Genomic DNA, 140445 nt, shown 5'->3' with positions numbered 1-140445 from the left:
GCAGGAAAATGAAAAGCCTAAAGGAGACCAGAGCTCCATTCAGAACGCAAACTGCCACATGGGTTAGAGGTGTTGGATTTACATTTAAACCTGGTAGTGTGAGGAATAAAAGAAAGCTCTTTGTGTATAAATGTACTTTGCTCCTCTTCCAGTAGGAGTAGAAAGGAGGAGGGAAAGAAACCAGACTCTATTACTTTATACAGTGATGTTTGATAAATTTCTGAGTAGGATCTTATGATACAGCAGCAACAACAACAAAACACCAAAAACAGAACCGTATGCAGTGACTTGAGGTATCTCTACCTTTGGTTCCTGTGAACTTGTTCCACACATCTGCGCTTCTGTTCTACGCTGGAAAGTCCTGAAGCAAGGACTTCTCCCCTTTTGAAAGGCATCAAGTAGTTGAGCCTCATTTGTTTCAGAAGCCAACCCAGAGTTTCTCTTCTGTTAAGTACACTGTGGGCTATCTGTAGAAACACGAATGTTTGTCCCTGATGCTGCTGTCCCAAGGGCTTTCATCTGTATCCTTGCTTTTTTTTTTTTTTTCTCCAAGAAGAACATGCAGTTTTGATCCTCATGTTATATCAACATGGCAAGTACCACAAAACAAAGCAAAACAAAAAACCAAACCCAAACATTAGTCTCTCTTTACCATCATCATCTACTTTTCTACCATTGCAGAAAGCCCTTGTGCCACCTGCAAATACTGCAAGAACTGCCCGTTCAGCAGCAATGGAGAGAGGAGTGTGAAGGGGAAAACAGCAGTTCTCCCTTCTGGGTTGTCACACAGCCTTCTGGGTGTGCTGGGAAGCTGAGTGCTCTGACGTGCTGACTTTTTACTGCGACTGTATTCACATCTGTAAGTGTGGTGCCTTGCATGCTTATGCATGGGATGCAGAGAGAAGGTTCATCCTGAAAAAGAGAGTCTTGTAGCTGACAGCTGGTAGTGTTGACCCCAGCACAGCAATTTAGGGCTCAGCAGCTGGCTGATGAGATTGAAGGTCAAAGCCCAAGCAGTCTGGTCTGAAAGAAGTAAACAACAGAGCTGCAGAGTAAGCTATACAGTGCTTGTCCTATTGGCACACACAGATTCAATGTAATGCGTTTTGTTACAAAGAAGAGAATGCAGAAATACAAAAATGCAATGTGAGACATGTAAGAGGAGAATGAGGAGATGCTTATTCCTTCCTTCCTACAGCATCCTCTCACCCCATGTATGCAGGTTTTTGTCAAGCTCTTTGATAGCTTTCCAGATGCAGCCTTACTTCTTCCCACAAAAGCATGAACAGAAGCTGGTGAATGTGTTGCATGGGGAGCCAAGCTGGAAGAGGATCTGGGTGGATTAGACTTGTTAGATTAGATTTGTTAAAGGATAACTTCCTGAATGCAACAATGCCAGCAGTGTGGCACTTGTGTCCACCAGCATGGACGCACAGAAATCAGTGTCTGTGTGTAACAGACAGGTGTTAAGGCACAGCTGATGCTAAGCTCCAGCTCACAGCTTTGTAATGAGTGCAGCGTGGAGCACTGAACTTGTTGCACAGTGAGAATTGGATCTGGAGAAGTATTAATATTCTCCATGATTTTTGTCTGAAACAAATGAAATACTTATCATAGAGATGTATCACTGGAGACATTCCTGGAAAGAACATGCTGTGCAATTATTAATGCCTGCTAGAGGCATAACACAATGTAAAGGCTGAAAACTCAAGCTGGAAGAATGCACTTCAGGAACATGATGTGGTTTTTTAGTAGTGGGTGCTCTCCATTGGAAAGGGCTATGGAGAGAAGCAGTCAGCTTTTCAGCACTGCAGACAAAAGGAATCAGGACTGGGAGCTTCTATAAAAACATGCTAAGTCCATGAGCAGTTACTGACCTTGCTGATAGTATATGTGCACACCAAGGCACTAAGCAACAGATCCTATTTATTCCCATGGAAGCTGGAATAACGAGCACAATAACGCACTTTGATAGAGCAAGTTCTCAGCTATCAAACACTATTTTTCAACATAGTCACCACCGTTATCTGTGCATTTCCACCAGCAACGAACAAGACCCTGCATGCTGTGCTCATAAATATCTGCATGGCCATCCACAGCCTCTTGTCTTCCGCATCGCTGTCGCCACTGCGGAGACGCAGCACCCAGCGCCTCGCTGTGCCAGCAGCCGCACCCAGGGCTCCATCAACGCTCAGTGAGTTCAGGGGGTGTCCGTGGGTGTGCATTATTTCTCACAGAGGAGCTCAGTTCAGCCCTTTGCTCCATTTGCGTTCCCATGTGAGGCACCATTCTGTCAGACTGTCCCTGTGCCGCCCTCTGTCACAGCACTGAATGAATCCTGGCAGGAACGTCCAACCCCTGGTACCGCTCCACCTCCATCCAACTCTGACCAACGCTGAAAATAGGAGGCATTACTTTTGAAGCAGCCCTCGTAATATTCTTCATAGCAGGAATTACTCAGTGAAACTGTGCCCGCTTTCAGATCAGGTTAGATGACAGTGCCTTGGTTGTGGCAGAGACAGGGAGGCTATGGAAGAGACAAAAATGTGAGAACTGCTTTTTGAGCAGTGACCGTTCCCTTGTTAGAGGCAGGACTGCACAGCAGTGGTCAGACGTTGGCAGGTCTTGCAGTGGACTGTGCAGAACTGTGAGCTGAAAGGCCGGTTAGCACATCCAATAGATTTTGGTTGCTGTAAAAGAGCGTTACTGAGATTGCTGATTATGTAGTAGCACAGCAGCAGCTCGCAGAGACAAACATAGAAAATTGTGATGATTGGATATTGAAATATTCCTTTGCACGTTTTTATTTTGGTAAAAGTTGAATCACTTTGATGTAATTTATCTTGTGCCGTCCTGTTCACTAAAGATTGACTATAGTGACTACCCACGGAGATCCAGAGGGCCGTGATGACCCAGGTGACACAGACTTCTTGTTAGAAGAAAATTCTGCACAACAAAACTCTCCTTTCTGAGGCCAGCATGGTTGGGCAGCCAACCACAGACAAAGGTCATTAATGCACAGAAAGACACAGAGGATTGTAAACCACACAGTCTTGAGCTAGGAGCCTCAGGAAAAACAGAAGTTTCCCTTATCTTGTGTGTTAATTTGTGCCAGAGTGTATTGGAGCCAATAGAAATGATGTATTAGTCATTCTCAAAACAAAATTATGTAAGTAAACCATTTTTTCCCCAAATATTTCATTATCTGGAACACTGAAATCATTTTTATCCGTTTTTTAGAATTCCTTTGTCTGTATCTTTCAAGAACTCTTGCCTTGATGCACTTTGTCCAGAGTGGGCTACCTAGTACTGCACTTAGGAAAGCAGAAGGAGGGAGTTTGGAAACGCAAGGGGCTCACAAAGCCATCCGTTCATCTGTTTATTCAGAGAAGTGAACTTCACAATGTGATCTAAACGGCTGCTGGGCATTTCAGTCACTCCCACTAAAAGCAGATTACAGTTCCACCCTCTCACTGTATAAGAGAGAATGTTGGAAAGGCCGAGCAGCAGCTGGGTGTTCAAACTGAGGGTTTTCTTTAACCATTTCAGCCCATTTCCTTGAAGTCTTCAGTCTCATCCATTTGGATGGGCAGCAGAGAAAGTTTTGTTTATGTTTAGGCTCTTTCCAGCCGTGAAAGTAACAAGTAAATACAGATAAAGGTAGAAGATTAGGGAGATGTTAATTCTGTGCATTCTTAAACATTTATTTGCTTTTTGATCTTGAAACTTGCCCCGTCACTTAATGGATAAGAGTGCAAAGAGCAGCAGTGAGACGAAGGCAGTATGAATTGATGGCCTGGGACAGATAGTAAAGTTAGGAGCATCAACAAAATCATTTTTGGCAACTGGTGTAAATTGAAAGTTGCAAATCATAAAAGAAGGAAAGGCTGAGAAAACCAGGAGCTGTCATTTCTTTGTGCTTTATTAGCATAACAAAACTGACTTAAATGATGCCATGTAGTTGGTAACAAGGTAGCCTTCCTGCAAATCTGTAAAGCAGAGCTTCCTCGTCCTTGGCAGCGGTGAAGACGAGTGAGTAAAGCACGTTCTCCACGTATGTCCATGATTTCCACAGCCGTCACCGAGTCAGAGGTGTGCTCTCATTTCCAGAAGCTGGGGAGCTGCAGCCTAAGGCGGCCCCTCCTCATCCCTGCATGGCCTTGTGCTGCAGCACCGCCATCCTCACGGGGTCCCGCACTGAGGTGTTGTGCTGCGCCTCCTCGTGTCACCCTGCGGCCATTTCAGCGGATGTGAAGCAGGAGAGCACCCTGGCTTTTATTTATCCTGGGCAATGGCTGAGTTAACAGACGTTGGTATCTTTGCCTTGAAGTGGGATAAATGCATGCCTACAGTTTCCACTGTTAAGACTGAAGAAGCAATTCTTAAGGCCTTCGCTGCTCACAGAGTGTACTAACATTCCTTTTTCTTTCTCTTTTTCTAATTTGTTTCCCAAAATTCCTATAGATCCCAAGGATAGCACTGGCACAGCATCGTTTCTCAGCGCACTCTGGGTTTGCAGCATTCTAAAATACATCACTGACTCATCTGGAATTTTTGCTTACAGCTTCTTGCCTCAGTGCTCACATTCACTTCTTAAATATTGACATTGTCCTGAAAAAGTCGTGTTACCAAGGAGAAAGTAGCAATGGTTTATCAGAACACGCAGTACTTGATAACCCCTGCAGAAGAGTAGAACTTTGATTCACAGCTACTTTATTTCTGCTTTATGCCAACTTAATTATATCCTACATGGGGGATGAAAGGGCCTTTCCCACCTTTGCCATTATGTCACTCTTTCACTCCGTTGGCACAGCAAGGCTTCCCAGGTCCCCGTTTCCTCAAATCACATAAAGCATGTTTAGCCAGTAGAAGTTTGAGAACTATTTTATCGTTCTTGCTGAAAAATGCTAAATTGTTGATATCATTCCTAATTGCTTCCTGCTTTGTGTTATTTATATTCATACGAGCTTTTTTTTTTTCCTATTTGTTTTTTGGTGTACTGAGCACATTCATCAGCATTATTGAGGAAGTCTGGTATTATTACAGCATGATTGTGAGATGTGATATTTTCCTGATGTATTGTCTTTTGCATACACTGGAAGGACTCGGCTCTGGCCATCAAGTAACTTTTGCTTTTGTTTTCAGTCAGACATTCTCATGCTATTAACGCTGTCTTTTTCAAGAAACCAGCAAAGGTTAGCTGGCTGTTTTTCACGTCCTCTCTGGTATTCCAGTGAGCTCTTTGTGCTGCTGGCTGCTTTCCTTCACAAATCAGAGCCTTTTTCAGCTTGACTGTATACAGGACTCTCCAGGTGCACCTTTGAGTGCTTATGGAAACACTGTCAGCTAGGAGCAAATGACTGGAGACTAGCTCAAGGCCCCGTATGTTGAGAACAGCAGTCACAGAACAATACAGTATTTTCCTTCATGTGTTTAAGAGTCGTGGATTATTCCCCCTGCTTTGCAGCTGGACCGAGCAGCGTGGCTCTGGCAGACTGTGGAGGAAATGCATTAGAAATCTTAGCTCTGTTGAGTGCTTGGAACCTAATTAGGCAGTGTGCTGCTACCTTGCAGTTCCTCAGAATTTTGGCTGTGATTTGCAATTCCTGCGAAGATTTGAAGACTTGCCCAGCACCATCTGAGCATTATTGAGAGCAGTCACAACCTGAGACTCTTCGAGGTCTCTCTCAGGAAAACCAGAGCTCAATTTTGTGCCTGGCCACTCTTTCAGATAAGAAAATTTTCCCAACATCCAACCTGAACTTCCCCTGGGAGGCTCTTGATGCCTTTCCCTCTCATCCCATCTTAACGCACATGGGAGAAGAGAACAATCCCACCTCACCACAGCCTCCCCTCAGGTGGTTATAGAGAGCTGGAAGGTCTCCCCTGAGCCTCCTCCAGACTTCTCCAGACTGAACAATCCCAGCTCCCTCAGCTGCTCCTCATGAGACCCGAGCTCCAGACCCTTCCCCACGTTGCCCAAAGATCCACCCAGCCCAGCAAGGAAGCTCCCACACTGCTCTGACCATCCTGTGCCAGTGCCTCGTTGCCCTCATGGTGAAGAATTTCTTCCGTAGTCTTGAATTTCTTTTGCAATTGCTTGTGTACATGCAGGTGACATCATCTGGTGGACAGATTCATTAATGATTCAGGCAGCTGGAAGACAAATCATTTGAACTTTTCTGCTATTTTCCATCCAAAAACCACAGCATGCTTTTTTATAAAAAGAAAAAGTTGTAAATAAAGACTCTTAATTGCTACTAGAGCACAAGAAGTAATGGATATTTTCTACAGATGGAAGTAACATAAAGCAACACATGCAGCATTTATTAGTATTTCACAAGCGAGGACATGGGGTAGAGACACAGAACGGTTGATACTGGAAGGAGCCCATGGAGATTGCTTAGTCCAGATCCCCTGTGTGAAGGCAGGAGCAGCTACAGCAGGCTGCCCAGCTGTGCCTGGGTGGGTGGTGGCTGTCTCCAAGGATGAAGACCCCACCGCCTCTGAGGACAGCCTGTAACAGCGTTTGACTGCACATACGGGGAAAGAAAAGTATCCTGTATTTTGGTTTGTCCCCAAATCTACAACAGATATGAGCACGTGCCTTCTATTCATGCTCAGATACTGAAGTCAAGATGACAACAAATTAGCAGCACACGGCTCTGAGTCCTTGCCGTATGGCACAAGAATGTCACTGCTACTGACATCGGAGTTCACTGCAGACATTTCATAAGATATCTGATGCAGAACGAAAACTGCTCAATACTGATGTTCTCAGGTCTCTGAAAATGAGGTACAAAGGCTGCATGTCTGAAAAGCAAAAGAACAACAGAGAGCAGAAAGATGTATAGGTTAACAGATGCACCACACTGCTGCAACTGCTTCAAGAGCTTCATTTGTTGTAAGCACTTCGGAACGAAGGACAAAAGCATACGCCAGAAAATAATTAAAGGGTGAAGTGGGGAAGTTTGGACTCGTCAGAATAAATCTAAGTAATGGACAGCATTTATTATGTCTGTTTAAAAGCAAAGTAAAAAGGACAAAGGGTAAATCTACGCTAGCAATTAGCTGTGAATTCTGGTCTGTGTCTATGTCACCCAGCTACAGTCAAGCCAGCTTTCTATACCTGCTTGCCAGAATAAGTGCTGCCCAAAACCATGACTTCTGTTCAGGCAGGAGGTAGACATATGCTTCAGCTGCTGTCCACAGCTGCACACAATCTATGTGCACCGGGCTTGCAAATACAGAGTTCTTCACAAATGAAATCTTACTCCAGGCTGAATTCCTTAGTCAGACATCTTTCTTTCTTTTCCGGCATCAGTTTTCCCAAATGCTGACCCCAAATTCCCCTTCTGTCTACCTGGAAACTTGGCTGGCAGTTGGTAGACCCACACTGGACATTTAACTCCACATTTCCATGCAGGCTGCTCAACTGATCCAGCTGAGCTCCTCCTGTTGCAGTGTGCCCAGGTGCCTCCATTGTGCTGCCTGCAGAGCGCAGGGCTCCCTGATCAGTGCTTGAAGGGACACCACACATCCCTGTGCCTGGTCACAGAATCATAGAAGCACAAAATCACCAGGGTTGGACAAGACCTACAAGATCATCCAGTCCAACATCTGCCTGTCAGGGACAGCTCTCACTAAACCACGTTCCTCAACACAACGTGCACAGCAGCTCCAGCAGCTGCCACAGCACAGCATCCAAATGGCCACTTGGATCTGGGTGTGTTCTGCTGGAGGGCAGAGCGGAGACATGGCTGTCCTGAAGGGAAGGACACAAACTGGAGGTGTGGTGGTGCTCAGGATGTGTGCAGAGTTTGACAAGCAGTTGTCAGTGCTCCACAACCTCAGTCCATTTAGGTTTCCTTACTAACGTCAGTTGCTTGCACCAGAAGGAGAAGCTATACGTTACCACGTCCTTTTACACTGCAAAAAATATAACTTGTCCTATGTTGTTGTAGTTCATGGCAATATTCCAGGCTTCCAGGTAAACGTTTTCATCATTAGATCTCAAAGATAGTTAATAACCAATAGTGAATAAGTTCTGCCATTATGAGCAATATCCTGCTCACGCATTTGCAAAGCTATGCACAGCTGATCTTTTTCATGCAAATGCTCTCATCTGCCACAGAACTTTGTTGTTGTGAAGAGAAGAAATAAATGATGGTGGGATTCAAAATCCCCTCAAGAGGAGGCATTGCATAGGAAACCACACGGTAAGGAACAAAGTTTCCTGTTACCTGCTGCCTTCTTGGCATTTTATACTGTTTAAGTGCTTGCATGTGGCATCACCTGTTCTGAAGAAGTTACTCGTGCCTTTGTAACGCTACATAATGTCTTTCATGCTGATTAAGCTCATGAACAGGAGGCTTCAGTCTGCAGCATTTGAACATCTGGGTGTAGTTGCTGAGTTATGTCACCTTCCTGAGTTATGCGCTCAGGAGCGCAGTGCAGAGCAGCCCGATGGGCTCCGTCAGCAAGCGGAGGGTGCAACATTTTTGTCTGGGTTTCTTCAGAGTTCACAAGTCAAATGCCTGCCCAATTCACAGATCTGACGATTCCTGCATGCTCAGAGTTATTCAGAACGCAGTTTTCCATCTGAGTCTCTCTCAAGCTGCTTGCCTGCATTCATGTCACACATTATCCTCTCAGCAGGATTTATTGCCTGTGATTAAGCAGAAGAGACTATTTCCCAGTTTGAACTACCAAATATGTTCTCCTCATTCAAACTTTTATTCACTTTTCAGACTGTGACTCCTTTTCTCTCTTCCTCTCCCTGTTTTTCTCCAATTTGCACTATTACCTACTGAATTTGCAGCCTGTTTATGTTGGTCAGCAGCTTTAGAATCTTTAGATGGCTCCCTTTCTCCAGCTACTTGGATGAATCACTCTTCTTTGCTATGAAATTTTGCCAGTGTTCCAGAATGCCAAACTGTAATGATTTACTCATCCTGTTGAATTCAGTAGTTGTTTTGCAGGGACTGCAACCCAGATAAATTATGGTATTTGCCTCTTTATTCCACTTTGTTCATTTCTGAACTTGGGCTGGATGTTTTTCGCTGTTCCTTTTAGAAACCTAACTGGGAATCCAATACAAAATTAGAACAATACAAAATTAGAAACTGGATTTTGTTTATGTCACTTCCCTTAATACGTAGCATTTTTCATCTAAGATCAGTAGCCACAAAACCCCTCTGACCAAAGGATGGGAACACTTCTATTTTCTTCCCTAATTGCACAAACCCCCAGCACCCCATGGGACTGTGCTCTGAATCTTCATAGGGCAGCATGAATGATGTGACCTTGCTTTTTTGGAGATAATTTTAACACCAGTGCTGAGTCAGACATGTAAGAACCAAAACCCCTTGAGGGTTCCATCTTCTGAGCATCTCTGTAATACAGCAAGAACTCGATGATGCACAGGGTGTGAGAAGAAAGGCTGTTTGATCTGCACTGCATTGTCCAGTGTGTTATTCCTGTCATCAGGTTGCCATTTGTGGCTTCTGTGAGAAATCAAGGCTGTGCCATAGACTCTGGGATGAATAGAATTATTACCATTGACATGAGTGTTGCATAACAGACTTTCAGAGGAGCCACGAAGCGAACAGCATTTAGCAGAATGTGTCACACCCTCATTAAAGCTTGATTCAACCGATTTCCTAATGAAAATAGATTCCTACCCCTATCACTCTGCTTACACTTTTCTGTACTTTATAAAGGGCAACAGAAGCCTTGTTCTGGAGAAGAAAAAGCACCCAGGTGTCTTTTATTACCAGCTCTGTGGGGACAGGCTCAGGAGAAAGCCCTCCTGGCAATCCCATTTTCGGAATGAACCTTAGTAAGTTCCGCAGGCAGAACGTGCACTGAACTGGAACTGGAGTTATGTCTGATGTAAGGACTGTATTGACCCAGGGATTGTGCTGAACAGCGCTGAAACTGGGCTTCTGCTTTCCAAGGTACTGACATAGAGAAGTAAATGAGTTTAGAGTCGCTGTGCAGCCACATGGCTGGGTCAGAAGGAAAACTGTGTGCAGGGCCAGAATTGTCCCTTATCATCCTTTGGAGATGTGCACTGTGACAGAAAGTGCTGTGCTGCTGCGCCGTGCCTGTGAGCCTGGCAGCTGGGTGGGAGGGAGGGCCCTCTGTGCCCACCTCTGTGCCACTTCTGGGTTTCCTGAAGCTGAAATCCAACTTTAACATAACCATTTTTCTTGAGAAATCAGATCCTGCGAGGGTGTGAACACGTACAGGCCGCTGCGTGCAGCAGCACTGTGAATACAGGGGATACGTGTTCTTGCATTCTTTCTGTTTGTATTGACTGTTCTGAGCTAGACTGGAGATTCAGAAAGGGCATGAAGGCCACGGACTGAAAACCCCTGTGCCAGAAAGACCCTGCCTGGAAACAAATACTCCTTCACAGTAACGAGGCATTCCCTGTGGTAGCTACATGAGTTTCTCACTGTTGGGCTGCACTTTCTCTCATGTTTATTTCAACAAAAATGCCTTTTCTGCTTCTTTGCTCCCCGTTCCTGCCCTGTGGCCTCGCTGTGACCGCGCGCTGCCTTGACAGCCATCACGGGCTGGAACGATGTGCTTCGCCAAGGCTGTCTTTATTTAGACAAGGCTGCTGCTTTCTGAAATGCTTGCAGGAGCAGAGGGCTCGTGCAGTAACCGAGCTGCACCTCCTGTGTCGGAGGACTGCGGTGCACCCAGGGGAACACGCCTTTGGTGCTTTTTTCTGTTTTAACAGGGAAAACAGGGTATTTGGAGCAAACTGGTAATGTAACAGACAGTAAGATGGGGCTTTCTTTGAGCACAACCCCTGGGTTCTGTCCCAGCCAGACAGACGTGGCAGCAGCCCGAGCTCAGGTGTGTTTTCATCTACCTGCCTTCACTGTATTACAGAACATGGCAGATTGCGCTACAAATTATGTGTCTGTGCTGAGCGTGTTTACTACCACTGCCAGCATTCCAGGAGAGTCTGAAGGGTCTCACACAGACTGGCCTCTGGTTGTTGCCACAGCACCTGCGATGGTGTTTGCACCGAGGTCACATTCAGATGCAAGAAAGGTTACAATAAGAGCAACAAAATATGGATTTCCACAGACAGTGGCAAAGCCAGGAATGGAGCTCAGGTTACTGCCTGCTAAACATACAGCCTTTCCCAAATTTGTACCATGTGAGTGTAGTAGATCGGCACAGAGTTGGTGCAATTAAATTCCATACATGCAGGTAAGCCTTTGTTTAGTTACTGAGCCTAAATTCAAAGGAAGGGGTGCGAAACAAAGTGCATGTGATGCAATATGTATTTTTTTAAATTGGAAATGCAAATTCAGGACTGTGAGCCTGAATCTCAGCATAGTCTGTGAATTCTGATGAGTCTGTGCAGAACAACAGAATCTGAGCGTAGGTGTTGGTTTCGTACCCCAACACAGAAGATTTGGGATGAATATTTCATAAGTTCAGAAAGGTCCTGAGGAATATGCATGATAAAAAAGTACTGGTTAGTTTGAAGGAGGTTAACAGCTGTTTAAATAGAATAAAGTAGATTTCATGGGGCTTTCAGCTAGACAAATGCAGGCATATTCCCTAATTCTCTGCTGCAAAACAGTCCTCTACTTCTCGCTGACTCTTTTCCATAAGATGGGGACTGGAGGACTCAGAAAAACAGACGATGTTTGGTCAGATGAGGGTTTAAATCTGGCAGCTAATTTTGCCCATAGCACTGCCTGTTGAAAGTTTCTATCTGCTGCAGAGAATGAGGTTGTGCAGTAGGCAGTAATTCATAACCCTGGAGAGGCAATGTGAATAACAGGACAGAATTGCTCTGTTACAGCTTCAGCCCCTGCAGTGAAATCCATCTGCACGCACTGCACCCAACCTGTTGGTCACATCCATAAGTGCCCCTGGCAGATGCAGCCTTCACATGACATACTTCCATACCGAGCAGTTCATAAACAAGGCTGCACAGCCATCTTAGAGGGGGCAGTGTTACAACCACGTGGTCATAATAAATCATAAAGCTGTGCCACCTGTTTAACAAATGATTTTCCTGTCTACATGCTAATGTTGAGGTACAAATGCTTTTGTTGCCAATATCTTTGCTAAATAGAGTGTTTGGATAGATTGTGTGCATGACTTTCCTTTTAAATGTCTATAAACTGATGTTTGTGATGTGCTTGATTGACTGTTATGAAGGATAAACTGGGGTTACAAACACAACTGGAGTTGTGTTGCCTCAACCCTTGCTCTGCCCTGGAGCCAATTCTGCTCTTTGTAACTGCATTTGGATATGGACAAAAACTTAAAATACTCATAAACAGGAAAAAAAAAAGTTCTCTAAACATTCTAAATGTTTAATGTAGGCTCTGCTGGAATATCAGTTGAAAAGCTAAGTCCACATTTCATAAAAGCATCAGAGTAATTCTCTTGGAATCAGAAGCAGAGAGGTGGATCCTCCCTCCAGCCTCTCCAGCAACTACCAATGCAGGTGGCTTTTTGTTCACTAAACTTCCAGGACTTAACTTTATGGCCCCCCTAGGAGCAATTCTTCTCTACAGGAATGCTTAGACAGTGAAAAGATACCCTCACCTGCTTGTGCATGGACGCAGACGTGCAAACACAATAACCATCTTGAGCTTTATTTCCTTAAAAAACTCAAGAAGTCGGGCTCAGAGAAGGCGAGGAAGAGGGAATACTGCTTGGGGCTCCCAGTCAGTCATCTGTGAAATGAACAGACACAGAAATAACTTGTTTTGTATTTCAGCATGAAAACAGACTGAAATCTATGTTGGAGTTGAAATCAAAGCATAAATAGGCATAAAAAACCAAACCAAACCAAAACAAAAAACAAACCAAAAAAAAAAAACCAAACAAAACCCCAGGAAAATCTAAGGGCAAAAAGCCACCCAGGAAGGGTGCAGGGAGGTCCCCAAAGCTCCAAACCAACGGCTCCAAGGGCAGCCCTCCCTCCAGCAGCACCAGGAGCAGAAGCCAGGCATGAATCTGGCCAGCTGGGAAGTGAGCTAACGAGGTGCAGCTGGGATGATTCTTAGAGCACTAAGTGCAGATGCAGCCACTGTTGCTCTCCTGGGAAGCTGAGAAGGTGGTTTTGCTGCTTGATTTCTCCTGCTGGTATTTTGCCCATCTACCAGTGTGCTGCCAATGAGCTGCTACTCTCCAACAGCACCAGGAATGGCCTTTGTTTGCCATTAACGTTAAAAAGAAATCAGCTGTTCACAAGCAGCTTGATAGCTGTTCTTCCCTGAATGCTTCTTCCTGTCTTCAAGCCATGGTGCTGCTGGAGCGCTCTGGGGAAGGGTGCCTTCCTGCAACATCCACGTGCTGCAAGTCAGGCTTAACCACCTCAGCCTGGCCCTGGCTCACCCCATCCAGCTGCCAGCCTCAGCACTTGCAAAAGGCTGTGACAAGGTATTTACTTTGCTTTTCCTCTTTTTGTGCTTATTTAAATCTTGATTTCTCGTGTAATTGCACAGAAAAAAAATGCATGTTGTATTTAGGGTCACTGAGTTTTATGTTAGTTTGAAACAGAACTTAAGATTGTGAGGAGTGCAAGAAATGACTCGACATGTTAGGAAGTCCTGAAAAGTTTCCTGGATGACTGAGTGAATGATGAAAATAAGCACGCATGCAGAAAGCAGGCACTGCTTTGGCTGATCAGGCTGTGTGCAGCGGGAGGCACAGTGCCAGCGGCAGCTGCAGGTCCTGCCTCCTGCAGAGGTTCTCTGCTGCACTGTGTCATCAGCTCAGTTCTAAGACCTCAGCGTATCCCCTGTTTGCAAGCTGCTGACTCTCTAAATTGCCCATCCATTGATGAGGTACAGAGAAGATGCCAGTCTGGGAGGGTTGAAGGCCAAGGATGTGCAGCGCCAGCTGTGCTGATTTGCTGGCACAGAAAATTGTCTTCAGAAAGTCCAGGTCTCACAGAAAAACTTCCAGAGGGAATTAAGCCTCAGAGTACCGAAAAATCGCCTCAGTAATTGCTAAGCACTCCCAGTTATTCACACAGTGTTCGCTATTTCCTCCATTTAATTGGATTCTTGTGCAGAATTTCAATTGTATCCCTTCATTTTTCAAGCACAAAGAAATAGTTTTAAACTCTGTAAGTATCAGAAAGGATTGTTATCTTTCACACACATCCTAGCAGGCCAGTTCCTGTATTCACACTAAAAAGAGACTGTAATCCAGACAGAGAAATGTGCTGGAATAATAAGAGGTAATCTTCAAACTGTCTGCTGGATGACAACTGAAGATCCCAGAGCAACTCATCACACACAGCCAGCACGAAGCTCACCTCACGGAGCAACAGTTGGAAGGTTGGCACTGCTGAGCTCTCACCGGGCTCTGCTTCTGACCTGGGTCACTCATTTCAATCTCAATGAAAAAAACATCTGATGTGCTAGAAACCTAATGGAGGTACTGCAGCCTCTGATGGGGAGAGAACCTCTCAGCACCCCTCTGACTATGAGGCGCCTCATCTGACCTGCGCATCCCTTTGAACATGTCTGAGTCTGATCCTGGGCAAGCCAGGCTGACCCAGCCCAAGGAAGTAGGCACTGAAATCCACAGATCAAGCAGTATCTATGCAGACTTGTGCTGATGGTGCTGGTTCTGCTGGTGAGCGTATCGCCCTGTTGAACGTTCCTGTTCCAGTCAAGGCACCGGGTGCACTTGCTCTGTTCCGTGATTATTAGCTCTATTGCTGTTATTGCACTTTAAATGCTCCCCAACCTGGGGGTATCCAAACCTGCTTGGAGGACCCTCATCCACAGTGCTGTAGTCCAGCCTGGCTGGCTACACGTGAAGAGAAACAGCTTCCACTTTTCCTGGTGATGCCTCCCCTGTTCCTAGCGATGAATGTTAGATGGCTCTGAGAAATGGCTACTTGTCCTTATGAGGAAGTACATCTACAAGCTGAGGGCTGATTTGGAACCCCAACAAAGAACTTTGTTTTTTCCTTCTTTTTCTTGAATGCAAAACAAAACAAAAAAGGAAATTGTTTCCTTTGGTTTATTTGTTTTTCTGACCTTCTTGAAGAGTGTAGAGTTCGAACTTATCCGTGAAGTTCAGTATTTTGGGTTTGTTTTTGTTTTCCTCCTCCTCCCCCCACAAAGAACAGAGAGAGATCTTAAAGTGAGGAACAAAAGAGCCCTGACCAGGTGATTCCCTGGAAGGGAATGAGTCACCTGCCAGACTTCAGCTGCTATGTAAGCACAGGATTCTGCCCTGAAGTCATTTCTGAAACGTTTGAAACTTGGTCACGGTGCAGCAGCTCAATCTCCTATAATTGCAGAAAAAGAGCAGAAGAGGTAAAGAAAAAAAAAAAAAAACAACTGTTGGAAAGATGATTTTTTTCCAGTTGTGCTTTAAATTTATTTAAGGCTGATAAAATGTGCTGCAGTATCAACCTCAGAGAGTCCCAGCATCTGTGTATCCCCAGAAGAGGGATCTCCTGCAGGGTCATCCCTAAGAGATGCAGCTCACTCTTGAGGTCTGCGCTGAATGCTGTTCTCATTCAAGTGCAGCTGCACCTTGGTGGCCTAAGTTTGATATAATGTCTGAGCTGGAATTTCTTTTGAGACAAGTTCACCTCTTTGAGGCCCCTTTACAATATCAGCTGTTTTCAGACTCATTTTCTTTCACCTAGTTCCTGAGTAAGAGGCAATACAGTGGGCTGTAATCCGCTTCCAGAGAAGGATTATATCAGCTCAGCCTGAGCTCAGAGAGCCATCCTTGGCTGCGGGAGCAGTGAGCAGACAAGGCAGAGATGCTGAGCTCACGGGGTGCATGGTGACTGCAGGAGATGGATGCAGGGCGCTGCGCTCCTTTCCATGGCTGAGGGGTTTATTGCAGCATTGTGACCACTGTTGTTGAGCATCACTCTGCTGGAAGGGAAGCTGCTGTAAGAGCTTTAGAACCTTGGGCTTCTTCGGGGTGAGATGTAAGATAATGACTTAGATGTGGGGTTGTTTACTGTGCAATTCAACCTCCTTATGGCAAGCCATGTCTTGTAACCTCCTTTTGAGGACCATGCATGGCACCTGACCTGTGCCATACAAGCTGGTGATAGGACATATAGATTCTAAAATTACTTTGCTGAGGACAGGAAGGAAGGAAGCACGGATGCAAAGACTTAATGACTCTTTCAAGGGCCAATTGTCAGCATGCCAACTTGAGGTTTTTGGGGAAGAAAAAAAAGTTTTAGGAAACTCCCGTGGGTAGAAACCTATGACATCTATCTGGATCCAAACCCTAGAGCAAGTGAGTGTTTATGAGCATCTGCTTCCATATGCCAAGAGTCGCAGCACGCTCTACTCACTATAATACAAACACTTCTTATGAGGGGTGCTGCAGTCAGTGGGCTCTATTATCTGCTTAAATGACAGAGTTCCTTCACATGAAAGCCAAATTTAGTTTTATCTGGGAGGATAATGACCCAGAAAGGACAGAAATCCAGGGCTGGTATTGGCCTGTGGTGAGAAATCCCACGTGTCACCTGGCCAAACAGATATCAGAAATGCACCTTTTAGATCCGTACAACTGCACAGCCTGGGATAAGCCTTCATCATTGCAAATCCATTCAGTCTTCCCTTTTGCTCGTCATCACTCTGAGAATACTACCCTTGGTTCCTTACAATGGGAAAGCACAGTTAACTGAACCAACTCTGTGTTCTAACATTCAATTTACAAACCGTGGAGCCTTGTACTGTGTGTCTCCAACTCCAGGCAGCTCTCTTAGAAGGACAGCATTTCTTACGTTTGCACTGTCCTGATGGTGTCTTCTAGGTGGTGTTTAACTGGTTCAGGATGTATTTCTAATGGATTCTAGCAGGTTTATGGCGTCTCATCTGTGGCAGTGTGATGGACAGCTGTGGTGGTATCATCCAGATTGAGCAGATTTATTGTTCTCCCAAATCTCTAGAAGCCTTATAATGAAAGAAGCAGCTACTTGCACAAAACATTCATCAGGAGAAGAACTTTTAATATATAGCCTGTTGTTAGATCAGTAAGAATAAGGAAGAAATGCCTGGCGCTGAGCAGCTGCTCTGCAGATAATCTCTGCTCAAATGAAAAAAGGAGGAAGAAAAGCTTTCAAGTGTACTCATAAAATACAGACCCAGACTCCTCTTCTAAGGCAAAAGTCAAAATGCTTTTTTGGCTGAAAATGTACATCTGTGTCTGCATTACAAATGCAGAGCTGTTTGGATATGTAACTCAGCATGGGACACACTGAACTGAGGTGATCAGTGTTTTTGATGAGAGCTTATGTAAACCCTTGTGTAAGCTGCCTTAGGGTTTTATTATGACAAATAATGGCTTCAGAAACTTGTACTTGTTTTAATTTGTCTGTGAGCAGTATCCTCTGAGACTTGCAAAGGAGAAGCCAAATAAGCTCATGTTCATCTGTGACTGATGAGAGCAAGAGCAGGAATGATGAGCAGGAAAGCAATGAAAACACTCTGGTGCATACATGACTTGGAGTTGGTTTGCTGGACCTTGGCAGGGTCCTGCAGGGTCAGCTCTGTGACCTCTCTGCTCCACGCATGCTTTGGTCTGACTGTGAGTGCTGCTGTTGACCACTATGGAGAGAATTGCTCTGCCAGGAGAAAATGAGGAAAGACTGCAAATTTCTGTCATGCTTTTAGAATGCTAACGTTTCCTCTACCCGGGACATTTTTCAGATACCTGATCTATAAAATGGCCATCACAGAATCATAGAACCACAGCATGTTTTTTTGGAAGGACCTTCCCAACCCTTCATGGGAGGCTACCCAACAGCTCAGGCTGTTTGGGGCTCACCTATGGCCTTGGGCACCTCAAGGGATGGGGCACCACAGCTCTGGGCAGCAGTGCCAAGGCCTTCTGCCCTGAGTAAACATTTTCCCACTAACATCTTACCTAAAACTCTGGTCTTTTAGCTCAAAACCTTTCCCCCCCCATCCTGCTGCTATCAGCCCATGTCGTTAGGAGGGGTGCTGCTCCTGCCTCTGAGCATCCACCTGGGCTTCTCCATCCACCAGCAGTTCCTTGTTGCTCTTCTTTGAGACTTCTTTGTTCTTCTTTTGGCCTCCAAGCTGATTCTTTCAGCACAATTATGAGCTGCAGCACAGCTGCCACAGAGGGAAATTGCCTGCGGGGCTGTGACTGGTTGGTCTTCGTAGTTCAGTGGCAGTTTGTAACCCATGTAACAGACATTTGCAAATGTCTGTCAGTGCCATCATTAATTTCTGCCAAATGCTAAGGCTGAACAGAGTGCAACAGATTGTTTGAATGTAGAACAGCAGTGGATTGCGTTGATTTTGGAGAAGACACAAACCAAATTATGAAATGTATTCATACTGGTCAAAGAACTTGAAGTCTGAACTTCTTCCTGCCCTCAGCAAAAAACAATGCTGTGTGAAGAGAGCAGCTGCTCTCGCTGAGCATTACAAACATCATTAAGAGGTGGAGAAGAAGGTGGCTGCTCAAAATTCCTATTTGCTATTTGAATGAAACGATCTCTCTGGCAGTATGAATAAGAGAACTTCTAACTCACAGGGTGCACACGTACCAGGCTCTCCTCCTTTCTAAATGGACTTTTAAGACTGTTTTATGGGGTCTGGTTCTAACAAAAAATACAGATGGATTTAATTATTATTTACAAATGTATGTACCTCTGGTGTACAGATGTATCTACGTGTGTACTGAGGGGGAATGGGAAGGAGGAAGGCTGCCTCACTGCAGCAGAGAGGAGATTTGGGTTATAAACAAGTAAGAGAAAATGGGTGGGTGGGGGGGGAACTTGCAGGCAAAAAGCATAAAGCTGAGGGCATGTCTGTAGTGAGAAAGGAAAAATGAGAACAAAGTTTGGACAGCAGCAGTCAGACAGCACTTGGAGGGTGGGCAGGAGGAGATGGAGCCTTTGCAGAGGGAATTGGAAGGCAGCAGAGAACTCGAGCAGCAGGGGAGGAGAGGAAACTCACATCCAAATGACAGATAGATAAGTAGGATCTGATGAGCAATGAGCTCATAAGGGGAGAATTATGCTGGGAGCTGCCAGAGACCTGCTGGTGCTCAGCCCATGGACTGGGCTTGATGTAGTGATTGGAAATGGCAGAGTGTGGTGGGAAAGCATGGACAAGAAAATGTTTTCCTGAACAGGGACTGGTGGTGTGATATGAAAGTACTGCATTCTGGGGCTGATGTCCTGGCAAAGCTTCACAGACTCTCAAGACCGTGATGCAAATGGAGAGGGAGAAAACCGATCTCCAAGGCAGGGAGGGGTAAATCAGCAGCAGGAAAAAACATGCAAGGTTGGAAGGAAAGAGCAAAGAAAAATGTTGGAGACAGAGAAGATAAAAGCGTGGGTCTGTACATGTGCTGGCAGTGCAAGATGGAAGCCCATGGTGCTTGAGCACCAGTCCAGCTGTCAGCAGGTGTGAGGGCAGCTCAGGTCTCAGGGCTCTGCAACACATCCAGGGTTAGGTTGGAAACTGAGGGCTCAGGTCCAGATCCAGAGGCCAAGAGGCAAACCGTCGGCCTCTTCTCACCAGCAGCTCCTCTGGAAGTGAAGGGTTCCCCACCAGCGCTATGGAAGCCATGTGGTCGTTCCAGCACCGCTGTGTCTCCATCTGCTCTCCCTTGTCAGGAGATGGGGCCGTCACACGCACCTCCGCTGCCCACATGGAGTGCTGTTGCTGGAAGAACCCCTGGGCTCCAGTTATTGTTTCATCATTACACGCGCACAGCCCTCTGTGAAGCAAACCATCTCCCCTTACTCTCAGATGCTTTGGCAAGCAGCCCAGCTCTGGGTCACTTTCATCTCCTCAGGAACAACCAGGCAGATCCTTTTATGAAATGGAGTGAAGAATATGGTCATCCATTAGGAAGAGAAAAAGTTCAGGACAAGAACAATGAGGAATTATGAGGAAAGGCTGAGTGAACTGGGTCTGTTCAGCCTTGAGAAAAGGAGACTGAGAGGGGACCTGATCCAGGTCTATAAATATCTAAGGTGTGGGGGGCAGAATGGCGAGGCCAGACTGTTTTCAGTGGTGAGTGGAGACAGGACAAGGGGAAACGGCTGGAAACTGCAGCATAGGAAGTTCTGCACCAATGTGCACAAGAACTTCTTTACAGTGAGGTGACGGAGCGCTGGAACAGGCTGCCCAGGGAGGTGGTGGAGTCTCCTTCTCTGCAGATGTTCAAGACCTGCCTGGATGCCGACCTGTGCGACTTGCTGTAGGGAACCTGCTTTGGCAGGGGGTTGGACTCGATGAGCTCTGGAGGTCCCTTCCAACCCCTACAATTCTGTGATTCTGTAACAAACAGCAGAATTCTGGCCTAAAAAAGAAGTACGCAAAAATTTTCTTCTTTCTTTCTTTTTTTCTTTTCTTTCTTTTTTTCATCCTAGGACAGTAAACACCAACACCTTACTTCAATCTTGGCTGCTGACAAGAATAGTAAGTGACTGCTTGGGTGCTCCTGATAGATGGGATCCTGTGCATCAGCAAGTGCACTCCAAGAGGCAGCACTTGAGCCCTCTGCTGAGGAGTGTGTGCCTCAGACAGTGACTCACTCACAGCCTTTGCTTTTCTGTGCCTGCTTCATAGGGCAGAACATGCTTTCTATATTCCCCAAGGCACTGATATTGATCTCCATCCAAACAGTCCCAGAGGAATGAAAGTACAACCACAAAATGGATGGAATCGCGTTACAGTGCCTCGAAGCTGAGCACTGACAGCTTAATAGGCCTGCAATAAATGAGCTGCAAGTCAAAAAAAAATATGCTGTGGGAACTATAAATATGTGATTATGAAATAACAAACCAGGATTCCCCAAGTGCCAACAACCTTCTAGTGTTCTATTTGAAAACTATAAATCCGCCATGGCCCAAGTTAAGTAAATTCCCCCTGGTGTATTAAATTCTTTGTTTAGAGGGAGGATAATTATACACTCCCCCAGTGCAAATAAGGATGCCCACTCCAGAACGTGCAAAATCAAACAGGAGTGTTTCATGCTAAGCTGCAATGCTACCTCTGACATGGAAGGGAAACTCCCCACCTCTGAGGCATGGCTCACCTGAGGACTTTCCTTTGAAGCAGTGTGGACAGGAAGGGGTTAAAGTCCCCAGGTTATTTCTGATGTGTGCAGGAATGGGTCGTGCAGTCTGTCTGTCCCAAACAAGGGGAGATTTTTTGAGAGGAGAGAGCTCAGATCCCCGGAATGGGAGCTGAGGATTTCTGACCTTCAGCCTTGGTTCTGACTGACATTTATGTGAGCACTGAGAAAGCAGAGAACTTCACTATGGACAGACAAAGGACCGTGACACTCAGTGACCTTATGAGGAGCTTTTCAGGCTACCTGGAGCTTGTTTTCATAGTTCTTTGCAATTGAAAGGTGCGAGGAGATGCAGCTGGTAAGATATAAATCATGTTGCAAATGTGAGAATTAGGAGTGGCTGAGATACAAGGAAGGAATGGGAATGACACAGGATTGCTTTCCATTTCCCAACTGCTGAAACCTGCTGCAGCTCTGTAGATCCTGGTGTTAGCTGAGAATCATCAGGAAGTTTGGTAGCAGTTAATTTTTGTGTGCAAACACTCAAGCTCATTGGCTGCTCAAATTCAGCCCCAGCCAACTTGCAGCCTGTAACCCAGTTCCTGCATCTCACAGGCTTTGTATTTTTGAGCTCTATGATTGCTTCGCCTTGTGAAAAGAAAATGTGTGCTCTACCTTTAAGGCAAGCAGGGGGAATATTTCTCACGTGTTGAAAGTCACACAATTCAGAACTAAACCTATGAAGCTATACATCGTGCAACCCAGAGGGAGTGCTGCTCTCTGGGAAGACTTTGCTTTGTGCTCTCCAGCAGCCAAGTCTGGCACCTTTAAAATCAAGGAGAGAATGTTTGCAGGAGAGAGGGAAACCTGCCTTACCAAGGGCCAGCAAGAGTCCATAGAAAACTTCAAGATAAATGTAAAATAAATGAAAATTGTTTATTAAGAAAGAAGCAAAGAAAGATGCTGCCTGGCTACTTCCTACAGCCATGCGAAGGATGGCCAGCAAGCCATTTCAGCAGACAGCAGGGGCTGCCTTCTGACAGCACTCAGTGCAAAAATACAGGGGAGGCCAAAACAAAACTGTGAGTGAAGTGAACGAGCTATTCAGCCTTTCTGTTTTTTCCCCTAGAACTGTTCCAAGTGCCAGGAGTACAAAATACACTGAGAAGTATCACAGTGCAGGGCAGAGCCTGGCTGTGGAGAGCCGGAGAGCTCCTCTCTTTGCACACACAGTGTGGACTCCAAGTTCTCACTGCTGTGGGCTGGAAGCTGCAAAGCAGTACTGGTGCAGAGCAGGGCGCTGCCTAGCTCACCAGCCTTCTCTGTTTGTAGTGGAGATTCCCTTTGTCACATTGTGCCACCTGTCTGTGCCCAGGAAATAGAGCACGTGTTGCGGGGCAGGTGGTTCCCAGCTTTCCAAAGAAAAGTATTTCAGGTCAGAAATCTGTGAGAGAGGATCCTAGGGGGGCTTCACAACTTGCCAGTCTGCTGGGGGGTTTGAAATGTGCAGGAAAAGCTCTCCGTGACCCGTGGGCTTTGCTAAGTTGCACATTTGTGGTGCATAGGAGGGGAAGAAGCTCTAATGGAGTCTGCACCCCTATCTGTGGTCATGATAAGGGATAATTTTTGCAATAGGTAAGTAATAAAAAAAAAAAAAGTTAGATCTAACTCTAAAATTTATCAACTGTGACCATTGCTGATTTTAAAGTCATTAGACAGTTGGCCTTGTTGCATTCTGTGGGATGGTTTCTTCCAAATTCCCATCAGCAAGCTGACAGCCCTCTGAGGCTGTTTGGGCTCTCTCCAGAAATTGTGCATCCCATAGAGCAAGGAGCTGCTCAGATAGTTTATGCAAACTCTTCCTGGAATTTGTATGGAGCAAGAAGTAGCTCAAATCCTGTTTAGCATAAGCCATGTAGTTTAATCTCTACTGAGATCAGATGGCAGAGAAGGTAAATAACTCTATTCTTTTCCCTTTCCTCATCCTCAAGACTTAATTTCCTCAGCAATACAGCGGCTTTGCACCACTTACAGAGCCCAGGCCTGAGCACAAATGCTGGCCAGCACTCCAAGGGTTGGCACTGGCGTTGTGCAGCTGAAGTACACTGCTGGATCCCGTCGTGGCAATGCTGCTGGCAGGAGAGTCCACCCAGCCCCAGGCTTCTCATGGATGGTCCTCAATATACCAAAACACTGCATGTAGCACAAAGTCATGGGGGTGAAGAAGAGACCATTTTGGTTTGCTTTGGAATCTCTCTAACCCGGGCGGCTGCGGACTCTTACTCTGTCTCAGATTCTTCAAGTTTGGGTGAATTCTGCCAGAAAGCTTGGATGGTTGTGACTGCACGCAAACCTCGAAGCTCAGAGCTGATGGACACAGCGCACCCCTGCCCTGGGTTCCCTTCCTGTTCGTTGCACTTTGTTTGCATACCAGTCACAGCAGAGACTGGAAACAGCCAATTCAAATCTCCTTCTTTTTTGCCTCGTGGCTCATTATTTCTAAGATGTGTTTATGTTTCCAGGCCTAACAGGGTCACTTGTATTTAAATCAGTTTCAAACTTCTTCATTCAGATCCTTTTCCTCATTAAGACAAACCTGGACTCCGGTCTGACGGCAGTTACATGTCTGGGCTGGGGAATCTCATGAGCTCCACTGGGTATCCATGGGCATGGTCACACATCTGTGCCCATGAGACAAAAGCATCTCAGTGAGCACTGTGCAGGGATGGGGCAGGGATGGGGCAGCCACATGGAGCTCCCTGTCCTGAAGGGAGCGCAGTGCCCTGAAGGAGCTGGGGCCACGCAGGGCTTATAGTCTTACTGCAGTGCTGTGGGGAGATCAGAATGCAAAGGAAGAACAACCACGTGAAGAAGGAAAGAAGGGAAGAAGCAGCCTGCTTGTTTATCTGTTTTTCAGCTGCCAAAAATTGTATAGCCATTTGCCTTTTCCTGTGGTAGCCATGGAAATCAGTGGGAAAAATCGGCTGCATTGCTTTGCTGTGGTCCCTGGGCACACACTTACTGCTGAAAAAGCTGAAAACTTTTTTTTTTTTTTCCAGCACCAGGTGAAGAGCAATTCAATTGAGCTCGTGTTCAGCACACAGCACAGACTGAAGGTATGCAGAGATCAGCTGTGAGGTAGAGCATGAATAACAGTGATTGATTTGGAATGGACTCCTTAATTGGGTTGTTTCTACTTTATGTTGCTTTGCTAACACCGTTTAGGACTTAGTCTAATGGAGCAGGAAAACAAATGCCCCTGGCAGGCTGGTATGATTGGCACTGCTAAGAGGGGGGAAGCACAAAATCATTGGTTGAATCTCTTGCCTTCCCAGAAGATGGTACTAACAAGCTTGTCAGAGAGCTGACAGAGATCCTGACATGAGGGAAATCCATTTTCCTTTTCGCCTTTTTTGTACCACATGGTTGTTGGGCTTCACTTCTGCTGCAGATTTGCCATCAGTGTTCATTCTCTTCTGAATGCACATAGCCAACATTGCATCTGTAGCACAGCCAGCAGCCTCTGCAGCAGCACTGATGGACACTGAGGAGTGTGATCTTCGGGGCATCAGAGAATGTACCGGTTTGAAAGAGATGTGGAGTGCATGCTGATACACATCATTGTGTACCTGGGCTGACCTGCTGCAAGGAAAAGCATCCAGCAGCCTTTTGGTGGCTCTGAGCTCAGTGACAGTCACCCGCTCGGCACAAACGAGAGCAGAGAGTGTTTCAGGCTGGCTCTCTGCAGGTTGGAACACGAGCGTGCATCAACCTATTGCTGAAAGGTTACAACTGTATCTAGACAGAATAAAAACACCGAACAGAGAATTATTCCATATAAACAAAGCATAGCCCTGCGGGAGCTGGCAGAGCTGCGCTGCCGTGGCTCAGCACCTCCCCCTTCAAGCCACCATGGCTGGGACAGCCCAGGGTGCTGGGCTGGGAGAGAGGGGACAGCAGGCACCAAAAGGGATACCTGGAGCTTGGCTACCAGGTGCAAAGGACCTGCAGAAGGTCTCCGTTCAGCAAGTAAAAAGCAGCAGCATGTTGCATCTAAGAGGGGATGCAACTGCCAACCAAAGGCTGAGGCCTGAAATATGGAGACTGTAAAGTAAGGCTGACAGTGAGGAAGGTTCTCGGGAGTGGTGGACGCCAGGATGGCAAAGGCTGTGGGAGGAAAGAGCTCTCCACGATGGGGATCCGACCCAGCTGGATGGAGATAGCATTCCTATCCTCTGCTCGCAGAGCAGGGCTTGGATGGCCAAAATGCCAAATTCCTCAGGAGGAGGGGAGGAGGGGTAGGAGTGATAATGGCTGAGAAGCAACAGATTACAAATACATGTTAGCACTGAGAGCTTTTCTTCTTTAATAGGAGCAACAGTAACAACAACAACGTTCCTTCTTTCTCCTTTTTATTAGCAAAGCTGCCAGTTCCTTGATGTTTCAGAAAGATGGGGCATCTGCCAATGATTTACAAGCACACAAAAAGTTTCATCAGATGAACTTGCAATGACAGTTTATGAAAGTAACCAGAACATCATATGATGAACAACAATCAGCTCCTAAACGGGTGGCTTTGATAATACAGTTTCAGCTTTTGTCCCACAGGAGAACATGTAATGAGCACTAACCCATTCGACCTCTGAGAGTTTCCCTTTAATTATTCTCACCCATGAAAAGGGTAAAGCGTTGGGCTACATCAGTGCTACTCTCTGCTGTGATCTACATTGTAACAACATGATACAGGCATGTTTCCTATTGCAGTTTCCAATGGGCAGTTTTCTTCCCACAGCAGCTCAGTCTGCAATTGATACAATTTAAGTCTCTCAGCCACACTCTCATATGAACCAAGACAGGTTTTTCCTCTCTAATATTTAGATATGTTACAGGGTCTCTAAATAGCTGGGGAATAAGAACATCAAACGGCCCCTGAGACATGCTGAGGAACAACTGTGCCTGCTGAGATGGGGCAAAGACTGATAATGTCCGAAACTTTGGATAAATATGATGATCTGGTGCTTCCCTGGTTTCCTCGGAGCACACAAATTAGCTGCAACAACATGATGTCTGCTATGTATTGAAGCCTGGAAAAAAACAAATGTTGGCTGCTGCGAGAAGCTGCCTTGCCCCTCTGGGCTGCAGTGGGGTCAGCAGGTCTCCATCAGCCTTGATATCTCACCGTGGGTTTCCATCTATACCCAGCAGTGGAAGCAGCCTTACCCCAGGCTGGGAAAACTGATCCGTCAGCATTGCTGATCTGGGCCACGTTTCATATGGTAACTTAGAGGTCACAGCTTCATATATTACCTCCTGGGAAAATGGAAACTCTGCCAAGAACACGACCATGTAAAGCTCAATGGAAGGTACAAATGTGTTTCATTAGGGATGAAGTATTTCAAAGTTCTCAGTGCCGTAGGCATGGCCCTCGATCAAATGGTCTGAGCACTTCAGCCATTTCACTGTGGTGCACACACAGGCTCTTCTGAAGATCTGCCTCCAGTCCATAAGAGAAGGAAAATTTGCTGACAGTTCTTTGGAGGTGCTGGGATGAATATGGGCCAGGAAAAGAATAACATTTCAGATGGCTGCAACCATTCAAAACAAATTCTCTTTGCATGAAGAGCCGTTCTAGAAGGTGTGAGCAAGCCTTCCTGCGTGCAAGCAGGGTGAGGGTGGGACAGCAAGGAGGGGTGCGGGGGCAGTTGAGCAGCCTGTGGCCCTAAATTGGAAGGATGGAAAACATACTGAGCAAAATTAGCTGCAAGGCACAGTTATCTTTCAGACTTAAAATGAATGGAGATGAAATCTCTTCCTGCACTCATCTGCACCAGCAGTCTGTAAGGTCCCTTAACGCACCCATGTGAGCTCTCATCCATCTGAGGAGCCAGGGCAGAGCTGGCAGTCCACAATTGATAACAGATGGCCAAATACTTAAAATGTTAAGAATCGTCAGACTTCTGTGTATCAGTGAGCAACATGAGAGTAGCAGAGACACCCAAAATTCGGGAGGAAGCTGTGGGTGGTGGCACAGAGCCCTGCAGGCTGCTCCTCAATGCTGTCAGCCAGTGGCCCCACTGCCACCACAGCTCCCTGCATCCCCTCCATGTGCACTGCGGTTCCCTCAGCAACAACATGCGGAGGCACGTGGAAGATCTTTCACCTGACTGCACATTTTTTCCCCCTAAGATTACATGACTCTCATTACTGCTAAATCCTCTGCTTCCAGTCACAACTGACTGAAAACAGAAACGAGTTCAAGTACAGACAAATAGAAGCTCTCACCACAAACAGCCTTTGGTGAACGCAGCAGCGTCTGCACCAGGCAGAGAACCACAGAGCTGCCGTATCGCAGAATGGCTGCATTGGAAGGGACCCTAAAGATCCCCTGGTCCCAAACTCTGGAGAAAGAGAGACAGTTTGTGCTGTAGGCACTCGTTGAAAGCATCATTTTAAATTCAGAACATTTTTTAGTGCAGGCTGCTGCGGTTGGCAAGGGCTTCGTTATTTCAGCATCCCTGGGCCACTGGCGAGGTGTCCTGCACTGCAGCACGCAGCGCAGCCAGGCAGCCAGGCGCAGAGCAGCAGTGCTGTAGGGAGCTGGCTGCTGAGTCCTGCCTACAGCTCGCTTTGGGCAAGAGGGAGGAATTGAAGAGAACTGCTGAGCTGTGTGCTGTCAGCCTGACTTCACTGGAGAGTAATGGTAAAAAAAGATCGATTCTGCTCCTGGCATCTCCGCTGCGCTGCGATATCACTGGAGCTCTCGGCAGATGTGGGCTTGTGCTCCTGCTGATCACCTGGTGTCTGATCATGGAACAAATGAGGGAACAGCTGTAAATCTTGTCTCTAGACAGACGCTTAATGGAATGTCCGTCTTTCTGAGGAATGTTTTTGCTGCTTTTCTGAGTATTTACGAAGGATCTTCTGAGCCAAAGGACGTTACCAGAAAACAGTATTTTCTTGGGGTCTGACATATTTTACAGCACTTCAGAAATAATCACCCTGGTCCTGGTCCAGCAAAGCACTTAAGCGAAGATGTGAATATTTGAGTATTCCTAGATTTCACTGGGATTATTCATACAGTTACAAACGAGAGGTGTTCTGCTGTGTCAGGTCTCCCCAGCACCCGGCCCACCTCTGGCCAGGAGATCTGCCCTTGCTGCGGTCAGACCAAGCACCCGTTGAGTTCCACAGCACAGAATCACATCCATCGTCATTTATCACCCTTATCCTCATACACTGAATTCGACTTTTTCGGAGATGAGAAGCAAAACCCTCAGTAATATCCACAGACCAAAGCTATCCCTATGGTGATTGTCCTTTATAAATATCTTAAACTTCACCATTTAACATGGATTCATAAATATAAGCGACTCCAATACATGCTATTGAGAGAATGGGAAAACAATTTTAAAATGTATCAAACTGAGCATAGGGCATCTCTGAAATACAGTGTGGAAGCAGGAGTGGCAGGGAATGGCTCTTTTGGTGCTGAGCTCAGAGCACACAGTTTGCTTCAGCTGGGCAGCACGGCTGTATCCTCTGCCCCCAGCAGTGTGGGGGGAGGCAGGCTGCCGGGCTCTGCGTGCCCTACTGCTGGGAGGGCAGAGAGGGGTGTGATAAGGGCTGGGTGATGCCAGGCACATCTGAGCCGGTGTTGCTGTTGGAAGAACGCTATGTGATTATTAAACAAGCTGCCTCTGGGACTGACCGAGGGAGAAGAACTCTGAAATATCCTAATGGCTCTCTTTTCTTACCTGGACTGATTTGCAATGAGAAGTGCGTGGAAACAGCTCAGAGTCGGAGTATGAGAGAGGAAGGAGAGGATCGCTGCTGCCAGCCATGCTGCTGACTCACTCCCAGTCTCTACCATTAGAAAACTGAAGCAAATCGTGGTATCACCGCTTCTCTCTGCCCAGATCTGCAGTGAGGTTTACACTGAAAAAAGTTGTAAAGCATTCTGCTGCTCACAAATGGGGAAAGTGCAGGGAGGGGAATGCAGAGATGTCTGATGCTGTCTTCTGCTATGATCAGTGATGAAATTTCCAAAGGCTGCTCTGTCAGCCCTCTGGGGTAGGGGATGAATCCCTCTGTGTCCCCACTGACTTCTCCAAATCTTTGGAAAAGACTCAAAATACGTTGTTTTATCTTTGGGTAGGGGGATGTTGTCTGAAATCTAAAGATTTTCTGAATGCAGTTAAACGAACTGAGCCCTCAGTGGAGAGATACTGCCATAAACCACAGCAGCACCGTCCTGCACAGACAGCACTGCTTCCTCCTCTGTCTGGGCTGGGAGAACCTGAGAGCACTGCTTGAGTTTGAAATTCTTCCTGGCACGTCAGTGTCATGGAGTATTGTGAAGTTGAAAGTGTTGATAGGAACCCTCCAGGTTGTTGGACTTGTATTTTTTTAAAGAAAGCTTTCCCTACATCTCCAGCTGACAGCATCAGTGAGAGGCAAAGTTCTGGATGTGGCATGGGAAGGAAAGTGCAAGTCACAGCCTGAAGCAATGATAGAGCACCGGATAGGAAGGCAGGGCCAGCCCAGGGGAGCTCAGGTGCATGCGATGCACTGAGTGATGGAAGGGATGGAGCCAGGATCCACCCCTCCCCAGCCTTCATGTAAGGGTTGGCAGTGGAGGTGAGGGTATCTTACTGGAGATCCCTGTCTACTTGATGCCTCCCAAGGGTAAGAAGCTGCTTTCTTTCTTTTTTTTTTTTTTCTTCCTTCCTTCCTTCCCTCCTCCTCCTTTGTTTCTGCATCCGTGGCTGCTTCATTTGAGCAGCCAAAGACTTTGCCAATCTACTGTTGTTGCTGTGCTTTCTGTTGCATTATGGCATTACGTGCTCCTACTCTCCCTGCAGATCTGCACACAGCCCAGCAGCTCAAACATGAAGGAGCCAATGGCACAAGGCAGAAGCAGCAAAGGTGGATCTTGTTTGTTAAGCTGCTGGAAAGGGGCAGAGGGAGGAGTGCAAGGGGGAAGATGGGCTGTTTGCCAGCATGTCTTCAGCCTTCCTAAACTGAGAGATCTATTTTTTCCACTTTAGAAGTGTGGAAGTGTTTTTAAATAATTGCAATCCTGAATCACTGCCCAACGGTTCTCCCAAACAGCTCTGCACATCTCTACAGCACAATTGGCTTCGGTGGGAAGTTCTGGTTGGGGGTGAATCCCAGCGAGTCCATCCATGGGAGTGGGGCCCATGACAGACTCTTCCCCTGGGCAGAAGGACTCGATTGAAAATCAGCACTTACAATTGCTGCTTGTGTTACTTACACCCTCTTTGCGTTGTCTTCTGCTTTGGCAGCCCTGCTGCATGGCACTGAAAGGAGAAGACTTCTGAGGGAGAGTAATACAGCTCCCATTGCTCTCCAAGTCCTGAGTCCCCTGAAGTGTGTGATCCCCTGAAATATGTGATTCTAAGTACAGGTGACGCATGCTGAATTTGAAGTGTAGAATCTTCATAAACAAAAGAGTTGTCATGTTCATGTCTAAAAATGATGCCACATGTATACTATTTGCTGTACCAGAGCCCAAATGATACGAAGTGAGATAGATGGTACAATTTTCAGTTCCTGAAATCTTGATGACAAAAGCTGAAGTATTCAGGATAGAAGGATGATATCAGTGGTTAAGCTGAAGCAGAAACTTTACGCACCATTTGGAACAATTTTTCTGCAGTTATTTTAAAGCAGACGTTTGTGAAGCTGTATGCTACAGGCAGGCACAGACAGCTGTCTGAAGGGAGCTTTGTGTGATCTGTGACTTGGTGGAGGAAAGAGTCTGAGAATAACATACAGGAAAATAGAATCATAGAATGGCCTGAGTTGCAAAGGAGCACAGCGCTCATCCAGTTCCAACCCCTGCTGTGTGCAGGTCACCAACCAGCAGCCCAGGATGCCCAGAGCCACATCCAGCCTGGCCTCCAATGCCTGCAGGGATGGGGCATCCACAGCCTCCTTGGGCAACCTGTTCCTGTGCTGTTGTGGTCATGAGCGTCAAAGAAAACTGCTGAATTTCTTGTGGCATTTGCATTCAAAAATATAAATCCATCCCCAGTTCTGTATTTGTTATCCTTCAGCACAGGCTGGGCAGTGTTTGTGTTTGCCCACGTGCCTAAGTGCAGCTCCTGACAGGTGTGCATCAGGCTGATGTGAGAGTGCCGTGTGCTTCTTTCCATTCCGACAGGTCAATGCCTCCTTCATCTTTCTAAGGCTGAACGGTTGTTTGACATCTCCAGATTGTGAGCTTACCTGTTGCAAAGTTCCTGATTTAACTCAGCTTCTCGCCAGGGAAACCTCTTGATGAGGAGCCTCCTCTGGCTGTGAGGAGAAAGCACGTGCTCTGGGTGAGGGCTGTGAAGTCTCTGCAGGGCCGTTGCCACTGCCACAGTGAGCAGCAATGGGAGCTTTGGTTTCAGCCCCTGCCCACAGCCCTGCTGTGTTTTGCCCCACCAAGCATCCTCCTGGGGAGCTGAGAACTGAGCACTGCAAGCAGTGTCACGAAGGCCAGGATTTCAGGAACACCCTTGTAAAGATTCCAAACGGCCCCTGCTGATGAGGGTTGGAAGTCCAACATACCTCTCTGAGCCCAGCAGTGCTCTCACTGAGAACAGAGCTGGAGGTATCAACGAGGGAAGAGCTACAGGCAATGTAATAGAGCTGTGTGCAGAAGCTGCTGAGGGTATAGGTTTGCAGCGATGGAGCCACTGAAAAAGAGAGGCATGGCAACCTCCAGCATTCCTAACACGAAGTAAAAGGAGTAATTCCTTCTGCTCCTGGATTATGCTTAAGATGTCTGAATTCAAGGCAAGAAGAGTGTGTTCTTTTCCAATAATGGAGAAACTGCTTGTAAGGTGTATAACTGGAGTAATAAAAACACAGGCAAACTGGCTTTCTACAAGATGAAAGAAGACATTAATATTTTAAGATTGGATTCCTATATTAAGATGCTATTTTGTGTTGCCGATCACAAAGCACTGAGGTTCCTCCCCACCACCCAAACACACACAGCCCCACATCTGCTTTTGCAGTGCATGTTCAGCACACACAGCTCGTTGGATGCACAAACAGCCTGCAATCTGCTGTGTGAGCCATGCTGATGGAAGGTGGATTGCTGCCAAGGGCTCCACTTCCCTACTTATCTAAAGGGAGGAATACTGCAAATATCAAAGCACACCTCCGACCTTTTTTTTTTTTGTTTTTTTTTTTTGGCAGGTTTTTCGATGCTTGTTACATGAGAACACCCCTATATTAAAAGGGTCTTAAAGTTCTTCATGTGTACTTCGGTTTTGAAATGCAGTTTGATGAGGGCTGTTTCGAAAGGAACATTTCATTCACTGCATTGTGGAATGAGAGGCGCCCCCTTCCACCAGGCCGTTCCACCCGGCCGTTTGCCTTCGCAGTGAATGGAAATTTCGGGTGCTTTGCTGGTGGCTGCCAGCAGGACGGTGACCCGGCGGTCGGAGCAGAGCCTCGTTGTGCCGCCGTGTTTATTTTCACAAGTTCAGGGTGGAATCCACGTTTCCAATTTTAAGATGTGTTTAATTAATCGATGTTTTGTTTATGTTGAGAAAATGCTCCTGAAGTGCAGAGAAGGTGATGTTTCTCTTAGAGTGCAGCCTCTGGCATCTCGTGCTGAAATGTTTCCCTTTTTGTGTCCCCTCTCCCCCCACATCCCCCATGAGGACACCCAGCAGCTCAGGACAGCCGTGCTGTGGTCCCTGTGGGCTCACAGCACAGCTCAGCCTCGCTGCTGCTGCGCTCTCACAGTGAGCATTTATCCGACTGAAACTGCGGAGCCTGAGATGCAAAGCAGGGCTCACTTAGGGAAGGCCCTTTACCAAAAGATACACAGGATCACGCTGCTGCTCATTTGTAACTGATTGATAATCAAAGCCGTGGCCCAGCTTACCTACAGAAGAATGATCCATGGCAGAGGTTTTGCTCAGTCTTTCCACAGATTTCTTCCATTTCACTCGGTTTGTGTACAGCACCCGGAGGGGGATGGATGCAAATCGGATACTGCGTCCGACTGCTGCACTGTGCAGAGCAGTTCTATGGAAAACTTCGGTAAAAGCAGCAAAACAACTCCAAAACGCTGCAGAATGCAACGTTTAATAGGATAGCAATTACAAATAAAGCACTGAGTGCAACAGCAGTTGCAACAATTTTCTCCTTCAGATAATTACAAAGATTGACATACACGAAGCCTTTAAAAAATAGCATTCAATCATATGCTTGCAGACCAGAAAATCCATTAGTAGTACTTAAAAAGAAACCTGTGAATGTGGGGAAAATTAAGTGCTTTTCAGGAGAAAGAAATGAGGGAAGGGAGGGAGGGAGAGAAAGAGCAAGGAAGGAAAGAAATGAAGGCAGAGAAAAAAAAAAAGAGAGAAAGAAGGAAGAGCCTTCTTCATGCTTATGTGAAGTTCCAATCACAAAATTGCTCGTGAAACAATCAATCTCAACCAGGCAGGCAGGCAGAGAAGTAGAATGTTGGCTCTGTGTGCTGAGAGGAACGCAGCATTTCCCAGTCCTTCATGCACGTCTGTTGGGTGTCTCACACAAGAAGCTGCAGCTGTGGCACAATGCGCCCACAGACACTGCCAAGGGATGGAGAGACCGGGGCAGCAGAACTACACCAGCCACAGAGCTGAGAGCCAGGAGCACACATGCAAAGGCACAGGGATATCCAATCCAAACAGAACGGATTATTCCAACAGACTTCCCCCAGGTCCCCGTGGATCCCAGTGCTCTCCATAGGTGCAGGCTGAGGACATCACTTTCTTCATGGCCATGGTGGTGGCCAACGAGTTCTTGCACGGCTTGTCGGCATCACACATGGGAGCACCTCTCTGAAGCACAGCTGTCTGTTCCTTGGGTGATGTTACGCTACAGTGCTGACCCTCAGCTTTTCCCAATGCATTTCTTACTGCTAGTTGTGAGAATCCTCCTCTTGGTGTTTTCCAGGGCCTATGTATTTTGCTCTGGAGCTTCTCAGCTATTGGCTGCTGGAGGAGCAAAGGGAATCCACAGCACTTGGCAGGCGCCTGCTTGCCTCTGGGGCAGCAGCAGATCTTTCTGGACACTTGACTCCTCTTCTCCATCTTTCTCAGGGGATACCACTGCAGTGTTCAGTTGAGGATTCTGATTTTGTGCCACCATTACTGGAGCACAGAGCAGCTTTCAGCAGGGCCAGGTCGTGATCACTACACGGCTGTAACAGGAACTCACCTGTGCAAAAATAGGGGAAAAAATGGTCTTTGAAATATTGCTGCTAACGTTTCAGAAAATCCAACCAAAGCTTTGTATCTGTTCTCTGGGAGAATGCACGTCAATGTATTCCTCTGTGAAAACCCTTTCCATGTGACCCTGCCCACAGGCAGCTCCTTCTCTCACAGCCCCCCGGCCCCACAGAGCCCTGGGATGGAGCCACATGCAGCTGGGTGGACCCAGCTGTGTGTGTGGGACTGCTGAGCTCTGCGCTGGTCTGCATGGACGCTGCTCACGTGTACTATGGCATCTCCCTCTATTTTTACACATTGAGGTTTCAGCTGTGCTTTCCCCCTGCAGGGCTGTACCACTCCTCATTAAGCCCGTTTGGCGTCCCCTGTGTGCCCGGAGCCCACGCACAGCCCTCATCCCAGGGCTGCAGCCCAGCGCTGCCTTCGGTGTGGGGACGCGGCCAAACCCCGCGGGGCTGCGTTTCGCTTTATTTCTTTCCATCTTCCCCGGGTTATAAAAACGCTTTTAAAAGATGGAAAATGATCCTTCATTTTCCCAACTGGCTCCGCTTCCCATCCATTTGCAACAAATCGTTGCTTTTCTTTCCTCCTTTGTCTTCAAATGAGTTGGAATTAATGGGTTTATTCCGCTGTATGTCAGATGCACACATCTCTGCTATCGGGTTACCTGGGAACGGCGCCTACCGCAGAAAGTAGCCTTAGGACTGTGGTGACCGGGCCAGCAAGGGGAGCTCAAGCCTTGTTTGGCTAAAAGGTCCTACACCGATGGGCTCTGTTGGCTGCTTGGCCAGAGGGGCTCGGCGTGGGCGCAGCTCTGCGCTGCCTGCGGGACGGGGGCACGCATTGCTGCTCCCATGGCTGATGTGGAGCCGGGAACGGAGTGCGCAGCCACCACCTCACTGCTTGCCAACAAAGGGCGCTGGGCTTCTTTACGTGCAAAGAAAAAAGTGTGCAGATACTGAAGTGCAAAGGGGCATGTTAGGGCTAAGTCCCGACGGCAGTGACAGCGCCCAGCGAGGGGAACGCTTCTCCCTGCATTCCGCCCTGCCGCGCGGATTGGAGCAGGCGAAGGGCAGAACGGTGCAGGTCGGGGACACTTCAGAGATTATCGGGTCGGCCGTTCGCGGCCAAAGAGGGGCCGAAGAAGCACGCGTGTGCCGGAGACGGGAAGGACAGGGGATGGGGGAAACCGAGCTCAGCGGCCCCTGGGAATAGGAGAGCGAGAGCGGAGCGGTCCCGGTCCCCTCCCAGAGCCCGCGACGGCCCCAATCCGCCCGCGAGTTCCGCGGCGGGCACTGAGCCCGGGAGCGGCGGGGAGGGCGGCGGCGCTGCGGTTCCGCGCCGTGCGGAGCCGCCCCCGGGGTTCGCTCTCACCGCCCCCAGAGCGGCCCCCGCAGCCGCCCGCGAGTTACCGGATTAATCACTGCGGAGACCCGGGACCGAATTCGCGGCGCTGGGCGGTCTCCGTCTCCGCGCCTCCTCTCGGCGCGATCCTGCCTCCCGCCGCCGCTCTCCCGGCAGCCGATCAAAAGCGCTACGAGGAGCCGAGCGCGGCAGACGCCGGCGGAGGCCCGGCCCGAGCACCTCCCGGCCCAACTTTCCCCGCCTGCTGCGCGGAACCCCGCGCAGCCCGCGCCGCGATGGGAACCGAGGGGCTGAGCCGCCGCTAACGGGGCCGCGGCCGGGAAGCGCCGCTCGGATCTCGCTCCGCCGCCGGGACCGCGCCGAGGACATGGAGGTGCAGCTGGGGATCGGGCGCGTGTACCCGCGGCCGCCGGGACGGACCTTCCGCGGCGCCTTCCAGACGTTCTTCCAGAGCGTGTGCGAAGCGTTCCAGGCGCCGCGGGACGAGCCGGGGCCCGGCCTGCCCGCACCGGGAGCCCCGTGCCCGCAGAGCCCCCGTCCGCCGCCCGTCGCCTCGCCCGTGTTCCTGCCGCTGCCCGAGCCCCGCGCCGCCGCCCGCCCGGCCATGGGCTCGCCCTTCCCGTGCGCCGGGGACCTGAAGGAGCTGCTCGGCGAGCCGAGCGCGCTGCCGCTGCTGCCGCTCGAGGCTGAGCCGGGGGCCGGACGAGCCGAGCCGGCGCCCAAGGAAGACTTTCTGGGCGACAGCGCTAAGGAGCTCTGCAAAGCCGTGTCCGCCTCCATGGGGCTGGCGGTGGAGGCGCTGGAGGCACCCAGAGAGCCGCCGCCCCGCGAGGACTGCATGTTCGCGCTGCCCGCAGGGCCGCCCCGCGCCCCGCGTCCCGACGTCGCCGAACCGCCGGAGCCGCCCGCACCGGCCGCCTTCAAGGGCAGCGGCGCCGAGGCCGCCTTGGCCGTCGAAATGCCCGCGGGGCTGCCGCTGTACCGCGTCTCCCCTCCGCCCGAGGAGCCGCCCGGCCGCGACTGCTTCGTCCTCTCGTCTCCCGCCCGCATCAAGCTGGAGAGGCCCCCCAAGCCCGCGGCCGTCGGCGCCTGGGGCGCGCCGGTCCCCGCGCCGCCGTGGCCCCCCTTCTTCTCCGACGAGGGGCAGCTCTACGGGCCCTGCGCCGAGCCTGCCCCCGGAGCCTTCGGCTGCGGCCACGCCGAGAACGCCGACTTCGCCGCCGACGCGTTGTACCCGATGGGGCGGGCGCCCTACGCCGCCCCCGGCTCCTACATCAAGAGCGAGTTGGGACCCTGGGCAGAGGGCTACACCGGAGCCTACGGAGACGTCCGGTGAGTGCCGCCCGTCCCGCTGCCGCTCGCCGTTCTTCCGTCCCGTTCCTCCCGCAGCTCCTCTCGGTGCCGCGTGCGGGCGGAGCTCCTCTGCGTCCCGAGCACCGTCGGTGTGTGATAACCGACCGCAGCACCATCGTTCTGCATCGAACGGTGCCGTGCGCGGGCGTGGAAACACAGAGCGGGCTTTGCGGCTCCGGCTTGAGTACGAGTAGGTGTGTTTTGGGTAGAGATAAAACGGTATTCAGAACTACGGAAAAGGAGAAACTGATGCGCTTGGAAAGACGCGCTTGGTCAAAAGTGGTTTTCTTGGTGAATTAGCCTTAAAAAAGGAGACGGCTGTCTCTGTACAGTGGGCACACGCGGTGCAAAGCAGCGGGCAAACATTACGCTTGTGTGTGACTGAGCGATTCCCTCCTCATAGCAAAAATGTTACTGACGGAGAGAGTCGCTGCAGCCGATGGAACCAGGAGTGAGAAAACAACAGTGAAGGAATTTTCCTTGAATTTTGGAAACCAAAAAGCGTCAGTGGGCACTGCGGGCACAGCAGCTGCAGGTGGTGTCACAGGCACAGCCTGGGCGCAGCGCTGCACCTCGCCGGGCGCTGCGATCAGAGATTGGAACGCAATGGGATTTTCCCTGTAAATGAGCTTCGTGCAAACACATCCCGCCTGTGCTGCTGTGCTCATTCTGCTGCTTTGTACTGAGGTAGTGTAGTGATTGTTACCCAATGATGTATTTGTGCATTCTACTTAGAAGCAGATTTGGGGGGGGGGGGGGAAGGGGGAGAAGAAGGGATAAAGCAAGGAAGGGTCCCACTGAGTGCAGCTGTGAACTGAGCGCCAGCAGCAGGACCTGCGTGCACAGCATGCTGATCCTGAGCCATATAAAGCTGCTGAGAGCAGTGTGAAGTTGTTGGGGATGGGTGCAGCTGAAGGAGTTTTGCTTCCCAATTACTGGCACCTGGAGATGGAGGTGCCTGGCTGCAGCGGGTGAAGCTCAGAGCTGTGCTGTCTGCCTGCGAGCCCATGCGATACAACTGCTTGTAGGTAAGGAATGTTGGGTGAAGCGTGGCAGGGTTGGGTGTATGTGGTGCTCTGTTCCATCCCCTGCTGTCCTGTGTCCAGCCACATCTGCAGCAGAGCTCAGGGGGGACCCTGCATTGTTTAGAACACCTTGACCTGGTGCTTTGGACCCAGTGCTTCTGTGTTGCTGCGTGGCCATGGAGAGTGAGTAGTGGTGCTTTACCCCCCTGTGTGTTAGGTGCAGTGCTGGGAGGAACTCCAGGCTGTGCTCAGGCTGAAGCTGCCTGGGTTGATGCTCTCAGGTTTGTGTATGTCTGGGTGAGATCTCTGCTCACTGCACCACATACAATTCCTCTGCTGCTGCTCTCTTGGGTTTGTTTTCTCCTGGCTTTGCAGCAGCAGCAAGCCAGGCTGGAGCTGGGGGCAGCGTGTCTTGTCCAGCTTGGGCAGAGCATTGCTAAGGAGGGAGGGATGAGGGACCTGGAGCATTTCACAGTGATGTTACTGTGTTGAAGGGCAGTCTGCTTGGCCCTCGTGTAACTCGGCTGGTTTCCAAAGGCGGTTGGTGGTGATCCTACCCCAGTTGATGTGGGATGCCAACTGGCACAGAAAGCCCAACGCCTTAGCCGTGTTCCTGGAAGGAGGCAGAAGTGCTCTGGGGGCTCTCAGCAGTGGTACTGTCCCACTGCACTTCAGGTTCCTGTGCCTTTGAAACATGGGCAGCTGCAGTACAGCCTGCTTTTCTCTGAGTGCTTGCAAATCTGGGTTAGATACAGGCACTTTAGCAGATAGATGCCTTACCCTGTATGCAACAGCAAGCCCTGAACACAACCTTTGTTTCTTAGCATGTTTGTGGGGAGCTGTTTCTACATTCCTTCTATGTAGAGCACTGTGGGTTTAGTTGTGGGGTTTCCCTTCCAAAGCCTTGAGAGAATGTGGCTGCCTGGCAGGGCTGAGGTGTGCTGGTGGCACACAGCTGAAATGCGATGGTCAGCAGCAGCCAGGCCCAGCATTAACCCTGCTCAGATGCTGTCCCTGGATTCCCATTGCTGCTGCCATCTGGGCACGGTGTGGGACGGGGCTGTAGCAGCAGTGGGGTCAGGGCTGTGATGGATGCAGCATTGCTGCCTGCCCCTGTGCTTGTGCAGGGGTTTGCCTGTGTTTAGAGGCTGCTGTGTTACACAGGAGACAAGGCAGGCATTAACACAACTTGACTGAACGTTAAGCTTTTGATACAGTGTATGTGAATGTGGCAGCAATGCTTATGTATGATTAACAAATTAATCCAAGCTTTTGTTCCACTGCAGGGTTGGGGCTGCTCTGCTCTGCCAGCTGAGTGACTGTTGCCTGCAGTCTGTAAGGTGACCACATAACCTGATTGAGAAATGAGACACTGACTTGTTAGAATAAATTGAAGCTCACAGGGTCAAGGTGACTTTAAGATTAAGAATGTGGAAGCAAGTAAGAAGTTTAGGCTGTTTGTTTTAAACTAAAATAAATGCAAAGGGGGAACTGTTGTTGTCACAGTGGGCATGAAGGTGATAGAGGAACTCGGGATACAGAGAAACCTGGCTCACCCTGTGGTCCCCACACTATTGCTGCTGTCTGCTTTATGGCCCCATATGTGCTGGCTGTACCTCTCTGCAGATTCCATTCTCTGGTCCAGTTGTGGTCTGTGTGGGTTACACATCACTCAGCACAGTGACCACACGCTCTTCTTTGTGGCCAGCCCTGCAATCATGATACCACTCACAGATAACACCTGTAACAATTTCTGCTTGTTGAAGGAGGAGATAAGGGTCTGGCAATGAGATCAAGGGCAGTAGCTTGCCCTAGAAGATGAGGCCATGTGGAAGGCTGTGTTTCTGCATTGCTGGGCTCCCCAGCCGTGCCATGCTTCTAAGCTTTTGCCCCCCGGCACAGAGCTGAGCACAGCACGGCCAGGAGCCCACGCTGTGCTCACTTGTGCTGCAGATCCCCAACTTTGTGCTGGAAGCACTCAAAGGCAGAAGTGGGATTCGCCCTCCCCCTGTTGCCAACCTGACCTCTCTGCTTGGGAATGGCAATATTATGCAAATGTTTCTTTTGAAGAGGAGCAGTGCGTGGAGGAATGCTGTTTCTGAAGCTCATCTCTGGGGCCAGTTCTGTAAAGTGCACAAATAGTGCACGGATCCCATGGGCAGTGTGCTGCAGGCGGCTGGGAAAGTCACTGATGTGCTATGGCTCTCTGATGGCTCCTGATAAAAGGAAAAAGAGTATGAAAAATTCTTCCTTGTCACCATTCAGTTCTTGTTTGTTTGTGTGGGATTTTTTTTTGTCAATGCAGACATTGGCACTGGTATGGTCAGTTTCCTCTGCTGGGTTTGGATTCTTCTTGCACCACACAGGGAAGTATTTGCCCCTTTTCAGTAGAGTTTGGGCACTGCATTCTGGCGCTGTTGCATGAGGCACAGCCCTGTGCACAGCAGCACTGCCTGCCACACGCTCCATCTCACTCAGCAGGCTGTGAATTGCATCAGTGCTGAGTGTTCCTGGCTGCAGCAGAGATCACAGAAAACTTGTAGTGGGAGATACCATCCCTAGGACATGCCTGGAAAGCGTCTTAAATTCTTGTAGCCCCTTTTGCTTGTTTCTGGCAGTGCTCCACCTCTGTGTGCAACCAGAGCCATGGGAATGGAGCTGGGGTGAAAGCCTCAGTGGTGTGCAGAGCTGTGGGGCTGCTGAGAGGGATGCAGGGCAGGCATGGGAGGGAGAACCAGTGCTGAACTCCCTCAGGGCACAGCACTCAGAGGCTGCCTCTGGAGTTTCCCCACTGTTGGGCTGAGGAGGCTGCTCTGAGCGCAGAATGGGGAGCAGAGAGAGTTCCCAAATAGTGCTGTTGTTTTGAGGAACAGAGACTCCCATGGGAGCCACCTCTTCAGCAGTGTGCTGAGCTGCCCCTGTTGTGTCTGGGCAGGACTGCAGGCAGCAGGATGGGGCAGCAGCTGCACTGTGGGCTCTGCCTCACTGTGTCCTCACAGCAGCACCTGTGGGGTCACCCAGTGTTGGTAGCAAATCATCTGATGTTCCACTGCACTTCCAAGGACTGCATGCAAAATGGCAACGTGTAAGGCCAACCTCATTTCATAGAATCATAGAATTCTGAGTTGGAAGAGACCTTCAGAGGTCATCTAGTCCAACTTCCCTGCAATGAACAGAGACATCCACAACTCAGTCAGGTTGCCCGGGGCCTGACTGAAAGTCTCCAGGGTTGGGGTATCCACCACGACTCTGTGCAACCTGTCTCAGTGCCTCACTGGGAAAGACTCTTTCCATATATCCAATCTAAATATCCCCTCTTTAAGCTCCACGTTAGATACTGAAAGGCTGCTCTTGGGTCAATTTGGAGCCTTCTCTTCTTCAGGCTGAGCAGCCCCAGCTCTCAGTTTGTCTTCATAGGAGAGGTGTTCCATTCTGTGGATCACTTTTGTGGCCTTCCTCTGGATGCACTCCAACAGGCCTGTTTCTCCTGCACTGAGGACTCCACATCTGGACGCAGTGCTCCAGGTGAGGCTTCACTTCATGGATGATCTGTTCTCATTTTGATTTGATGCTGTTCATTTGCTTAATCTTTTCCATAATCTAGATCTCACTTAACACAATGAGATTCTCTTTCCCAGCATTAGCTGTGCTCACCCTGCAGAACTACCCAGGGTTGGCTGTGCGGCCACTTGCTGGTGCACGGGACACTCCTGAATTCCTTTGAGGAGCGAATGAAGGAAAAACTCCACTTTCCACTCTCCCTTATTAGCCAGTTTGCTTCTCGTGTCTCACTGCTTTGTCTCTGGATTTCTCCCCGTTTCTACCACAGGCACCGTGTCCATGACAAGCTCTCCGTCCACCACCACATCTGTGCCCCTGTTCAGCTCTGTCCCCTCACGCTGCAGGGTCTGTGCCCCACACGTGCTGTGTAGCCAAGTGCTTTCTCATCCATTCGCTGCAAAAATGTTCCAGGGCAGACTCCCCCCATCCTCCTCGATGCTTTCCCCAGCTCTTGCATTGCTGAGCTCTCACTCTCTGGAAATCTCTTCCAAAGTCTCATTCTTTGTGTATTCACTGATTTTTTTGTTTTTTGTTTTTTTTTTTTTTTTTTTCTTTCCCCATTTCCCTTAAGCACTTCATGCAATGGAAGGATGAGCTCTGCGTGGCACTTGTTTGAGGACTAGGAGAAATTCACCAAAGGAATAACACATCACAAGGTGTGAGAGCACAGGTGGGGCTTTGTTACCGGGCTGTTTATGTTCTCTGTCCGGCACGGCAAACCACTGCAGCAGCTCAGGGAAAGCGAGCGTTTGCCGGACACAGCTCTTCTCCCCCACCCCGGCATTCCCGCAGCCTTTCCTTTGCTTACAGTATTCGCCAGTATTACTTTGTTACGCAGATGCTGCCGTTCTTCCTTCGCTCTGCGCTCAGCGCGCACTTCTGCGCGGAAATCCGCTCCAGCCGGAGAGCGCGAGCGAAACGTCGGAGGCGCTTCGGTGCTTTTTGGCGAGGCTGGAAGGGCCGCGTGTGTTTCAGGGACCGTGGATGGCACGATTTGCAGCGCGGGGGGGTCCTGGCCGGCAGCCCCGGGCGGTGCGATGCGACCGCATCCCCGCGCACCGTCCTCGGGCATCGCGGCGGCCGGAACGGCCCTGGGACGCTGCACGGGGCCGGCGGTTCCAGGAAGTCTCTGCCCCCGGGCCTGGCTCGGGGCCGAGGGGCGTGGGACGGTTCGTGCAGCAGTTGAACAAAACACTGTATCGCGGCACCGAACGCCATCTGCTCTCCGGATGCTCCTTCGGAGAAGCGCCGCGTTTCTCCGCTCCCGGCGGCGCTTTTGGCCGCTGCTCTGCGTCCGCACGGCACCGCGGAGCTGCGGCGCAGCGGCTGCGCCTCGGGCTCGGGGCAAACCGCAGCGAAGCGGCCGATGGAGCTCCCTGTCGGTGCTGGGACGGGGCAAACCCCAGCGCACCCCCAGCTACCCGGAGAGTGGGACGCGGTGCCATTTCTTGCAGCAAGGAAGCCAAAAACCTCCCAGAATATATTGCGAATTTTTGTGGTTGTACTGGAACACTTTGTCCCAGTGTGATGAAAGCAGTTTTCTTCTGCGGAGTTAAAAATAATTTGTAATAGAGAGAAATAGCTCTCTGGCCTGCAGTTCTCATCATTCATGTTGTTTCTCCACTTCATTTAATTCTGATTGTATAAATTGTTGGTTTTAAGGCATGGGTGCTGATTTCTGTGCTGGGCACTGCTGTGATCTGCTGCTGGGGCATGAGCTGGTCTGCTGCAGATGGATCCTTTCCTGCTGTGACTGTAGGCCAGCACTGCAGAGCTAAGCATGAGAGCAAACACCTTCCTATTTTATCGTCCCGGGATTGATAGCATTTTGATTTTATCAGATCAGCATTCACTGAAAGGCAGCTGTTCTGTAGGAAACTCTCTGGAAAGAAACCCTTGCTGCTGGGAGCTCCTCAGGCAGATCCCTGCAGCCTATGCAATGGTTGTGTGACCGAGAGCCAAATGCATATGGAGGGAAAGTGCAACTTCTCCTCAGCCTGCAGCTGGGGAACCGGGGTGGTCAGAGGGTGCAGATCTCACAAGCAGTGGTGTGAAGCCCACAGCCAGCTCACCCTGGACATGGCATGCTTAAGGGGAGGATTTTGGTGCTGGTGCTGCGCTCTGATCTGTCTTATGAGCAGCAACTGAGGGAACTGGGGTGGTTCAGTCTGGAGCAGAGGAGGTTCAGGGAGACCTCATTGCTCTCTCCATCTCCCTGAAAAGAGGCTGTAGTGAGGTGGGGTTGGCCTCTGTTTCCTGGGTAACAGTGATAGGATGAGAAGTGATGGCCTCGTTCCAGGGGAAGGTCAGGTTGGGTATTAGGAACAATTTCTTCTCCAAAGAGCGGTGGCGCACAGCGCAGGCTGCAGTTGAGCTGATAGTCACCATTCCCAGAGGTGCTCCATAATTGTGGAGATGCGGCACTGAAGGACATGGTGGTGGGTAGCGTTGGGGATTTCCCCAAACTCAGTGATTCTGGGATTCTGTGGTTGGCCATCAGTCAGGCAGTGCTCAGCACTCTATGATGCTGGCTATGACAGCAGGGCCATAAGAAATCTGCTCTGGCAGCATGGCAACAACATGAGGTGAGAGGAACCCCGTGCCTCGTCTCTGTGGGGGAGCCAGGGCAGCTGCCATAGAGCTTCAGGACTGCGTTGTACGGGGGACTGGAGGGAAATAACTGAGTGTAAACCATGATGTTATTCCTTCATCCTCCTCTGGCTGTGACGGAAGCGCAGTGCTGCCAGCCCATGTCACCACACTGCCTGCAGGGCCGGCAGACACAGCGACGTGTGTTGGGATGAAAGTTGGTCACTCACAGCCCCGAAAGCAGAGCTGATTATGGTCAGGCAGTGCTGCAGTGCTCACTGAGCGATGCGATGGCAGAACGCAGCCTGGTCGTGTTGGGATTTTAACTCAGTGCCATTGGTCCTGGCAGTCACAGCACGCAGCATGCACCAGAATTGCTTTTATTTTGTAGCACTAATGGTGCTACGAGGAAGCTGGTTGAAGTAAAAGATAGTGGCCTGTTGTCATGGCAAACACCCTGCTGGTCTGGCTGTGCTCACCTGGTGTGGTGCTTCTCTCCCACAGCCCCTGGCACCAGCACAGCTCTGCCCACCTATGCTCCGTTCTGCTTTAACAACAACAATTGCAGTCCTGCTTTCTCTTCAGGAGTGATTATAAGTGAAGTTCAGTATATCTTCCAACAGTGATAAAAATGCTACAGGAGGTGTATGGCAATTCCAGAAGCACTGCTGAGCAGCAGCTCGTTGAGCCTCCAGGCAACCAGGCAAAATAGATAATGATTCCTTCTCAATAAATAGGGTAGGAGAGCACAGTTTTGGCGAGCGGCTCCTTTGGCAGAAGTCCCTCTGGCTATGAGTGTGAGCGCCGCCTGCTCCAGCACTGCAAGCATTGGGCTCCTGGGCCATGGGGCCGGGGCGGTTCTGGAGGCTGGCAGGGCAGGGGTGCCCAGCAATCACCATTGGTAGTGCCATTCACCCTGGCAGAGCCTGGTCCTGTGAAGCCGGGCACCAGGGCCGCGTTTGCAGGGCACGGCACTGCAGGAGAGCGCTCCTCCCGCTGCTTTTTTACTTTTAATGCGACCTGAGCAGAAGCCAGCAGGAGCAAGTTCACCGATGCTCTGTTGGGGCTTGGAAATGCCAGGCTCTGCATCTGGGAGAACCTGTCTACAGAATAAGAACGCAGATGCTGGCACTCCTGAGAAGTAGTACAGGCTGCTTGTTAGGACACAAACAGAACACGGCGTGGTTCTGCAGTAATGGAAACCAACTTGAAGCCCAGCCACAGCTCCACAGGTGTTTGTGTATTGTAGGTGCCCTTCCTGTGCCAGCACCATCCTGCTGGGGCGGCTCCTGGGCTCCCCCAGGCATCTCAGATGTCCCTGCAGCAGCCCTGTGCAGTGCCCACTGATTTTCTATGCAGTCAAAGGCAGAATGCATCACACTGCTGCACAGCCCTGGAGCCAGAGGGGATGGGTCTCTCCCGGTGCTTCTGTGCTCAGCTCAGGCACGTTTCAGGGCACCGGGGGGCTGCCAGTGGCACATGGGAGTCTGAGTAAATTCAGTGGTGCCATGTGCCACCTGCCCACGGCTGCCCCATTCCTGGAGGAAGAACTCACAATACCCCGAGGTGTGGGTGGGCAGATGGCAGGTTTCCCAAAAGCACTTTCTGGGTGCACCAGAACGTGTTCAGCCCATGGGATGGGGCAGGAACCTGTGGCGCTTTGCTGTCCCACTGTTGCTTTTCCGAGACGGGACTTTGCTGGTTTTCTGGTGTTTTCTCCCTGGCTCCTTAGCAGTTTGACTCCTGCCACATATTTTAGCTGCATTAGCTTCTTTGCTGGTTAGAAATGGCAGAAAAAGCTCTCTGACCTTGGCTAGCATGCTGAGAACAGTACAGGAACGAGCCTTTGTATCAGACATTCCCAGTGAAGGTTCCTTCCTCCCCCCCCACGTGTTGGGGCTGCGCAGTGCAGGCTCTGTGGGGAGGGTTTGCATGGGCTCTGTGCCTTCCTTTCCCTTTTTAGAAGGATAGAAAAGGAGAAAAGTAATTTGTCTGCCAGTCGGTTAATTGCTTTAATCCGGGCAGCTGCGAGGCGCCTTAACTGGAGCAATCCCACATGCAAATGCTTTTCAGACGATCTGTATTTCTTTTTGGATTTTCTCAGGATGTGTGCAAGCATTTGTGGCCATGTTCCAGGTGCGTGCCTTGTGTGTCTGTGTGCTCCTGCCCTTTTCCATTGCTACAGTGCCCTGTTTTCCACCTCCTCACTTTGCTGCTGCTGTTGTGTGCCCCCTCAAACTCCCTGCCCTGCAGTCCTGCACTCACCTGCTCTCCACTGCACAGCACGGGGGCAGATTGGCCCTGTCCCTCACCCAACGCCCATGGTGGATTTGTCCTGACATCCTTCTGCTGGCCTAGGAGAGAGCTGAGCGAGTGCTCTCAAGGCTGGGTGCCTAAAATTAGACCTGACATCTGTGTTTTGGTTTGCAGGCAGGCTTGGAAGAAAACGGCTCCTGGCTGCTTCACTGCTGAGGGAGCACAAAGCAGGGCCGAGGCGTGAGCAAAGCAGGCACAGCACAGTGCAGTGGGGCCAGGAGAGCCATGGCCTCGCAGGGCTGCAGCGTGCACAGCAGCTGTGTGGGTGGGTGCTGCTCCCACGGTGCCAGGAGAGGCTCTGGGCAGAGCCGTGTTGTGCCTGGGCTGTGCTGGGAACCACATTTTCCAGGAAATGCCTGCAGCCCCCGGACGCAACAGGCACAGAGCTGCATGGCACGCATCCCTGCATGCAGCGTGCCGCCAGCAGCCCAGGCTTCCCTTGTTCTTATGAGGCTGCTGTGCACCAAGGTTACTGCTGAGCGTGCCTGCAGGCTCCTTTCGAGCACTGTGCACGTTCACCCCAGGCCTGAGCGCCCCAAGGTGCAGGATGGTGGCAGGGGCCCTCGGGTGTCTGCAGCGCTGCAGTGTGGTGCGGGGCCGTGAAGCGCAGCTGGTGGCAAGCTGCCGGTGCGGGTGCAGAGGGATGTGGTTCTGGGTGCTGTGCTGGCAGCTGAGTGCGAGGCTGAGGGTGCCAAGAACGCTGCAGAAACACGAAGCCTCCATTATAACTCGCACGCTTTTTCTTCGAGATGACTCAGAGCACGATCTGCTCTGAGGACATGGCGAGATGGTGCCGTTGCATAAGTTTTGAGGTCTTCTCTAGAATACAAGTGGTTTGCCAGTGGAGTGAATTTTTGCAGATACAGCTTACACCGCCCTCCAGATAAAATATCCCGAACCCTCCTTCTGCCCCAGCAACTGTATCTATGCAGGGCTTTGGTCATGATAAAAACACACCTAAAAATAACAGGAGTGTGACTGCACTGAGTGCTGATGTTCCCGGGGCTGGGGCTGCCCCATGCGCTGCAGCGCCCGGGGGGAGCAGTGTGCCCACGTCCCATCTCTTTGTGGGGCCACCCATGGGCAGCGCTGTGCCACCTGGGTTGACAGCTTCTGCTCTCACTGCTGTTTGTCTTCTGGATTTTCCATGCCAGATTTTGCTATCATCTGCCCACTTTCAACTCAAGCTTCATCCAATAGAGGAGTAAAAATGCAGAATTAGCAATGCCAGTTTCTGTAGCAATAATTTCACTGCCAAAAAATCTGGGGAAAATATTACATGTTTTAAATATCCAAGCCTGGAAGCCAATCCCCAGCAGGCAGACATGAAGCCCTCCCCTCCTGCTGCAGGAGCTGCATTTGGGATCTGAGGTCCAGGTGTGCTGTGGAGGGCTCAGCCCTGTGCACACCAACCCCTTCCATGGGGCAATAACCAGAGTTTGGGATATAAAGACAAAGTTCCACCAGATGTTGTCTCCAGCTGCAGAGCTGATAGGGTGGTTTGTCTGCCATTAAGTGAGCAGTACAAGGAGTGCTGCTATGCCCATGTTGCAAGCAGGGCAAGATGTGGAGCGTGATTCCTACTTTCTCATGGTGAAAGAATGGGGAAGCCTATGTTTACTAGGATCTGTTGGACTCAAATATAATGGTAGGTGGTGCACAGCTGTTGCTGAAGCCTGCAGGAGGCCAGATTCCCAGGAGAAGTCTAACACCAGGAGTTCGCTGCGTTGCTAAACCAGCCCTGAAGCGGTCACATAGCCAGAGGGAAATCGATGTATTCAGCCAGGGCAGTTCAGGGTGGTCGTCCAGAGCGAGAGCTGCTCGGGGCTGAGCAGACTGCAAATGCAGGGGGATTTCTTCCAGCCTGTGTAAAGGATGAGGCATGAAGCAGCGGCATGGAACCTTAGGCAAAGATGAGACAGTGTAGTTTACAGCTTACAAATGATGTTTCCTGGCTTCAGCAGACAATTAATGTAAGAAACAGTTTGTTTTGGTGAATTTAGTCCTGACTTACTAGAGGAATGTTTACATTTCTTTTGATTTTAAGGACCCATTTCATCACAATTTAAACATTCATCCAGAATCTAATAAGTAAAAACTGTGCCATACACCACTTTCTGCATTACAGAATGGAAAATGTAAAGTCATTTCAAAAAGTAAAGTCAAAAACAGATACGTGTTTGCTGAACAGGAGAAAGCTCTTGTTAACAAAAACAGCTGTCTCATCCTCTGCGGAGACATCAATAAGTTGAAAGAGAAAACATTCAAAGTAAAATGGAGATGTAACTTAGGTGCACTCCTGCACTGCACAGCCCGCTGGGTGTGCTACAGGGCTGGGCGCAACGCTGGGATACAACTTCCAGCCCCAGCACTGCCAGTGCTGTGCCACCCCTGCCCTGCAGGCACTGCTCCCCGTTCTGCCCATCTCCCCACTGCTGAGCACCGTGCTGCTCTCCTTATCGTAATGCTGAAGATACGCACGTGCTGCTGACCGCACCCCACACGTTCACGGTTTGCCCCCACAGCAGCCTGCAGTTTTCGTGTGTCCGTTTTGATGTGCTGGAGAAGATTCCTCGATCCTCCCTGGGAATCAGGTGGGCAGGTCTGGCTGTGAGCAGCGGGGTTGGTGGGAGCAAATGTGCTCTCACACCCACAGAGAGAGCGTTCTGCTGCTGACGGTGCTGCTTGCATTTTGTGCTCGCTCTGGAGATGGGCGCTGTTTGGTTGTGGCTGTGTGAGCAGACGTGGCTCACAAGTGTTGCTCTGTGGAGCAGATTGCTTGTCAGAATCATAGATGTGGCGCTGGCATTAAGATCCGTGTAGGACACCCCATGCTGTGCCTGTCAGGTGTGCCTGAGGCCAGCTGCCCCGTCCTCTCACTGCTGCTGCGGTGCTTAATGAGCATCTCTGTGCTGGAGGGGGAAGGCTGAGCATCCCCAGCGTAAAGCCAGATGTTGTACCTGCAGCAGCTTGCAAAGAGAAGTAACAGTGCAGGTGGTTCCTGGGGGAGTCAGGCCCTCTGACCAGAGGGTGGTGCCTCTGAGCGTGAGTTGTACTTCGTGATTTTCCCTTCAGTAAGGGAAGATTTTTCCAGGCATCAAAGCACAGGCATACGCAGAACGGTGCTGTAACTCTTCGTTTCAGACTGGTGGGTAGTTCTGCTGCAGCTATGGGAGTAATTTTAGCATGAGAAATGCGGTCAGATATAAGATTGAAGTGGGTGGAAATTGTGTTTGTTCTGTCATGCTAAAGTGAAGGAAAACAGGGAGTACAACCAGTGTGTATAGTGTTGTGTTAGCATGGTGGATTGCTTAACTGACTGATCTAATTACAGAAGGTAGGAATGAATTGCAGAAGTCGTGCTGATGCCAGAGCAAGTGTACTCCTTGGTACTGATAGTCAGGAGACCTGGGCATGGGGAGGGATGGGCAGCTGCGCCTCAGATCCTGCTGGGTCAGATGCACTTTTATGGCTGAAATGGAGTCTTTGGAGGTTATGAGGAGTGGTTGGTTGGCTTCTCTCCTATCCATGACTGCCTTTGGTCTTCTGGGAGCATTGTGAAATAGAGGCTGTTTGGTGAAAGCAAGCAATTGACAAGCAAATGTTTACTTTGCAGAGTTATAGAACTATTCTATAGAAATACTTGCATGTGTTATGAACTCAGTAGACTCTGCTCTCTTCCCTTCCGAGAGCCTTTCTGAAATGGCAGCAAAACCCTCCCTGTAGCAATAAGAGAGATAGTGAGGCTGTTTGGATTCCACTGTGGAAGAGGCAGGGTGCAGTGTGAGCAGCTCTGACCTTGGCCTTGCATTGTGGATGGGGCTGGAATCTCATCCCGACGTCACTGCTCCACCAGTTGTGTCTGTGTGCACTCTGCTATCTCCCTTCTTTGGGTTTCTGGCAGTCTGACTCTTGCCATATATTGTACAAACTGCCTCAGTGTGTTTTAAGCCCTCTGCAATGCTCAGTACTTATTTTCTAGAGCTCTGCAGCATAGGGGGAGCAGCAGAGCCTGGGGGTGCAGCATCGCACCCTCACAGTGCCTGCAGCCGCTCTGCCCCACACGAGGCTGCCTGCTGCTGAGATCAGCTGTGGGCACTCTGCCTGTAAGTCCTCCGCTGCTGGCTCATCACTGTGTCACCACCAGTGTGTTCTGAGAACCCTCTTAAAAGGTCTCCTAGAAACCAGCTGGAAAATAGATCATTAAAGGTACCATCATTGCAGTTCCTGCTCCCATTTTTTATGTTACATTATTTTCTTGCATTTTTTTTTTTCTCTCTTAAGATGAAAAAGAAAAGGCAAATTGGCATCTTTTTATAACCCCGGGCATTCCTGGCAGATGCTTTCAGTTCAGTGGGCAGTGAATGTAACTCAGGCATAGGAGCACCCTGCAGGCTGCGCCGCTCCAGCTCACATCTCAGCTCTGTTGTGCCCTCCGAGGAGCAGCTACTGGAACATCAATCTTCAGACATGATTGGCACTGGAGGTCAAAGCCTTCCCGAGTGCAGACCCCTGAGGGCAGCAGAGTTACGGCAGGGTTAGCTTTCAATGCATGTCCCGTCCCCGTCTCCACGCAGACCTGCGCAGCGTGGGGCTGTCGGAGAGCCCCGTCTGCCCGTGGGCACACATAGGGGCACCAAACACAGGTGTATGGAGCCACGGTGGAACTTGCAGGACTTCTCTCAGGAGGAACTATTCAAAACTGTGTTGTCGTCTCGTGCCATTCAAGCCCTGACTGCTAACCTACTTTGCAGCTTTAAATAATTAAGCCTCAAAAATATTCCAAGGTCTTTTTGGTCCCTCCTTCTGTCATCACAACAGCTGTTCCTGTGAGAGTCCCTTTTGCTTATTTCCTGCCTGAGATACACAGCGCAAATAACAGAAAAGGTCTTACAAAGGGAGAGAAATTAGTCCTTTTCACATTTCTAATTGCATGTAGAGGACAAAAAGGGTAGCTGACACTGAAGGAGAGGTCTAGCATTGCTGGAATCTGAGCAAATGCAGGATGAATAAGACATTTTTAGCACAGCTTTTGTATCACCCTGTTGTTCATTTCTTAGCAGCTTTTCCTTATGGCAGCAGCTGAGCCCCACGGTGATGCTGGTTGGGCTGTGGTGCTGCCAGGCCCTGGGAAGAAGTGGTGGTGATGCAGCCTGGCTGTGCTGGGCTGGGAGAGTGCTGGGGGTCAGGGGAAGGTGGGGGGGAAGGGAGGATGAGATGGGAGGCATTTGTTGCATCTACATGCCTAAACCAGGCAGGAGAGTTGTAGCCAGCTGTAAGGAGAGAGGGGCCTGGGTGGAGCCCTGAAGGTCCGGAGGGGTGAGGAAAGGCTCTGCCCCAGAGGGAGGTGGTTATGGCACAGCTCCCAGACAGCAGGCACAGCCCTGGGCTCAGGGAGTGCTGGGACACAGCTCTGACAGAGGGTCTGGGTGGTGCTGTGTGAGGCTGGGGGTTGGACTCTGTGATCCCTGTGGGTCCCTTTCAGTGTAGGATATTCTTTGATCTCCTCCATTTGATCAGTAATTCAAAGCCCTGGAAGTTGTTTGTTTGGAAGGGATACTTTAGCAGCATCTCCAGATGAGTCACTGATGCTGATTACTATTGCTGAAAAGATGACAAATGACTCAAAATGTTTGTTTCATGCCTTAAGAACGAGGGATAAAATGGCTGTTCCACTTATTAACACCATCTAGGTAGGATTTGTGTAGCTCTCCAGTGTGGAATATAAAATAGCATCGGTTTTGAAGGACAGAAATGACAACAAGATCAGAGGACAGAGAAGAGCCCGAGTTCTGATCTCACCAAACAACTGTGCCGTTTCATACATTTCATACTTCACTCCTTAGGAGTTTATTACAGACAGACGCGTTTCAGTAGGCACAGCCATCATGTCTGCGAAAGGCACACTGCTCCAGTGTGCTGTAAGCAAAGCTGGCCTTTGCTTGTAATTAAACATCCCGATTAGTCATCCATGGAACAATAGCACCAGCCCCTCGAGACCTGTCTGCATGGCCAAGTATTTTCCAATCTGTGGAGTGGTTTAAGCGAATCAAATCTCTTCATCTGCTCATGAGGATGAGGCTTTTTCTCACTTGCAGCCTCTCACCTCAGTCCGATTTGTATCTGTTCGGAAGTCAGACAGAAGAGAATGGATATTCTGAACCAAAGAAGCTGCTCCTGTTGCCAGAGTTAAAATCTCTAAACAAAAGATTACGGCCAGGCAGCTGCTCTGGTGAGCAGTATGTACTGCTGGCCTTGCTGCAGTTCTCCTCCGGAGATGTTGGTCCTTGAGCTCTCCCAGTGGAAGCAGTGTTAGTGCTGTCAGGGAGCTGTGTGTGAGCACAGGTTGCACAGTCTCCGTGTTTTTTGGGATTGCTGTGACCTGTGAGGTTGCCCCAGGGAAGCTGCACTGTGCCTTCCAGCGCTGCCTCAGGACCGAGTGAGTGCAGGCAGCTAGAAATGCCTGAGGAGTTGCAAACTCAAGTGGAAAATTTGGTGTTTGGGACAGACAAATAACACACATATCTTTCCTTAATTAAACCTTCATCTGGCCAGCCACTTCTTCTGCATGTCAGATGTCCTCTGGCCTGAGCCATGTGCAGAAGGGCAGAGCTGCCTGCAGGCCTTGGGGACAACACACAGGTTAGCCTGGGACAGGGGCTGCCTGCCAGCACTGCGGTCCTTTGCCCTGGGATATGTGCTGATGCTTCACCCTATAAGCCAATCAGGACCTTTCCAAGTGCAAAGATCTTTACACAGTAAGCTCTGGCACTGAGATATTCACTCCTGTCCGCAAGCATTCAAACTCCAGAAACTACAAGCGCACGTATTTTCAACCAGACAATGGCAGGGACCTATTGGTAATTGGAAGCCAGTTGCCCAGCTCAGTGTTTTTACGAAGTCAATTTTAGTAAATAAATTAAAATGCTACTACTTGTCATGCTGCCCCGACATGCACCAGCTTGCAGTTCTGTAAATCACCTCTCCCATCCCTGTGCCTTTTGTGCAGCAGCTTCCCATCAGATCTGGTGGGGCAGCAGCGCGGCACAGGGCACCGTGTGCCAGAAGCCACCAGGGAAAGGCTTTGGGCACACAGGTGAGTAAGGAGATGTGGCAGGCCTGGAGTTCTGTTGGGATCTGCCTGGGTTGTGCAAGGGCTGCAGAGACTCCTTGTGCTTTCCCAGCAGAACTTGGAAAAGGTTTTGTTGAATGTGGGAGATGGGGGAAGTGGCAGCAGGCACAGAAGACGCTGAGCTTCCCTGGGTCTGTGCTGTGCACCTGCTAAGGGCTGCTTTCTGTCCCCATCCTTGTTTCCAGCCACCCAGACTGAAAACCCCAAGGAGGACATTCAGGCTACTGAGTAGGTGAGAGGAAAATAGGAGGCTCAGCAATCTGCGCTCACCCATTTCCAGTATATAATCACAGCAATTGCATGGTCAACACTGTGTGTTATATTTTGGGATCTGGGGGTTGTTTCCAGCGTCTGCTTGCCAGCTGGACATCTCTCTGGCTCTGAGGGGCCATTGCAGGGCAAGGAGCAGATGATATTCCCAGTGCACTGTTGCAGCAGGGAGGAGAAGAGATACAATGCCTTTAGTCCTGGGATGGGTATAAACAGGAGTCTGCTGGAATGTGTTCAGAGCACTGCTTAATATTTTCAGCAGAGGATTCTGACTAGCTTAGTAGTCGGATGAGGAAGGCATCAAGGAAATGAGTTCAAGCCAGCTATTGCTGGGGATTCAGAGAGGGAATGAGTAGGAACTAAGCAAGGACAAAAGAAAAGGTTTTGAGTTTGATGGCTTTGTAAAAACTGATCTGTTTTGATTAGGAATCAAAAGGATAAATTCATCTGTAGCGATGTGACAACAATGACTGTGTGACAACGATATTGGATCAGCTAGCTTAATGAGTGTGCAAAGTAGCTTAATGAGCATGGATAAACCTTTCTACAGAAGCCAAAATCACACCAGTAGTGCAGCAGCCAGTGTTGGCCGTCTCCCCTTCCCAGGCTGTGCTGTCACAGTAGCTGCACTTTGCCATTCGCTGTCACACGTGTACCTGGGATGGAGGCAGGAGTCACCACCCGCACGCTGCTCTGTGTGTGAGGAGCTAGGCTGCGCTTTGTGATCTCATGCCTTCTTCCTGAGCAGCCCTTGGCTTATCATGGCACCGAGACGTGGGGTTTTGCCACGAACCTTCTTCCAAGTGCCATCCGCTGTGCACACCGTATCTCATCCCGACCTCCTTGGCTGACCCTTCCCTCGTCCTTGCTCTCTTCTCTCCGCAGGCTGGAGGCTGGCCGGGAGCACATCCTGCCCATTGACTATTACTTTCCACCTCAGAAGACGTGTTTGATCTGCGGCGATGAGGCGTCCGGGTGCCACTACGGAGCCCTGACCTGCGGGAGCTGCAAGGTGTTCTTCAAGCGGGCGGCTGAAGGTAACACGGAGGGAGGGGCGGCCACTCCACCTCCCAGTGCTGGGTTTCTCCAGTAAAGCAGCCTGACTCGCAGCTGCTGAGCTCTGCCACCTGCAGGGAGGTCATTAACGATGTGTGCTGAGGTGTTTGCTGCATCGTTCGGTTTTCATTCTGCTGAAAAAAAATCAGCAGCCTTACTTAATTTGTGAATCGCAGACAGAGGGTGGTGGTCAATGGCTCTGTGTCCAGGTGGAGGCCGGTAACAAGTGGTGTCCCCCAAGGGTCTGTCTTGGGACCGGTGCTATTTAACATCTTTATTAATGACATCGATGAGGGAATTGAGTGCACCCTCAGCAAGTTTGCTGACGACACCAAGCTGAGTGGTGCGGTTGATACGGTGGAAGGAAGGGATGCCATTCAGAGGGACCTCGACAGGCTGGAGGGCTGGGCTCGGGTGAACCTAATGAGGTTCAACACGGCAAAGTGCAAGGTTTTGCATTTGGGCCGGAAGAACCCCAGGCACCCGTACAGGCTGGGAGGAGTGGGCCTTGAGAGCAGCTCGGCAGAGAAGGACCTGGGGGTCCTGATAGACGAGAGACTGAACATGAGCCAGCAGTGCGCTCTGGCAGCTCGAAAGGCAAATGGGATCCTGGGCTCCATCAGGAGAGGGGTGGTCAGCAGGGAAAGGGAGGTGATCGTCCCTCTCTACTCGGCTCTTGTGAGGCCCCACCTGGAGTCCTGTGTCCAGGTGTGGAGCCCTCAGTACAAGAAAGACATGGAGATCTTGGAAAGGGTCCAGAGGAGGGCGACTAAGATGATGAGGGGGCTGGAGCACCTCCCCTATGAGGACAGGCTGAGGGAGTTGGGCTCGTTCAGCCTGGAGAAGAGAAGGCTGCGGGGTGACCTCATTGCAGCCTATCAATACCTGAAGGGAACCTACACCCAGGAGGGGAGTAAACTCTTCAGAAGGGCTGACAACAGCAGGACTAGGGGAAATGGATCCAAGTTGAAGGAGGAAAGATTTAGGTTGGATGTTAGGGGGAAGTTCTTTACAAGGAGAGCGGTTAGGGCCTGGAACGGGCTGCCCAGGGAGGTTGTGGATGCCCCGTCCTTGGACGGGTTCAAGGCCAGGTTGGACGGGGTCCTGGGCAACCTGATCTGAATGTGTGTGTTTGGTGTCCCTGCTGGGCAGGGGGGTTGGAACTACATGATCCTTGAGGTCCCTTCCAACCCGGGTGATTCTGTGATTCTGTGATTCTGTGATTCTGTGAATCTTCTGAGCCAAGGGGGCAGAGAGGAGAGTGGTGGGATGGAGTGTGGTGGATTTCTGAGGTCTCCTAAACCTAGGAGTTACTTAAATGTAAGGGAGAACCTTTGAGTATAAACAGACCTTGTTGCTACATGACTGTAAATCTATTTTACAGATTGCTCTCAGGAAATAACCAAACCATTTTGCACTTTGCATGGAGTCCTGTTTCCTTTCCTCCATCACCCATGCTGGGAGTGGCTCCTTGGAACTGCAGAGGACACTCGCATCCTATTGCCAAAATATGGCTGTCCAATAGAATTAATAGATAATGGTTGGCATTTTTCCCACATAAATCGTTTACAAATGTGTCTCTACACCAAATTTGTGCAAGGCCAAATGGATTAGCTGTGCATCCAGAGTAAATAACAGATGCTTGTTTAAGTCAGCAAGTAATTGTTGATTTATAGTAAGTGGAGACTTGGCTGTCTGTCAGATACACTGCTGAAGAAACATTCCTTGTCGGAGATATGCTGCAGCTCTGCTCCTCCTGCACAGAGTTCTGTCCTGCTCAGCACAGCACTGCATGGAGCAGGATGCAGGGGGAAAGCAGGCTGCAGCCTGCCCTGTTTGCACTGTTCTTAAACCATGCTCTGTGTCGTCATTCCCTTTCTTGTCTGTCTTGGATCATGAATTTTAAGAGCGTTTGCACCCCTTCCTGCTTTCTAAGACTTGAGGTGTTGCGGAAGGTTAAGGTGTGTTGTTGCTCTGGGGTCCAGCAGTGGTTGTGCTGGAGGGGGTCCTGGGGGTCCTGCCCCTGTACACAGAAAGCTGCAGGGAGGAGTGGGGGCTGCCTCCTGCTGGGGGCACTCACAGCAGCAGCACCTGGCTGCTCTTTGCAGCACATAAAAATGGAAAAGAAATCCTTTTGCAGGTTCAGATGCCAACTGCTTTTGTTCCAAGGGCAGGCTTCGGCCTGTGGCAGGCACAGAGCTGCTAGCTGATGTTCCATGAGCAAGATCCCCTGGCCTAGGAGCCAAGTGCCGAAATGTTTCCCTCTGGTCCCTCTATCAGGCAGAGGTCCCACTGTGTATCAGGGAGTGGATGTCCACTGATTTCAATGCAACTTCCATCATTTCCTTCAGAACAGACTTCTGTGTTGTTTTTATACGTGGCAGATCTCTACATGGAATAAACCCCTTTTCTGGGGATACTTTCTTTTTAAGGATGGCAAGTGATGAGTGCCTTATTTGCAAACATGGCACAGCGCTAGGGAAACAGAGGGGTGGCAGCTGTGGGGCAGCACCACTCTTCTGGGCTTGGGCTTCAAGCAGCAGAGGAAAGCACAGCGACAGCCTGGATAAATGGCAGCAGAAGATGAGGGAGCTGGGCAAGAGCAGGGAGCCACAGCTTGACAAACAGGGAGGCTGTGGCACCCAGCTCCTGTGGATAGCAGGGCTCAGTCCTGGGGCTGCAACTTCCCACGCAACTTCTTGCAGCTTTGTTCCTATCTGTGTGTCTTCCCTGCTTCTGTGGCTGTTTCCAGCTTCAGAAGTGGGGCAGGGAGGTGTTATGCAGGAGTACTGGAAGGTGGCTTATATGGGCTTAACACAGTCACAGGGAAAGTGCAGTACCACTCTATTTTGTGCCCAGTGGTCTTCAGCAAAACATGCAACGTAAATGCATTTTGCTTACTGAGTAATTAGATCTAAGGAGAGAGGCAGTTTATTTTACTCCAAGATACATGGGTAGCATCTTTATTTTGGGGAATGGACAGTAAATCAGACTTGTTTATAAATACTGAATGTTGCTGGTTACTTTCCGGCCAGATGTTGCTTAGTTAAATCTGAGTACCGTTGAAAGCTGATACTCGGTGTGTTCCTATGTCTTGCAGTCCATAAAATGAATTTCTGAAAACCTTTGGGCGCTTTTGGGGACGTTTTACAATGGCAAATTGGAAAGCTTCTCCAGTGCTTTTGTTTCCTTCCTGATTCTAGTGTCATTAGTTAGGAAAGGTCAGAAAAGCAGCGTGCTACAAACTGAAGAGCAGCACGAAGAGATCACCTTAGAGAGAACAGGGAATAGTTGGATACATAGGTTTTAGTTTCATCACGGCTCTTGGGGTAAAACAGTACTGGACTTATTTTGCAATAGTTCAAGGGTGTTTAATAAGACTTTATGGGCATGCACTGGCTTAGGGATTAGAGAAGTTTTAAAAGAAGAAGTTATAACATTGTTTTTCCTCTTGAAATACACTGAATCCAACCAACTCTTTGAGAAAGATTCTGGGAGAATGAGGGAAGGGAAGGGAAGGGAAGGGAAGGGAAGGGAAGGGAAGGGAAGGGAAGGGAAGGGAAGGGAAGGGAAGGGAAGGGAAGGGAAGGGAAGGGAAGGGAAGGGAAGGGAAGGGAAGGGAAGGGAAGGGAAGGGAAGGGAAGGGAAGGGAAGGGAAGGGAAGGGAAGGGAAGGGAAGGGAAGGGAAGGGAAGGGAAGGGAAGGGAAGGGAAGGGAAGGGAGTATTTTCCTGGTCTCCTTCTGTCAGCTGCTTTGATTCACAGCCTCTCTCAAGCCGTCCAGGTTAAATATAGACAAGCTCTAAAACCGCTGCTGCAGATTCTCCAGCTCTGATGTGGACTTTCCACACTTGCAGTCCTGATAGCCTCATGTTCTGTAGTCAGAAACGGCCTTCACCTCTCCCTGTCTGTCACCCTCTTTGGCTGGGGCTCAGAGCCCCACCAAGTTCTGCTGCACACTGCTGCCAGGCACAGCCTCAGCCCATGGCGGGCTCCTCCTCCTTCCTCCTTCACCTACAGAACCGAAGATTTGGTGAACAAGAGGCACATCCACCCCTGTGCAGATTTCATTTATCCTGACGCAAATAGGAGGGGCATCGCTCTGCACGATTCAGGTGGCTCTGTGAGCCTGAGGCTTTGGTCCTGGTACAGACAAGTGCTCCAAACACAACACACTTTGAAATCAATCACTATTAGAAAGAACAGAACTGAGTTTTTCTTCAGGTATTTCCCTCAGGAGTTCCTGCTGTACCATCCCATCCCATCCAGGAAAGGAGTTACTTTTCCATACTCTGCTCGCATCCCTGAGAAATGAGAACCTTCCTCATGCCCCCAGGACTGCAGGAGGGCTCATAGCCATCTTGGCCAGTGAAATAGCTGCCTCTGTGTGATACTGCAGGACTGTAATGGGAACTGTTGAGTCACGGCCCGAACCACTGATTGATCACTTGAGGCAAGCACTGAGCCATGAGAGCACACAGCCATGACAGCACAGGTGAAAGCAATTCACCTGTGTGACCAGAAGGGTTGGAGCCTGGCTGCACCTCTCCTGGACCCCATTTAAGGACTGCCACTGGGAAAGGATCTCTTTCTGGAGATCCCTCCCGTTGGAGTTTTTTTCTGCAAGCCTACGACACGGGTGCGCATTTCATTTAATTTCATTCATTTTGATTATCTCTTTCCACCATGATAATCTTTCTAGTTATACAACCTGTAAAATACCAGCCTAACCACGCCACTCTGCCAACTGTATATTTGTTGATTGTACAAGGACTGTGACTCCACAGGCTGCGTTCTTGATGGGACAGTGAGCTACATTAACAAACAAACAAACCCCAAATCAGATTTGGCAAATTTCCCAGAGGACTCAGAGCCAGGCTGCTCTGCAGTCTGTGGTCATTGCCTTTTGTGCACTGTGCATGTGTTGACCTGGCAAGGACTGGCCTGTCACCAGAGAAATGTATCAGAGCTAACAACAGTTTCTTGCCAGTTTTTGAGGTAGCTGTGAGTTGAAATGAACAGCTGTCATCACTGTATTTTACAATTATCTCTTCTCATTGCCAGTGATGTTATGCAAAGGATTTGGGTCCGCAATATTCTACGACACCATGATGTTACTGCCTCAGTGTCTGGTTTCTCGTGACCCTTTGAGTGTTCTTAACCTTAAAAGTCAATGGAAAAAGAAGAAGGTGGAAGGTGAAATCACAAGCCCTGCAGACATTTCTGCTGCTCTCCCCTTGCCATCCTAGCAGCTCAGTGCAGGGCTTCCCATGGGTGTCTGGCACCAGTGCCACTGGGTGACTGCTCTGCATGAGTCTGCTAGCCAGCAGCTTGTGTGAAGTCTGAAGCAAACTGATAGCTCTGCTCTAGTCTAGGAGCAGTCAGGCATGGCACTGTGTGGAGCTTGAGAGAGGCTAACTTCAGGTCAGCGTGAGTTAGAGCATCACGGATTTATCTTGTTGCCAAGGAGTCAAACAACTACACATCATTTAGCAACAATCCAATATCTCTTGCTGGATTTAAGCATCTTCAATTTTACCTTCTTAACTGTGCATAGTCCTAGAGCTGTTTGATTTTAAGGCTTGTCATTTAGCCTCATCTTGCAGCCCTCTTCTCACTGGACTGCCTCCTAAGTTCAGCTGTTACCTCCGCATGCTGATAGTTTGCCAGTGCCTGCAGCTTCCGTGCTTGCCTATCTGACTGGTGAATGTTCTCACTTGTAGACCACTGGTTTTGGCTCCCTGAAGGGCTTCCCTCCAGCTCTGCCAGCAGGCAGCCCCATGTAGAGCCTGCATACCTTCCAGGTCCCCTCAGGCTGCTGGAATCACAGCCCTGAGAGAAGGGAGCTGGAGGTCTGTGCTGCATCACAGTGGACGTTTTTGTTTTCTTCATTATTGTGGTAAATATGAATGAATATTAAGAAAACTACTTTGCAAAGGTAGTCTTTTAATAGTGGCTTATTATTAATTAATTACAGCAGCTCATGTCTGTGGCGAACACTGCTCAGTCCTGGCTGGAAAAGGAGCTGCCATGGGTGCTGCAGCAGCAGCCCTGGGCTCCCCATGGTGGGGAGAGGGGCAGGGGCTCGGGACGCTGCCTTAAGGGGGACAGTGACAGGATGTGGGCTCTGCTGGGTCATGGGTTCATGTTACCCATACCCAAACCATGTCCACCCTATGCATGGTTGGGATAGGAGTTATCCAGGCTCCCAGGTTTTGCAGTTAGGGAAAAGCATTCCTTTAAGTCCCCAGGCGTTAGGACAAGGCAAGCAAGCAGCTGATTCTCACACAAAGCAGAAGCAGATGCGTGAGCAGTCTTTCCATTACCATTTGTTTCCCTTTTGTTAATGGCTAACAGCTTAAAATAAACAGTGCCAGACTCAGTGTGTACAAATAACAGAAAATTGGTATGTGTCCCAAAGAGCTGATTCTGTGAACCAGGCAGTCGGCTCTCATCGTTTCACCACAAACACCGTGCTGTGACCATTGGGCAACATATTGGCTGGACTTCAATCTTGCATTCCCTGAGCCCACTGGCAGAGAAGCAAAACTGGTAGAGATCTCACAGTGTGCACACTGCTGTGCTTTGTGCTCCGGGTGCTGAGGCTCACTGCCTGTCGGCACCCAGTGTATCCCCATGTCCCCACCATGCCAGCAAGTGGCCTTGGGCTGGTGGCCTGCTGCTCTGCCTGTGGTCTGGGACAGCGTGGGGCCTGGCCCTGGGGTGTCCTTGTGGGGCGCAAGCTGCTGCTGTGCTTCCCAAGTGCAACTCATCAAGGGGAGCTTGACCTCTTGAAGATTTTGAGCTGTTATCATGGCAGCAATGCTGTAGTTTAGTCTAGGGAGGTGAGACAGGGCAGGGGAAGGAGCCAGGCAGGATGGTCATGCGGTGCTCCTGGCACTGCCTTGTGCCCTTGGCTGAGCTGTGAGGCATCCATGCTCTGCCCGGAGGTCCCAGCCCTGGCTGTTGGACAGCTTTTGGAGTTCTGATGGCCAATAGAGCCTACCAGTGTTGGGTGCTGCTGTGAGACAGGAATCCTGGAGGGAAAGGAGAGCAAAATCAGCTTCAGGCTCTCCATGCCAATGCCTGCAAAAGTAGAGCATCCATTCTTGTTTGATGCAAGCACATAAAGAGGTCAAGTGGAGAGAGGATGGCCTCAGCGCCCGGTTCCTATAGCATAAAAATAACTCCAAGTAACCCAGTTTCAGCTGAAGTTGTGTATTACTCACCGTCTTTGATGAACTGCTGAAAGGCAGGATGGTGCTTGTGTTCCGTGGGATTCTGTGCAAGCTGCTTCCGAGGCCTTTCTGAGTGCCCTTAGCACTGATAATGAGCAAAAGGGGGGGGAATAAGAGGAGGAGCTGATGAGAACAGTATTGAGAGGGTTTAGCAAGGTATCACGTGCTGTTGGTAATGCACTCTCTCTCCATTATTTCTGCAACCTTAACAGCTAAGGCACTGAGGATGGCATCATCAGTTGTTAATGGGAACAGTTCTTAGAAGTTCACGTGTACCCTGCTGTTCCAGCCCTTGGGCACAGCCCTGTGAGAGGAGGTTGTTGTGACACTGCGCCTTGCCATTACTTACATGTGATGCTGTGATCATTACTGGTTACAGGTACGGTTTTGCAGGCGGAGATTGATGGTGCCAGCCAGAAGATACAGATGTGCAGTTTCAGAGTCGTGGGCAGTGTAGGAGGGGTGGAAATTTCCGTGGGCTCCAGCATTGCCAAGATTGCAGAAAACAAATGATTTAATGATTTCTTGGAACCTGGAGAACAATGGTGAAGCAACAAATGATGCCAATAAGATTTATGAGTACTGTGTAGCTGGAAATTGGCCACTTCTTCTCTTTCTCATATGTTAAGACGTTGTGGAGGTGTGTGTGGGAGGTGGAGAGTCATTAAATAAGTGAACCAAAATCAGTGCAGTGTCAGAATGGTTACATTATTCAACCTCGTCCTTTCAATGAATATTTGATGAAATGAAATAGTATTTTAAGTGTAAAAAAAAAACCAAACCAAAACAAAAAAACACTTGCAGGATAATAAATAGCATTGAAACTCAATATAGCCTGATTTCCATTTAATCTGCTCCTACAGAATCTGTAAGGCATATGGCTTGCATTATGAGCCGAGCTGAGTTTGGAATGGCATGAAGAATATCAGACAAATCTTGATCCAGTGAACGTGTTCAGACTTGATACCAAAACAAATTAAGAGTCAGGAAGGGAAGTTCCTTCTTGGTACGTGTAGCAAATGGAGCAGTGAAGAAAATGAGATGAAATCTGGATTTCTGGTGGCTGCTGTCTAAGCACGTGAGAAGGTGAAGCTAAGATACATGCACAAAGTAGCTTCTTCTGATTCTCTTTAGCACCCTGGAAGGTGCTGCTGTGCAGGATCTCAGCAAACACAGCTCCAGTTTTCTCCTGATGGCTGCAAACGCAGTCCATAGGATACAGTTATTGGTGCCAACATGGCGAGACCCACAGCAGCAGAGCTCTGGGACAGCAGCTCCTTATGCTATGAGCTCCCCAGTACCAGTCTGTAAGCTGCAGGCAGCAAGCCCAATTAGCAGGAGTGGGCAGCATCAGAAGTAACTCATCCCCAAACAGCACTGCGAAGGGAATTGTGAGCAGAGAGGGAGCTGCCTTCCAGGGACTCAATTCTGCACACTGCAGAGATGTGCAGCGGTGCCTGAGCAGCTCAGTGGTCACCTGCAGCATTCTGAAGGCTCGTTGGAGGGAACGCTGCTGTCACTAAAGAAAAGAGCCAAGCAAGAGATGAAAGATGTGCAAACCAAACTAACTTTATCTTAGTTATGCTTTGTTAGGATTTAACTGTTATTTATTAATTAATTGGTAGTGGCAATGCTAAGTCATGGCCTGATGTAATGATGGAGCACCTGGTGGGAAGGCAGGGCCAATCCAGGGGAGCTCAGGTGTGTGCAATGCTGCTGAGTGACCAGGAGGGATGAAGCAAGGGATCCACCCCTTCCCAGCCCTCATTTAAGGGCTGGCAGTGGAGGTGAGGGTATCTTGCTGGAGATCCCTGCCTACCTGAGGTCTTCCAAATGTAAGCAGCTTTTTACCTTTGTTTCTGTGTCTGTGACTGCTGTTTTTGGGTTTGTGTTCATTTACCACAGCCAAAGACTTTGCTTCTCTGCTATTATCGCTGTACTTCCCATTACATAATAGCAGAAAGCAGTGCCAGCTGCTCGAAGCTCACTGGTGGCAGCGCTCTGCATGTAGGCAGCGTGCCTTGTGGGAATGGCTGTGCTCACTGTGCTGGCTGGGTGCTTTCCCTGCAGCATAGGAGGCTATCTCTGAGCACCGTGTGCTGCTGCCAGACTCTGGGCTGCAGAGCTGTGAGAAAGGAGAGGCGGTTCTGAGTGAAGCATCTCAGCACTGAGGTGCAAAACCAGCGTTGCTGTTGGCTGCCACGTGAGCCCAGTGGATGCTGAGTGATACTGAGACAACGAGAGCAAGTTTCTCTTTTTGAGTCTGGTCTGCTTGGTGCCCGCCACCCATCTGCCATTCCTTCTGGTGTTTCTAGGTAAGCAGAAGTACCTGTGTGCCAGCCGGAACGACTGCACCATTGACAAGTTCAGGAGGAAAAACTGCCCATCCTGCCGCCTGCGGAAGTGCTACGAGGCAGGGATGACTCTTGGAGGTACGTACGGATGGTGTCTGTTGGCTCCTGCTGTGTGGTTATGTGGGAGTGAGGCTGATGGACCATTGGGAGCTTCTGGAAACAGCTGCATGTTTCTACTACCCAAACATTAACTTCGTTATGTCTGTGTTTCAGTTTCAAGAAGTGTTCTTTTCCTTAATTTAAAACCTCATGATCTGAAATAATGTCTCAGCAACCGGGTGATTGGGTTCTCATCCAGACCAGAGCCTCTTCAAATAGCTTGCTCCCATTTTAATACAATTTTTCACAGGCAGAAGTAGGGAAAAGGATGCTTTTCTTTATAGAAATTCAGCCCCAGCATTTGAATGGGTGTTGTTGTAGCTCGTCTGTGTTCTCAATCATGTAGCTCTACAAAAACTGGCACAAAATCTGCCATTTTCTGTCCAAAACCTAGAATGTCAAATAGTTACGCTAGCGAGTGTCATGTTCCTGCAAATAGGCCCATTTTATTGCCTGTAATGTCAGTGTTGCCAAATAGAAGTTTCAGCGTGTCCTGGGCTCAATTTTCTTTCTTACTGCCTCAAAAGCGCGCAGAAATTCAAGGTGCTGCTCCCAGCACCACTGCATGGCTCAGCTTTGGGCTCATTTGCTGTGAGGATGGAAGTGGAAAATGCCCCAAGAAATGTGCTGGGGAGGAGAGACCGCAGAGCTGAGTGCAGGGGAAGCACAGCTCTCAAGTGAGATGCAGAGGATGGGAGGCTCAGCACAGCTGGCAGCCCTGCTGTGCCAGGCGTGTCAGCGTTGGGCCAGTGCTGCCGGGCTGTGCAGTTCTGCATAGAGCTGTGAGGATGCAGTGTTGGTGTGAACAATTTACTACTGGAAAAGTCCTGGCCTACAGCTCAGGCAGGAGCTCTGGTTTTAATGTTATTTCTCCCCAGGACTGTTCTTGCAGCTCTGCGTGCTCGCATTCAGCAGACAGGAACCCACCTGCTCCATCCGCGCTGACAGCAGTGGGAAATGACTCTGAAGCAGTGATGGAAGCTCAGCTCCTGGTAGGCAGGGCAGGCAGTGTGCTGCTCTCCTCCCAGTACTGCAGAAGCAGTGTGAGCACTGAACCCCTCCCTTCACTTTTTTTCCCCTCAATTTTTTCCCTGAGCTTTTCGGGTCACCCTGACCTGTTCTGCTCAGTCTGTTTCACATTTGGTTTGAATGTCAGCTTAAAGGCAATTGTTGCAAACATGCCTGCTCTGAGTTTGCCCGCAGTTATTTCTCCCACAGTGGAGAGCCACAGTGTTTGGAAATGCTTCCAAGCTCTCAACAGTTGGGTTTAACTGCTTGTTAATTAGTAGGCACTTGCAGGGTATAATAGAGCTGGGCATGGCCAGCAGAGCCGCAGCTCGGAGTATTTTAATGGTGGGAGGAAGTTGTGCTGAATGCCTTATTTAGGGCTGTCTGCTTTGACACAGAATGGCAATATTTTGAAGCATTTCGTTATTGATTGGGATCACCCTGATCTGAAAGCTGAAATCCGTTAAACAGAATCTTCTCTCTCAACCATCTCTGTAAAGCCAACGAGAGATGAAAGTCAAAAAATAAAAAGCCACCGAAGCAGCGCTGGTGCCAGCCTCGTTAGCTCAGTCCTCCTGGTGCACGGCTCTCTCTCTGTCCCTCCAGCACCTCTCTGTGCTGCAGTTCCAGGTACCTGCACAGATGTGCAGCTTTGCTCCTGCCCAAGCACACAGGACCAGCACTGCTGCACACGCAGGCATGTGGACGCCTTACCCTGCACAGCGTGCAGCTGCAGGGGCAGCAGGACTCGGCCGTAAGCTCCTCCTGCCCTTGGGCTGCTGGCGCATCTCAGCTGTGCTGCGTGAGGCCCCGGGCTGCTCCTGTTCCCAGCACTGCTGCTGCGTGGCTCCGTGATCCCAGCGCTGTGCTCTGTGCTGCTCCCATGCTGGGCAGAGCTCCACGCTGCCACCAGTCATCAGCCGCAGGGCTGGAGGCTGCTGTGAGACGTGCTGGTACCCTGTGGAAGCCCGAGGTGTGAGTCAGACCTGTACTTAGTCCCAGTTCAGCTCTGGTTACCACTGCCAAAATGCTCCTGTCTTACAAACGTTCAATCTTACTGCAAGCATTACTGGCACAGTGAGGTGCTAGCACGTTTTGCAGGCTGTTGTGGTGGTTACTTACACTCACCACTGTGACAGACGTTCCAGGTTTTTCATCCCACCTGTTCTGCGTTTCCGGCAACTGGATTCTTTTATTACAGGTTTGCTCGTCTGACTGAAAAACCACCTTTTACTGAATTTCTGCCCCCTGCAGTGTTTTTTTTTTTTTTGGCTGAGACATAATAACCCCTTAGCCTTCTTCACAGCTATCTAGATAACATTCATTATGTTTTTATGCCAGAGAATATTGCCTATTTTTATTATTTATGTGCCTTTTGAAGTTTGCCATCACCTCGTTGTATTGCAAACACCCCTTTCCCGTATCAGCAGCACCAGTGATAAGAGCAGTGCTGAGGTGCTCCCCAGGTCAATATTTTCTCCTCTGTGAATGGGGACCTTGTCAGTCCTGCAGCCACTGAGCTGCACTGGTGCTCAGCTTTGTGTTTCTCCATCAGCTTTCTGGGGAGTGCAGGATGTTTCTCTGGGTACCTGCTCCCTGGGAAGCAGGCAGAGCTTAGCAGACCTGCTTGGTGATCAGTCCTTAAGGCTCATTGTTACGTTTCCATCTCTGCATTGCCCTATAATTGGCAGAAACGTTTCATTTTCTTTCTGGAATGAATGTAAACATGCACTAGAATGGGTTAAGAGCAACCCTCATAAGGGCAGCCCTGTTCGGTGTCATTTCAACATTTGTAATTACTTTTGAGAGGTATTACCTGGGCGATTCAAAGTGATTTCAGCAGTAACAAATTGACTTTATGTCATTTTAGTTGGTTTGGTTTGTTGGTTTTTCTTTATTTTTAATTTATGTGGGCCAGGCTAAGTCAGATCTCTTATATGGCTCTACTATGCCGGTGCTATTGTAATTATCAACTAAAATTATCCAAATTTAAAACTGCGCCAGAAAGAATAGTGGCAGGATTGACGGGATGGCGTTTTGGTGAGATCTGTGTTGGTTGCTGCTGCTCTGCCCAAAGCTGAAGTTGGATAACAGTGCCTGGAGCTGCCGAGACCTCCAGGACCTGCCTGGAGAAAGGCGCTCTGCCCCCTGGCCCAGCGCTTGTGAGAAGCGAGTGCTGGTAATGCAGAGCTCCTCAGCCAATTCTCCAGCAAGTCCTGGCTGAGAGCCGGCCGAGTTCGCTTCATTGAAAGATGTGGAACTTCCTTAATTGCTATATAAGGGACTCTGCTGTCATTTTGCGATGACTAATGCTTTATCGTGATATTATATAATTATAGTCATCCAAGGGTGTTTTTTTTTTTCCCTCCTCTCAAGTTCATAACATGCTTTATAAGTGAAAGAACAAAGCAGAACCTCAGATGCGCTGCATGTGTGATTTGCTGAGCTGATAACAGCGAGCTGAGGCTTCTGAGCTGGATGTGCCCCCTAAGAAAGCCCAGAGCTTCACACCCTGTGTAGGGAAGGTTTTGCCTGCCTTGGCTTGTCCTGGGACAGAGGTGTAAGAGAACAGATGTCCTTAAAGAGGAAATCAAACCTGGGTATCTGTTTGCTGCACAGTCACCAAGGAAGTAACAGCATTAATGAGCACTGGAGATGTCTAAAATTAAGGGAGAGAAATCCCTCATCAGATGTTAGTAATGCTCTTAGTGTATTTCAGAGATGCACTCAAAGAGGCGGCTATTTTCGGCGTTCATGCATTTCCTCTCTTTTCAATTCTTGTTCCTAGCAACTACTGCATAGCAGCCGCCACTGGGACGCCTCCTGCTCAGGGGAGGCACTGAAGCAGTCTGTGCACAGTGTGTTAGGCCAGGTACCTGCTCACATCTCAGCGTTTTCAGATTTAAAATAGACGTGAAGATTCCAGCAGGGCCGTGTCAAGGGCTGGGTTTTGGAGGACGACCCGTAGCTCCCAACACAAAGCATCCTACTGAAGGCCACAGATGTCTGCCCGCATCATAACTCCAAGCCTTTCTCCATCTGCTAATAGCAATTCAGCCCTCTGTGGAATAAGAGCTCTGCAGTACACAAACATAAGGTTCCTCCATTCGGAATAGTTATTATCTGACTTCAGTGCTGTCTGTCCTCTCTTCGAGTTTATGAGCGCGGTCTGTGAGCCTGCACTATTATTTGTGTGCTCTTTTCTTACCGCAATTCAATTGAAAATGTTGAAGAAAAAAAAGGGAAAAAAAATTGCAGTATTTAGACTGGGATGTGCATGTGTTCCATACAGCACCGGTTTGGCTTTATAGGTTCCCAGGCCCTTACTGGCACTTCTTGTTTGCCTTTGGAAGATGGAGCTTGGTTGGTTTTGTTTCCTTAAGCCCACGTCTGTGTTCCCCATCGCCCCCCTGCTGCAGGCGGTGCGGCCATTAGACGGCTCTGCTGTAGTGGATGGAGGTGCCCCAGAGCCCCATGCAAACAAACACTGAAGCACATAACGCCACGTTGTAGCCTTGCTTTCCCATTGCCCTCTTTTAATTTTATTAGTTTTCCTCTCCTTTTTCTGCAGAGCAGCCTGCCTTAATCGTGGCAGATCATCCAAAGGCCGTTCCTTACAGATCAGCATTCTGAGCTGATTTACAGAGTTGCTCTCTCAGCTGACGTTTTTATGTTTTGCTGCTTATTTTTCTAATTACAGCTGAAAGGAAATTTGAGATAAGTATCATGTAATGTGGGAGCCAAAACCCCAAGGACAATTGGTTTGATGTTATATTCTCCGCTTGAATTAAGCGATCGGCTTTTTTTTTCCCCCTCTAATTAATTAGGGCTTTTTGTAGTCAGCGAAGTATGAAAGCAGTTCCTTTCAGCAGCCTGCCAATCTGCGCTGTGCTGAGCACTGTCCTGCAGGCACTGGGTGAGGTAGCTGCTAACACTCCAAGAACTCGGAGGTCTGGAGCTCCCAGCGTGTCCCAGAGCAGAGCAGCACTGTAGGTCAGAGCTGGTGCGCCACAACCGGAGCACTTTGTCCATCTGCTGCCTGCAGCCCCGACCCCGTGGGCTCACTGCATGGAATTCCTTTTGATGCTGGCTGATGGGATCCCCACTTGAGTCAATCCTCTTCTCTTTTCCCCATTCTTCTTCTCCATTTCTAACCAGGAGTTAGTATGAGAGCAGTTGTGGCTGCGGATGTAAATGGTGCTTGTTTTTTCCATGTAAGATTAATGAACAAATGGTTTTCTCTGTGCAGTGTGCACTTCCCTTTGTCCACACGTGTTGCCTGTAATGCTCTGCTCTCCCCACACTGTCCATGCTGTGTGCATTGCTACGGCTCATCACTCTCACTTCTGCTGTTAAAACCAACAAACCTGGTGGAACTAGAAGCCAAGAAACCTTAATTTTTTCTAAGTGTTGTGCTAAAGTTTGTCCTTTCCACAGCCCGCAAGCTGAAGAAGCTGGGCAGCCTGAAGACACAAGATGAAGGCGAGGCAGCCAGCTCGTCCAGCCCCACGGAGGAGCAAGCTCCTAAGATGGTGATGACACATGTCAATGGCTTTGAGTGCCAGCCCATTTTCCTCAATGTGCTGGAAGCCATCGAGCCCGCTGTGGTGTGTGCCGGCCACGACAACAGCCAGCCAGATTCCTTCTCCAACCTGCTGAGCAGCCTGAATGAACTCGGGGAGAGGCAGCTGGTCTACGTCGTCAAGTGGGCAAAGGCTTTGCCAGGTGAGGACAGATGGATCAGGTCCCAGCTCTGCCACCATCCCAACAGCTCGCCGTTTGCTGTGTCTCAATGGGGGGCTCACAGGGGTGGTCTGCAACCCGTACCGCAGAGCCATGTTTCCTGGGAAGTGCTCCCATGAGGTGTCTGTCCCTGTAACCTCCCTGTAAGCCAGATTTGTCTTTTGGTGGCTGATCCATGGGAAAGGTGGCCAAGGTGTGACAGTAAAGGCACTCAGGCCTTTGGGTTCTGTCTGTGCTGGCGGTGCCCTGGCACATGGCATCACATGGGCATGCACCATTTTCCCACCACGTGTGAAGGGACGCAGTTAATTAGAGTCTCAGGGTCCTGCTTCCTTTCCATTCTCACTGCAGTGGTTTTGCACCACTTCCAGGGCTGTTTGAATCAAACCTGCAGAATTCTCTGAACAGAAGATAAGCACCTGCACATTATGTTCTGTGGGTGCTGGGCAGTCCTCGTGTGGCCATGGCCCTATCTGCAGGCACTGGGACTGCTGTGGGGCCGTGGTGCCCTTGGCCTCCATCAGAGCTCTGCACAGCTGTGCTGTGTGTGGGGATGCTCTCGCAGCTCACCCCTGGCATTGGCCGTTCTCCTAAAACTGCTGACAGCACCGCTGTGTGCCCCAGTGCACGGAGTCCCAGCAGCTCACTGCTGCCATTCCTATCAGCTTCACTGACCCCAAGCTGAGGCACTGCTGATCTGTTATCTGCAGCTTTCTCCTGGTGGTTCTGTGACACATGCTGACATCAGAGCTCAGCAGTAATAACAGCAAGTTTACCACTTAGTCACCCTCTTGATTTTTTCCGGGGAAGGAGCAAACAATGATGGCATTGTTGCTGTTCTGTGCTCCAGGCTATGGCTACGCGGTTCCTTTGCTCCTGCCACGCTCTGGCTGCTCTGCGGGGAGGTCATCCATGAACAAGGAGTGGTTGGTGGCTCTGGTGGTTGTGGATGACGGTGCGGGCAGCCAGCAGAGCTCCCCACCTCTCCACAGCCTGTAGCGTCCTGTCAGGTACCAGGGATGATCTGCTGGCCAGAAGTTCCTGAAGCTGCCCGTACCCTGATGCAGCAGAGGTGCTTTCTGCCCTGGGATCTGCAGGCTGGTGGGGCGGCCTGACGCCAGATGGGCACAGAAGATTGTGATGTGTTGGAAGCAGTGCAGGTGGAGAAGTAATGAAAATAGAACCCAGCCAATTTAAACCAGTGGGATGTTGGTGTTTTTAGCAGAACAGAAGAATTTGCTGGGAGGCTGCGAGCCTGTAATGAGCATGGCTGGCAGAGTGGGGCCGGGGGCCTGGGGCACAACACTGCCTCTGCCCCTGCTGCCTGCTTGGCACAGTGGCTCTGGCTGCCCCTGCAGAGCAGCCCTGTGCCCGGCGGAGGTGTGAGCACAGTGAGTGCTGTGCTGTGCTGTGCTGTGCTGTGCTGTGCTGTGCTGTGCTGTGCTGTGCTGTGCTGTGCTGTGCTGGAGGGCAGTGGCATCTCCTGCCAGGCAGCATCGGCCCGGTGTCACAGCATTGGATTACTACTGGTAAATGGATGGGAATTAACCTTGCATCTCACCCTGAACCCGTATTCCTGGGGCAGTTAAGAGGTCCAAGATGTTGTTGCACTGCTTACAGCGAAGTTTTAATATCCTAGAGTGTCAGAGACAAGACTGCCATGAGTAGGAGTGTTTCTGAGCCATGCCTGCCATGTCAGGCAGAACCAAACTGCGCTTTCCTTAGAAAGATTAACTAACCACAGCTTGCCAAGAAAGCTTCTGGAACACAGAATTCAAGTTCTGGTTAAGCCCCTGTTTTCCCTTCACTGTATGTATATGAAAATGTTGGTAAGATGTTACTGTTAATTCAGATCAGCACTCGATTGCTTTCATTTAAAAATCATTTTAACTGGCTGCAAGTGGGAAGCCTTAATTCATTCCCAAAGGAGCTGGGAAAGCATTCTGTAAAGAAGGAACTGCTTTGCAGGGAGCAGCAGGGAGGTGCTTCTGACTGGGGCCAAGCTGCCATTGCAAGTACTGCTGCTTGTCGCAGACGTTGCAAATTTTGGTGTGCCTGCTGTGTCAGTTGGGGCCTTTGGGGTATCACAGCCCACCCCTCACTTGTTTTCTGATTCAAATCTGCTGCCTTGCCCTGTGTTTAACCCCTTCTGTAACTGTGAGGATGCAGTGGATTGTGTGTGTTTTTTCATTCTCTGATTATCACATTTCCAAGGTAACAAATGAGCGTTTATTTTTATGGAAATGCTGCTTTAGGGAAACATGAGGTGCTCAATTGTTGATCACTTAGGGAGAAGTAATTCTGACACAGCACTGTATATCAAGAGAGAAGATAAAGAATTTGCTTCTTAGCTTTGCTACTTTATGGTTATTCACAAGAAAAAGATCATGCTTTCATCTCTTTACAATCATCCATAAAGAAAATGTTACTTTTATAGCGATTGCTTTCTGCAGAAGATATCAACATGTGTCTCTTCAGCTATGCCATACCAGAAACTCGGTGATGTATCATGGCCATGATTTTGTGTTTTCCTTTAGCAGTGGTGTTGGCCATACATCATCTGCCATGCCCACAGACAGCAGGCTTCCAGGGAGGGACGGGGATCCAGCAGATACATCGGGAGATAACGCAGTGCTTAGGGGAAAACCAGTCTGAGTGGGTAAGAAGTGCAGCCTGCAGGGGCTCATTGGTGCTGCTGGTGCTCAGTGTGCTGTATGTGGACACAACCCCCCAGAGAGGTCCCCCCCTGCTTGCCCTCGCTCTATTAATTCCCTCTGAGAAGAAGAGAAGTTTTTCCCTCAAAGAGCAATTTAAAAGGGGAGGAAAACAAAGCCTGTTGATTTTGGCAGACGATGATACAGCACACTGACCAAATGTGTGCCCTCATGGCTGTGGCGCCGGCACTCCTTCCTGCAGGCTCCATCTCTGCAGCAGCACAGCTCCTCTGAAGCTGAGAGGGCAGGTGGTATGAAGGACAGTAGCGGGTATGGAGTAGGAGAATATTCCAGCGTGCTGTCATTGTGTGTGACGGTACAGCAGTAGGCAATGAATTCATCTCTGAACAGACATGCTGCATAAGTCAAAAGGTGGTTTTTGCAGCATGTAACACTTAACTAAATACGAGATTCCAGCGTAGATATGTCTTAGAGATGAATATGACTGATTCTGTGCTGCCTGAGCTGCCCTCTCTGTACCCATGCTCTGCAAACACACTGCATGCAGCTCATGGAGATTGCAGTCCTGCCCGCAGGCAGCTGGGAGCCCTGGGGGTGGAGGCACCCACAGGGGGCAGAGGGGATCTGGTGCACACAGGCTGTGCTGTTTGAGCGGGAGATAGGAAAGCTGGAAGGGGAGCAGATGGGCCTAAAGCAATCACAGGCAGCAGTGAAACATCACTTGTGCTCGTTTGCAGTTGACAGCTTTCCGAGCAAGAGACAGATGCTCGCTTCAGTGGAATGTAATTACGCACTGTGGATTATAATTACACCCCAGTGATGTTGGAATTGTTTTAATGTTTGATTGAGATTACATGTCATTTTTCTCAAAATGAGAAAATGGTGACTTTTAAGAGTGCCAAAATTTCACCGAAAAGAAGTAATGATTAACGAGGACTCGGTTCTGCCTCTGACTGTTGCTGTGTGAGGACGATTCCAGGAACTGCCAGAGCTCAGCGCTGATGTGTAACATCCCTCTGCTGTGCTTTGTTTCTCTTTTGAACAGGATTTCGCAATTTGCATGTGGATGACCAGATGTCAATAATCCAATATTCTTGGATGGGTCTCATGATTTTTGCCATGGGTTGGAGATCTTTCACTAACGTCAACTCCAGGATGCTTTACTTTGCTCCAGATTTGGTCTTCAATGAGTAAGTGCCAAATGTCAGCAGTCTGAAATTTGCCTTGCCTGGGTCAGACTGGATGAGAAACGAGAACCAGGCAAAAGGGTTTGCTGTACTGCCCAGTTATGGGATGTGCAGCTGGGCAATTAAGCCCTGGGAGCTGATCCAAGCTAAGAGGGGCTGCAGCAGTCTGCAGGAATGATGAGGACAGATGCAGTATCTCCCTGCGCCTTCTTTCAATTCCCTTGCCATGCCCTCAACAGCACCAGCCCATGGTGGGGGTGTGAGGGGCTGCAGTGCTGCCTGGCTCCTGGGTGGGGGTGGGCGCTGATTCCAGCAGGCTGGGTTGGTTACAGAAGGCAGAAGTGGAGACAAATGCACGCTGTGAGCTCCTCCAGCTCCTGACGATGTCCCTCTGGTGCAGTGTCATGTTTGAGTTGAGCAGGTTTTATCGGCACTGAGGCAGAAAAGCTTACAAACAGTAACTAAGTACAGCAGTGAGTGAAAGCACAACTGCTGTGTGAGGGCTGAGCTCCGCTTCGTGTCCCTTCTGTGTAACTGAGTGGGGTGAGTCGCTGCAGCTGCTTCCAGGAAGGCAGGGGGTCACCCAAACCTGGCAAAGCCGTGTAGCCATCCATCCTCAGACACGCAGAGTTATGCAGGCGTGTTTTGGAAAACCCTCCTCTCCTACCTTCAGGCCTGTTGCTGTCAGCACCCTCAAAGCAGAGCTCAGTCCCGTGCCAGGATTGTGCCAGTGTCCTTAGGCACAGCATGAGCCACCCTCCACCCCCGTGCCCCTTCTCCTCCCAGGTACCGGATGCACAAATCCAGAATGTACAGCCAATGCGTCAGGATGCGGCAGCTGTCCCAGGAGTTTGGGTGGCTTCAGATCACGCCCCAGGAGTTTCTCTGCATGAAGGCTCTGCTCTTCTTCAGTATTAGTGAGTGCTCACGTCCTCCCCTCAGCAGACCTGGGCTGCAGGGAGCAGCGGAGCAGGGCTCCATGCTCTGCACCGACGAAACTCCTTCCCTTCTTCCATGGCTCTCTTCTTCTTTTGGGGCGACTCTGACTGTTTTCCATCCCTGTTCCTCCAGTTCCAGTGGATGGCCTGAAGAACCAGAAGCTCTTTGATGAACTTCGTATGAATTACATTAAGGAACTCGATCGGATCATCGCTTGCAAGAGGAAGAACCCCACCTCTTGCTCTCGGCGGTTTTACCAGCTCACCAAGGTCCTGGACTCCGTGCATCCTGTAAGAGCGCAGCGCAGTGCCCGCCTGGGCTCAGATGGCAGAGAGAATTGGAGCACGGGAGTTTGGGAGTGCAGCAGGGAGGGATCTTGTCCCTGCAAGAGCGTTGGGAAATGGCGTAACCGCCCTTGTAAACATGGACACTGTGTTCATGTTTGTACCTGCGGTGGCTTCTTTAGTTTCTTTTATTGGCTTCTGTGTGTTGCTCATCTCCAGGATGCACACTTCCTGCACACTGCCCTGGCTGCATCCATGTGCTTCCAGATGTGCAGAATGCAGCCCTGGCACAGCCCTGCTGTGCTGCTCTTGCTGTCCTTTCCACAGAAATCATCCAGTGGGGAATTTTTTCCTAACAAACTTTCTTTCTTTCCTAGATTGCCAAGGATCTGCATCAATTTACATTTGATCTTTTAATTAAGGCCCATATGGTGAGTGTGGACTACCCGGAAATGATGGCAGAGATAATCTCTGTGCAGGTTCCCAAGATCCTGTCTGGAAAAGTGAAACCCATTTACTTCCATGCGGAGTGATCTTCCAGAGGGACTCCCAGTTGCATCGCCTCCATCTCAGCCACCTCTGCCTATTGTTTCTGCACTACTGTACTGCAGTGCCTTGGGGAATCCTGTCCAAAGAGATGATGTGCCGCCAGGCAGGCAGTAGCAAACTCCTCCCTGCTGGGGTTCTTTCAATTTCTCTTTTTCCTGTGGTATCTCTGACTGAACTCCTGCCAGGGTCTGGCTGCTCGGTGGCAGGGACACCCTGTCAGCAGCACCTGGGGGTGGTCACTTGTTTATTTCCTGCAGTGACTTTTAGTGCCCTGGGGCTGTGGGAGAGTGGGAGACGTGCCCCCACTTCTTGTATTTCTGTAAACCAAATCAAGGTGAGGCACAGGCTGACTCTCGAGACGTGGGTGTGGGTACCTTTACCGGCCTCCTCTGGGACTTCTTATGTGTGTTATGGTGCTGGGAAGCAGATGTGTTGAATACCGCAGTAGCGCAACTGAGGGGAAGAGATGAATTGCAACCCAATGAATGAGAAACCCCTCAGAGCTGGAAGGCACCCGGCAGTCGCTGCCAGGGCTGCTCGGCCCTATGCTGCTCGGCTCCACGCGTGGCTGCTGGAGGGTGGATGGGCTCTGGAAGGCTCCATTGTCGACGGTGGCTGCTTTCCCCCTGGGGCACCGCTCCCGAGGTGAGCTGGATGTGAGCTGGATGCCGCCCGTTCAGCAGCGCGCTCCCAGCGCTCCCATCTCCCTTCCGATCTGCTCAGACATGGCTGTGCCACCTCCACAAGTGCCTGACGCCTCTCGGACCTCAGACCCTCAGCAGCCGAACCCCTGCCTGCACCTCTCCCTGCTCTGCTCACACTGGGTGCCCGTGCAGCCAGCATCTCAGCTCCATCACCTGTCTGCCATCTGCGTGAGCTGCTCTCCATGGCAGCAGGTGGGAACTCCAGAAGCGAAGCAGCCAGGCCTGGCCCTGTAGGATGGATGACTCTGGGCGTTAGCCCTGTCCCTGGGAGATGGCTGCAGTAATGACCTGTGGCAGTGGTGGCATCCTCCTGTGCTCACACAGAGCTTTCTGGGGATGGAGTGATGAAACGGTGAATGTGGGCACATCGTTTAGAGTGGGACACATCAAAGGTTGATTCTGATGGCTCCCAGTGGTCTGGGACGTTGGGCAGCCCCCAGCCTGCACTGGGTCTGTCTGGCAGGCTGCACTCATGTGGCACAGGCACTGCTTTGCTCCCGCTGCTGCAGAACTCTCCATGTGATAGGGAGTGGGGCAGGGGAAGACATGCTGTGCTCTGTGCCCCCTCAAGCAGCTGTGTGCCAGATGTCTTTAAAAGCAAAGGCAGTGGGTTCAGCCCATTGGTTGCCATGAGCACAGCCTCCGGGTTACTGTGTGGATTCTCCTTCTTCTGGGACCTGTTCAGAGCTGAGCATTACCTCCAGCTCTGTAGGCAAAGCCCATGGGTGCAGCCGGGTTCTTTGCAAGCAGGAACAAGCATTTAATGCTACAGATATTCTTCAATTGTTCTATAGGGTTTCCATTGAGGGAAGAAGTGGAGAAAAACAACACAGGACTATTGAACCAATGCTCTTTCTGTACAGCCATTTGTACTGATATCTCCTCTCCTGGGCTTTTAGTGGCTCTGTTTGTGCTCTTCCTCCTGAGGTCCTCCCATGTAGGTGGGCACAATCTGCAAGTCCCGATGTGCTCAGCAGCCCTCTATTGCTGCACCTTCGGTGTCGGTGTGATCTGTTCATACATGCAGATGAATCAGTGGAAAGCCCTGCTGTGTACTCTTCTGTTCTTGAATGTTTTCTGGCTGTTAGCAGAGGAGAATGATGAATAATGGGCTTGGTAATGCCTTGATCTCTGCTATTAACAGGAGGATGTTTATGATTGGTCTAAATAGCCTCTTTGGAGAGTTTTACATTTTGCATACACTCATGTCAGTAAGGTTTCATTACTTAACTGCATCCTTCTGGGTATTTTTCTACTGGGAGAGGGGGAAGAAACGAAATGTGATAAGGACTTGCATACACCCACTTGCTGCTGCAAAGGGAGCGGGGCTGTGCGGCAGGCTGTGCCCCCAGCTGTGTGCTGCTCTGTGCTCCTTGCTGCTCTGTGCTATGGATGCTCTGCCAGTGTGAGCCCCAGTGCCTATGTGGGGCCCAGGCTGTGCCCTGCAGCTCTTCTGTTTCAAAGTAAATTTCTGCAGTGTTTTTTCCCGTTTTCTTGCGATGATGATGATGGAGGGGTTGCTGGAGGATGGGGAGCCAGGGCAGCAGCACCCGAGTGTTTGCCAGGGGAACAGTAACAGTGTCTCTTGGTTGATTTCCATTGGCTGCTGCAGGAACTGGAGAAAAAAAAAAAAAAAAAAAAAATCAAACAATACCAAAGTCCAGATCCTGCTGTATATCTTTGTACTTTGTGTTTTCTTCTGCATTTTCTTGTCTATTTTTGCTTTAATAAAGGGAAGAGAATCTCACCACCGTCCTCATCCTGTTGCAGTTGACCTGGGGGTCCCAGCTGAGCTCCCATCCCCGTGCAGGGCCAGCTCAGACCCTGGGCTCCCTGGGAAGGCACAGTGCAGCTGAGGAAAAGCAGCTCTGCTTTTACATTGGAAGGAGCTTTCTGCTCAGCTTTGGGAGCTTTGGGAAGGAGCCTTAGCTCGGCTTTGGAGCTAAGCCCAGGCAGTGAGCATCCTGCCCTGTGCATAGGTAGGCAAACAGCAGCGGGTCAGTCCTGGGGAGCTGAGCTCTGTTAGAACACAGAATGGCTTTGCACCCTGCAGTCAGGGCAGTGCTGTTTGCCACAGTCACACAGCTGCCACTGTGGGGATCTCTCCTGAGACGTTTTGATAACAAACTACATGTTAAACGTATGTGTACGTATGCACAGGCATGCCCCCATTTATACTGCTGAAGGTACCTGTTCTATTCCTGCTGGTGAGCTTTCTTTCTGACTGCACACTGAGTGCTCTTGGGTGTTCATGCGGTGGTGAGGCAGCGTGTGCCAATAGTAACAGAAGTTTTGGTTTATTTTTTGGGGCTCTGCACTGCCCAGGTTTCTGAGGCCCATCCTTGCATGGCTGGGATGCAGCACTCTGGGGGTCCCAGTGTCAGCATGCAGCTCTCCTTCCACTGCTCTGGCCTCCAGGGGCGGGGTGGCACCCGAGGGGCAGCAGAGCACCCTTTATCTCTGCTCTCTTCAGCTGCACAAAGCATCCATGCACTTCAGGGCAGAATCTTGGGACTGGGCCTGTTTTCTCACCACTTCAAAGCAGAAATACATTCTTACAACGTAATGACTGCTGGAATGGCTCTGATTCCTGCTGCCTGGTGGGAGCAGCCACAGCCGAGTTGCTGATGCCATCTGTCCCTGGGTGCTGGGAATGGTGCTACGGGGCAACCTGACCTCAGCACAAAGCTGCAGAAATGCTGCCCCAGTGCCACATCTGCAGAAGGTGTGGGCCTCCAGAACAACAGTTCGGGCTGTGAGCTGCCCACAGCCGTGTTCTGGCATCATGGTCACTGCTTTGAGGAAGCCAGGAGAGACTTCTGTTCACTCCTATTGAAAATAGCAGGAAAACCTGCATTTACAATTTGAAAAGTACATATCTGCACCAAACATAAAACCACAGTAAGCTTAGAATAAGCTGCTCTCTGTGCCGGGTGTTTTGTGCTCTGTGGCAGTTTAGTGCTGGTTTATTTGTTAACTTGTCTCTGTAATGAAAAGAGTTCTCTATATTGATACACTTTATTTCCTTTGCAACAAGCCAAAAAGCCCATTGCTGGTGCCTTTCTCTCGGGGAGGACTCCCAGCCCACAGCTGTGCTCACAGCAGTAACTGATCTTTGCAATTGCTTGCTTCACCACTGCTGAGTAAAGTCCTGGAGGAAGCTCTGTGGGATTACCAAAAGAAAAGGAGTGGGGACCCACAGACTCGGCCCAGTTCTACTGCTGGTTCACTGCTGGGTGCTGAGGGCAGTGCTGAGCTTGGGGCTCCTGCAGCACCTCCATCCCATCGCAGCCTGCTGTGCCTGTGCTGCAGTGCCAAACTCTGCCTGCCGCCGTGCCTGCGGCTCCATCACAGCCCGTCTCGTTCTGCAAGGGGTGCAACTCCACTGCACTGCTGTTGCCTTTTCCGTCACTTTGCCCAAATTAATGGCCCTTGAGGCCGAACTCGACTTCTAGAAAAAGACATCAGTTGGACTATTGTCACTGTTTTCACTTTCTTCATTGTTCTTCTTGATTGGAACTTCGATCTGCCCCAAACACACGGAACGCAGAGGACAGAGACCCGTGACACTGCCACAGGGGCTGGGCAGCAGTGACACCTCACTGCCGTGCGATGCAGTGCAGGATGTGACCCCGATACAGACATCACTGTGCTGGGCTGAGTGACACCGCCTGTGTCATAACCAACCAGAGGAGCCCACCTGGGCTCAGGACAAAGACAGAACCCGTTACACTACACTGGGAGCAATGAGACACCCCAACCCACTCCCAGACCCCCGTGAGCCCTCAGCCCGTGCTGTGCCCCACACAGCCCTCCCTGCTCCACACTCAGCTTTTGTGTAACTTCAGATCTGTCGTTCAAAGTGCAATGAAGGCAGAATTTTGTTTGTGGGAGCTGCTGTACGCTGCATTCGGCTTTCATTTCAGTTGTGCGCATAAGAAATGCTGCTTGGTGTGATAAATAATAGGGGTTGAAGATGCCAAGAATAATTGGGTAATTTCAAAATGGATGAGGCTGTGTGTTGGTAATTCACAGAGGCTATTTTTCGCAGTCGGATTTTTGCTATTGATTATCTGAGCTGTTATTTCTTTTACCCATCGGATGACTGATCTCTTCAGATACGCCTCTTTGGGTCTCTTAAAACTAAATTTCATCTGATTAATGTATTTCTCAAAGCAAGGCACTAATAAAGCCCTGTGTCCTCCTCCTTTGGTGTTGCTTTCAGTATCTTTATGAACAATTCTAACTCCAATTGTAACTCCATTCCGCTGTAACTTCGTGGTGACAGGGACCCGTGCTCCCCATGTCCCACACAGCACCGCACTGCGCTGACCGTGACATCCAACCCCAGCACTGACAAAAAGGAAACCGCCCCCTACCCTGAGCTGCTGCTCCCAGAGCCCTCCAGGCTCTGCTCTGCCCACACCTGGAGCCCTGCTGCTGCTGCTCAGCCTCCAGGTGTGCCAGATCAGGAAATCAGCAGCCCGCTGCTCATTAATGGCCATGGCAGCTGCGCAGGAGCCCTCTGGTAATGCAGCAGGAGTGAGCAGCCTGCTGGGCTTGTAGCAGTCCTGCATGGAAAGGTGTTTGCGGGCAGGGGAAGCTGATCAGTACTCAGTGGCCTGGGGTTAAAGGTAAGAAAACATATAAAAGTGTGCAGCAACGCCCGTGCCTCTCCGAGGAGCTGCACTGAGGGCTGCTCACCCCCACAGCCCCGCAGCGCAGCAAAGGCTGCAGCTTCAGAACGCTCCCACTGGGCCCCTCGGCGCGCCAACGCCGTTCAGAAATGCTTTTGTGCCGGCTGGAAAGAAAACCCAACAAAGAAGGAGAAAAAAAGCAACCCCACAGGGCTGCGGCCGGCAGCAATTTGGGCTGAGGCGAGCCGGCCCACGGCCCCGCCGCCCCACCGACCACAGCACAGGCTGACACGGGGTCACGGCGTCAGCGCTGCGGGGCCGCCTGGTCACCGCGCCCCGTGCCTGCGGGCGGCCGCGACGCTCAGCGCAGCCACAGCGGGACAGCGCGCAAGAAGCGCAGCCCCGGGGGAGCCGCACGCGGTGACGCGGCCGCGCCATCGGCAGGAGCTGCAGGGGCGCGGGGCAGCGAACGGCGCGGCGCTGGGTGCGCGGCTCCTCGTGCAGCCCCGCAGCCCCGCCTCGCAGCACGGAGGGCCGGCGCTTCGTGCGGCGCTCGGGCGTCGTTTGCGAGAGGAAAAAACAACGCGTGGACTTCGTTGAACCTCATGGAAACTTTATAAACGTGGAAGTGCTCTACGCCGCTATGTGGCCAAATGGCTGCAGGGCTGACGGCCCGGGGTCGCACAGCACAGGGTAGGGGCTGTGCCTCCCAGCCCAGCAGAGACCCCAGGGCTCCGCCGTGCTGATGAGGAAGAAGCCACAGCACAGACGTGTCACAAACACATTTACAAGGACACTGGAACCTGTTCTTACTGTGCTGCTGCCTCCCCGCTTACAACGCTGAGGATGAAAACAAGACTCGGCTTTGTTTTTTCAGACTCCACCGCTGTCCCACAGACATCTGTGCCATCTGCACAGCACTGGGTTTGTTCACGAGCACAGGGACAGGAGAACCGACAGCTGCCGTCTCTCACAGGGCCGGTCCCCGTGGTGCCGCTCAGCACCCAGTGCAGAACAGAAGCTGCACACTGAGCCAACCTGCCCACAGCCCACTGCCTCAGAAGTGCCCAGATCAGAAGGCACTGCTGGAAGTGGGGAGGAGGTGCTGGGCTGACACTGCTGGGTGACACCACAGCTGTGACAGAGCTGCCTGTTCCCAGGGAGCACTGCCACACTGGGCACTCAATGCTGAGCTCTGGGGGACGTGCAGCCAGAAACACAATGCACTCCAGTTTGATGCTGTTCACTTCTTGTCTGCTCATGAGAGGGTGCAGCAGAGGGCTCAGCTTAGCGTGGAGAAGCCCTGAGATGCTGCTGCACGCAATGTAGTCAAAGTGGTGACACTACGCCTTTCTCTAAAGCCACTGCTACGTGCCACTGCTCAGGGTACGAGCACAGGAGTGAGCAGCTGGGGCAGCGCTGAAGCCCATGGGGGTGGAAGCACCATCAGCACAGCACTCATCACATTCGGTAAGGCAGCAGGCAGAGGCACACAGAAGGAAAGCACCTGCACACCGCAGAGCACTGCTGCAGCCTCTGCCTGTCCAGCCGTGTCGGACCTGGGGGGATGGAGGGCTGGAGAACAAACGGGAATGTTTGGTGCCTGTTCTGGGAACGCTCCCAGCACCCAAGGAAAGTCACTGAAAAGAAAGAAGCTGCCTTTAGACTGGTGACAGAAAGCAGGGAAGTGTTCATTGCCTATCTACAGGGAAATGCTACAGCTCAGCACTGAGCCCTGACGCTGTCTGGAGCCACAGACCTCTATGCAGCACTGGGACAGGTCCTGGCATGGAGAAATGTGCTCCCCTTCCAGACCAGAGGCATCAATACAATACTGCTGCTGAGGGAAAGAGACCGGAGATCTCTTGGATCGTAAATTAATGTAACAAGCAAACAAGAAACTGTGTTCCTCTTAGAAAAACTTCAGGCATTGACCCATATTTCTGGAGTTTCAGTTCTCCCCACCTGTGCTGGCCCAGCAGAATAACCATGGGCACTGAGACTTCTGCTGGGTCTGTGAGGAGCAGTTCCAGTTGCAGATTTGCAGACGGAGCAGGGCTGCGTCCCCCCGCTCCCCTCCAGTTTGCTGCTGCCCTGCCAGCCCCAGTGCAAGCAGTGCCACCAGCAATGCACGTGGAAAAGCACACCAGTGCTTCGTAAGTGAGGAGAACGCAGAGTATGGGATGAGTCTCTCGTGGCAAGGACGCAGCTTCCAGTCATTCTTCCCCAGCACCCAAGCACTGGGAATCAGCATATTGAACTTTGCGACATCTGTCCAAGGTCACCCTTCACTGAGGTTAAGTCCCAAAACGCGTGGAGGTGCACAGAGCTCTCTGCTCTGCTGTCCTTTTCACAGCCTGGCTGTGCTGCTGTTGGTGCTCACCCAGCACTGCTGCCACCTGCAGAGGTGCCTGGTGAGCATTTCTCACTTGGGCAGAAAGCGATGGCGAAAGGACTGGGAACAGTTCAAGACAAATGTAGTAACGGCCTTCTTGCCATTTTTATCTCCTCCTTCTAATTTCTTGAGCCACTTCTGACAGCACAAAATTATCGTCCAGTATGATAGCTGCTCTCCAGGTCATTTGAACTGGAAAAGTCTTAGCTGTGACACATCTATTTCACAAGCACAGAACATCTCCTTGGTCTAGCTGGGCTGAGATGGTTGCACTGTCTGAAAGAAGAAAACAAGTGTGGCAACATGCAGCAGTGTATGTTCATCAGTGATGGCAAACCCAGCACCAGCATAAACCCAAATCTTGCGCAGCTGTTTCCACAGTGCTCGTGTTTTCCCTGACTGCTGCAGCAAGGAGCTCAGGAACAGCAGAGCAGGATGGTCTGCTGAGCAATGACCACCGATGGACAGCAGGCACCGCCCCGAGCCCCAGTCCTGCCCTTGTCAAAGGTCTCCAGCAGAAAGGACATTTCTCCCAGTCTCTTCTCTGAGATCCCATTCCCTCCCCTGGGCTCCCACCACCCCATCTGCTGAGCTCAGAACCACCACGTGGCTTTGGCTGATCACTGTTACCAACACGTACCTTTTGTCTCAGCTTTCATCACCTGGGATCCTGCCTTGTGGTGATGAAGAACTAAGTGCAGTGGAGTCAAAGAAAACAGAAGAAAAAAGATTGAATGCGCATAAGTAGAGTGATGGGTAGAAGTCAGGTCAACGATTTATCTTTAAAGTGAAGAAACCATTGTTTGACACTGGAGAAAATCAACTCTTATCAGCTTTTCAAAGCCTGCAAATCTATCTGCAGTCTTGGCAGAGCTCAGCGATTGTTAAGAGCAGGAAACTGAGGATTATTTGAGCAGATATTTTCTAAACGAAATCTGCTGCCACAAATCACAGTGCCAGCGACCCAAAGCCCCCCCAGCCCAGTGAGGGCCCCGGTGTGCAGGCTGTGCCATCACAGCCCATCTGGCCACGCGGAGCTACACCCTGCACAAACATTTCGTGTGGGTCCCACTGCTGTCTGCTGCGGCCATTTCCCAGCCCTTCCCATCTCTCCCATGATCTGCCCCTCTGCCCTCCACAGAGGCTGAGACATAAGAACAATATGGACAGACAAGCTGGCTTAATTCCATGCACGGCTGCGTGTTTACCGCTTAGTGGATTTAGGATTAATTTTTCATGCAGCCCCTGCCCGGAGCAGACTTGCACTCAGGGCTGTTTGTTTAGGTTGGTGTTTCGGCTCAGCAGCTCCTGCTGGGTGTGCTGTGCCCCCCAGGGATGGCTCTGTGCCCCACGCAGGGTCACTGCTGCAGCACAGCAGCCCTGTGGCTGCAGGCTCACCTGCCGGTTCTTCGAGATGCCGTCTCGAAGAACTTGGTCCTGGAGGCCACTCTGCAAACAGAACAAGAGAGGAGGTCACTCCAGTTATCTGATGTATATCATCCACTAATCAGATAGCATTTGTGCCATGGAAAAGAGCAGCAGCATCAGCGGACATGGAAGACGACACTTCTAGTGATGCCGGCTGCACTCCTCGTGCTCTAAGCTCCACTCTGTGCTTCCTGCATGCTGCTCTGACCAGGCAACCTTCATCAATTTAATCACACAGCTTATTTAACTGCTCTTGCTCAAAAGCCTATGTGCTGGTGTAAATATGCACTTGTCACTTTTTACGGCCTCTCCACTTATGATGTGTTTCATATTAAGCTTCCAACTGCCCTCATAAAAGGAAAAATTATAACATAAGTGATTCAGGAGAAGAAAGGCAAAGCCCATTCCTGCCCTGCAAGCATGGAGCTGAAACTGACAGCACCTTTCTGGATTAAGGAGTGAAGATGAGGACGTCACACAGCCACACAAGGGGCTCTCAGCAGAACGCAGGGGCTGCCGAGCAGCAGACTTTCAGGATGACAAACATTTTTGCCATCTCCTATTGCCACAGGCACTGGGCAGCTGGCTACCTCAAATCCTAGAGCTTAAGTCTGGCGGCAGAGCATCAGGTGAGCGTGCAGGGAGAACAGACTGAGAATCCATGGGATGATGGGGGAAGGAGAAGCACATCCCAGTGAGGGACAGCAGGGTTTCTGTCTCTTTAAAAACATGAAGAAATCCGATAATGAAGCTGAACTGCATCCAATTCCTTAATGGAGATCCAAGCAGGATCTCTCTTTTCTTGGCAAACATCTCATTTGAGAGACTCTTTGAGAGCAGGAAGGGAGGGAGCTCCAGCTGCACTGAGAAGTAACTGAGAAGATGATGGAAAGTCAGCCCTGGAGCCACATTGGATGGGGCTCAGAGCTTTTTGTTCCTGCAGTGTTTTTGCTTTTGCTATGGCCACGCTCCGCCCCAGCTGTGCCCTAAGGGCAGAGCCTGACCCGACTCTCACGCAGCTCTTCCCAAATGACTCAGACCCCTGCCCATGGAAAGGGGAATGGGACCTGCACGAGCTCCAGCCCCGCTATGCCAACAGTGCTGGAAACCAGCATGCTGCTTCTCCTTCTGCCCTTCCAGCACTCCTGGCAGATGGCAGCAGCTCCCGCTGCCGGTCACCGCGGCCCCCTCTGCCCTCCCCCCAGCCCTGTGGCCAAAGGCTGAGCTGTGGCCCCGTGCTGCCCGCCCGGTCCCTGGCTTACACTGAAGAAGGCATTTCCTCTGCTGTCCCTGCTATCAGATCCGGCCTCTGCTCCAGCTTCTGTGGGACGGGAGCCCTGCAAGGTGGGTCTGGAGGTCTCACAGGAGGACGTGTTATCACAGGCTTATCGCCATGGGGCCGTGGCTTGGGGACACCATCGTACTCTCCTGCAAGGCAGAAGATCACAGACAGTGCATGTGAAGCTTTGGCAGAGGACGTGTTTGTGAAGATGCATTACTGGGCTGCAAGAGCACGCTGCTGGCTGTGTTAAGCCCTTCAACTACCAGGACCCCTAGGACTTTCTCAGCAGGACAACTCCTTAGCCACATCTCTTCCATGCCTGCATTTGTAAATTCTGAACCTGAATTTCCTCTTTGCTAAATTATAACTGGAGCCTCTCCACAGAAGGCCTATTTTCTCATCCATCCTGCTGGCTTCTCCAGTTCTTCAGAATTACCCCCAAGCTGTCCGCACTGAAGCGTGATGCAGTGTTCCAGCACCAATTTTAAAGCAGCAGTATAGCTGCAATATAACTTTATTGCTAATTCAGTGTTCTCCTATTTATACGTCTCAGGACCAGCAGCCCATTTTGTTGTGCTGTCTCTGGATCATGCTGTCAGCACGCTATGTGTGATAATGTGAAAAAATCAAATCTGTAAGCACTAAATGGAGATGGTGTACAAGCCAATTTTAAAAGCTATTTTACTCTTCCAGAGGCAGATTTCCACCTACCATTTAATTCAACAAATTTAAATTAAGCCAGTAGTGTTAGTCAGATGAACTTTATGTTTGTGCTACCCAGCCAGGCCTTTTATTCTTTCTCTTTATGCAGCCCCATGCTTTCATTCTCTAAATACAGGGCTGTGAAGCTGCTGGGGATGACAACATCTAAAAAGCACTGGAGAGCGCACAAGTAAGCCTGGCAATGGCAGAACTAGCAGTATTTCTTATTTACGACCATCATCTTAAGGATCTCACCCAGCTCAGCTCCACACGCACGCAGTTACAGCACCGTGTGCCACACGGTGAGCTGTGTGCTGGCACTGCAGGGGACAACGCAGCCACACAGACACACCAGCCCCTTCCTTCAGGGCACAGACAGCACCAACCCAAATCTGGCCCTAAACTTGTTACTTATACCTATCGTGCATACAGGTAATGCTTATTAAGCCATACAGAAGCCCTGCTCTGTCACACCGTGGCTGTGACACAGCTGTGCCGCTCACCATCTCTGCCGCAGCCGCCCGGCCGGGGCGCAGGCCTCCTGGCGTGGAGCGTGGAGGTGCGCAGGGCAGGGCTGCTCACCACACCATTGGCAGCCTTGCCAGGCAGCTTCGCACCCCCGTCCTGCAGCCTGGCCACCAGCTTGCCCACCTCCAGCTCGGCAGGCGGCCGTCCCGGTTCCTCCCCCCCAGGCCGGGGTGCGGGCATGCGGCTGCGCAGCAGGGGTCTGGGGGCCTCCGTGGTGATGCTGCCGTTGGGGGTCTGGCTGAGCTGGTCTGCTGTGGAGCCGAGGGACAGACAGACGGGTTAGAGACAGACAGACCGGTTAGGATCGAGTGTGGACATGCAGCCAGGCAGCAACTGAGGGCTGTTCTGCCAGTGACAGTTTGAGCTGCGAGGCACTGCAACCTCTGATAGCAGCTCTTACTTTCCTTTCTCACCCAACACCAGAACGCACTGTCTGCCATGCTGACGGCCTTGTCAATGCAATTCTGGTACTGTTTACACTGCTCCTGGAAAGGAGTTAAAAGAAACAGGAGTGAGGGAGAGTGAGGAGAGCAGCAGAACTGACCTCCACTTCCTTCCACAGAAGCCCCAAAGAAGACAGGTCGTTCCCGCAGAGGGCGTTTGGAAATGGTGATGGGTTTGTGCCTCCGGGCAGCCACCCTGGGGGGAGGCACTGGGGGGGCAGCGCTGTCTTCTGGGGGGCCCGAGTAGATCTGTAAGGACAGACACATCTTCAGATGGTGCTCAACAGACCAGGCAGCATTCCCAGGGCTGGAGAGAGGCGCTGTGGCAGCCCCACGCTTCGGGGTCGGGCGCTACAGCCCTGCATACGGCTGCTGCCTTCCTGCAACAGGCAGCCTGCTACACACCACGGCGGTGCTGAGCTAATTAACACAACGAGATCACAATACAGAGAAAATGTGCGGCAGCAAATTATCTCAGCGCAGATTAAGTCAGCTTTCAATCTGATATGTTCTGAAAAGAGTCAGGTTTTCCACACTAACCAGGCGATACAATCTGCAGCAAGCACCCAAACAAGCTGCTGCATTGTTTGAGATTTAACAGCAAAACACTTCGGCTCTTGGTTTACAATGAAGTGTGTGGCACCCTCAAATTACCTCAGATGAAATACTGGCACAAAAACAATGCTGGTTAGCAGTTCTATCTCCTTTTCTCACTGCTCATATGACACCTATTTGGTTGGGGTTAATTTAGAGGCTTTTATTTATGTCAGACCCCTTATTAATAGCTGGGAAAAAAAAGAATAAAGCCTTGAGCAGTCTTTGATGATATGAAACAACACATTAAAGCCCCACATCAACTGCTTTTTCTTTTTTCCCATGGGTATTCACTGAATTCACAATGGGCTTCCAGGAGCGGATCAGTGTGGCAGAGTGGCAGGAGCTGCTGGGAGACCATGGCATGGCCCAGGATGGCCCAGGATGGCCCAGGATGGCACGGCCAGACCATCCTGTGGGGTTGGCAGGAAGAACCTCAGCCCTGAGGATGAGCTCAGCCCCAGCACAGTCCAGAGCAGGGCCACCTCCCCTTCGGCAAGTCCTCTGGTACGGAGGAACCCACAGATATCTGTCCCTCAGATAAATTCTAAAAGGACGTCCTGATTTGATTAAGGATGTCATCTTTGTAACTTAAAGCACGTTTCTCCTTCTGCCAGGCAAACAGAAATGCTGGAGAAAATCATGAGTCCCTGAGCTCTCAAACCTTCTCCCTCCCAAGGTCTGGGCAGTGGGGATGGCATCGCCTGCTGCTCCCTGGTGCCTACAGAAGCACCACAGACCTCTGCTTTCATGAGATGCTTTTCAACAGCTTGAAGCCACTCTCAAGCCCCACCACACTGCTCTTTTTAAGATGCGAGTGCGGCTTCTCCTTTGATTCTGCCTTTCAAACAAAAATCCAAGTTAAACAACTGGAAGGTACAAAGATATTGACAGATCCTCGCGTTTAGAACATTTGTACAGCGAAGAGGCATTTCCACAGGGATCGACTGATTTAATTTAGCTGTAGCACTGATATATAAACTGAAGAAAGAATAATTATCCCCAATGACTTCATGGTGAGTAGTTACTTTGTCCTTAGCCTTCATATTGCACTGCCTAAGTAATATCTCTCTTCCTCCAGGCTCATTTGAATTGTTTGCATATGTGTGAGCTGAAGACGCTTTCAGCTCCAACAATGAGCTTACACACTCCATCTAATAACTGCTACTAATTTCACCTTATTGACAAAGAAATTAAAAGCAAGCAGAGAGATGTCTGGCTTAATTAAAGGTTGAATTCCATTTCTTGGAGGCAGCAGTGGGAACCGCGTGTTGACTCAGCCTGAGCAGAGGTGGCACCAGAGTGACAACAGAGGCTGAGCTGGGAGCGACCACCGAGCATCGCAGCAATGAAGCCCTGCCACGAGAACTTGAAAGCATTTGTAGGAACCCGCAAAGAAAGCAGATCTTCATGGGCTTTGTGTGCAGATACTCCTAAGTCCCTCTGAGCTCTTTCATCCCACCTTTCTGATTTCAACCCTTGGCATCACAACTCACGCCATCCTTTTGGTCCCTGTTTGGTCTCTGACTCCACGCTCACTTTTGCACGGCCCTGCTCCTTCAGCTCTGGCCTCCTCATCCGCTCCCCCAGCAGGACATTCCCCTCCTCCCATCCCCTGCCATCACTCGCAGATGCCATCAAACTTCTCCTTCCTTCAGGACATAGGGGATTCTTCCCACACTATAATTTAATGAGCTATGAAGGACCAAATTCATGCTTAGGAACCTGAAGCACAGCGCTGCGGGCACGAGCTGGGCGCTGAACCTGCCTCTAACAGCTCAGCCCCAGCAGCAGGTCCCTCCCCAGCCCCACACCTGTGTCTGCACAGCCCTATGCACAAGGGATCATTTTTATCCATCTTTCCATACTTGGTTGCTTTGTTATTTTTCCTGTTGTAATGGCAGGCAGTGCCATGTCTTGCATCATGCCTGTCCCTAGCGGTTATGCTGTACTCTGTCTCCTGGCTTCAGCACAAGAAAGCATCATGTCCTGTCACCTCCAGGTAGAGAGGACACTTTCAATACAGACGCTTTCAATACAGCACTGTCAACACAGATGCTTATCTTATTTAAAAAGAAAAGCAAAAAACCCAGTAGACTCAGAGTTTTCCTACAGGCAGAACTATAGGCAATAGTGAGGAACGTCTGCTATGCTGCTTGTTTCCCTGTGAAGCATTTCAGAACAGCGTATTTTGAAGGAAAAATGCCACCCCTTAAGGAGACCACAAAAGAAAGAGCCAAACTCCAAGTCGTTGCCACAGCAACAGCTGGCATGGAGGTGAGGAGAGGTGGCACAGCCCCATACCTTCCCAAAGTGCTCGATGAGAATCTCAACCACGATGTTCTGGAATTTGATGTTCATCATTGCTGCCACGGTGTCCTCCTGTGCCCGCATGAGGGTCGGTCCGAAGATCACCCCCATGTTGGATGGTGACATCAGGTTCTCTCGGCTGTGCTCACACACGCTGCGGAGAGGTGAGGGAGAAGGAATCGTCTGTCATTTCTTTAATGTTTCCAAAAGGATCTTATTCTAAGAAATTAAGAAGATGCAACAAGAATCAGCTGTTCATTTCTCCTCATTTTGTTTCATCTGAATTTGTTTCCCACCCCTGGCAGAGACCCGAGGTCTCTGTGCTGTGCTGCGATGTGCACCATCTTCAGCCAGGACCACTGTGGGAGAGCAACGTGCTGACAGCAGCTCTGCTCCATCCCTTCTGACGTCCGGCTCCTAATTCTGCACACAAAAGCCACCTGTGCAACACATACACAAAAGGAATCATTTCACTTGGAATATCCTATTTATCCCTGCCTGGGAACTGTTGACCACGGCCTGAAGCTCTGATTGACCTCCTGAGGTGAGCACTGAGTCAGCCCTGGAGCACAGGTGAAGGCAATTCTCCTGTGCTGCCGGAAGGGATGGAGCCTGGCTGTGCCTCTCCCAGAGCCATTTAAGGGCTGACTGCCAGGGGGAAGGATCCCTGCTGGAGATCCCTCCTTGGGAGATTGGTGACAATCTTACTAAGCCTGACCACTGTACACCCATTGATGGTACAATCCCAAACTGACTGCTGGCTTTTATTTTTCTCTCTCTCTGAATACAGGGAGGCCACTGGAGAGTTTCATAAACTTCCACAGCATCTTCCTTCTGAAAGAGGCCCAGTTTCAAAGAACAGAGCTCTCTCTATTCAGCCTGGGAGGAGCACACGAGCCTGCAGAGCACACCAGTCACTGACTGAAGCATTAACCACTAGATAGACACTCTGTGTTTTCAAAAGCAGCCAGCCTGAGCTCTGAATGCCAAAGGAGAGAGGCTCTGATGCTGAGATTTAATGAATTCCTTATACTGTAGCTTTCCTTAGAGAGGCTTCTGTGAGCGCAAAGGAGGTAAGGAACAGAATTTAAGCGTAAGCACTTTGAAGAATAAATGTCACCACCACCACCATTCCAGTGTTAGGTTTATCAGACTGCAAGGCAGACGCTCTCATTCTGCCACATACACAGAGAGGCTTCAAAAACACACAAACAAGCATGAAGGGCTGGAAGCAGGCTGCAGCAGGACCCCATCACCTGCACTCCTCACCCGACAGAGGGCACAGCACCAAGAGCTCAGCATTGGGTGGGAGGATGTGGAAATCCCAGGGCCGTTTATTTTTGCAGCAGTTCAGCCTTGGAAAAGGCTTCTCCAAGGACCCAAAGTGAACCTCTTCACTCGGCAGCCATTGCTTCTGTAAGTCCTGCTCCTTCCTGACCCACGCACAAGTTGCTGCACAGCCCTCCCCCATGGGGTGGAGAAGGCAGAGTTTCTGTACCAAGCCTTCCCATTCGGTGTGATGACAAAACAGGAAGATTCCCTTCTTCTCAGCACAGTGCCGGTGCCATCACCATCAAGGAAGTGATGCTTTCAGTTACTCGTTGGCAGAAGCAAGCAGAAGCTGCCCAGCACCACCAAGCACCCACTGCCAGCTCACCTGTATGCTGAAGCCTTCGTGCTGCTCTAAGGGCTCAGGCCATTGAGCTGCAGATAAAACCAAAGCGCTGTTCACATGCAGCCCAGAGGCACAGGTCTTATGCTGTTCTGAACCCCAGACCTCATGTTCTTGTTTACTGGACTGAGAGGAGACATGTTTACAGCTCTGCTCTCTCAGATGGTGCTTCCATGTTAGAACTGCTCCTTGCTTTGTGCTTGTCAGGAAGTGAATGGAAGCAGCAAGCAGAAAGAGGAGCATCACTTAGTGCAGAGGGTAGCAGGGCTCATCACACCACTCGTGCAGTCAGAACGTAAATTCCCAGGGGGACAGTGGTGGATGCAGTTTTACAAACCTGCCACAAGAAAAGGCTTGCTCTGCTGATTCCACTATTCCTCTTAGTTTGGCTTTAGAGAAAAACATCTGCTTACTTGACTAGGTGTCGTATGAGGAGCTCTAACATCTCTCTGTTCTTGTCAGGTAGTTTATAGACCAGGGCATGAATGGCTCCCAGCCTGTAGTCCAGGTTCTCAGATTCTGGAGAGAAGTAACACAGAGAAAAGTTTGTGCCTTTCAAAGTAAATACAATAAAAGAAAAGTAAAGCCAAACAAAATCCGTGGGAGCCGTTCCATCTGCAACACAGGGCTGGTTGGACAAAGCCAGTGATGGGAAGCAGAAAGAAAATGAGATTACATAGCAACAGGGTAATGATTGTGAGAAACAAAGAGAAATGGAAAGAGGGAGAAATGAAGCTTGAAAGGGAGCGCAGGGCCAGCTCTTTGCTGAGCACAGGGATGGGCTGGGCATGGCCAGGTCCTGCCCTTCACACTGCACCAGGGGAACCCCACGGCCCATTTGCTGGGCATCTCCTTGGCCCGGAAAGCTGCAACACAACAACATGAGAAAATGAACTGCGGAAAAAATGGAGTCCTTGACCCAAAGAGGTCACTTTCAGACACATAAATAATCAAGAAACAATCAAATACTCCATGTGAAAAGAATAGTGTGGGATCTCGGTGGCTGGGAAGCTTAATGGTGCAAGTTGTGACGGGGGAAAGGAAGGGATTTTGCACATACTCAGCCACCATTGGTTAATCAACGCTGAAACTGATAAATCTTGGGCTCGAGCACAGTCAGTGCGTGGTGCAAAATTTTCCTTGACAAGAAACAAGAAGTGTTAGTAATTTTCCAGGGGTCCAAAGTGAGGAGAGGCGGGGATGTTTGTTGGCCTCCTACTGACTCCAAGGAGACACAGGGCTGCGAAGGACGCCTTCATACAAAATGCTTCTGAGCGTGCCACGAAATGCCAGCACTTTCATGCTGAGAGGATGACTAACTCCCTGCATCCCCCTGCGACCCACCTCAGTGTGCTGGCTCTCAGCAGCCCGAGATGCAGCCAGCTCAGAATATGATGGATTATTTGAACAAGCCGTAATCACAGGACAGCTGAGGACTGGCTGGGTTAGCACAGGCTACGTCCTGTTGGCTTACCTATGCTACTTGACTAACCTCTGTTACTGTTGGCTGCGATTCGGTCCTGAGAAGTGCAGAATGAAAACACACTTCTTGTACCAGTAGATGCTTTGGATTCAACATCCTGGGCCAAATCTCATGAACTAAAAGGATCATGTAACTCTGCTTGGCAACATCACATCGCATTCCCTCACTGCTTTTAAAATAAATATCTTGATTCTTTTGAGAAACAACTCTAGAGCACTTGTGATCATCTGCTTTCAGGTTAGTTGGCACGTCCTGGCCCTCCAGACCCTCTGGAAGGATGAAGCCCTGTCACAGAGAAATGTACTGCAATAGCATGGAAAAGAAGGGAAGAAATACTTCCATCATCTTCCTCTCAAAATTAAGGACCCAGAAGAGAGGGCTGGTGGCAAGAGGCAGATCCCCAGGTGCAACCTGGCAGAGCTCTCTCAAGCCATTTGAAATGCACCTGGCTCTGAGCACGGTCACACCAGGCAGGCACACTGCAGTGCTCTGACCCCACCAAATCGATGTCATGGTGTGTTGGCCTCGGGCCCCTCTGCAGACACTCGTGTGGCTCCTCCTGGGAGCAGATGGAGCCCCAGTGCCCACCCAGCGGTGCTGGAGCCATGGATGCCTCCAGAGCCCTCTGTGCCCTGCAGGGATCAGCACAGGGAGCTGCCTCTGTTGCTGTGAGGCATCAGGCTGGGGGCTGTACTTACTGGCAGCCAGAACCAACTCCTTGTGCAGCTTGTACGTCATGACGGGCTCCGACAGGTTCCTGCAACAACCAGACAGAAAACTGAGCTCTGGGAGGGCAGTGTGGCCTCATGACTGATCTCCAAGGTCGGGAGCAAATCTGCTCACCCACCAGCCTGCTGGTTCCCGGTGGCACCTCCCCAGACGCGCTGCAGGATGTGGCATTGCCACAACAGGCATATTTCTCATAAAGAGAAAAGGAAAAAGGAGGCATTCCCTTTTCCAACGCCTCTGCTGCTTCTTTCCCCTTTCCTTTGGCCGGATGCTCACACCTGGCAGTTCTCTTTGCACCCAGACTGCCCAGAGCAGTGGGATCTGCAGCATTACCTGAGGTAAAACTTTAGTGAGCTGGTAATGGTCTTAATGTCCCAGTCACTGCTTTGGAGGTCCACATCCCCTGGGCATTTTGGATCTGGAGGAAGAACAAAATGGCTATAAAATAAGATCCACTTTGAGGCTGTTATAAAAAACAAATTCAGGGAGGGCACCACTCGAGATGAACTAAGCTAGAGCAGCAGGTGGCCATTCCCAAAGGTGGAAAAGGAGAACAACAGTGCTAGTGGCAGAGAGGCTGTTACTCTGGATGAAAACATCAGTGCTGACCAGAGGCAAAGGAAGAAGCAGCAGGTAATATTTGGTGGAGAACAGTTAGCAAGGACACATTCCCTGCAGTTTGTTTTCTTCTAGTCAAGGCTGGCAGAAACAGTGCATTCCCACAGACCCAAGATCAGTCTTTGTGTACCCAAATAACCCAACTGTCTGCTCCAGTCCCTCACCCCAAGGACTCCCCAGCAACTGCTCTGGGAGCATTTCGCCTCACTGCATGGGGAGGAGGGGGCAGGAGGAGAAAGCAAAGCCAAGCACACACCCCTCATGTTCCATCCAGCTGCATGACCAACGCATTGCTTTGTGGTAGGGCAAGCTGAAGGGCATGGGTGGAGGGGGCAGCTGGCCTACGGAAACAGACTGCATGACTTAAATAAAAAGAAATAAGACTAGAGACAGAAAATCTACCTCCTCACTCAAATTCAGGAAGAAGTTGCTCTGCAGCAGCTATTTCTGCTCAGTGTTGTTGGGTTTTGGACGGTGAGTTTGAACACAGCAGGGTGGCAAGTGGTCAACCCGAGTGGTGAATTAAACAAAATGAAAAGCCACACACAGCTGGGGGTCAGAAGGGAAAAACACAGCGCTGCTTGCAAGGAGGGTGAGAATCCAGGAGCAATAAAACCTGAGGCTAAGTAAATTAGTCATCGGGCAAGTGTAACTGAATAGCTGGCTCCATGGGAACTGAGAACAGCTTCGTGTCAGCACAAAGAAGTTTTAATAACAACAATAGTAAATGCAAAAACAGCCTTTGAATGCTACATTAATATCAGATGTCCGCACACGGAGCTGACAGAGGCTGGCATGTGCCCGAGGCACACAGATAGAACACAAACACACTTCCTGCTCTGTGCTGCAGCCCTGCCAGCAGTGGTGCACGGGGCACAGGGAGGACAGCAGCCACAGCTCCGGGCAGACCCCAGGAGTGCCCAGCTTGGAGAAGTGCTGCTGAGCCCCAGGCACCACTGATCCCAGGTGTGACAACCACCCAGCAGTTAATGTGCCTGAATGAAACGCAAGATTTAGGGTGCAGAAAGTTTGCTACAGAAGTACGTATGCTGACTGGTCCGTGAAAATAACCACCTTCCTGCAGCCCCTCAGGAGGGCATGGCAGGTCCCTGCACTGCCCAGGCAGTGCATCCCAGCAGCGGTGGTGAGGTGGGTGGGCACCCAGCGCAGCAGCACCAGGGCTGTCCCTGCCACACGGGGGGCAGTGACTTGGAGAAGAGCCTTCACACTGCCCATCTGCTGGGGCTGCTGCAAGAGGAAGGGGGGAAGGCACACCCCCACTGCTGCCATCACCTCCTGCTGCTTCCAGCACCCACAGTCAATGCAGTGTGAAGGGAGAGAGCGGGAGTGGGCTGCAGAGACGGCTCCGAAAAGCAGGAGAGGTGCTGGAGGAGCCAGCAGCTGCTTTCCATTGACTCATCTCATTGTAGAAGCCCATTCTCCTCGGCCTGACCAAACAATACCAAAACACGACAATCTAACCACATGGAATAATCAATTCTTACCAAAAAAGGCATTCAGCAATTTCTGCACCTGAATATTGCTGCCAACAGTTCGGTAGACGCCCTCTGTAGAAATTCCTGAGAACAACAAGAGCGGGGTTAGCCACAACCTGTCCAAAAGCACCATCTGCTGGAGCCTGCACCCAGACACCCAGCTGTGTGCTGCACGGACAGCCTGCACCCAACCTGCACTCAGATGCCACCATGGGCTCCTTACCTTTTGTCTCCACAGCATTGATGCACTTCCTCACAAACTTGAAGCCAACCTCATTCAGCTCCACTGTTAAAACAAAGCAAGAGGTCTCAGCTGCCAGAACCTCATGTGTGGTCCCTACAGAAGCCCTGTGCACCCCACAGCCCCAGCACACAGCTGGCTGTGCTTCTATGGAACAAATTTTGCTGAGGAATTATTCAGTGTTTGTTGGATTTCTTTTGAGCTCCAGCACCCCCCTGCCCCCTCCCTGCCTCTGAGAAGCCTGGTTCAGAGTTCTGCCTTGTGTGGATCTGTGGCTTGGAATGAGTTGAGTAATCATTTTCCAAATATCTGCCATTATAACTCTTCTACGTGATAAGATCGTGCCAATTCCACTTCTCTACTTGATTAGATCAAAAAGCCAAAAGTGAAAACTACAAAAAGCAGCTTCACGTGCTGCCTGAGTAAAGCAGAACACAGGTTTGGCTCCAGCTGATCAGTGCCTGTCTTAAGGCACTGTGAAAGAGGCAGTTATCAATTATAGATGCACTGTAACTTCTTACTCGTATGATTCAGCTGACTGGGAAGACAGCTTTCTAGAGTACGAAATTCTAGCTGAAAAATCTGCATTCAAACTTCCATGGTTCAAAATCAGTCCCACTTTACCTGGGTTTCAATCTTAATTTTGGCTGAAAATGTTGACTTTGAGGTAATGTTTGGTTTAGGGCTTATGCCTCTGATAACACTAACTCTAAGATAATTCAAGTAAGCCAATCAAGTGCTGATAACAGCAGGCCCTAAGCCCCAAGAGCCCGCCTGCACTCAGCCCATGAAGCACTGTGCTCCAATGGGGGACACTGTGGTGACAGCAGCACAGGCAGCCAAGGAGCTGCATCCCACCCTGGGTCCTGCCACAGCCTCCCTCATGGAAGGTGTCCTCAGTGCCCTCACCAATCCCTCCTGCTGCTGCTCTGGGGCCCATAGGTACACATGGAGCTCTGCACCCCTCTGCAAGCTGCTGTCAGTACCTTGACTGAGGAAGCTCGCCATTACCTGCCTGTGCTATCAGGCACCATCAGGAAAAGAAAGAAATGACACATTCTGGGAATTACACTGCCCACTTCAGAAACCAAAGATGAGATGTATGCAGGGAAAGGCACTGCCTGGCCTCAGGACAGCTTCAATATATCAGAGGAATAAAAATGGAAATAACTCACTCTCTTCCTGCTTCGTGATGGGACTGTGATAGATCTGAAAAAGGGAATGGGGTGGAGAAAGAAACAAACATAATGCAACACCATTTGGTGCATCATTTCAAAAGAAAATGCAGCCCCCCCTAATTCATCTCCAAGAGCAAGACTGCGTCCCAAGGGAAGTCAGCTCACAATTCAGCGAGATGCCATTGCCTATGGAATAAATGAGCTTGCTGACTTCCTACAGTTCACTGGAGCACCTCTTTCAATTTCAAATCTTCCAAAAATGGAATGAGAACTCCCACTTGTCCTGCAGGTGTCCTGTGCAGATGGACAGTCTGGCACACAGAGGTCTTCTGCTTGTTTGTGCTTTATAATAAGATTACTTCAGATGTCAAGACATTCCTTCTTCACCACGTACAAAAACGCCTTTTGTACTTATTTTAGGAAGAACAAACAGTAGATTATATTCTTGATAGAAAATAAAAACTCCTTTGTACACAAGTGAGTGCGTAAAATGAGTGAGCATCAGACACCTGCTCAGCGAATGGCTGCCCTCTGAGCACAGCCACCCTCCCTCTCATTCCAGGCTGCTTTCTGCCCAAAGCATCAGGCACACAGCAATGCTGGGGGTGCCCACATCCCACCTCCTGCTCCCACGTCCCACAGCCCCAGCAGCCAGCACTCAGCCCCAGCAGCAGGGCAGCGTGCAGCCTCTGCCAGCCTGTCCTAGGGAAAGGCTGCTCGCAAAAACCAGGGGGAAACCACAGGCAATGTGTTTCCCCACAGTGCACATCACACCACAGGAAGTTCAGTAAAATGCAGGAATTCATGCCTTGCTCACATTAAAGGAAGGAAATAACAGCAGCCAGGATTGCTGCTGAACCTCTGCAGGGCGGCTGCTCCCAGCCTTTGCAAACACTGCTGAAAGCAGGTATGAATAAAAACGCTGTCATGCAGATTTGGGAGTGAGTTCAACAGAATGCTGCTTGTTTCAGACGCTGTGATGTCACAGTTTTTAGGAAGTCTGACAATTGCAGTTAAATAGAAAACGTACCAAAGCTTAAAAGGGGGGAAGCCAGCATTCCCTCTGCAAGCTGTGCTGAGATCAGACAGCGCAAAATCCAATTCCAAGTGTGTAACGGAACTGATGGCTTGAGTTACAGGTGAGCAACTGAAGAGATTTCTGTGAAACTGAGCCTGCCAATTTTTACTGATCTTCCTCCCACCAGCAGAGGACACTGCACGACAGCACATCCATGAACTTGGAACACTCACCGGCTCCTTTCCATCCATGGCTTCCATCCACAGCCTTCGGTTAGCTTCAGAGAGTGCCTGCAGAGTGATGGTCCCAGACCTGTGCAGTTACCCAGGGGCAGAAGGAAAACATGGAGCAAAGATCAGTTTTTAACAAACAGCATTTCTCCAATATTATAGGGCTGATCTTCCTGGAGACCACTTAAATTCGAAGCATCTCACCTTTCATTAGTTTCAATGTCAAAACAAAACCTTTTGTCTATTGAGTCAGTCTTTCTCCTTACACAGGATTTCAGTGTCAGGTCCAAGGTACCCTGGAAAAGAAAGTTGAAGCCAAGCTCAGGAAAGAGAACCATTGGAGAGGATGGAACGTTCCTCAGCACCTTTAGTCCTCAGCCCAGCTGATGCTGCACAGTGAGGCCCTGGGCACAGCCATGTGCTGGCAGCACGTTGTGGTGGATGTGAACCTCAAAATGAAGGAAGCACTGCCACCCCCATCAGTGCCAGTGCCCACAGCCTCTGACCCACATGGATGAGCAGAGTCAGGAGAGCCCCACAGAATGGGCAGCCCGCTCCAGACTGTGTCTGCTCTGTGCACGGCCACGTCCATCTGGTGGCTGTGCTGAGTGCGGCCCCTCACTTGGTTTTGTTTGGTTTTAAAGAGCACTCTTTGTTGTTGGGGCACTTGAAGATGCGGTCAGCTGTGACCTGGAGGTGCAAACTGCTAGACTGCAAGAAGCTGGAAGGGAGGAATCCAAGTTAAACCCCGACCTGCAGCAAGAGGCCTCAGCAAACATGCTTACAGCACACATGACAATAGATGCCTCCAGTGCATAGTTTGGACTTTCCTTTGCCCTCTGCCAAGGGCTTCCAAAACCCACAATTTCACTTGATTGCTGCACTGCACTGAAGGCTGCCAAAGGACACAGCCCATGAGCTCGCACTCTGCAGAGAGCACACATGACTCGAGGCTCCCAGGGGATGCTGCTCCATGGCAGAGGCAGTGCTCAGAGCCACGGCCCCATCCAAGCGCCCTGCCCCTTCCCTTGCACTGCAGGAGCTGTGGGGAACTCCCAGACACATCCCTTGCTGGTGAAAAATGAAGTACGGCGTGAAAGAGTTGGGTTCTTCAGCTGCTGCTGTACTCTACTGCTCAGAGCAGCAACTTCGGCCCTCTCCTCCTCTCCTAACCGTATCCTTACAAGTAAATAGAAATCAAAATTGCAAATCAGTGACAGTGCAAATATGCAAAGGGAAAGAAAGAGTGCTTTTAGAAGTGCTCAGCTAGCGACTGCAGGCAGCTGTGTGCACGCCAGGCTGCAGGCTCACAGCCCGTCTGCACGGGACATACAGAAGTCGTACAGACACACACAGCTTCCAGCCCTGCCTGGAGGGCTCTGCTCTAGCTGTGCTATCTCTGCTTACAGAAGGAGACGGAACAGACTGGGCCATGAAAGCACTCACCTGCTTAGCACCAGGCTTCTGGTCCATGGGGGTCATTCTTAAGGTTTTCGCCTCTTTTTCGTACTGGCAATAATACTTCACCCAGGAGATGCCCAGTGCCCCTGTGGGAACACAGGGAAGCAGCAGTCCTTCAGTACAGGTTAAGGACAGAAATATCTATATATAAGTACGTCTGTGTATATAATGAAAAAGTTAACTGCTCACAGAATAAGTTATCTGTTGACTCAAGAGGCCATGCAGGCTTCTGTCCCTTGAGTGTTCATGCTTGCACAACCAATGAGTATTGGTAAGAGATGAACTTGATTGAATTCAGTACAGAATCACAACTCTTGCTGCCAGCAGCTAACCTTCATCACCACACAGCACTTCAGCTCTGCTCACGTGCACTCAGAACCCTCTCTGAGCCACTACATATATGTGCAGTGCAGAAGGTGGCACCTTTCTGATGCCCAGACTGACTTATGAGGACAACCAGGGTCACTCTCCCAGTGCCTCTTTGATGCCTGGACCAGGAATAGAAAACGGCTGCAGAAAATGTGGGGACCAAAGGCCCGTGGCTCTGTGAAACCTGCACCAGCAGAGCTGACTGTCTGCAAGGGCATGCACTTCACCTGAGCTGAGCTACACAGGTCAGTAAACAGCAACAATTCAGCATCCAGCATGTCACGCTGAAGGGACCTGCACAGAAGCAAGCAGTGCAGTACAAAAAGCTACAGCAGCAGCCCTGCAATCAGCCCAGAGCTGCACACTGAGGTGGGCTATAAATGAAATCCTTATCAGAGAGGGGAAGCTGCACAGGACAGCATGTTCATTCTGATGAACTGCAGACAAGGAGCAATTTGCCAGAGCTCCGGCTCTCTGGCTACAATGGAATCAAGGACGTCATTTTTTCCCAACGTGGGCAATCAGCTCCTCGTTTACGTGGCTGGCACAGCCTGTGCCACCACCAGGAAAGCTGTCAGCTGCAACTCCTCAGCCAGCACGGGGCACAGCCCACGGACTCCCCATGGGTGGGGAGCTGAGCACAGCCCTGGCAGCAGGGCTCAGTGCCCCTGCAACACGCTTAGTGCAGACGAAACCATTACATTTCTCCTGAGTGTACAGATAGCCCTCGATGGTTGGCTGCCCAGGGAGCTTGCACGTCAGGGGGGCTTCCTTCATCCTTTTCTTTAGGTCTTCCAGCTCCTCCCGCGTGCTGGAAAAGTGGTTCCTTGTCTGGCAGGGGAACACACAAAGAGGTATGTCTGAACAAGAAACAAGTCATGTATTTCTGATTAAAACTTCAGCCTCAAACTTCAGGTACTCTGGCAGAAAGAATCTGTCCCCAGCTCCACAAATTCACATGAAAGCTGAAGCTGTAAGAACAGGGGACTTCCAAAGATGGTTGAAGGGACAAGGTTTGACATATCGTACATTGAAACAGCAGCGAAGAGTCATCGCTGGGAGGACACTTTTCTTCCAGTGCAAGAATCTCGGCACTTCTTAAGGCTGGGTGGAGGAGGAGGAAGCACCAGAACGCTCTGCACTGCCCCTTGGGTAACAGGTGCATTCTCCTACAAACTTAGGGTGCTGATTCCTCAAAAGATCATCCTGCACTGCTTGGCGTGAATTCTCAGGAGTTGTGTCAGTGCAGGGTACAAACTGAAGGCATCTTTACAGAACACCACTCAGACCAATTAATAATCCAGCAGCAAAGCTGGCCTTATGGCTGCTGCTCCATGGGAATGAGGGCAAGCCATAAGAGTGCGAGGATAAAGGGCTGTGACAAAGATCCTTCACTTCATGACTATACTTGGTCAGCAGAGGAGGTTACCAAAGCATTCAGCAAGCTGGTATCATTAACATGAAAATCTAAGGCCTTTTTAGAATATACAACTTAAATCTAATGAAATTGGAAGGAATTCTTAGGCTAGTTTATGCACAAGGTTAAACGACGCGATGCTGACAGCCTCCTCTGGACAGAACCTGGGGTTTCTGAAAAGCACTGTCACAGCACTTGCAGACTCTCCTGTGCAGGAAAGCAGATGATACACGTGAACTAGGGAGGAAATAACTGTCTCTGCATTTCCCACAGTGCATAGAGTGTATTTTGCATGGCAAATAGTTTCAAAAAGTTATAAACCCAAATGAGAATAGAAGTCACATGAAAAAAACCACATTCCAGCTGGGCAGGACGTACATTCTGCAGGCTGAGCTGGAGCTGCTGCTTGTAAGGGAGGAAATCCTGCGTGAGCTCAACCGTCAGGTTGTTGTATGTAAAGAGGCTGTGGAGAAAAGCCAGCACCTGCAAAGGAGGGAAAGGACACAGACTAAACTTATCTTCTGAAGTTTCTAATCAGAGGAAAGTTCGGCAGGATGCAGGCTTTGAGAGATTATATACACAAATACATTTCTTGCCGTTTTGGAGGGATGTGAATTGACTTACTGACCATAGCATCTCTAATACCTACTCTGTCTCCCACAAATATACTGCCTTGGTAAAACACAACCCAAATGAAAGGCGCTGTTTGGGAAGCAGAAGCTGACCCTCAGAGAGAGCTTGTCTGCATGAGCAGCGCCAGGGCAGGGCCCTGCACACAGCCTGGGCCGACAGAGGAGCACACCTCAGAAGGCTGCTGCTGCTTACCAAACACAAGGCGCCCAAGACAATTAATAACAAGTCCCACCTGCAGCGTGCTACTGGCCTGCCCTCAGGATGGACAGACAGACCTGAGAAACAAGTCTGTGGCTTCACAGTCATCCACCAAACACCACCGGAGCAGCAGCAGCCCCAGCGTCCAACTCCTGTTCCACCATGAGAATCCCCAGGCCTGAATTCAGTCTGGTAGCTCGCTGCTTTCTGTGACTGTCACTAAGTCAGCACACCTGAGCATCCAACAACAGCTGCTGAAAGTGAAGGGAGCTCCTACCGGTTCAACAATACTGAATTTCTTGCTCTCTTGTACTTCCTGGATCTGGTACACATACTCAAGGGAGGACTCAAAGAAATTGTGCCTCTCTTTGTCAACCTGAAGGTCAGCCTGAAAGAAAAAGGGCAAGTAGGTAGAAAAAAATAAATCGCATCCATCCAATATTTGACTCGCATCTGTCTCTCAGCGCAGAAGTAGTTGTGCCCTCACTTCAGGCAATGCCTGCCCTGTGTGTTTGGCTCCAGTTTTGAACGCTGGCACAGAATTACAAGACTCGAACACTTCTTGTTCTCAGATCTGCCCTTCTCATTAACAGATCAGAACTTTGCACCACGCAGTAAGGACTGTGCTTTCCCTAAGCACGTTTGTTATTCTAACACAAGCTCTTTCTCCACCCACAGCCCTGCTGGTGAGGACAGCAGCATCCTGAGCCCTCCTGAATTCTGCCAGGACCTGAAACCAGCAATTCCAGAGCTGCAGCACAAGGGAGGACACTGGCATGCTGTGTTACCACACCTTATACAAACTCCGCTTTGCAGAGGTGTTTGTAACTTGATCAGACACATCTGATTTGATCCAACCACCCTGACATGGGCTGGGACTTTCCCTTCCAGCTGCAGAACATTTGGCAGAAGCAGCTCAAAGCCTTCTGCCACTGCCCTGCTGCCTGTGACAGCAGCGCACAAAGCCACAGCTGCTGCCCAGCACTCCAGTGTGAACTGCCACGTCCGTATCCCTGCCCTCACCCATGTGAATGGGCTTTAGCTGGAGATATATATTCTGGAGATACTTCTAGACTTGACTGAAGAAAACTCCATACACACCTCCTGTAACTGAGACTCCTTCTTTTTAGAGGAGAGGTGCAAATGGCGATCCAGCATGGAATAAAACTTCTCACCATCCTTCTCAAACTTCTTCTTTCTTTCCTGTAGATGCAAGAGTTGAAGCAGGACCAGTTATTGTATCTTTCACATAAGAACATGCTACAGTAACAAGATCTTCAGTGCCATTCAATGTTCACACGGAAACATTCTGGTGGAATCAGAACAGAAGGTGGCTTTTCATCCAGCTGCTTTCCCCAGGTATTTGCTTACATTGGATTCAGTTATACTTTGTGACCAAGCTCTGGCAAGATTTTATGGCACAGATACTCAAAATATTTTCTCATGTCAACACTGTGGCGAAAGCCCCATAGAAGAGTTACTGTTCCCCTCCTCAATCACTGCAGTGTCAAGTAAACTTGAGATGCCCTAACCATCAAAAACATGTTCACAATCTGCTCTTGTGCTGCTCACTTCATTCAGAAACAACTGGGTACGCACTTCCATCCCAAAGACATGCCCAGGAAAGAAAAGATTTATGAGGAGCCTGGCAATTTTCCATTCTGAAGCTTTTATCATGTGTTTCTGAACTGTATGAGAACGAAAGCAGAAGACGAGAGGGGTGACACGTGGGGGTGAAGTCATCGTCTCTTCATTAGCAGTGCTGGAAACACAGATCACAAACCACAGGGTCAAAACTCACAGAAATTTCAGTGTGTGTTCAGCCTGAACACAGCCCAAATGCTGCACCCAACATTACAACCAACAGTGATCCGACTCCACTTCTGCTGCAGTCTGCTGCTGATGGTCTGGTTCCTACTGACCTGTTTTACATCTCAAACATGCAAAGCACAGGCATGCAAACGTGAAGTGTGAACTGATTTGTTAAGGAAGACTCTATGAAGGAAGCACTACAACAAAAAGATTTGCTTGTATGGACAAATCTTCAAAGGTAAATGTCTGGAACAAGAACAGAAAGAGAAAATTGAGAATTAAGCCCCGAGGGCACCCAGGGACAAGCTGAGCTGAGGACTGTCAGCTTGCTGAAGCCTTACAGTGACTGTGAGACCACAGTGAAGAATCAATCATCAGCAGAAGCCAGGTTAAAAACTATTCACAAAAGAAAGTGAAGCACCAGTGACTGCTGAGAGGCAATCATATCACCAAAATTAAGGGTGTTTAGTCACACAGCAGCCCTGGTGCCAGGCCCAAGCAGCTGAGGACTGCTGCCTGCAGGGGATGCAGAGGATGCCCAAACCCTCTGGCTAACTTCTGAAGGCTCAGAAAGTGGAAAGCAGAGTTAGGACACCTCAGCCTATTGTGGAATTAATGGTATCTTCCCCCAGCTAACTCCTAAAAGCCCTGAAATGCTGTTCTCTTGCACCATTTCAGCAAACATGCCAACACCGCCTTGAAAGAGGCCATTAAATACTAGGCAGTTTGCTCATGAATTCAGCAGTGCTTGAGTTTGGGGATGTGCTTCTCAAATAAAGTTCTTTTTCTTCCTTTGGTTAGTTCTGCCATGAAGTTTTGCTTCCCTGTTCTGCCTGTATGGACTATTACATGAGATGTCCTTCACAGTGGGCACGTGGGGCTCCCAGCTGGTGCTGCAGCTCTGTGCAGTCAGCCCTTGCCTAACTCTCTGTTTTCTTGGCCCATCTGCTCATAGCAGCTACTGCTATCTTCCCTCTAGAAGAAGAGCTGTTTTCTGGTGGGCACACACGAGCACACACTCGGATGTTTAGTGGAGCATATGGAGCTTTCACACGCTGGGAGGCAGCACACGGCTGCCCACCTCATCCCCTGTGGATGGCATCTGTTAGGGCCAGGCAGAGGCACTCACAGTCATCAGCCAGGCCAGGGCTGGCAGCCTCCCTGCAGCCTGGCGGGGGAGCAGCTCGGCTCCAGCACTCAGACTCGTGGCAGTGGGCACCAGCTCCTCAGAACAACCTCAGGCTAAGGTTGGACAAGCACTGCTGCTGGCTGCCTTCCTCAGGAGAGGAATTCTCACCCCAGAAGCGTCCTGCTTCTCCATTCCTTGCACACTGCTATTTGACAATTAGCAAAACGCAGCAACGCTTGCAGAGGCACCAGGCTGAGTATTCCTGAGTATTCAGCAGTATGGTGGGCTGGGACCAGCAAACCCTTTTACCTGTAATTGCACCTACTGCATGGCAGATGCACTGAGACGATCAGACCCCTGGCCAGGATTGGGTGTATCTTCTGGTATCACCCCCTGTGCACCTAATTCTGTTAGCTAATGGATGCCTAAGGAGACCCAGCCATGAAACCCAGAAGAGAAGAGTCCACCAAGAGTGAAACCCAACGTGAGAAGCACTGGGCTGAGGAGCCAACACCAGGCAAGAGTCAGAAGAAAACAGCACCCCCGTGGCTAATGCTGGTGATAAGCAAATCCAAAGCCAGACAGACGCAAAATCTGTCGTGAAGCAGGAAACACCACTTCTGTCAAGTCACACCTCAGAACTGTGTGCCACCAGGTGCCATGTCTAACAAAGCCAGGAACATAAGATTACTTTCATTTTGGTAACAAGGAGTCACGAGCCCCATGGTGTCTCGTAGCACACGCGCTAAACCAGAGCTGCACCCCATGCCCACGAGCAGCACGGCAGGCTTGCAGATGGTTGCACGGCAGGAGGATGGCGATGGCAGCAGCAGGACACAGATGCCCTGGTGATGGTGAGCTGACACACAGATGCCCTGGTGATGGTGTGTTGACCCCACGCTGTGATGGGAGGTGCCCACGAGGCCTGGGGGCCACGCAGAGCTTTTTCTGCAGCAGGAGCCCTGTGGGAGCAGCCATGTGTGCAGCCAGTCATCTTGCACTCTGGTTAATTAACATACAACTGAAAAGCAGGAGGATGTACTACAAATCCCTCCTGATTTCCAAGCCAAGGTTTCTAAGAGCTTGTTGGCTGCTGAACAGAGCAAGCCAAGACAAAAGGGAAAAAAAGAAAAAAAAAAAAAAGAGCACAACAAAAGAACCAGCCAGACTGAAGCACAATCCAGAAAGATGAGCACAAATGGATTCCTCATGAATATTCAGCAAAGGGCAGCATTATCTCCCCAGTGAGACTTGCCAGCGCTTGAGTCCAAGAAGCCACCCTACTTTGATCTGCTCATAGCAGAGATGATCCCACCCAAAGGCAGCCAGCACAAAGCTGCACACCTTGGGAGCAGTGAGGGCACAGGGAGACTCACCAGGATGTCCCTCCATCATGTTTGCTGTCTGTGAAGAGAGGCACAGCACAGAGCCTGCCCAGAGCCAGGCGGCATTGGCTCCCCTTTGGTGGCTCCAGGCCACAACCACTCACAGCTCCATCTCTCCATCTGCAGCAAACATCTCTCTAATGACCCCTCCTTCTCTGATAACTGAGAGCTCCACCATCCCCGCTACTAAGGCCACACATCAAAATCTTCTCATTTTCCAGCATCACTGCTTCACCCAGCACTCCTGGCACTCAAAGAACTTCTGATGAAGAGGAGATGGCACGTGGCAGGACACAGAACCCCCTGAGCTCATAAAACAGGTGGAGCGCAGGCTCCATGAACACGACCTGATGTGAAATGGGGACGCAGGCCGTCCCATGCTTGCCCTCCCTCACCCAAAGCCTGCACCCCTCCGATGCCAGCCGTGTCTTTCCCGTGCCTTTCTCTTCGTGCTGCTTTGTCTTGAGCAGAACAAGGTGTGAGGCCAGGGCTGGGAAATGGGTGAGCTCAGGCTGTCCTTGGCTCTTATGCACAGACACTTACCCAGCGACTCACAGCTGGAGTGACAGCCCCACAGCCTGCAGGGCTCGAGGTCCCGCTGACACCCAGAGCCGCCCAGCACTGCACATGGCGGGGGAAGCTGCTCATCCCCAGGAAAACGGGTTAACGTCGGCTCAGATGTCTCAGTCAGACCGCCTGGCTTCTCTCCAGCCACAGTCATCACAAAGACTCAATTCAAACGCTCTTCCTATCTGGCTTCAGCATCTCGCACAAAGAACAGAAAACATCTCACATAAGGCGCCTCGGCCAAAATGTGGGAAGCGAATCAGAGGGCACAGGCCATGCCCGCCACATCTGCGGTCTGCGTGGCAGCTGCCGGCCTCCTGCTGCCCAGGAGGGCTGGGGCCACGGCATGGCAGGCGTGGGGGTGGAGGGGGGCCCTGCCTGCCCTGGCCTTGAGGGGGAGCACGAGCAGCCTGAGCGCTGTGTGCCCCTGAGACCCATGTGCCCCTGAGCCATGAACCCTGTGTGAGCCCTCCTGCGGTGGGGAGGGGGCACAGCTCTGGAGGAGAGCTCCGAGTCACAGGCAAAGTGACGCTGGCATGGCGAGGGTTGGCCCAAGCAGAAGCAGCCAAAGAGCCACGTTAACACTGCCATCTTAACATCTGTAGGCTGTTGCCCTCTTAAGTGCTGCATAAATATGAAGGGAGAAAAAGCTTGACCTCGTCCCCCCGAATCGTTCCCGTGGCTCTGTAATGGCTCTGTAAATACTCTGATGCAGGCAGGGCAGTCAGAGGGAGGCTTCTCTCAGCCCTGTGTTTGCAGTGCAGACGCACAGCCCCCAGGCCTGGAGGAGCTCTGTGAGCCACCCCAATGGCCAGCGCTGCCCCCCCGTGCTCCCACTGCTGTGCTTGCCCCGAGGCACGTTTAAAACGCAGCAGTTGTATGGGGGGATTCTGAAGGGCAGGATGGTGATCGAGTACCATTTCTTAAATCCTGTATTTATACAACGTCAAAGGCTCCAGATGGGCTGGGCTGAATCCAAGCCCCAAGTGTTCTCCAAAACATCTCCATTTCTGAGCTGGTTCCGAGCCAGCTCTTTTTCAAGCTGCCTCTGGGTAACGTGGAACCTGGACTTCTTGATAGCAGACAAGGGAAAAATAATCTTTCCTACTCAACATGCACAGTATTTGATTTTTACAGTTTGTTTCTTGTAAAGTTTCATCCATCTGAAAGACTCATTAGTAGTTTTACTTAAATATTTCATAACAAAAGTGCTCAAGTTTTGCTTGCTGGCCTCTGCTGCTCGTCCTCCCCCTCCTCACTCCAGGACACATTTATGGGGGGAAAGCATTTCATTTTCAGCATTAAATGAACAGAAGGGAGAAAAGGGAAAGAAGCAGGGAATAATTCTTAACCCTGCTTTGAAACAAGCATTCCTCACTCAGGACAGAGACAGAGCTGGAATTATGCCAGAAGAGAACCCAAAGAATTCAGGAAAAGGTTTTGGAGCCTCTTATGACTGAAAAATCAGAGTAAAAGTCACCCCAGCATTTGAGACAAGGAAGATTCTGAACACATGCAGCCTACATGTGGTGCAACAACTGTCTGCTTTCACAAAACAGCACACAGCAGGAAGAGAAAGGAATTCAAACACAGCACTAGAAAACAAATCTCTTTGAATTCAAGAGAAATCAAAAAGTCTTACCTTGGTGAACCCTATTTGCTCCTTCCGAAAATTTTCCAAAGGTTTGATCAGCAAATCACTAGCATTCTGTACCTAACATGCAGAGAAAGGAACACTGTAATTACAGGGCACAGATTCATTTTCTCCATAACAGAGGCTGAGCAGGGCTGGAAGCCAAGAACTCCTTGATCTTTTCTAAACGAAAATCTTTTCTGGCTCCAAACTTGTGCTCTGTCCACAGGTGAAGTCTCTTAACCTCCTGTATCCGCTTGTTTCCATTTGTAATGCATGGAAAACATGAACCACAGCCCATGAAGCTTTGTGAAACTCTGGTAATTAGCAAAAGGGTTTCTCCCCCCCTGCCATATGCACATGCACCGGCAGACAGTGAACCAGATCTCTCTCCCCCATGTTCGTTGTTATTCCCATGAAATCCCCAGGGCCAACCAGAGCTGGAGCCCTTCAGGACGTGCCTGGTGCCAGCTGCAGGCACACGGCCAGGGCAGGCTTTGCTCCTGGTGCCCCTGCAGACCCAGCACCAGAACCAGGCTGGGAGCCTCTGTTCAGACAGCACAGCTGTACGAGCCCTACGTCCATGACAGCACCACGACTGCTGTGTGTCAAACTGGTGAAGAAGGGAAGCCTGCCCTGGTCTCCCATGTTTTACAGAAGGGAGAGGGGAAGAGAAGGGGATGTGACACTGCACGGTGCAGCCCTTTCAGGCAGTTTAAAGCTGGTGAACATGATGAGAGTACGAAACATCCTGCAAGAACTACTATAAAGAGACTGGTCCTGCAAGTGGAAAGCAAAACCAAAATAATTGGAAAAGTCAGCTACGTTCCAAGAAAGCATCCATGACTGCTGGAACGACCCCTTCCACTCATTTACCCATGGCAGAACGAGCCATTGCCTGGGCTGTAAATAATACAGAAATATCATGCTCTCCTGCAGCCTGTAACTGCTTTCCTCCCATTGCCCTCCCTGCCCATGGACGCACAGGGCATTGCAGCAGTGCCCCGCTGGTGCTGCCAGGCACGAGCTCCCACTGCTGCACGAGGCAGGAGCAAACAGCGCCAAGCAGCTAATTCCTGGCATGCTGTAAAAGCTCTCCACAGAGCCCAACCTTTGTGTTTTTCCTGGAATTAAGAGCAAAATGGAAAGCCAACACTAGCTCTGTGTTGAGGAGTTTCGAAGATGAAGAGGGCACATGAAGCAGGGAGCAAATCTTCCTGCAGGAGCTGCGTGCAGGGAGGGCAGCTGCACAGCAGGACAGTGCACACTGCCACTGGGGAGAATGAAGCCAGAAATGCACCCAGAGTCAGCCCGGCAGTGCAGGGCTGTGCAGCAGAGTGGCTGCACAGCATGCAGGAGAGGTTTGGGTGCTGGTGTGGAACTGCCCATCCCATCCAGCACCTCTCCCTCTGCTATTTAGGACATGGGCTGCAAATACAGTGTCCTGCTGCTGTGGCTCCTGCATGACAAGAAGCTTTACACCAAGCTGCGTGCTGCAGCTGGGCCATGATTTAGCATTTACAAGATACAACCAGGCAGCAATTACCAGAAGACTGTTAGAATCATCTTACCATCATTGATCTCTCGAGCTCTACCTCCTGGAGAAGCTCTGCGAACTCCTTGAAGGACTCAGCTGCAGGGAGAACAAAGATAAAGTCAACGTGGCAGTGCTGGACAGGCTGCTGGAAGGTGTGCAGAGCTCCTGTGCTGGGTCCATCCCTGCAGCCACGAGCAGAGCTCACCCCGCACTGCTGGACAGCCAGGAGACATGAGCACTGCACAGCTGGGAGAGCCGTGGGGCCCTTGCTGGGCCAGGACAAGATGTAAAAATACCCAAACAGCAGAGATTACGTTCAGCAACAAAAAGCACAAAGTCGTTGTGATGAGGAAGGAAGGGCAGCAGCTGTTGAAAAGGTTCGGGTACTGACAGCGCTCTGCAGTGTTCAACAACGAAACAAAAAGAATCTTCGGCAGCAGCATTTTTCTTGGAGTCCAACTGAAACAAAATTACTATGAGGCCTTTCCTTTAGCAAACTGAAAAAGCAAGATTTGTTCAGTCTGGTGGAAAAAAAGAGAGCAGGTGGGAACAGCAGAGCGCCTTCCAGGAAAAGGAGGGAATGAATGAATGAACCACACACAGCGAGGCACACAAAGCAATAGCTTGTGCCATAGATAAGGGACAGGATGCATTTTTGCCATATCTGCAAGCTGAGGGCTCCACATCCCCAGGCAAAACCTTTGGAAAAGCACCTGTCCTGCTGGAAGCTGCCGTGATGCTGCAGTGCAGTGAGCCAGCGTGAAATTGTGGAGTTAAAGGACTCAATCTGCAGCTGATGAGACAGACACAAAGCAGAGAAACCACAACCTCGTGATGCAGTCAGTCAGCTGGCACCATCAACACACAGCACAGCTCTCCCGACAGTCAGTGCTTTCTGAGTTCTGCTCCACGGTGAAGGATTGAGAGGTGCACACACACAGGCACTAGGAGCCAAGTGCAAGGAGCCTGAGCTAGCAAAGGAGTTAACACAGGGCGGAAAGGCCTCCAGCCATGGAGTTATAGGGAAAATGTCAGCACCTAGAAGTTTTTGCTGATGTGCATTTCTTCCCCTGCAGGAACACAGGCATGCGTGGCCTGGCTGCAGCCACACAGCGGCCCCCAAACACATCCCACAGTGTGAGTGCAGGCTCCCGTTGCAGTGCCAGCATTGCAGTCCCGACCCACAGCACTCAAAACCACTGCCTTGGGTGCATGGGTGTCAGCTGTGCCTGCCTACACGAAAAGAACAAAGAGCAGCACCAGTTGTATTTGCACACGTTCCCTGACGGGCGATAAGAGCTCAGTCATGTTTTGCTTCGTTCCCATATCTGTGATCAGAGCAGCTCCTACGCTCACACGCTGCTGTGTTCTTCAGAAGCCCGACAGCTTCTGGAGCTGCTATGGAGATGCCAACACCCTGCTCGTGTTTTGGGAACAAGAAAGACTTGCAGAGCAGCTCAGCCCTGAGCAGACGCTATAGGCTTGCAGTAAGAGGAGGCACACAGTACAGACATCTTCACACCAGGTGATACAGGCCCTCTTCCCAAAAAAAGCAAAACAAATATTTCCCAGCAAAAACAGAAAAGGGTTTTGCTGCTTTAAGCGTCTTACATCTCCTCTTCTCTCCGCTGCCCATACAGCTGCTTGCTTTAAACCTCTCTGCTCCCCCAGGGTTCTTTAGAATGCAACAGCTCTCCCTGCACTACCCAAATGTGTTTGGAAATGCAGCACCTCTATTTCCATTTGGTTTGGAAGCTGACTCACTTCCAGTAGGCTTCACCTAGCAACTTTCCATAAAGGGAATTAGATTTGAAGGGCACACCACAATCCACTTTGAACAGCTTTAAATAACACAACCAGCAGAGCAGGCTCTGCTTCCTTCCCCTTCCTGCGCCAGCTGAGACCTGACATCAGCATGTCCCACTTGCAGCTCCTTGCAGACTGACAGAAGATGCCATTATTTCAGAAATGCCCCACAGCCTCCATTGCAGTGGGAGATTTCCTACTGCCCCTGCGTGCCCCCTCCTGCCCCAGCCCCCCTAAAGCAATGCCACAGCTCAGCCAGCAGCAGAAGCACTCAGAAACACATTGTGCTTAAGGTGCTCCTTGCATTCCTTGGGTGCAGCTGGCATATGCTGGGCTGGCAGGGAGGAATCACTCTGGATTGCTAATCCTAAACCAGAAGGGTGGGGAGCAAACACCGACTGGGGACTATTTCCCATTCAACAACACTTCCAACAGGCTGATGTTACTGGCAGTCTGCAGCACAGGGCTGCCCTGTACTTGCAAGATGCCTGCAGCAGAGCTAAGCAAGAGCAGCAGCATCAGAGGACATGAAGCAAAGCACCTCATGCTCCCTCTGCACTGGAAATGTGGGTTGAGCCTCAGGACCACCAGGGGAGGGGAGTGTGTTCCCTGCAGCACACTGTGTCAGTGCTGGTTGGGCACAGTGGGACCATGGAGAGCCAGTGTGAGTGCCTGCTGGGCTGAGGAACCTGGTCCTGGCTCTGTTCAGAAACCATCAGCATAGGCAGATTCCTAAAGAAAGAGACCTTCTTAGTAAGTGAAAGCTTGCATCAAAAAGAAGAAAACTCACCAATATTAATCTCGTCATCTGTTAGGGTGTCACCAATAAAATCAAACTGAAAGGACTGCAGAGTCTGGGAGAACTTCTGTACTGCCGAGGAGTAACCTGGAAAAGGGCAAAGAGATGGCTGTGTTCTTACAGTGCTCATACAGAACCCTTAGGAAATTTACTCTGCGTGGAAAAATACAACACAGAGTGATGTGGTTAAAAACAACCCAGTGTCACCATGAATTTGCTTTTGGTTGCTTTGTGTAGAGGCAGAAATAATCACAAGGAAACGCAGGACCCAAACCAAGAGCCGCCGGGGGTCAGACAGTGCAGCAGCTGCCGGGGGAGCTCCCGGCCCCAGGCAGGGACACTTCCTGAGGTGCTGCAGCTCAGCCCCAATTATTTTTGGACTTTGCAGAGACGTTTCCAGCCAAAGGGATCCTTTGTGTCCTCGCATCCTGTGTGGCTGCTCCGCAGCTTTCTGAGTGGCTCCTTTGTTGACATGGCTCTGATTACATTGGCAGAACCACTCCACAGGGACGGGCGGCATGAATGCAGGGCAGCCCCAGCCAGGCAGCGACCTGAGGGATGGCAGCCAGAGGGACACGGCCGTGGGGATGGGGATGGCAGCCATGCATCAGTGCTGGCAGCGCGGGCTCCTTCCAACAGCAGACACCTGAGGCACAGACGGGCTGACCTCACCTTACGTACGGCCAACAGGGTGTGGACATAACGCAAAAGCAAATGAATCATTTCAGACTTTGGTTTACGGCTGTTTTCCCTAACTTTGGACTGCACAGAACCAGACCGGACCCCTCGGTGGAGGAGCACCGGAGCCAGAGCTCTGAGAAATTCAGGAAGTGACAGACGTGGAAGAGGTGAAGGAGCAGATGTCAGTGTGCAGAGAATGGCCAAAAATGACAGTTCTGCACAAACATACAAATCAGTGAGGAACTGCCCCTGCTTAAGTGTGGGCTACTATCATAGAATCACAGAATCACAGCATGGCCTGGGTTGCAAAGGACCACGATGCTCATCAGTTCCAACCCGCTGCTGTGTGCAGGTCACCAACCAGCAGCCCAGGCTGCCCAGAGCCACATCCAGCCTGGCCTTGAATGCCTGCAGGGCTGGGGCATCCACAGCCTCCTTGGGCAACCTGTGAACAGTGCTTCACCACCCTGCGTGAAAAACTTCCTCCTAATATCCAACCTAAACCTCTCCTGTAATATCTGTATTTATGGCCTGTAAGAGGAAGAGGACACAGACTGGAGGCACAGCACAGCCCCAAGTTGCTCACTGAGTTTGCTCAGAAGGGTCAGAACTTTGCCCTTCAATGGGTAGATTCAAGCCTGAATGTGGCCATTTAGCAACCAGCTGCTAGGAGAGCCTGAGAGCGTCAATGGGTGAACTCTGGCACAGAATGATGTCATTAATTTGGTGGAAAACCTCCGCAAATAATTCACTTTCAGTGCCCGCAGCACTCAGTGCATTCACATGCTGAGCCCAGAGGCTCCTATTCACTCCTTACTCAGGCAGAGCTTTGTTCCTCCCTGCTAACCATTCCTCCCTGCTAACCATTCCTCCCTGCTAACCATCCCCTCGCTGGCAGCCCATGACTGCTCCAGGACCTCCCACTGCTGCCCACACCTTGTGGATCTGTCAGCCCTAATCCTGGCCCTAACCCCAACCCCAGCCCTAACCTGGACTCAGGGACCCGCAGCACTTTTCCCTCTGGTGTCAGCCCAGCACTGTGCCCTGCTATCAGAATGTTCCTTGGCCAGCTGAGTTCCTTTATTCCTTTTTTATAGGAATGGGGTATGGCAAGAGCAGAGGATTTGAAAAAGCCAAATGCAATTTATTTAAAACCAGAAAAAAAGAAACCGTACAACTGATTTAAGTTACATTTTCCTTTCAAAAAGCAGTCTGGCCTGGAGTCTTACGTGCCAAGCTTCAAGCTGAAGCAAAGCCAGGTGGACTATAAACCACATCTCACGTTAGCTTAACGGCGAAAGAGGGCCAGAGCCCCTTAATGGGTCTGGCACCATTGGGTTTCATTTGACATAGGAATTTCTTCTCTTTTTGGAGGGATGCCCTCATCTCACTGCTGGCCCCAGCAGCGCCTCCTTGGTCCTCACCCCAACCACACCTCAGAGCCCACGGCTCCCAGCAGCTCCCAGCAGCATTAGTGGTTCCCAGCAGCTCCCAGCGACTGATCTCTTTCCTGCAGTACAGGAGCAAACCAGCACAATGCTTCAAGAACAACCACAGCCTCGGTGCCAGCTCCTGTTCTCTTCCTTTCTTTGCAGTATAGGGGTTGCTGTACAGCACCATTTACGTTCCCTAAACAAACAGTCTTGGCTTTCCATCCTCACAGAAAACTCCCCAGCATGAATCAAGGCCAGGTTGCTGCTGTGATCCATTCAGAATCCACACGGCGAAAGCCATTGCAAGAACAAGGGTGGTGGTGGCTGTCACCACATCCCCAGGGTGCACTGCCATCATAGGGAGCTGCCACCTGGGCAGGGCTCCGTGCACGAGCCTGTTTTCTGGATACAAAGGCGAGGGATGCCCAAGGAACAGCCCTTAAGGTGCCCTGGACAGAACATGACCACAGGGGCAGGGAAGCAGGAGGTGCCCAGTGCTTGCAGATGGATTCTGCAATCACACCAGGTCTAGGGTTGGGAAGGAACTGAATCAGCTGGAGGGAGAAGCAGTGCTGTTAACGTCTGGCATGGCTCTCAGAGATCACTTAATGGAAACCAGATTCCTACAGACCAACACTACTTGTCTGTACACACGTATGGAGCCTTGGCTGAACACTGATTTCTGACAAATCCTACATATACACTATAAAGACAGCACTGGGTACTCTTATAGTAAGAAAACCACTATTGCTACGATGGGAGTTTATTGGCAAATGAAAGCAGGGATGGTTCTGGCACCTGCCCCAGCTGCAGAAGTGCCTGCTGGCAGCCAGCCGCAGCAGGCGCAGCACGAGGGCCGAACCCGTGATGCACAGGGGCCCCCAGCATCTGCATTTTCCCTCATTTTCCTCCCCTCTGATGCAAACACACGGCTGCCAGGCGTGCAGCTCCTGCCCGCTCCCAGCCTTTCACACTCACAGCACAGAGCTGGAAGTGAACGCCCTGGGCTCTGCTCGGCCCCAGCAGCGAGCAGGGAGCAGAGAGGAGCAGGAGCACAGGGAGCAGAGAGGAGCAGGAGCACGGTGCTGTAATTGCAAACCAGGACAGCACATCAGAAAGCAGGCACAGCTCATCCTGTCCAACACCGGAACATCTGATGGCTTCATGTCAGCATTAAGGGCCCTGCTGGCTCAGCACAGCTTGTTTCCGTGGAAACGCAGCAAAATGAATTTGATCAGAAATCCTCTGGGACTCCCTTCCTTGCAGTGTTCAGCACACGGCGCTGGCTTTCACAACCTGTAGCCACAGTAACCTGTTCTTCTAGGAAAGATGAGGTCCAACCACTCAGCAGAGGACAGAGCTGACCAGCAGCATCTGGCAGCAGGAGGGAATGAGCACCCAGTGCAGCCCCTGCACGGACACACGCGCTGCAGAAGGTCACGTCATTATATTGATGTGTAACAAAATCACCTCCAGAGATTGCAGCTACTTAAGGATGTGCCCCGGGTCCCACAAAAGATTTCAGCAAAGAAAATGGGGTTTCTCATCCCAAACATCCATGGGATTATAGTGGTCCCCTGCTGCCAAGTGAAACGTGTCGCTGTGTTCCCAAAACCAGAATGTCAGCAGCAGCTGCTGGTGATGGCTGCAGGGGCACCAGCACCTCTGTGCTCCTGCAGGGCAGGGCTGTGCTGCCTGGTGTGAGCCAGACACGGGGTGGTCTGGGTGGGAGGGATGCACCCACATTCTTCCTCAGCTTTGGTCACTTCAGAACTCTTTCTAGTGTCCTGCAGGGAGCAGCGCAGTGGGATACGCAGAACACGAGAAACTCCTCTTCCACGAGAAAGAAAGGGCTGTAAAGCCCCACAGGGGAGAGAATGTCTCCATTGTTAGTAACTCCCACTGAATAATTCTGCAGGGAGCTGCATGATAAAGGAGTTCATCCGTCCACACTGCAGTCCAAGAGTGGAGGTTTCACAGTGTGCCCTGCTGCTCAGAGCGCTGCCTGCAGCACGGCGCGGCCAGTCGGCACAACCATGCAGGGCTGCTGCAGTCACACAGCATGCACTGACTCCACCAAATCCCCAAACATCGTCCCACCAACATACCTCAGCTCTGAAATCAATGGAGCTGCCCTGGCTGCACACAGATGTGTCATTAAAGCCGTGAGTAATCAGCCCTGACTCAGTGCCTTCAGGAACAGCGCTCTACAGCTGCCTGAGCACAAAAACATGTTGATTTTTTCAGATGAGAAAAAGAAAAATCTTCTGGATAGCCTTGTAGGCAGTTCCAAAGGCACAGAAGTGTCTTGATAGGGAAGCAGTGCCCCAGCGCTCGGAACACGAGGGAGGCTTACAGGCAGGTAATTAAAACGGCCCCTCTCCGAGCAGACAGCGCTCCTCTTCAATGCTGGCAGGTTCTCTGCAGGTGCCCTGCAGCCTTCTGGATCCATGGGAATTCACATTTCACAAAGGCCTCTCTTCAAACGCTGATTTGGGTTTTCCATTTGCCAGAAACAAATGGCCAACCTGAGCCGCAGATGAGAGACCAAACCCAGCAGAACACACACAGAGCTCCACAGCACCAAGGCTGCTCCCAGCCAGCTCCCAAGGAGCCCTCCAGCCTTCCCCAGCTTCCAGCTCTGATGTGGGCAATGGATCAGCTCAAGCAATGCAACAAAAGAAGGAACAAACCTCCTGAAACTGCAAACAAGCACAGGCTGCTCCCTGGCATGGCAGGGCACAGGTTCCTACTGCTGTCCCCACACAGAGCTGCACTGCAGCATCACTGCTGCTGCAAAGTCACTTCTGCTGCGTTGGCACCACTCACAAACTAATGCTGCTCACCACAAGCAAGGGGCAGAACTCGGCTCTGAATGCACGACCCCTGAAAGAGCAACACTTCACCTCTAACATTTTTATGGCATTTCGACCTGACCCAGAGGTCCGCAAAGCTGGAGCAATTCCTTCAGCAAAACAGGAAAAAGGCAGGAGGCGGCCGGGACAGAGCACACGGCTCACTGAAATGCAGGTTCAAAATGGTCAGCAGCCTTAGAAATCAGCAAAAACATGGAAATGTGAGTTAAGAAATGCTACAACTGCAGTTTATCTCAATCCTGTATGTCCAGATCCTTGTCCAGTATGTCAGAGGGAAAACAACCACATCTTCATTCACTTTAACCCCAAGTTTACACAAGAGTTGCATTCAGGATGAGTTCCTACAGCCCCAGAGGATCACAGGACCTGATGAGTGTCCTGCTGCCGTGTGCTCAGTGCAGTCTGCTCACTTCTCCTGCTGCTTCATCCCAACCAAGCCCACATAGCACAAAAGCCCTGGGTCAGAGCTTGGCTCCAGCACGGCCCAATGCTGAGGCAATGTGTATCTTTTATCTTTTACCTGAGTTACAGTGATGTGAAGGAAAACATTTCATGGTGCACCAAAGGGCTGCAGCCATGTTTCCTTCTCAGTGGGGTCTCCTCTACAGCCCTGCATAAATTTCAGCCTATCCACTGTCTAAACCAAAGAACCAGTAGAAGAGGAAATTATTCATACCCTCTCTGGAGTTTATTAAACTCGAGCAATGAAAGAGAGCCTTCTGAGAGCCAGAACACGTGAGGAATGCTGCCCTGCTGCTGCTCTGCAGGCACAGAGCTCGGGATGAAGGTGGGGTGGTGTTTCTACAATAAGGAGAATAGCAAATCCTGACTGTGGTGCAGGAGGGGCCGGCAGTGCCTGGGGCAGCTCCTGGCTCCTGCTGACAGCAACTGGAGCAGCTGGGCCACGTGGGCAGGTGGGAGCGGAGCGCAGTGGATGACACCGCACTACACTGCATTACACTGCTGCTGCCATCCTTTTCTGAGCCCTCCCTAACTCTGCAGACAGGGCATCACGGTGCTGAGCAGGCTCTTTGCAGGGAACGTGCTGAGCCAGGGCGAGCAGACGGTGTTTTAGGAAGGACCACCTGAAGGGAGGTGGCCCTGCGGACACCAGGGGTGCCTGCTGATGGCAGCTCTGGGCAGCACCACGCAGGACAGAGCTGGCCACCAGCGGCAGGCAGCGGGCAGCAGGAGGGTGTGCTCTGCGAGCCGCAGCTCCCTGCAGCTCCCTGCAGCTCCCCGCTGTACAGGCAGTGAGAGAACAGCGAAAACAAACACGAAAACAAGAGGCTCTTTTCCGGGGCAGAGCGCAAGCGGTCCCCACGGGGAGGTCTCATGATCAGCAGCGCTGGCGGAGCCGTCCCAGCCCAAGCTCTGTGACCAGGAGCCCGAGCCGGCCCAGCACTGCCTCCCATCACACAGCACGGCTCAGCCCTCGGTGGGACCGCAGAGCTGCTGGCAGCAGGGCCAGGCAGGAGCCCGGCTCGGTGCTGGCACAGGCCGCAGCTCTCATGTGTGGCTGCTTTCCGCCACGGCCCACGGTGCGGCAGGTCTGCAGGCTGCACCCCGCTCACCCTGCCCTCACCGTGCCGCTGCAAGCAGCCGGGCAGCGGCCACAAACAGAGTCCTGCCCCGGGACACTGGGGAACCAGCGAGGTCCCAGCAGCGACGGGGCACCTCTGAGAACTGCCTCTCTGTCCTCCCACCGCCACGCAGCACCGTTGCACCCTGCTGCAGGCGCCCCTTCGGGTGCGGTGCCGTGCAGGACGGCTGCTGCTGCAGACCTGCAGGACCTGCCTGGCAGCCTGACAGCTCAGCTGCAGGTCCTGTTTGTGGCTCCTTGTTTTCACAGCTGCGCTGTTCAGTAAGATTAATGAAATTATGCTTCTTTAAAAAGATCTAGGCTCAGCACTTTGTAATCAGTGCTGGCTGGAGGAACAGAAACTAGACAAAAACAGAGGGGGAACACAGCACAGAGCAGCTCGGAAGCTGCCATGAAGGCCTTCTATTGTCCAACTGCTTTTATCACCACTGAAGCAGCACATGACCATGACTGTACATTCACCTGTATGGAGAACTCAGTGACAAAAAGGACATCGGCTGCAAAGGGCCTTTCTGAATGTGTCCAGAAACACAAACCAGCAGGACCTGAGGGTGGCATTGCCCAGCAGAGGGATCCCGACAGCAGCGAGCGTTCTGCAGCCCAGAGTGAAACCATGGAGAACTCCACACCACCAAAAGGAGAAGTTTCCAAAGCCTTACACCTCACAATTATCAGCTGCTCCTATAGAACAAAACCTTTATTTCATGTTTAGTAATCGCTGCCTGCTGAACTTCACCAGCGGTCTCCTTTTGCATGTTCAACATCTGTAACGCAGAGCTTTACAGAGTTCATGGGACAAAGTTGGCCATTCTTTGCCTTTGAACATCAGGGCTCTCCAGGCTGCACAGAAACTTTGTAATTCTCAAGCCCAAGCGCTGAGCACAGCTCAGGGGGACAGGGCACAGCTTTTATGGTCAGACCCACGGTATGGGGACATCCATGGCACAGGACGCCCATGGCCACGGTCAGCTCATTTGTGCGGGCAGCAGCTCCTGCTGAAACCAGCCCAGACGCACAGCCTGGGGCTGGGGGCTGAGCCAGAGGGCAGCTTGGAGCTCCACTCTCCTGCGGCACAGCACGGCACAGCGCCCCGCCAGCATGCGCAGCACTGCTGAAGCCACCCACAGAAAGCTGGCAGGCAGACGAGGAAGCCACATCTGTAGTTACCAGCGTGCTACCAACAGAATTATTAACCAAAGTATTCAAAACATTTCTCAAGGAAGAAGGCAGAAAAGCTGAGTCTTCACATGGTGACTCAAGAGGAAACGCTTTAGTCAGCAGCAGCGCTGCTGCGAGCTGTGGATTTTCAGACACGTTACAAAACAGGGATAACACCCACATCCTTCCAGAGAACAGGCCAAGAAAGGCAACAGAACATGGAAGAAAAGCTGTGTGGTTGTCTCACGTGTGGCAGAAGAGCAAACGCACTTACACACATGAAAGCTCCCCAGTGCTGTGATCCTGCCCGCGTCACCACGCTCGCAGCTGATCTCAGGGCTCTCACACTGTGATCGTCCCCATTTCCCAGGAAAGCAGGTGGCTGTGTGCCTGCTGGCTGAGCTCCCTGTGCAATGGGTGCTGCTTTCCTGCATGGCACGGCACTGGGAAGTAGACTGGGGTGCAAACCCGGGCTGGGAAAAGCCCCCCCAAAATACTGTGTGTTGGCTCGCTTGAAGCAGGATGACACTGGACCACAACACGCTCCAGCACCATCTGTGCTGCAGCGCCAGGGGACGGGGAGAGGCAGGAAGAGCTGCCCGGTGCTTCCCACCCCAGACCCTCCCCAGGAGGCGCCTGCAGCCAGCAGCAAGCAGCCCTGCCCAGAGCTGCAGCGTGGGCACGAGGCCGCCCGGCTCAGCAGCAAAACAAAACCTAACAAATGCACAGCAAGGAGCTCCAGCCCAAGGGAAAGCTCTGCCTCACTCCTGGAGCACACAGATACTGTGCATGCTCCTTTTCCTTCCTGCCTGCTTCTGCAGATTAGATTTTGGTGGCAGCTTGCTTTGTTTTCTTCGTTGGTTAGCTTCTGATTAAGGCATATCTGTTTTAGATTTACACCAACTTGTGACCTCCGGTTCTGTGCACGGCGCCTAAATCCCAGGAAAATGAGCTCCTTTGCTGCCTGCTGGGGAGCCCCCTTCATCCACCTGCCTGAACGCGGCACAGGAACAGAAGTGCTCAGCAGGGAGAGCTGGCAGTGGCACGGGAGCAGCTCCGCTGTGCTGCCATACGGACACACAAAGTGCTTTGTAAGCCAAGCACTGCCTCAGCATCGCACTAGGGCTCGAGTTCCACTCCCTCAGGAAGGCAGAGGTAGGTCCCAAGGAGAAAAATGATGAGATTTCTCGGTGAGAGGAACCAGGTGTGCCAGATACCTTTACGCACATCCAGCCACATCAGCGACCCAAAGCCAAAGCACTTTCACCCCCTGCTCGCACCAGCACTGCAGCACGCCGTACAGACACACAGCATGTGCTGAGCCGTGCCTGCTGCCCCTGCTGCCATCCCACCCCACAGCAGGACGCTGCACAGAGGGGCTCAGGAGCACGCAGCTCCCTTCAAAGCTATGTGAAGGCTCTCGTTCTCTTCCTGTGCTCTTTGAGGCAGAGATGTGAATGGTCCTTGTTAGTACGTCCTCGACACCCTTAGTTTACAGAGTGTAAACTGCTGGATCGAAGAGGTGTCCCATATGTAATTTACTGTTTTTAAGCTGGTTTGCTATCTTTTCAGACAATAAAAGCTGAGAAATTAGGAGAAAAAAATTAAAGTTATCAATAGTAACTCCACACAATTCTGAAAGCCTTCTTATTAGGGCTAGGACAAGTGTTGGAAAATGATGGCTGCAATAGCCAAGCAAGGAAGGAATTCTCAGCACGTGCCAGTGGGCATCCGAGCAGCCCTGGCTGAAGAAGAGCAGCAAGGAGCAGGAAAATGTAAGCAGATAGTACTGCTGGAGGGGAGTGCTGTATTTTCCAGCAAGTCATTTTTCCCCTGCAGAAGTCCAGGAACAGCTTAACATGAACTGCTATATCGTAACTCACTCCAGGAAAGAGGGGGGAAGGTGTTCCTATGGCAGTGAGCCATCCCTGCCCCAGGGACATCCCAAGGCAGCTCCCTGCTTCAGGAACAGGCCAAAGAGAAAGCATCGGGGGCAAACAGCAGCTTTGTGCCTCAGGAGCTTCCCAGAGCCCCCTACCTCACGGGCTGTGAAAAGGCAGGGCTCTGGACACGGGACTGAAGCAGTTCACGCAGGAGCACTCGGAGCCGCCTGCTCTGACAGCAGCTCCAGACAGGCTCCCTGCAGTGCTCTGCATCCCAAACACATTCCTCGGAAGCTGCTTTTATCATTCCTGATAACGAGTCCCTGTGCTGCTGCAATGGCAAACACAGGGCAGGCAGACAGGCCAGGCTGAGCAGAGCCGGCCCACGCTCCCAGCACCTGCCCAGCCCCGCAGGTCTGCTCCTGCACAGCTCCGTGCACAGCTCTGAGCGCTGCCCGAGCGCTGGTTGGGTGGAAGGTCATTAGAGCCAGGGAACTTTGCTAGGTCGTGGCTGGACTCGATGATCCTTAAGGTCTTTTCCAACCTGAGTGGCTCTATGATTCTGAGCACAGGGAAGTGCGAGGATACAAGCAGAGGAGAGGAGAACAGAGCCGTGTTTAAGCAGCACAACGATCCTGGGTGCACAGCAGCTCTTCACACACACCTGACCAGTGAACGATTTACACAAACCCTGCTTGGCTTCCAGGTTCCCCACGGGCAGCTGAAGGAACGGCTTTCTGTGAGACTTGGGGCTCACATCCCCACATGGATCAGCTCTGTGCCCCCCCGTGGAACACTGCATCCCCACGGAGGGGCTCTGTGAACACACACAGAGGGGTTCCGTGCACATCCATTAAGGCAGCATTGGCTCATGCTCTGTGCAGAGCATCTCACTGCCAGCACCTCGGCGCCCAGCACAGAGCTCACGTCAGCCCACACAGCTCCAGCACTCCAAGTGCCAGCAGCCGAGGGGCACGCCGGGCATGGAGCGCCTTCCTCTTCCTCCCTTCTGCAGGGGAGCTTCAGCCTTGCTCACACATAGAGAAAAAACAGTGTCTGGATCTAAGACACCGTGCCAACAGCCAGAAATCTCGCTCAAGGGGTTCGAGCCTTTGTCTACAGACTTCACATGAAATAGCACATGGGGCTCTGCAGGAATCAGACAGGCACTCCAGGATTGCTTTAATCTCATTACAGTATTTCACATTCTTGACACACTGCTTTCTGTACTCAGAAGCACTGAATCCTCAAGCACTGTCCCTTATGGCAGCACATGGATCTGTTGAGAGCTCTGACAGCCCTGCACTTCTGGTGGCACAGAGCTCCATGCCAAGCAGTGCTGCTGGGCTGCTGCATGGCACCGATGGATGTGAGCAGCTGCTTTGTGGAGACAAACACCTGTCTGCTCTCTTCTGGTACAAATCACTTTGCAGGCACAGACACCTCTGTGCGTTCCTGCATAGCGCTGTCTTTCCAGGATGAAATGCTCACATTGCCTGGAGAAGCTGCTTAACTGGCATGCAAATTCAGAAGCAATTTGCAAAACTACGCACTGTGCAGAAATGGATTTCAAAAGCATGTATGCAACATCTGCATGAGATCTCAAAGCTCTTCAGCTTCAAAAGCCAGCTCAGACCTTTGTAACGCTCGCAATTAATAAAAACAGCCTCAACTTGACATTTATCAAACTCCACCTGATATGCAATCGCACAAGAAGATCAAAGACCAGGAGAGACGGATGCTTCTGCATAAACAACAACACACACAGAAGAAAGCTGCAAGCCCCGCCAAGACAACAACAAAAAGTAAGACGAGGCAGCATACCGAGCTGCAGAAAGAAAATGATGTGAATGATGTATTGCTAGGACAACAAGGCTGCCTCGCTGAGTGCTGCCTGACGCACAGCTTGTGTCAGGCACTGCCACTGCAAGGAAGAGATGAGCACGGCACTGCAGAGCCGCCCTGCACACGTGGTTCTCTGCCTTTCACATCTGCGTGGTGAGCGCTGCACCTTGAACAGCAGCACGGCACTCCCAGGGAGGAGAAACACCGGCAGTGCACCCGGAGCTCCTCGTCCTTCCGCCTGCCTGCAGCTCGGGGCAGCCCTGCAGCTCGGGGGGCCGTGGCTGCAGCAGTGCAGGGCATCCCAGTGCGTGCTGCAGTGTGAGGGCAGCGCGTGGGACTGAAACCGTCACTCGGCACTTCCAGCAGCTCTGAGCACTTCTGGCACAAATAGGGAAAGATACGGCCAACTCTGCAACAAAAATATCTCTTATTTTGTCTCAAAGTAACTTCTTTGCTATCTTTGAAGTCTAAGATCATCACAATTGCCCAATATTTTGCTTTGCTTTAGTCCTACTTCTTGCTTGGCACCACCTTCTGCTTTGCCATCTCAGTGTGTCCCGTGTACAGACAACTCCCTCTTTTTTCCGGTTGACAAAGAAGCACAGCAGCAGCAACACAGCAGTGGGACCAGCACAGGAACAGACAGTGGGACCCGAGGCTGTAGGTGCTCAGGAGGGTTTCACACACTGTATTTCAATGAGTAACATGTCAGTGATGGATGGGGGAAAATGCCGACACGCTCAGTTCTCCTGTACCCATGAAAGGCTGGGGCTCAATGCATTGACCACCAGGCTCACATCACTGCCCCCAGCCCCTCGTGTCACACCTCGCCTGCCCTGCAGCAGGACAGGGACGTGAGCACCAGCCGTGGGGAGCTCTGTTACAGCTGTGCACCCAGCACCAGCACATCCCTGCCGGAGGCATTTAACCCAGCACGTTCAGTCCTGTTGTGAACAGTCCAAAAACCCTCAGTGGAGGTCACTGAAACAGCACTTTTCAGACACTGGAGGCCCAGCCGCTGCTGCTACCACATTAAAGTTGGTGCCAGGCAGGATTCTCATGTTCAGATTCTGTCAGAACACACTTAAGATCTCCATGCAACTTCAGCTTGCCAGACACTTCTGCAAGGAGAGGACGTGTGCACCAGGTACTGACAGCCCAAAGCAGCAGCCCGTAAATCAGGGTTCTGCAGATCCTTACGCAGACTCACACTCACTTGTTTTTCCTATGACTCGGCAAATGGAAAACAAAAGACAGCTCTGGGCAGTTCCAGGGCTTGGGTCTACATGCAGACTGCTGGCAGCAGCTCACACGTGCACAGCAGGCCCAGCGTGCCTTTCTCTCCATACACCATGTGGATGCTGCCATGTTGTATGGAAACCATTGAGTGCCAGCCTGCACCACTGATTGAACACCTGGGGAAAGGACCGGTCAGCCCTGGGAGCGCAGGTGAAGGCAGTTCAGCTGTGTGATTGGGAGGGGTGACTGCACCTCTCTCAGACCCCATTTAAGGGCTGAGTGCCCCTGGGGAAGGGCTTCTGGTTGGAAATCCCTTCCTTGTGGAGTTTTCCTGTCAGCTGAGATCTTCAGAGACAGGTGAGCACTTTCCTTTTCTCTTTGTCACACCTTCCCATTGCGCTGGTCCTTTTGTCATTGCACCTCCTGTGTCACCACGTCGCTGTTAATCTGGTTGTTACACGTGTGTAACGCACAGGTGCAGCCCCAGGTCCCACAGCACCCCTCCTCACAAGTCCCCTCCCACCCTTCCCTCAGCTCCACCCTCACCACCACTTTCTTCTTTACGTTTCAGTGTCAGTTGTCAACTACAGACAGGAGAACCTGTTACCTTTCACTGTAAACATTAACTGTAAGACTGGTGACTGCTAACAACCCTTCCCACACAAAACCTAAACGGCTCAGAGCCTTTAGAGAGCAGACAGGTCTGACGAGAACAACCGGGTTTTGATTTGCTGTTGTTTCTTTTGTTGTTTTTTCCTGATCTGAGCAGGGATCTTTGGTTTCCTCTGCAGGACACCAGCATCCCACCAAACCTTGACGCTGGTGTTTGGGCCACGCCAGCCTTTGTTACAGCTGTTTTCCAGATGGGCACACACAGGCTATGCCAGACACAGCCCCAGTAACGCAGAGCCCTGAGCTGCTCTAAACAAAAGGGTGGCTGCTAAACCTGCTAACACAAACTAAAACCAAGCAGACAAGGAGCGCAGCACACACACACACACACACACACACACCCTGCACTGCAGGTTCTCCTCTCTCCCCTTGGCCTGATGCACGCACAGCACTAACAGCAGCGTCTCGGGCTCTATTTTAAGCTTCTATAGTAACAGATGAGATGCGAGGGACAGCACTGGGAAAGTACATGCATTGGTGCCAGAGGGAAAAGCGGGGACAAAAGGCAGTAGGTGTGGGGCTGGGACACAGTAGACCCCCTCTGGGGATCAGAGGGCCTCAGTGCTCCTGAATGAGCAGCTCCCTTAGAGCCGGCACTGAAGTCTATGTGTGCTCAGATACCACTCTCATCGTTATTCAGAAAGAAACAAAATAATACATGCACAAAGAGAGGAACTGTGTGCTGAGCTCTCCCAGTTCTGCGACGCTCTGATGCCGTGACTGCGGAGGCTGGCCGTGCCGGTGGGGCCCCGTTCAGGAACCTGCGTGCTCCATCTATGAAGGACACGGAGCGCCTTCACCGAGCGCAGCTCCGCCGTCCTTAAGCGAGGCGGTGCGGGAGCTCAGCAGCCCTGCGTGGGCACCGGCACACAACAGGCACAGCTCTCCTAAAGGCACTGCGGGAAACACACGCTCCAGAAGCAGCGAGGTGCAATTATATTCCAGAAAAAGCATTCCTATTTAGAGAGCGTTGGAAATAGAGAAAAACCGGTCGTAGTTCTATTGTTCCCTATTGCATCCCGGTCGCAGCGCGGAGCCGCGGGGCAGCAGAGCCGGGACTCACTGCGGATGGCGGCGATCAGCGCGTTGCCGTCCTTGATCACGTCCTTGATGAACTTGTTGGTGCGCTCCAGCTCCTGCTCGTAGCATTTCAGCCGCTCTCTGAAGTCGGGGCTGTCCAGGTAGCAGTCGCTGAACTCCAGCGGCGGGTGCCCCATGGCTGCGCCGGCACGGCCGGGATGGAGCCGCGGGAGGGGCGGCAGCGGACGGGCTGCGGCACCCTGCGGCACCCTACGGCACCCTGCCCCCGCCGCGGGGGCCCCGCTCCCCGGCCATGCCCTGCCCCGGCCCCGCCCGGCCCTGCCCCGCCCCGCTCCCCGGCCGCCCCGCCGGCTCCCCGCAGCGCAGCGCGACCCCCGCTTCCGGGCGGGGCGCGGCGCTGGGGGTGCAGTTCCGGGGGCGCGGGGCTGAGGCACGGCCGGGGGTGGGCGCCGCGCCGCCCCGCAGTGAGGAGCGATTCCCGGCGCTCGCCGACGCCCCCGCACGGAGCCGCCCGCTGCGGGGCCCGAGGGCTGCGCGGCCGCTCCCGGTGCCGCCGCCGCCCCCCGCCCCGGCCCCGACCCTCCGCGCGTGGCACCGGCGCCCCCTGCCGGCCGGGAGGCGCGACGGGCACAGCCTCGTTACCACGGACGCTCCGGCGGCGCGCGACGCTGAGGTGCAGCGCGCGGTGATGACGTAATCGCGGCGCCACGTCGGCTCTGCGGCCAAGATGGCGGCGGCAGAAGGCGGCGGAGCGGCGGCGGCAGCCGAGCCTCTGGTGAGCGCGGTGCGGAGCTGCGGGCTGTGCTGACAGCGGGCGGGTTCGGCGGACGGACGGCGGGGCTTCTGTCCCGCTCTGAAGCGGCTGCGGGCCGGGCTGCGTGCGGTGCTGGCTGCCGTGGGCTCTGCCGGGCCGGAGCGCGGCCCTGTGCGCTGTGCTCGGAGCCGCGCTGTGCGGCTGAACGGGGATCGGCGTCCGTCAGTCACCGCCGGCTGCGCGGGGAAGAAAAGGCGGGGAATGGAGATGCTGGGGAGAACCGAAATGCTTTGTTTGCGTGCAGCTGCTCCCCCGGAGCGTCATGGCAGGCCGTGAGCTGCTCGCTCAGGCGGCGCTGGGTGCTGCCCTCAGCTCCGAGCGGCGGCTCCCACCCGCTGCCGTTGATAAAGCGCCAGCTGTGAGCTGCTCCGCGTTTCCTTCACTCTGAGGGTTTCACCATCCGTTCAGTTTGCAGGCCTGGCAGATGTGTCCATATCTGAGGACATCCCGGTGGAAGGGGAGATCACGGTTCCCGTGGGGTCCCATTCCCCAGAGGAAGATTTCTCCACGCTGGATGAACCCGTCAGGGACACCATTGTGAGTCTGTGTTCCCTGCTCCTGTCTGTGATAAAATGGGTTTTGCTGAGCTCTCTGGCCAACTGCTACGCGAAACCTGCCTTCTTTGTGTGCCTTTACTCAGCTTGTACATATAAATAAGGGTTCTGGGGGGTTGTGGATAGTTGTTGTTGTTGTTGTTTTTCCCATATAATTGTTTATGTAAAATGTGTGCAAATATGTATGAGTCACAAATAGTTGAATTATGGCCTCAATGTTTCTCCCATCTGAAAACCTTTGTATACGTGAAAGCATATGGAACTTGGGAGAAGACTATCCCAATAAATAGGACTTTTAGTTAATTTTCTTCTCTTAGAGGAGTGTAGCAGAAATGCTCAGTCACAGCCTGAAGCCGTGATGGAGCACCTGGTGGGAAGGCAGGGCCAGCCCAGGGGAGCTCAGGTGCATGCAGCACAGCTGAGGGATAGAAGGTATGGAGCCAGGATCCATCCCTTCCCAGCCCTCATTTAAGGGTTGGCAGTGGAGGTGAGGGCGTCTCACTGGGGATTCCTGCCTACCCGAGCCCTGCCAAAGGTAAGCAGCTGTTTTCCTTCACTTCTGTATCCATTGCAGCTGCATTTGGGCTCATTCTCACTTACTGTTGCCAAAGACTTTGCCACCCTGCTATTATCATCCCATTATAGCGTTACAAGGAGCAAACAAATTATTTGTCTTTATTGGGTATTCCTAGGTGTGCAGTACTGTTGTGTTCTTAAGCAGCGTACAAAGCATAGCATTGTTTGTGCAAAGTCTGCTGCCAGAATATTTTGGTTGGGTGCTGTTCTGAGTTACTATGAATACTGCCTTACTTCTTGTCTTGTCCTTCTGCTTTCTGCTGAGGTCTGTAACTTTCATATAAAAATTACTTCTTTGTTTCAGCTGAGAGATCTGAAGGCTGTTGGGAAGAAATTTGTCCACGTCATGTATCCAAGGAAGAGCAGCGCGCTCCTCAGGGACTGTAAGTGTGAGATGTCAGACGTGTGCTTTGTGTGTGTGTGGGAAGGGGGGTTCTGTGGGACGGGGACTCAGAAGTGTGTGCTCTGTGTTCTCTCTGTTCTCATAGAGTGCAGAATAGCAGAGGTGAAAAACCTGAGGGTCAGCAATGCTGTTGTAAAGTAGCACACGTGGGAGAAGTGTAGAACAATTGGCTTTTGTGGAAAGCAGGCTTTCCAGAAGTGACATATGGAATATGGCTGAAGATGCTAAATAGTGAAATTGTGAGGAGGTATAATGGGAATGATGCCATAGCAATTGGAAAAGGGTGCTTAATTACTCATGTAAAAATATCATTGTATCGTATTTGTGATTTATTTTTCCTTACCTCCAGGGGATCTTTGGGGGCCTTTGGTGCTTTGTGTCTCACTTGCTCTGTAAGTACTTACTGTGTGTGGATTTACTTGTATTTGTTCTAGTATGAAGATTTAGTATGTTTCAGTATGAGTGTTGGGAGTGTGAGAACCTCGGGATTTCTTTTTCCATGTGTCAGATGATGCTCTTTGCTCCTCCAGTCTTCTACAAACGCTGCCGATTTAGACTTGCACCTTTTTGACATTTGTAGCCCCTTAGGAGCTCCCTGTCATGGAAGGATCTTGCTGAGAAGATCCTGATTTGCATTGTTCTTGATTTTAATGCATCTGGCTGACTGCTTTGACCCTAATCTGCAGGTCACAGCTTGTGTTTAAGAGCAGTCGTGTGTGTCCTGTGTGTCCTGTGGAGAGAACTGATGGAAATGAGGGCTGTTGTAATAACTTGTCGCTGGGAGGTGACTGTGGCTCTCAGGAGTGTTTTGGTGCTCCATTAAATTGCACATGTCTGGGGTAAGGTAGATCCTTTGACATCTGCCACCTGGGTAAAGACCTGCAGAGCTCAGCATCCAGAGGGCATTTAGTAAAATCCTTTATCAGAAATGTACCATGTGAATTGAACCTTCAGGTCTGTACGTGCTGACTTTTCCAGGTGCTGTGTTGCATTGCTTGCATCCTGTTCTTGCTGAGAGCTTTCCTTAAGGCATAACTCTTTTCTCAAGCCTGTTCTGAGAGGCTGCCAAACTTCTCATGTTCGTTTTCTTGGCTTTTATCTGTGATTTTCTCTGATGTGCTTACACGGTCCTGAAAACAAGTATGTGAATGGCTGAAGTGCCTTCAGTCGGGCAGCAATCATTTTCTTTTCCTGTGCAAAATTGAGGATATCAAAAATAAAAATAATTACAGTCTACAGTCTTACTAGGAATCAGCATCTCCAGTTTCCTATTGTCATCTGTTCTAAGTTTGCAAAAGCTCAGTCATCAATTGCAGTTGACTCCTTGTATCTGTTGTCTACAACAGGATGCTGCAGGGGGGATCAGCAGACAGCAAGGAGGACGGAGGGCCCCAGTTTGCTGAGGTCTTCGTCATCATCTGGTTTGGTGCCGTTGTCATCACACTAAACTCAAAGCTCCTGGGAGGAACTATGTGAGTGCTGTCTTGTAGCAACAGTTGCAGTGCTTCAGGTATGAAGTCTGAAGGGGTGCTGTGCTCTAACTGTTTCCCTCCCTCCTTTGTAGATCTTTTTTTCAGAGCCTGTGTGTTCTGGGTTACTGCGTCCTGCCCCTGACGGTGGCGATGCTGGTGTGCAGGCTGGTGCTGCTGGCAGGCTCTGGCACTGTCAGCTTCATCATACGCCTGATTGTAGTGATTGCTATGTTTGCCTGGTCCACGTTAGGTAAGTTCCTGTGAGTGCCAGCACTGCTGTGTGCTGAGTGCTGATCTTAAAGGAGTGGCTCTGTTTGCATTCTGCCGAATGAAGCCAAAGGTTTTCCGTAGTTTCAGGTGTTTGCTAGGCTGCTGCAGTACTGCAGAAATAGTTCTTCCAATCCTTCTGTTGGCAGAGATTCAGCCTTTGATTGCACTCCTGGTGATTTTCATGGTCGCATACAAACTGCCATTGGAGGGAGGACAGTAACTAATACTGAACTTTGTGTGAAGTGCTGCGTGTTTCATTCCATCAGTTCTGTTATAAAGAGCTGTTAAAGAACATTCATCTCATACAGGTGTTTGAATTATTTCCCTTGTTCTTAATCTGTTAGGCTGAATCTCATACAGAATGCTAATCAGCACCTGTTCTTCTACGTGATAGAGCTTTGATTTGCAGTCGGAGGCCATTGTTACGGAGCTACGCTTTGCTTTGTTTTCTGTCCTTCCACTTCATCCTCATCAAGCTCTCCAAGCTTAACAGCTGCAGTGTTGATGTTTCAGTTCTGTGCTGTTTCAGGTGTTTTTCTTTCCCTCTGCCCCAGCATCCACAGCCTTCCTGGCTGACAGCCAGCCTCCGCACCGCAAGGCGCTGGCCGTGTACCCCATCTTCCTCTTCTACTTCGTCATCAGTTGGATGATTCTCACCTTCACACCCCAGTGACGTCCGGTCAGAGGAGACAGTGTGACACAGCCTGAAGTCTTGCACGGACGCTGCAGTTGATGTCGGCTTTGTCTCTTGTTAATTTGTCTATGGAGGTGGTCTAACGAGGCTGCTTGTGGGATAAAGCCAAGAACTGCAAGACTGGTCGCGTGTTCTTGAGAGAGATGGAAGTCTGGCTACTGAGTTTTTTTTGTTTAATTAGCCCTGCTCTTTAGTTGTGTTGAATAAGAAATGCACACTGTGACAGGGAATATTCTGCCTGAGGAACAGAGGGAGAGGTCTTGGGACTTCAGGAGCCTGATGGTGAAGTTACAGGATCGCACTGCCTGGCAGGGTTCTTGCTCACGCTTGGATTCTTGCTCAGGACAACATGCCTTACATTACTGTTATGTGTTGGGTGGGTAAGGAGGAATTTGACTACTGTCCTTTTTTGTTCACTTACAGAGCGGTGAAATGTATATAAAATGCATCACAAGACTGCAAGCTTTCACTTCGAAATCAGATCTCAGCAAAAAATAAGTCGGGTCCAGTTTGCTGTTAACTAGAGCTGGGCAGAAGGGGACTGACTGCCTTTGCTCCTGTTAACGTTCTCTGTATTTATTATCTGCCCTCTTCAGCACCAAGAAGTGTGTTTTAGCCAAATGTTTCCAACTCTGTGGCAATGCTGACTAATCCACACATCCAGTGAGGGGGGGCTTAAGTAGATAATTATCAATCTTCTTGTGTTCCTCGAGATTAAGAAGTCCTGGGAAAACAGTGAAGGCTGCTTTGCAGCAGGGCCCTGCCTGATACTCTGTATCCATTAGAGGTGGAAGTAGAAGCTCTGGGAGTACAGAATGTATCTCTGAAAGATGATTGAGACGTTGAGAGTTGAAGTGTTTTGATGGTAAGACAGCAAACCAGGTGTGGGTCTGAAAGTTTTAGAGTGGGTTGGCTGGAGGAAGGAAAATAAATCTAGTGGAGGTGGTGGCTGTTACGAAGCAGGACACAAATTCTGATCCAGGTTGCTTGTATGTGACATTCATTTGTTTACATGGTTGGTGTTTCCACATAAATGCAAGCAGATCTGCGTATTGTTCCTTTGTACCTAGAATGAAATGTGAGAAACTTTTCTATATTTTCTTTCTCAACACTTTTTATAAAAGGAGGGGGGGAGTTTTCTTCTCCAGTAGGACGTCTCCTGCCTGGAGAGCCCTGTGCAAACGCCTGTCATTTGTAGTTCAGCTTAGGGCTTGGCTGAGGGCTGGCACGTTGTTGCTGAAGATTGTACAGAAGTTCTTGGTGTTGCCTGCTGTTCTCTGTAAGGAGGCCGAGGGGGAGCTCTGGGGGTGGAAGAGCTGCTGTGAAAATGTCTTTATTTTTTTTTGTCTGAAAATGGGCTTTGGATTTTCTTTCTTCTGTACCAATGCAGGTGGACCCAAAGCTGATGTAAGCGGGTCCTGTTAAAGTGTAAATACACCTGATTTGTATTTATGGAGAAGACTGCCCTTTTCTGCTACAAACACTGCAAATGCTTGGTAATTGGGGTGGAATTGCTGAACGTGCTGAGCAGCGTGATGTTGCACTTTGAGAGGGTGGAGAAGAGGAAAGGAAGAAATCAGGTGCCTGTGGGAGCTCTGGGCTGTTGCAGAGCAGGAGGCAGCGGGCGCCTGGGGCTGAGAGCAGCTGTGCTGCAGGAGGAGCTGTGATGTTTCCTATGCTTGGGTGTCAAATGAGGATGGGCATTCTTTTAAACGACCATTAAATTATTGCTGTTAAGGGATGTGATTTTTTTCTTTAAAGGGTGCTGCTTTCCTTTCACTGAAACGTTGGTTGAGGTTTCCAAAGTTGAAAAGGAGTATTCAAGGAAGGAGAAAGGCACTGAAGCTACTCAAGTTGGATTCTTTGAGGAAAAACTCCCATTTCAGCACAGGAATTTACCTGCGCTTTAGAGAAATCCTTGGAATTCTGTCTCTGTGGTATTTAGTGTCCAGCCTTGTGAATTAATATGGTGTTATGTCAGAAAGAAAAGCAGGGCTCTTTTTGAAAAGAAGGGAAATTATTTAGAGAGGAATTAAACAAAATCCCAGCTTCTTCCTTATTTGTTTTTGACTTAGGTAGAAGTCTGGCGGTGGCTTGTTCTGTAGCACGGGGCTCTTGGCTCAGCCAAGGGAGTTATTTTCATATTAACTAGATTTACTTTTCAGCTGATCACTGCAGACTTCAGAAGTGTTGTAAACCTGAAAGAACGAGCAGAGAGACTGGTGATGGGGTGGAGGTTTGCTCTCTAACTCGTAGTCCTTCAGTGTGGAAACCATCACCTGGGGCCGTGAAAGCAGGGCGAGCAGTGCTGAAGAGTTGCTGTAGAGCTGCAGGGGGCAGGGAGCTGTAGAGCTTCCTGAGCTTCGTGTCTCCAGTTGAATAAATGATAGCTCAAGTTTGGTGTTTTTCAGTCATTATTTCAGCAGAAGGGGGGGCGCTCTCAGCCAGGAGCCCTGGCTGCTGCAGCTCCCTGTCACACGGAGCTGACTTTGCTTCTCAGCTTTCTGCTGAGCGAGGGGCTTGTAAATAATTTGCCTGCTACAATGTTGTAATCACTTCTGGAGGAGCTCCGCTGAGGGGGGCTGGCCCTTCATCTTAAGGAAGACAATCCTGAGGACCTTGGCCCTTGTGAGCACAGCTGCTAGGGAGGGCAAAGTGCAAGCACTGAGCTCCAGTGCAGCGAGCAGGACTGGTAATTGACTGGGGGTACGTGTCCTGTGTGACTGCACAAAACTGAGAAGCCACAGCTGTAATTTGTGCTCTTCAGCCACTGCTTGTGTGGAAGCAGCTCGCCCCGAGCCGGCAGGTGCTTCCCAGGGCAAAGCGTGGAGAGGCGCCGCAGCTCGAGCGAAGCGTTTCGGATACAGACAAGTGATGTCCCCGCAGCCCGAAATGGGGGCCGGTGCGGCAGCCCTTGGGCTGCAGGGGAGAGGTTCTGTGCCATCCTCGGTGCAGCCCCGCGCTTGGGCACGGCTGTGTCTGCGGCTCCATGGCCCGCGTGGGGCGGTGTGAGTTGTGCTCCTCGTGCTCCCGGTGTTTTGGCTGCAGAGTCGCTCGCAGCTGGCGGCAGCGCATCGCGCTTCCTTTGCGGCCCGGAGGTGCGGGGTCCTTTCCCTGCTGCTGTGCTGCCCTTCCCTCCCTGCACGAGGAGCGGTGCTGCTGCTGCTGTCGCGCTGTGCCAGGAGGGGTCCGCACTGAGCGCGTGGGCTCTGCAGGGAGAGGGAGTTCGAAGGGAACCGATGGTTTCCCGTGCGCGGTGCTCTCGGTTCTTTCTGCATCTTATTCTGGCACGTTGGATTGCTGTCTCAGAATTCATGCCATGCACTTATTTATAATCTCCCTCTCCTTGTAACAGTCCTCGTTCAGGGAAACGAATGCAGCCGGGCTGTGGCTGCTGCCACTTCATCAGCACTCCAGCATCCCCGTAGCAACGGCTGCTCTGCACAAGGCTGTGCTGCGCCCTGTGGGTTGGGGCACCTGCCTTGGCAGGGCTCTGAGGCTGCAATCGGGTGGGAAAGAGGTGCAGCTCTTTGCACATTCTCTTCCTCCCCTATTCTGCCCCGGGCCTCCACGCTGCAGCAGAGGGCAGTGCCCCAGCCCAGCTCAGTGGCAGCGTGGGTCTGAGGGCAGCGCATTCCTGCAGCCATGCGGGCTGAGGGAGGGAAGGAATGTGCTGTTCATAACGATGTTTTGTGCGTGAGTGTTTGTCTGAAGCTTCCATTGGGTTTTTGTGGTGTCCCCAAAAATTGTGGCAGTGCTTGGCTGCTCTCAGCCCTGCGAACGCCCCTCTGTGCTGCTGGGCACACCTGGCTGCTCGCTGCCCCAGTGTGATCAGTGCCTGCCCTGTCTGTGCCATCAGTGGCTCAAAAAGGGCCTGGGGAGGAGCACAGCAGCATTCCCCCAGCGCAGCACCCAGCCCTTGGCACGCTGTGGGGTACAGTTGTGCTGTGCATGGGCACAGCCATGGGTACCATGGTCCTCACGTCGTGGGAGCCTCCAGGGCCCACAGTAGCTGTGTTGTGAACCCATTGCATGGGGCTGAATGTGGAAGGACTGAATGTGGGAGGCCATCTCACAGTGCTGGGAGGAATGCTGCACCTGGCAGGCGTTTCTCAGCTGTCTGCATGAACCCAAACTGGGCCAGAAGTACAGCATGGCTCCACTCAGCAAGCAGCTGCCACCGTGGCCATGTGCTACACGTGGGTGAGGCAAAGCTCGCTTACTGTGTGGCATGGAGCCAGGAGGGCCCCAAAGACAAACGTGTCCCTGTTCCTGCTGCGTTCCCAGTTAGCTGCTGGGTTGCTTTTGGTGCTGGAGGCTGTAGGCAGAGCACAGAGCGCAGGTGGTGCAGCCTGGCTGTGAGCAGTGAGGGCTGTGGCTGCTGCTGTGTGTTTGCTGTACGTGCTCTCAGCGTGCTGCTGCTAATCACCACCCCAGCAGCACCTCAGGCCGGGTGGTCACTGCTCTGCTTCAGGAAGGTTAATGTCACAGCAGCACAGTGACATTCCTGCCTGCAGCAGGGGGGTTGGAGCTTGTGATCCTTGAAGTCCCTTCCAACCCAAGCCATTCTGTGATTCCTGTGAGGAAGTGGAACCTGCTGGTCAGTGTTCTGCTGATGCTGCTTTTTCCACGTACAGATGCTGCCTGTGTGCATTGTGGGCCCTTCTCCTGCCGGGACCTGCTGCAGTCTGGATGGTTCCTGGCCAATTGCTGCTCTGTTTCTGATGAAATGAGGCTGGAGAATGGGCCGGATTACGCACTGACACACCAACACCGCTGGGAGGTCTTCCAGCAGGGTCATCTCCAATTCAGCAGATGTAGGAGCTTTGCAACTCTGTGTCAATCGGTCCTCTGAATGTTTATTTGGCTGTGGTGTATATACTGAACCGAGTGTCGTAAGCATCAGCCAAGGTGTTCAGCACTCACAGGTGTCTCCTTTGCTGGAAACGCACAGACCCCAGGCAGCTCTGGGGATCCTGAGAGCAGCAGGGTGATGCTCTGTGCCCAGCCTGGCGCAGGGCTGCTGCTTTGCCCTGCTGGCTGTGGCGGTGCTGCAGGCTGGGGACAGCCAGCTATGGAACCTGAGCTGCAGGGAAGGGCATTCCCTTTCATTCTGGTCACAGCACGTGCCCCTGTGCTGTATTAATAACTCACCCAGTGTTCCTTAAAGCAGGAGCAGCAGCCGCCCTGTTGAAAATAACTCGCCTTCATCACACTCACCATCACCCAGTGGTGCTTTTATTTGTGCGTGTCTGTGGCAGGGCTGCTGTGTTGGATGTCATTTATAAGCCGGGCTGGATGTGCTCACATATATAATGGCTCCCATACTGTTCTGCATTGCTCATCATTGCACAGTTGGGCTCTTGGTTCGGGGCCGTCCCATCCCCAGCACTTTGCCCCAGGAGCAGCAGGGCTCAGCACGGGGCTGAAGCTGCTGTCAGAGGGTGCAAGCACTGCTGTGCAGCAGGAGATGCTGTGGGCAGCACCACGTCCCCTTCTGGCACGGCCTCTGCAGCCCTCTGGCACTTGCCTATCAATTCAGCATCATTAAAATAAAAGAGCTACTCTTCCCACTATGCCAACAGGGCAAATGCCTGCTCTGTGAGCGGCTGCTCTCCTCCTGAACTCTGCCTGCACGTAGCTTAAAGTGGAAAATCACTGCGTGGCAATGACTTCCCAGCTGCTCGCGTCCCACTCCCACCTCCTGATGCCCCATGAGCAGCAACTGGAGCTCCTGCTGCCATTAAGCTCTGCTGGGAGCTGCCGGCCCACAGCATTGCCAGAGGGCTCCCGAGCAAAGCAGTGGCGATAACTGCTCACTGGTGGGATGTGAACAGCCCCTGGCATAAGCCTGCTTCTGTATGGCATAAAGTGATAGAGGCCCGTAGGGTAATAATAGAAATTGCATTTGCTTTTCCCAATATAAGAGGATGCCTATGGAACAGGCACGTGAGAAATGTTGGGAAGAGGTGGAAGTGCTGCTGCAGCCCATGTGCCAGCACTGCTCTGCTTTGGAAATCATTGGTGCCACTCTCAGGCACTGCACAGTGGATCTGATGCTTTCGGCCCACGCTGGCCAAGGATGACGCCTCGCTGCGATGCAGAAGGGTCCCAGACTGAACATTGCTTGCATGTTTTGGGGATGACTGGATCAAAAGGAGCTGCACAAGTATGCAGCAGCCCCTGCGGTTTGTCTGCCAGGCCCCGGGAAGGAGGCAGGCAGCATTCTGCTTGTGCTGCTTTTTTTGTGTGGAGGAAGTGGGGAAGGACTTCCCAGCAGCAGAGGTGAGGCTGGCTGTGCGCAGCCCCGATGGAGCGCTTCTGTGGGTCACCCGCTGTGTGGCTGTCACAGAACACTTCACTTTTCCCTTTTTATTTATTTTTTTTTTTGGAGGGTCAGATTGACAAAATGACAAACAAGCAGAAACCAAACAGTGGAGCCCAGAGCGCCCACCGGGAGCCCTCCCTCCACCCACCGGCTTTGTGTTCAGCACGGGGCTAGGAAGAAGCGAGCGGCTGTTTGCGCTGAGGCCAGAGCGGCTTGGGGTCACAGCACCCAGCCGTGTGCCTCCCCGGCCCCGGCTGACACACGGCGGGAGCTCAGCCGCCCGCAGCACCTGCTGGGTCTGCTATAAACGGCGCTGGGGGGGCGGACCCCCACCGGCACGTGGGGCTGCTGGGGCCCGGGGCCGTGCGGAGCTCCAGACGCACGGAGAGCGGCTGCGTGTCCCGGTCCTGCTGCCACTGCTTA

The 140445-nt window shown here is 51.0% G+C and overlaps 3 protein-coding genes and 1 long non-coding RNA gene across 8 annotated transcripts; 3 read left to right on the top strand and 1 right to left on the bottom strand.

Moving 5' to 3' along the window:
* The first annotated feature begins 35676 nt into the window (after window positions 1-35676).
* Window positions 35677-80957, top strand: AR (androgen receptor). Of its 2 annotated transcripts, none has more exons than XM_052673529.1 (8): window positions 35677-37001; window positions 54801-54952; window positions 64524-64640; window positions 70107-70394; window positions 74133-74277; window positions 75061-75191; window positions 75346-75503; window positions 75875-80957. In XM_052673529.1, the coding sequence occupies exons 1-8, from the start codon at window positions 36037-36039 to the stop codon at window positions 76028-76030; spliced, it is 2112 nt and encodes a 703-aa protein (XP_052529489.1). In that variant the 5' UTR covers window positions 35677-36036; the 3' UTR covers window positions 76031-80957. The 2 variants fall into 2 exon arrangements, with proteins under 2 accessions (XP_052529489.1, XP_052529490.1); XM_052673530.1 differs by lacking the exon at window positions 35677-37001 and adding an exon at window positions 46168-46333.
* A 1026-nt stretch (window positions 80958-81983) lies between these two features.
* Window positions 81984-129210, bottom strand: OPHN1 (oligophrenin 1). Of its 3 annotated transcripts, none has more exons than XM_052673527.1 (24): window positions 128934-129209; window positions 114472-114567; window positions 111910-111971; window positions 110348-110419; window positions 104914-105015; window positions 104090-104200; window positions 103360-103464; window positions 102266-102395; window positions 101181-101281; window positions 99939-100030; window positions 99738-99816; window positions 98484-98517; window positions 97291-97353; window positions 97077-97151; window positions 95287-95371; window positions 94923-94981; window positions 93155-93260; window positions 91064-91223; window positions 88267-88414; window positions 87698-87970; window positions 86473-86638; window positions 85181-85231; window positions 84423-84473; window positions 81984-84058 (listed from the first exon to the last, which is right to left on the bottom strand). In XM_052673527.1, the coding sequence occupies exons 1-23, from the start codon at window positions 129085-129087 to the stop codon at window positions 84431-84433; spliced, it is 2367 nt and encodes a 788-aa protein (XP_052529487.1). In that variant the 5' UTR covers window positions 129088-129209; the 3' UTR covers window positions 81984-84058; window positions 84423-84430. The 3 variants fall into 3 exon arrangements, with proteins under 3 accessions (XP_052529487.1, XP_052529486.1, XP_052529488.1); XM_052673526.1 differs by having other exon boundaries at window positions 87698-87973; window positions 128934-129208; XM_052673528.1 differs by lacking the exons at window positions 103360-103464; window positions 104090-104200; window positions 104914-105015 and having other exon boundaries at window positions 87698-87973; window positions 128934-129210.
* LOC128076161 (uncharacterized) lies at window positions 127484-128594 on the top strand. Of its 2 annotated transcripts, XR_008204271.1 has the most exons (3): window positions 127484-127555; window positions 127770-127899; window positions 127990-128594. It is a non-coding gene; the product is annotated as an uncharacterized LOC128076161 (long non-coding RNA). The 2 variants fall into 2 exon arrangements; XR_008204270.1 differs by having other exon boundaries at window positions 127770-128594.
* A 350-nt stretch (window positions 129211-129560) lies between the features above and the next one.
* YIPF6 (Yip1 domain family member 6) lies at window positions 129561-134784 on the top strand. Its single transcript, XM_052673536.1, has 7 exons — window positions 129561-129686; window positions 130134-130262; window positions 131160-131238; window positions 131608-131650; window positions 132605-132730; window positions 132823-132980; window positions 133555-134784. The coding sequence occupies exons 1-7, from the start codon at window positions 129639-129641 to the stop codon at window positions 133671-133673; spliced, it is 702 nt and encodes a 233-aa protein (XP_052529496.1). The 5' UTR covers window positions 129561-129638; the 3' UTR covers window positions 133674-134784.
* Window positions 134785-140445: the final 5661 nt, after the last annotated feature.

The sequence above is a fragment of the Tympanuchus pallidicinctus genome, unplaced genomic scaffold (genome assembly GCF_026119805.1).
Source record: "Tympanuchus pallidicinctus isolate F22 unplaced genomic scaffold, pur_lepc_1.0 scaffold13, whole genome shotgun sequence".
In the NCBI taxonomy this organism is placed as follows: domain Eukaryota; kingdom Metazoa; phylum Chordata; class Aves; order Galliformes; family Phasianidae; genus Tympanuchus; species Tympanuchus pallidicinctus.
The sequence above is the reverse complement of the archived record's forward strand: the minus strand, read 5'-3'. Positions and strand labels throughout refer to the sequence as shown.

Bases quoted from the DNA above. Each gene is read 5' to 3' on its own strand.
- AR (XM_052673529.1), top strand. From the start codon at position 36,037: ATGGAGGTGCAGCTGGGGATCGGGCGCGTGTACCCGCGGCCGCCGGGA. The intron at 70,395-74,132 runs GTGAGGACAGAT...TCTTTTGAACAG, and splicing joins GTGGGCAAAGGCTTTGCCAG to GATTTCGCAATTTGCATGTG. The intron at 75,504-75,874 runs GTAAGAGCGCAG...TTTCTTTCCTAG, and splicing joins TCCTGGACTCCGTGCATCCT to ATTGCCAAGGATCTGCATCA.
- OPHN1 (XM_052673526.1), bottom strand. From the start codon at position 129,087: ATGGGGCACCCGCCGCTGGAGTTCAGCGACTGCTACCTGGACAGCCCC. The intron at 105,016-110,347 runs GTAAGACTTTTT...TTGCATCTACAG, and splicing joins AGCAAATAGGGTTCACCAAG to GAAAGAAAGAAGAAGTTTGA. The intron at 95,372-97,076 runs GTAAGAATTGAT...TTCTTCCTCCAG, and splicing joins ATTGCTGAATGCCTTTTTTG to ATCCAAAATGCCCAGGGGAT.
- YIPF6 (XM_052673536.1), top strand. From the start codon at position 129,639: ATGGCGGCGGCAGAAGGCGGCGGAGCGGCGGCGGCAGCCGAGCCTCTG. The intron at 131,239-131,607 runs GTAAGTGTGAGA...CCTTACCTCCAG, and splicing joins CAGCGCGCTCCTCAGGGACT to GGGATCTTTGGGGGCCTTTG. The intron at 131,651-132,604 runs GTAAGTACTTAC...TGTCTACAACAG, and splicing joins CTTTGTGTCTCACTTGCTCT to GATGCTGCAGGGGGGATCAG.